Source organism: Heptranchias perlo, chromosome 4, assembly GCF_035084215.1.
Source record: "Heptranchias perlo isolate sHepPer1 chromosome 4, sHepPer1.hap1, whole genome shotgun sequence".
Classification (NCBI taxonomy): domain Eukaryota; kingdom Metazoa; phylum Chordata; class Chondrichthyes; order Hexanchiformes; family Hexanchidae; genus Heptranchias; species Heptranchias perlo.
In genome coordinates, this window is record NC_090328.1 from 104,199,039 (window position 1) to 104,343,217 (window position 144,179).

The following is a 144,179-nucleotide window of genomic DNA, read 5'->3' on the forward strand; positions in this document are numbered from 1 at the left end:
CAAAACTGGTACAGTAACTATAATAAAGATACAAGCATGAAAATATTTTTAACAAAAAGCAAAGTACTGCAGATACTGGAAATCTGAAATAAAAACAGAAAATTCTGGAAACATTCAGCAGGTCAGGCAGCATCTGTTGAGAGAGGAAGGCAGGGTTAATGTTTCGGGTCGATGACCTGAAAATCGTCAGAAAATATTTTTAGTTAACTTTGGCCTTTGTGTAACTTTCATACTGCTGTAAATGTCAATTCAAACTGGTATCTCAGCAGCATAGCTGTTACTTTGGTGGTACTTCTTAATGGTCACTCATGGCATAAGCTAGAAAGAAATCTCCCAAATTAGTTTACAGGTTGGTGGCTCACTGGCAGTGGAAAGAAGAAAGACCTGCATTTCCATAGCGTCTTTCATCACCTCAGGACGTCCCAAAGCACCTTACAGCCAAAGAACTACTTTTGAAGCATAGTCACTGTTGCAATGCAGGAAACATGCAGCCAATTTGTACACAGCAAGCTCCCACAAACAACAATGAGATAATGACCAGATCTGTTTTAATGATGTTGGCTGAGGGATAAATATTGGCTAGGGAGAACTCCCCTGCTCTTCTTCAAAATAGTGCCATGGGATCTTTTACATCCACTTGAGAGGGCAGATGGAGCTACGGTTTAGTGTTGCTATCTGAAAGTCAACCACTCTGACAGAGTAGAATTCCCTCAATATTGCACTGAAGTGTCAGCCTAGATTTTGTGCTCCAGTGGGAGTTGAACTCATAACCTTCTGACCCACAGGCCACAGGCAAGAATGCTACAACTGAGCCACAGCTACCATCTAAGAGTTAAAATTTCCTGAATTTATCTTCCCTAATGGAAACAAGTTCAGTTCTTTTCAAAACTTAGAGCTTAGGAATTCCTTGTAATCATCATTATTGCTCTTCTCTGACATCAATATCTTCCGGTGCCTAAAATTGTACACAATATTCTAAATGTAGCTTTACTGATGAGTTCTACGGGGTTAAAATAAGCTATTTTGACCTATAGCCAAATGCCCTTGAGATGCATCCTGGCATTTGATAACTCTTTAAAACAGGTTCACATTGACTAGATACTTTCAGTGAAAGATCAATAATCACACACAAATCCTTTTCCTTTTCCAGCTTTGTTAATGGATTGCAAAATAGGACCCATTAATTATGTACGTCTTCATGTTTCCTGGTCCATCAGCCATTTCTCACCCCACCCACTTAATTTGTTCAAATAACTTTGATCAGTTTGCTATCAATCTCCATTATACTCAAGGCTGCAGAGTTTGGGGTGATTGCCAAATGTTATAATATTTATTAGAGGTACCTTGCTCCATATTGATTGTGAATAGTGTGAACAGTATTAGAGTAAAGCTCCCTCAACTTTAACCCAATGATGAAGCTCCCTTAACTTTAACCCAATGATGAAGCTCCCTCAACTTTAACCCAATGATGAAGCTCCCTCAACTTTAACCCAATGATGAAGCTCCCTCAACTTTAACCCAATGAGAAAGCTCCCTCAACTTTAACCCAATGATGAAGCTCCCTCAACTTTAACCCAATGATGAAGCTCCCTCAACTTTAACCCAATGATGAAGCTCCCTCAACTTTAACCCAATGATGAAGCTCCCTCAACTTTAACCCAATGATGAAGCTCCCTCAACGTTAACCCAATGATGAAGCTCCCTCAACTTTAACCCAATGATGAAGCTCCCTCAACTTTAACCCAATGAGAAAGCTCTCTCAACTCTAACCCAATGATGAAGCTCCCTCAACTCTAACCTAACAATGAAGCTTCCTCCGACATAGGTACGATGGGCCGAATGGCCTCCGTTTGTGCTGTGTCACTCTATGATTCTATGAAATCTAACCCAACGATGTACCTTAAATCCAGTCACAGAGGCCCATCCCCAATTGTAGCAAAGTAACATCTTAATTATCTACATCAACCATTCTTATAACTTTTCTCCGCGAGGTTATCAATTTGTGTTGAACTATGGAAAGTTTTCTTCCATGGGATTATGCTAGTAGTGAACTGGGCTAAGACTACCCAAACTCATTTCACTTAGTATGCTCACATGTGGTAGAGAGAGGAAAATGTAATCTTATCAATGGAAGCCAGATTCAAACCCAAGTCTCAGAGATGAACGATTGATGGCCTAATGCATGGATCTTTCATCTCTGAGACTTGGAGCTGAATTTGATTTCCACTGATAACATTTTTACATTGCTTTTTTGGGTGCATGCACACATGACTTGATGTGACATATGATTCCATAAAGAGTTGGTTTTAGAAATAGTCCATTGTAATTAATTCACTTATCTTGAGTAAACACATTGGTCAGAGAGAACAAGAATCAAGATTTCCACCCAACAAAGTCAAAGAGTTTAGGGCAGAAATTGTACCCAATGGGACCATGGCGTATCTTCTGCCCCCACCACAATGAGGAGGCATGTCTGTGGGAAGTCATGGGCTCCCACCAGATAGTCCACCTATTCTGCCCTTAAAAGACCCCAGTGGAACTCATGCCAGCTGAGAGCTGCTGAGTAGTTCTGCTGAGGACCCAGGAAAGGCCTGAGGAACTTCTGACAGAGAGGTAATTGATCCCTTCAAGGATGTGATTACCTTTAAAATGCTTCCTTAGGAGCAAATATAAAATACGAGGCAGCATTTCTTCAACCCAGGAAGGAAGTTGGAGTCTCCCAGTTGGACCGGCTGGGTGCTGCTCTGACATCGCTCAGTGGACTTGGGCAAACACCACTGATACACCTGCCCCAATCATACAAATGATCCCATTCCCAGGATTTGGGACAGGTCTCCGTCTGGGGCCTAGGGCGGATGGGGGCTCTGCTCCTCCGTACTTGTACCAGTGGAACAGGCCCTCAGGAATTTCAGAGCCATTAAATATTATCGTGTGATTTTTATTATAAAACTTATACCAATATGAATCATCCATCACTAACCGCCTTGGAAAGGGAAACAACATAGTGAAATCTGAGATTAATAAAGCGTTAATCGTTCATATACTGTTGTAACTCTTCCTGTTGTAAGCTCATTTAAAAGGTTAAGGACAATTAGACTTTTTCCATCTTACAGGTTCTGTGTGGTTAGGTTGGGTTTAGATTTCCACATCCCATGCTCCAAACCATTAATGTGAGCAGGAAATAAGTGTTCTTACCTGAAGTCAACAGCACAACTGTTTTGTATATTCAGCATAAAGAACACTCAACTCATGGAAAAGTATATGTTACGACTTAATACCTTGATTTAATTGTACCTTTAGTAAGGAGGGGCCCTTATCAAGGGTTCTATACCCTGGCTACACACAGTGATAGATAGGTACCAGAAAGATACAAGGCTCTTACACATTAAGGGATCAGAAGAAGAAAGAAACTTGCAATTATATAGCACCTTGCACGTCCTCAGAACACCCCAAAGTGTTTTAAAGCCAAAGACACTTGGAAAATTCCCCTGCTCTTCTTCAAATAGTGCCATGGAATCAAAACAATGCATGGCCATTACATAAGTTTGCTTTCAGGAACTGGGAGAGGAACACACAAAAATGCCACTTTAACACCCAAGGATTTACGTTGAGCATCAGCACAATAGAGTGAAAAATTATGACCAGCTGGAGCCTCACTCTCAGTGGGTGCCTTATTTATTTTTTCATAATGGGGAGGGTACATGTTCTTCCTGTTTTTAAGCATTTTTCTTCCTCTCCTTGCTTACTAGCTTACATTTACATCACCACCAATCCTGCCCTTTGGCTAGTGATGATTTGCACTATGATTCTCCTTCCTTTAGATGGAGAGATGATTGGCCTTTGTTCACCAATTCCTCATGCAGCTTGAGTGAGATCAGGAACCCAGTGTCAAAGGGGATGTCCCTCCACAGTCTGCCAGTGCTCCAGCTCATGCAGTTACATGTTAGCTTGGCTTATGGAAGCACTTTCAGCTCTGAGTCGGGAGGTTGCAGGTTCAAACCTCACTACAAGACTTGAGCACGTAATCCAGACCAAAACTCCAGTGCAGTAGTGAGGGAGTGCTGCATCCTTGGAGGTAAGGGCGTTCAATTAAGATGTTAAAAAGAGACCCTATCTATGACACCAACAACAATAACAAGCATTTATATAGTGCCTTTAACATGGAAAAATGTCCTACGGTGCTTCACAGAGATTTACCTGTTCAGGTGTCCATAAAAGGAAGCACAAAGGAAGATGGTAGTGGTTGTTGGAGGCCAATCATCTCAGCCCCAAGACATCACTGCAGGAGTTCCTCAGGGCAGTGTCCTTGGCCCAACCATCTTCAGCTTCTTCATCAATGACCTTCCCTCCATCATAAGGTCAGATGTGGGCCTGTTTGCTGATGATTGCACAGTATTCAGTTCCATTTGCCACCCCTCAGATAATGAAGCAGTCTGTGCCCACATGCAGCAAGACCTGGACAATATCCAGGCTTGGGCTGATAAGTGGCAAGTAACATTCATGCCACACAAGTGCCAGCATTGACCATCTTCAACAAGAGAGAGTCTAACCACCTCCTCTTGACATTCAACGGCATTACCATCTCTGAATCCCCCACCATCAACATCCTGGGGACTGCTATTAACCAGAAACTTAACTGGACCAGCCACATAAATATTGTGGCTACAAGAGCACGTCAGAGGCTGGGTATTCTGCAGCGAGTGACTCACCTCCTGACTTCCCAAAGCCTTTCCACCATCTGCAAGGCACAAGTCAGGAGTATGATGGAATACTCTCCGCTTGCCTGGATGAGTGCAGCTCTAACAACACTCAAGAAGCTCGACACCATCCAGGACAAAGCAGCCCGCTTGATTGGCAACCCATCCACCACCCTAAACATACACTCCCTCCACCACCGGCGCACCGTGGCTACAGTGTGTACCATCTACAGGATGCACTGCAGCAACTCGCCAAGGCTTCTTTGACAGCACCTCCCAAACCCGTGACCTCTACCACCTAGAAGGACAAGGGCAGCAGGTGCATGGGAACACCACCACTTTCATGTTCCCCTCCAAGTCACACACGATCCTGACTTGGAAATATATCGCTGTTCCTTCATTGTCACTGGGACAAAATCCTGGAACTCCCTACCTAACTGCACTGTGGGAGAACCTTCACCACAAGGACTGCAGCGGTTCAAGAAGGTGGCTCACCACCACCTTCTCAAGGGCAATTAGGGTTGAGCAATAAATGCCGGCCTCACCAGCGATGCCCACATCCCACGAATGAATAAAAAAAATTCCAATGCCACTATTTGAAGATCAGCAGGAAGGTATACATTTCTTTCCTATCTCACTACTTCTCTCAACCTCTCCACTGCCTCTATGTTGTCAGACTGCTTGGTCGACATGAGCCACAATTTCCTTCAGTTAAACATTGGGAAGATTGAAGCCATTGCCTTCGGCCCCGTCTCAAACTCCTTACCTTCAATGCCCTCCCTGGGCACTGACTCAGGTTAAACCAGACTGTTCATAACCTTGGCATCCTATTTGGCCCCATATCCTCTCTATCACACAGACTGCCACTTCCACTTCTGTAACATTGTCTGCCTCAGCCCATCTGCTGCCTAAACTCTCACCCATGCTTTTGTCACTTCCAGACTCGATTATTCCAATGCTATCTTGGCTGGCCGCTCATTCTCCACCCTCCATAAACTTCAGCTCATCCAAAACTTACCTATCACGCCTGTGCTCACTGACCTACATTGGCAACCTGCCTCCCAACTCCAGACTTTAAAATTCACATCCTTGCGTTCAAATCCCTCCATATCTCTGTAACCTCCTCCAGTCCTTCAACCCTCCGAGAACTCTGTGCCCCAACTCTGTCCTCGTGCCTCCTCCTTCCCTTTGCCCCACCATTAGTGACTGTGCCTTCAGTTATTTAGGCCATAAGCTCTAGAATTCCCAGCCTAAACCTCTCCGCCTCTCCATTTCCCTTTCTTCTTTTAAGACTCTTCTTAAAACCTACCTTTTTGACCAAGCTTTTGGTCACTTGTCCTGATATCTCCTCCTTTGGCTTAGTGTCAATTTTTTGTCTGACTATACTTCTGTGAAGCACCTTGAGATGTTTTTCTATGTTAAAGGTGCTATATAAATGCAAGTAGTTGTTGTTTTTGTTCTTGGTGTTGTCATCATCCCGACCAACATTTATCCCTCAACCAAAGATGATTGGTTGATTTATTTCATTGCTGTTTGTGGGATCATGCTGTGCACAGATTGACTTCCTCCAGTAGCATCACAAAGTTGAAATGCCCTGCCGCTCTCAAGACTACAGGAAGCGGATGCAGCGCAGATTCACCAGAATGATACCGGGACTAAATGGGTTAAATTATGAGGGCAGGTTGCATAGGCTAGGCTTGTATCCCCTTGAGTATGGAAGATTAAGCAGTGATCTAATTGAGCTGTTTAAGATGATTAAAGAATTTGACAGAGTAGATAGAGAGAAACGATTTCCTCTTGTGGGTGAGTCCAGAACATGGGGGCATAACCTTAAAATTAGAGCTAGGCCGTTCAGGGGTGACGACAGAAATCACTTCTTCACACAAAGCATAGTGGAAATCTGGAACTCTCGTCACCAAAAGGCTGTTGAGGCTAGGTCAATTGAAAATGTAAAAACTGAGATTGATAGATTTTTCTTAGGTAAGCTATTAAGGGTTATGGAACCAAGATGAGTAAATGGAGTTGATACAGATCAGCCATGATCTAATTGAATTGCGGAACAGGCTCAAGGGGCTGAATGGCCTTCACCTGTTCCTATGTTCCTATGTTCCACTAAAAGCCCTGCATGTTCTTTTCTGCCTTTGGCCAAAAAAAGTATAATGCCCCTTTATGCTGCTGTAGGCCCTTAAGACCTGTGGCAGCATGTGATTTCCTGCCTCCCTGATGGAGAAGCTGCCAATCTCGGGCCTGCAAGCCGCTCACAATTTGCAAAGTAAGCCTGTAAACTTGACTGAGTTCAGCCTTCATGGACTTGGGTGGCCATTATTGCCACATGCTTGTGACTGGTTCCAACAGCGGATAACAAAACTGGCCTGAGTGAGCATGTAAGAGAGAGATGGAGTGAGTATGCTAGGCAGAGAGACATACAATGAGTGTGTACATAGAAAACATAGAAAATATAGAAAATAGGAGCAAGAGTAGGCCATTCGGCCCTTCGGGCCTGCTCCGCCATTCAAAATGATCATGGCTGATCGTCTAACTCAGTACCCTATTCCTGCTTTTTCCACATATCCCTTGATCTCTTTAGCATTAAGAAATATATCTATCTCCTACTTGAATACATCTAATGACTTGGCCTCCACTGCCTTCTGTGGTAGAGAATTCCACAGGTTCACCACCCTCTGAGTGAAGAAATTTCTCTTCATCTCGGTTCTAAATGGCATACCCCGTATCCTGAGTCTGTGACCCCTGGTTGTGGACTCCCCAGCCATCGGGAACATCCTCCCTGCATCTAGTCTGTCAGTCCTGTTAGAATTTTATATGTTTCGATGAGATCACCTCTCATTCTTCTAAACTCTAGTGAATATAGGCCTAGTCGACCCAATCTCTCCTCATACGTCAGTCCTGCCATCCCAGGAATCAGTCTGGTAAACCTTTGTTGCACTCCCTTCATGGCAAGGACATCCTTCCTCAGATAAGGAGACCAACACTGCACTCAATACTCCAGATGTGGTCCCACCAAGGCCCTGTATAACTGCAGTAAGACATCCCTGCTCCTGTACTCAAATCTTCTTGCAATGAAGGCCAACATACCATTCGCCTTCCTAACTGCTTGCTGCACCTGAATGCTTGCTTTCAGTGACTGGTGTACAAGGACACCCAGGTCTCGTTGCACCTCCCCTTTTCCCAATCTATCACCATTAGGATAATAATCTGCCTTTCTGTTTTTACAACCAAAGTGGATAACCTCACATTTATCCACGTTATACTGCACCTGCCATGTTCTTGCCCACTCACCCAACTTGTCTAAATCACATTGGAGCCTCTTTGCATCCTCCTCACAGCTCACATTCCACCCCAGCTTTGTGTCGTTTGCAAACTTGGAAATGTTACATTTAATTCCTTCATCCAAATCATTGATATATATTGTGAATAGCTGGGGCCCAAGCACCGATCCCTGCGGTACCCCACTAGTCACTGCCTGCCACCTGGAAAAAGACCCGTTTATTCCTACTCTCTGTTTCCTGTCTGCCAACCAATTCTCAATCCATGCCAGTATATTCCCCCCAATCCCATGTGCTTTAATTTTGCACACTAACCTCTTGTGTGGGACCTTATCAAAAGCCTTCTGAAAATCCAAATACATCACATCCACTGGTTACTAGTTTCATCCTCAAAAAACTCCAGTAGATTTATTAAGCATGATTTCCCTTTCATAAACCCATGCTGACTTTGTCCAATCCCGTTAATGCCCTCCAAGTGTTCTATTATCACATCCTTTATAATAGACTCTAGCAATTTCCCCACTACTGATGTTAGGCTAACTGGTCTGTAATTCCCTGTTTTTTACCTCCCTCCTTTTTTAAATAGTGGTTAGTACAAAGTCTGTGATGCTAAATACTGCATTCTGGATCAGTTAGGGTCAACTGTTCTTCTCTAGTTTTCAAAAGTAAGCATTACAAAACAACAACTTGCATTTATATAGCACCTTTAACATAGTAAAACGTTCCAAGGTGCTTCTAGGAGCGTTAGCAGACAATAATTGACACTGAGCTAAAGAACGAGATATTAAGACAGGTGACCAAAAGCTTGGTCGAAGAGGTATGTTTTAAGGAGGGTCTTAAAGGAGGAGAGAGAGGAGGAGAGGTGGAGGGGTTTAGGGAGGGAATTCCAGACCTTAGGGCCTAGATGGCTGAAGCTACAGTCCCCAGTGGTGATGCAAAGGAAGTGGGCGAAGCGCAAGAGGCTGGAGTTTCAGGAATGCAGAGTTCTCGGAGGGTTGTAAGGCTGGAGGAGGTTACAGGGATAGGGAGGGGCGAGACCGTGGAGTGATTTGAACACAGGGGTGAGAATTTTAAAATCGAGGCGTTGGTGGACCGTGAGCCAATGTTGGTCAGCGAGCACAGGGGCGATGGGTGAATGATAATTGGTGCAAGTTAGGATACGGGCAGCATAGCCTTAAGTCTAGTTTATGGAGGGTGGAAATTTAGAAAATGTTCAAGTACTGTGATGAAAACTCTTGTGCTAATGTATGTTGAAATATCCCACCCTGTGCTCTAATAAACACCATCATGGACTAATGTCACTATCTAATGCTGGCGACAATCATATCTTGATGGGACCATCTAACTAATCACTGTACGTGTATATCAAATGGGATTTGCTTCAGGAATTCAGTTGCAGCGTTCCATAGTTACATCGAGTCTTCAGCACAGAAACAGGCCATTCGGCCCAAATGTTCTATGCCGGCAGTTATGCTCCACACGAGTCTCCTCCCACCCCTCTTCATCTAACTCTATCAGCATTTCCTTCTATTCCTTTCTCCCTCATGTTCTTATCTAGCTCACCCTTAAATGCATCCATGATGTTCGCCTTAAATACTCGTGGTAGCAAGTTCCACATTCTTACCAATCTTTGGGTAAAGAGATTTCTCAAGAATTCCCTGTGGGATTTATTAGTGACTATCTTATATTTATGACCTCTAGTTTTGGACTTCCTCACAAGTGAAACATTGGAGGGAAAATTGTATAGGGCCTGTTTTTGGGCGGGAGTAGCACGATCTGGTATTACCCCACGCCCAATGGTCCCTGCGCAGGCAGGACGAGATTTTTGTCAGGCCTGAGGACTCGCCTGCAATCTGCGTTGAATGAGGATTCCATGCAATTTGCACTGTCCACCAGCAGGGGGAGCACCAATCTCTTAAAGGCAGGCTTTCTGTTTGAAATTTCTTAAAGATAGCTGTCTGCATGGAGTCTGAACGGAGATCAGACATCGCCCACGTAAAGCACAGATCAGGTCCCATTCCTATGCTTACATACTGATGAGTTATGTTAAAAAACATTGAATAAAGGTTGCACACCACTAAATCCCACATCCTCCAATCTGCAAGCCAGGCCTCACCAATCTGCCGATCTGAGAGTCCGTGCACCAAGGTTCTCTGCTGATGCACCAGAGGCCTTGGTGCAAGAGGTGGACAGAAGGAGGGACATCTTGTATCCGGGGAGCGGTGTGGGGGAGCAAGAGGCCCTCCAGACATACACCCAAAAGGCAGTGGGAGGCAGTAGGGGATGAATTCAATGCCAGGCGCACAGCATCATGAACGTGGATGCAGTACAGGAAGAAGTTCAATGCTTTGACATGAGTGGTCAAGGTGAGTGAGGCCAACTGTCAAGTAGCATCTCCTACCAACTGCTCCACTAGCCACATCCACTGCTCCACGCACTAAAACCCCCTGACACCCACCTACCAATAAACTCTTTCCATCAGTACTCAGCTCTTCCAATCAGATGCTTCCTCTCACCCTGACACATTACCACTGTTGCAAGCCGTCCACCCACAACTCACAGGCCACACACACTGGCAGCTATTCATACATGACAGGCACATTGCCTAGAAACACGTCATGTTTTCTTACAGGAGAAGGTAGCGCATATCAGTAGGCAGCAAGTGGCAGTGCCATTCAGCCCCTTGAGCCTGTTCCTCCATTCAATGAGATCATGGTGGACCTGTGACCTAACTCCATATACCTGCCTTAGCCCCATATCCTTAATACCCTTGGTTCACAGAAATCTATCAATCTCAGATTTAGAATTCACAATTGAGCTAGCATCAACTGCTGTTTGCAGAAGAGCGTTCCAAACGTCTCCCACCCTTTGCGTGTAGAGGCATTTCCTAACTTCACTCCTGCACATCCTGGCTCTAAATGTTAGGCTATGTCCCTGCGTCCTAGTATTCAAGTATAGGAGACCTCCAAAAACAGTTACAAAGGTCTCGGCAGCCAGAAGCAATAATCCAGCCACTAACCTGTAAATCCTGCATGGTCCCTTTAAATAATGCTGGTGGGGGTCCTCCAGGCACTCTAAGACACGTTCAGATGGTCGGGGTTAAGACTGTGCATTGAGTTGAGCGTTAAGTCCCAAAATGGTGTCTATCACTTTAAATCAACGTTCTACACTGATTGAAGCCATTTTCTCCTTACTTTACATGATTCCAGCGTTTGTTATCTGCGCCTGCGCTAACTCCTATACCAAAATGGCATCCGGCGCACGTCACGCTGGAAATGTGTGTGTGCATCCAAGACGCCATCTTGGATGTCGGAGAGGCCGTGTAGCGCCGAAACAACAGGCGCTACACAGCCGAATTTAGCGCCCATTATCTCTACCCTATCAAACCCTTTCATAATCTTAAAGACCTCGATCAGGTCATCCCTCGGCTTTCTCTTTTCTATAGAAAAGACCCCCAGCCTGTTCAGCCTTTCCTGAGCCTCTCAGTTCTAGTATCATCCTTGTGAATCTTTTTTGCTTGTTCACCAGTGCCTCTATATCGTTTTCATAATATGGAGATTAGAACTGTGCCCAGTACTCTAAGTGTTGTCTAACCAAGGTTCTGTATAAGTTTAACATAGCCAGAGGAACAGATCCACAGCACAGCTTAATGGGGTCTGTGAGAAATATTCATTAAACCTCAATATATTTTAGTGGTGTAATAACTACAACGAACAGTCCTAAACTAGTTACAACATACATTTATAAAAGATCACTCAGCATGTTAGCCCGAGCTTTAGGCAGCCAGAATTTCACAAAGTGAATCACTTTGTGAACGTGACACACTTTTTTGAAGTTGAATAGAATCAGCTCCGGGATTAATTAAGTAAAACAAATGTAAAAATAAGCTATGAAGGGGGACTAATTATAGAGTCTGAAAACGTGCAAAGAAGGACAGGGTACAATGGATGGAATCCTATTCCCTCAGATAGTCTGAAAGGATGAGCTTTGTGAAGGATGATTACTTGGTATAATTACACAGGTGGTGTGGCATCACACAGTGCATACTAACTAAAATATCTCTCTCTCATAAGAAATGGCACTGCATGTAATGAAGTCTGCATATAGGACTCACTTCCTTTCTTTTGGTTTTAGTGTCCGTGCGTGTCTGTACATAACATGGACAACCATCAATATCATTCCTGAATCAATGTAGCTTGTATGGAAAAATCCAAGTGCATTTTCAAATAAAGTTACTTTGAAAATTGGAGGAAGAAAATGTTTGAATTTTTGTCTTTGATTTTCTGCCAGCTACCATACCTCTGACAGTGGGTATACCATCCCTGCTCATTGATCAAGTTTCACATAGCACACTAACAATTCTGTACACCACAAAGAATTTAAAAAAAATTTATTCTCAGGATGTGGGTGTCACAAGGCCGGCATTAATTGCCCATCCCTAGTTGCCCTGAGGAGGTAGTAGTGAGATTTCTTCTTGAACCGCTGTAGTCCTTTGGAGCAGTTTCATGCAACTGAATGGCTTGCTAGACCACTTCAGGGGGCAGTTATGAGCCAGGCTGGATAAGGACAGCAGGATTCCTTCCCTAAAGGACATCAGTAAACGAGTTGGGTTTTTACGACAGTCCGACAGCTTCATGGTCGCTTTCAGATTTTTTGAACTGAATTAAAATGGTGGGATTTGAACTCACTTTCTCTGGATTACAAGTTGAATGACATAACCGTACCCTATATTACCCCTCACTAGAGTGGGCCAATTTGATATTTGACGCTGTCTCCACAATTTGCTTTCTGTTCTTTCTCACTCACTCACTTACAGGTCATGGTCTTTCCTTCGAGAGATGGACAATGGACTCCTTAAAGCTTTGGTTCCAATGCAGCACCATGAATTGACAGAACTTGGTACTTTTTAGACACAAAGTTCGCTTGTTTCTATAAGTAAGAACATAAGAACATAAGAAATTGGAGCAGGAGTAGGCCAATCGGCCCCTCGAGCCTGCTCCGCCATTCAATAAGATCATGGCTGATCTGATCCCAACCACAAATCTAAAGAACACAAGAAGTCGGAGCAGGACCCGGCCACATAGCCCCTGGGCCCTCTCCGCCACCCACAGGGCATTGACCGATCCGAACTCAGCTTCATGTCCAATTTCCTGCCCGCTCCCCATAACCCCTAATTCCCTTTACTTCTATAAGAATAAAACTCCCTAAGCGAGAATCATACCCCTAGACCAACGAGCCGCTGTACGTGTGCAGATGTTGCTCGAGCCTTGAGCTTCAGTGGTGGAATTCTGAAAATTTAAAGCGGTATTTCTGCTTGACCAATGACCAAAAATTACAATTGGTTTCATTTTGCACTGAAGTATGTTAACCAGGTTCGAGATATGGAATCTAGTAGAGGAAGTGAAATATCTGCAAGAGAAGAACCTCACCAACAGGAATTTGAAAAGTCTCTGCATCTCCCAGTTCCATCTGATAGAAATAACTGGGTATTGGTTCCAGCCGTGGCTCAGTGGTAGCACTTTTGCCTCTGATTCAGAACAACAACAACAACTTGGATTTATATAGCGCCTTTAACGTAGTAAAACGTCTCAAGGCGCATCACAAGAGTGTTGCCAAACAAAATTTGACACCGAGCCACATAAGGAGACCAGAAGCTTGTAACTAGAGGTAGGTTTAAGAAGCGTCTTAAAGGAGGAGAGAGAGGTAGAGAGGCGGAGAGGATTAGGGAGGGAATTCCAGAGCTTAGGGCCTAGGCAGCTGAAGGCACGGCCGCCAATGGTGGAGCGATTAAAATTGGGGATGCGCAAGAGGCAAGAATTGGAGGAGCGCAGAGATCTCGGAGGGTTGTAGGGCTGATGGAGGTTACAGGGATAGGGAGGGGCGAGGCCATGGAGGGATTTGAAAACAATGATAAAAATTTTAAAAATCGAGGCATTGCCGGGCCGTGAGCCAATGTAGGTCAGGGTGATGGGTTAGCGGGACTTGGTGCGAGTTAAGAAATGGGCAGTAGAGTTTTGGATGAGCTCAAGTTTATGGAGGGTGGAAGATGGGAGGTTGGCCAGGAGAACATTGGAATAGTCACGTCTAGAGGTAACAAAGGCATGGATGAGGGTTTCAGCAGCTGATGAGCTGAGGCATGGGTGGAGATGGGGGATGTTAAGGATGTAGAAGTAGGCGGTCTTGGTGATGGAGCGGATATGTGGTCGGAAGCTCATCTCAGGGTCAAATAGGACACCACGTTTGTGAACGGTCTTGTTCAACCATAGACAATGGCCAGGGAGAGGGGTAGAGAGTTGTTGGCTAGGGAACAGAGCTTGGGGCCATTGTCTCCAGTCCCCCAATATTTAGTTGGAGGAAATTTCTGCTCCTCCAGTGCTGGATGTCGGACAAGGAGCGTGACAAATCAGAGGAAGTGGAAGGGTCATGAGAGGTGGTGGTGAGGTAGAACTGGGTGTTGTCAGCGTCTGTGCGGAACCTGACGTTTTTTCAGATGATGTCACCAAGGGGCAGCATGTCGATGAGAAATAGATATAGACAGGTTAAGTGAATGGGCAAGAAGGTGGCAGATGGAGTATAATGTGGGGAAATGTGAGGTCATTCACTTTGGTAGGAGGAATAGAAAAACAGAATAGTTTTTAAATGGTGAGAAACTATTAAATGCTGGTGCTCAGAGAGACTTGGGTGTCCTCATACAAGAAACACAAAAAGTTAGCATGCAGGTACAGCAAGCAATGTTGACCATTATTGCAAGGTGGTTGGAGTATAGAATCATAGAAGTTACAACATGGAAACAGGCCCTTCGGCCCAACATGTCCATGTCGCCCAGTTTATACCACTAAGCTAGTCCCAATTGCCTGCACTTGGCCCATATCCCTCGATACCCATCTTCCCCATGTAACTGTCCAAATGCTTTTTAAAAGACAAAATTGTACCCGCCTCTACTACTGCCTCTGGCAGCTCGTTCCAGACACTCACCACCCTTTGAGTGAAAAAATTGCCCCTCTGGATCCTTTTGTATCTCTCCCCTCTCACCTTAAATCTGTGCCCCCTCGTTATAGACTCCCCTACCTTTGGGAAAAGATTTTGACTATCGACCTTATCTATGCCCCTCATTATTTTATAGACTTCTATAAGATCACCCCTTAACCTCCTACTCTCCAGGGAATAAAGTCCCAGTCTGTCTAACCTCTCCCTGTAAGTCAAACCATCAAGTCCCGGTAGCATCCTAGTAAATCTTTTCTGCACTCTTTCTAGTTTAATAATATCCTTTCTATAATAGGGTGACCAGAACTGTACACAGTACTCCAAGTGTGGCCTCACCAATGCCCTGTACAACTTCAACAAGACATCCCAACTCCTGCATTCAATGTTCTGACCAATGAAACCAAGCATGCTGAATGCCTTCTTCACCACCCTATCCAACTGTGACTCCACTTTCAAGGAGCTATGAATCTGTACTCCTAGATCTCTTTGTTCTATAACTCTCCCCAACGCCCTACCATTAACGGAGTAGGTCCTGGCCCGATTCGATCTACCAAAATGCATCACCTCACATTTATCTCAATTAAACTCCATCTGCCATTCATCGGCCCACTGGCCCAATTTATCAAGATCCCGTTGCAATCCTAGATAACCTTCTTCACTGTCCACAATGCCACCAATCTTGGTGTCATCTGCAAACTTACTAACCATGCCTCCTAAATTCTCATCCAAATCATTAATATAAATAACAAATAACAGCGGACCCAGCACCGATCCCTGAGGCACACCGCTGGACACAGGCATCCAGTTTGAAAAACAACCCTCGACAACCACCCTCTGTCTTCTGTCGTCAAGCCAATTTTGTATCCAATTGGCTACCTCACCTTGGATCCCATGAGATTTAACCTTATGTAACAACCTACCATGCGGTACCTTGTCAAAGGCTTTGCTAAAGTCCATGTAGACCACGTCTACTGCACAGCCCTCATCTATCTTCTTGGTTACCCCTTCAAAAAACTCAATCAAATTCGTGAGACATGATTTTCCTCTCACAAAACCATGCTGACTGTTCCTAATTAGTCCCTGCCTCTCCAAATGCCTGTAGATCCTGTCCCTCAGAATACCCTCTAACAACTTACCCACTACAGATGTCAGGCTCACTGGTCTGTAGTTCCCAGGCTTTTCCCTGCCGCCCTTCTTAAACAAAGGCACAACATTTGCTACCCTCCAATCTTCAGGCACCTCACCTGTAGCGGTGGATGATTCAAATATCTCTGCTAGGGGACCCGCAATTTCCTCCCTAACCTCCCATAACGTCCTGGGATACATTTCATCAGGTCCCGGAGATTTATCTACCTTGATGCGCGTTAAGACTTCCAGCACCTCCCTCTCTGTAATATGTACACTCCTCAACACATCACTATTTATTTCCCCAAGTTCCCTAACATCCATGCCTTTCTCAACCGTAAATACCGATGTGAAATATTCATTCAGGATCTCACCCATCTCTTGTGGTTCCGCACTTAGATGACCTTGTTGATCCTTAAGAGGCCCTACTCTCTCCCTAGTTACCCTTTTGCCCTTTATGTATTTGTAGAAGCTCTTTGGATTCACCTTTGCCTGATCTGCCAAAGCAATCTCATATCCCCTTTTTGCCCTCCTGATTTCTCTCTTAACTCTACTCCGGCAATCTCTATACTCTTCAAGGGATCCACTTGATCCCAGCTGCCTATGCATGTCATATGCCTCCTTCTTATTTTTGACTAATGCCTCAATCTCCCGAGTCATCCAAGGTTCCCTACTTCTACCAGCCTTGCCCTTCACTTTATAAGGAATGTGCTTACCCTGAACCCTGGTTAACACACTTTTGAAAGCCTTCCACTTACCAGACGTCCCTTTGCCTGCCAACAGACTCTCCCAATCAACTTCTGAAAGTTCCTGTCTAATACCATCAAAATTGGCCTTTCCCCAATTTAGAATTTTAACTTTTGGGCCAGACCTATCCTTCTCCATAGCTATCTTAAAACTAATGGAATTATGATCACTGGTCCCAAAGTGATCCCTCACTAACACTTCTGTCACCTGCCCTTCCTTATTTCCCAAGAGGAGGTCAAGTTTTGCCCCCTCTCTAGTCGGGCCATCCACATACTGAATGAGAAATTCCTCCTGAATACACTCAACAAATTTCTCTCCATCCAAGCCCCTAATGCTATGGCTGTCCCAGTCAATGTTGGGAAAGTTAAAGTCCCCTACTATTACCACCCTATTTTTCTTGCAGCTGTCTGTAATCTCCTTACATATTTGCTCCTCAATTTCCCGTTGACTATTTGGGGGTCTGTAGTACAATCCTATCAAAGTGATCTCTCCCTTCTTATTTTTCAGTTCTACCCATATGGACTCAGTGGGCGAACCCTCGGATATATCCCCTCTCACTACTGCCGTGATGTTCTCCCTAATCAAGAACGCAACTCCCCCTCCTCTCTTACCTCCTGCTCTATCTTTCCTATATCATCTGTACCCTGGAACATTGAGCTGCCAGTCCTGCCCCTCCCTTAGCCATGTTTCAGTAATAGCTATAACATCCCAGTCCCATGTACCCATCCATGCCCTGAGTTCATCTGCCTTGCCCATCAGACTTCTTGCATTGAAATAAATGCAGTTTAATCTAGTCTTCCCTTGGTCTTTGCCCTGCTTTCTCAGACCATCTGTCCGGTCATGTTCTGTACACTCTCCCTTACTGCCTTTTGTTTCTGTCACCACTTTATTTCCCACTGACTTCCTGCATCGGTTCCCATCCCCCTGCCACATTAGTTTAAACCCTCCCCAACAGCACTAGCAAACACTCCCCCTCGGACATTGGTTCCAGTCCTGCCCAGATGCAGACCGTCCAATTTGTACTGGTCCCACCTCCCCCAGAACCGGTTCCAATGGCCCAGGAATTTGAATCCCTCCCTCTTGCACCATCTCTCAAGCCACGTATTCATCTTAGCTATCCTGTCATTCCTACTCTGACTAGCCCGTGGCACTGGTAGCAATCCTGAGATTACTACCTTTGAGGTCCTACTCTTTAGTTTAACTCCTAACTCCCTAAATTCAGCTTGTAGGACTTCATCCTACAGGGCTTTGGTGAGACCTCACCTGGAGTACTGTGTACAGTTTTGGTCTCCTTATCTAAGGAAGGATATACTTGCCTTAGAGGCAGTGCAGCGAAGGTTCACTAGATTAATTCTGCGATGAGAGGGTTGTCCTATGAGGCAAGGCTGAGTAGAATGGGCCTATACTCTCTGGAATTCAGAAGAATGAGAGGTGATCTAATTGAAACACATAAAATTATGAGGGGGCTTGACAGGGTAGTTGCTGAGAGGTTGTTTCCCTGGCTGGAGAGTCTAGAACTAGGGGGGCATAATCGCAGGATAAGGGGTCGGCCATTTAAGACTGAGATGAGGAGTAATTTCTTCACTTGGAGGGTTGTGAATCTTTGGAATCCTCTACCCCAGAGGGCTGTAGATGCTGAGTCGTTGAATATATTCAAGGCCGAGATAGACATATTTCTGGACTCTAGGGGTATCAAGGGATATGGGGATCGGGCAGGAAAGTGGAGTTGAGGTCAAAGATCAGCCATGATCTTATTGAATGGGGGAGCAGGCTCGAGGGGCTGTATGGCCTACTCCTGCTCCTATTTCTTATGTTCTTATGTTCTTCCATAGGAGGGGGCTAAGGATAGATCCTTGGGGGACTTCAGAAGTAATGGTGCGAGAGTAGGAAGAGAAGCCATTGCAGGTGATTCTTGGCTATGACAGGCGAGGGCAGTCCTACCGAGCTGGATGACGGAGGAGAGCTGTTGGAGGACAATGGTGTGGTCAACCGTGTCAAAGGCTGCAGAGAGTAAGTTGTGGGTTCAAGTCCCTCTCCAGAGACTTCAGCACATAATCTAGGCTGACACCTCAGTGCAGTACTGGGGGAGTGCCGCACTATCAGAGGTGCCATCTTTCGGACGAGACATTAAACTGAGGCCCTGTCAAAGAAGAGCAGGGGAGTTCTCCCCGGTGACCCGGCCAATATTTATCCCTTAAATAACATCACTAAAAACAGAAGATCTGGTAATTTCTCTCATTTCTGTTTGTGGGACCTTGCTGTGCACAAATTGGCTGCTGCGTTTCCTACATTACAACAGTGACTACACTTCAAAAGTAATTAGTTGGTCTTGAAGCACTTTTGGATGTCCTGAGGTCATGAAAGGTGCTACATAAATTCAAATTCTTTCCATTTTTTTTTAACATTGCAGACTGTTAGATGTCTGGCTTTCTCCATGTCTTTCCTGTTCCTGTGTGGAAGTGCAGTCTTTTTTTGCTGGCATAAGCTACTCATCAAGACCAGAGTCAGTGTTGTCCAAGGCCCAAAGGATCTTTTGGAAAATTCTGGTACTATTGAAAAAGTACCATTTGAAAGAACTGCAACAAAAGCTGTTTGCAGGCAAGTAAAGAAAAAAACATAGGAACCCGTAACATTGTTTCATCTAATAGAGGTTACAAAGGGAAGGGTGGTTGGATATGGCCAGTCCCTATAGTTTATGGCCCCAATGTATTGTGATAAGATCACTTGTAATAGTAGAGTTTTAGGCACATTTTAAGGAAGAGTTGCAATGGGGGTATGGGGAGAATGAGTTTTGTCTTGGTTGAACGAGTCAAAGTGATTTGAGGTTCAAACTTAGCTACTTGCCTCTTCCTTCTCAGTTAGAATCCTCAGTCAGAATGTGGTTAACACTCTTCAGTGCAAATGGAGCCGATGGTAATTTCTGGTAATTGATTAAACAAAAGTACACCGTTCAATGTTCACAATTGACCAACTTGGACTGAATCAATACAACAAACTTAAACCAAGGTTGGAAAAAACTAGAATTGGAGGCTTGATTGAGAAAATACCAATTTTAGAGGAACAGAGCAAGTCTCCACTTCCCACCATTAGGAAGCCATTTGGTGATCAATAACACTCTATTTATTTTGAGGATGGACTTCTAAAATCTGTCTCTTCAATTATGTCAACTTGGAAGCTATTCAGTTCCTGTCAATATTGATTATTGATAATGTCACTTTCTTTCTCGTTTACCACATTTCCAACAATGTTATGCTAAAATGTTACAATTCGTTAATGTGATTCTTAAGCAGCGAAGAGCAAGGTTTCTCACATCATATATATAGAAGACCGCACAGTAGGCAACACATTTATAAATCCTGCAATCATTTTCACCCAGTACCTAACAAAAATAAAAATACCAGTTTGAGTTTAGGCTATGGCCAACATTTCAGGCTGCTAATGCAATGCACACAAGTCAGCAATCTCAAGGTAATTTGGGAGCAACCAAATTGACTGCAATGGTTCCTACAGTGTTGCACAAAAGTGACACTTCACAATGGGGCAGTTTATCCTCGATTAGTATTACCATGTTCTAGATGATGCCAACTGAAAAGGCTTAATTCACTGGGTGGTATAGTTAGTTGTACAGGGCTTTGGTAGTGCAGTAGTACAGTACTGTTCCACACAATAGTGAAAAAGGGGTTTAAACACACTGTTTCCCCATCACCCCTGTGCTTGCTGACCTACATTGGCTTCCTCTCCACCAACACCTCGATTTTAAAATTCTCATCCTCATGCTTAAATCCCTCCACGGCCTTGCTACTTCCTATCTCTGCAACCTCCTCCAGCCTTACAGCCCTCCGACAACTCTGCAGTCCTCTTGTATATCCCCTATATCCTTCGTCCCACCATGGGTGGCCATGCCTTCAGCCGTCTAAGTCCCAAACTCTGGAATTCCCTCCCTAATCTCTCTCTCGCCTTTTAAGAAGCTCCTTAAAACTTACCTCTTTGACCAAGCTTTTGGTCACCTGTCCTAATATTTCCTTCCTTGGCTCGGAGTCAATTTTGTTGGATTATACTTCTGTGAAGCGTCTTGGGACATTTCACTATGTTAAAGACGCTGCATAAATGCAAGTTGCTGTTGATCACTACACGGTCAGATGCTGATCTTAACCCTTCCACTGAGACAGCGCTGAATTAAGCTTGGGTGCCTCATCTAATACAGTGATGTAAATCTGGGGTACGAATGCATGTGATTTGCTCGTGCGCGCTTCTACATAGGTTACCTAATGGCATTCCCAGAGACCTGGAAGCACGCTGCCTTTTTACCTATTTTGGCCAAAGAATGGTCCATGGTGCTGAGTCAGAAAAACAAAATAGAAAAGAAGAAAAGAGAATATAAATGGGTTCAAAAGGCAAGTTTCTGAAAAGAGAAGGGATTGAGAGTGACAGTGAGAAGATAGACATGTGAGATGGGGCTAAAAGAGCTTCCCCTTTCTTAAGTTAACAGCAGTGGTTTTTAAGCTGTTCTGTGTCAGAAAACCCCTTAACAAATCCGAGAGACTGAAAGTAATGTAATGATCTCAAGGGCCCTTGGGATACGCTTGCTGATCCTCTAGGATCCTGGATCCCAGTTTGAAAAGCTTTGACTCCCAGAAAAAAAAATCATTCTGTCATAGGTGTTATATTTAATTGACGCAAATAGTCCTAAATCTGTGAAAACCCTACTGAAACCATACAGATAATTGAAGCTTAGCTATTTCAATAAAGTGGTAATATATTGCAGTTTGAAAGATGTTACACTGAAGTCAATCCAGATTAAAAGACTTCTGATTTTGGATGGGGAAACATAAAGAGAAATTATTCCTACAAATCAGTTTTAGAAAATAAATACAACATCGGATGAAAATAAAAGAATGTATAGACTAAAAATTTAGTTTAACCTCCACTAAAATAGCATACAGGGAAATATCATCTGCAATAAGATCTCATTAATATCAGAAAACATTTTTAGGCTTATTTTTCGATTAAGGTAAATCTCCTTACATGCATAGGTTCCATTTAGCAGGTCTAAGGGGAACAGTACTGATTAAGACTACACATTCTGCTCATATCAGTTTTCCTGTTTATTTCTGGAACTCTCTTTTTGAGTTGCATTCCCTTGAGTATAGAAGATTGAGGGGTGATCTGGTCGAAGTGCTTAAAATGTTAAAAGGATTCAATAGGGTAGATTTGGAGAAATTATTTCCTCTGGTGGGGGAATTAAGAATGAGCAGACATAATCTTAAAATTAGAGCTAGGCCATTTAGGACGGAAATCAGGAAGCACTTTTTCACACAAAGGGTAGTAGAAATCTGGAACTCCCTTCCCCAAAAGACTGTGGATGCTGGGACAGTTCGAAACTGAGATTGATAGATTTTTGTTGGGTATGTTGACCAGAAGTCACCGGTTACAATTATTGGCTTAGTACACAGGGAAGAGTCAATTCTCTCTTAATTCTCAATTCGCTTTATTAACGTTATTAGATCATGTACATACCGCTTATACGTCTGGTTAGATATAGGCATGCAGTTTACAGCAGGTTATACAGTTTTATACTCAAACTAGGATTTAAATGCACACCCACTAGGTTTCTCTGACTAACACTCCCTGAGTGGTCACAGAATAGAAAGGATATTATATTACCCGGAAAGGAGAGATAACCCTGGCCAGGCGTTTCATTCGCTCTCTCTTGACGTAGTCTCTACGTCCCTGACGTAGGGTCCCTACTTCTGCGATGGTTAGTCTCCGGAGTCTTCGCACACACACACACACTGGCACCAAGCCTGCAATCCTTCAGTTTTAACTTCAAGCCTGTCTTTTCGAATGATCTTCTCCGGCTGTCTTCTCCGGTTGGCTTAAAGTTCCTCGAGTGGTCGGTGTCATCACCTGATTGGCTCTGTTCCAAGGGGCTAGGTAGCATCACCTCATTACTCCTTTTCTAAATAAGGACTGGTGTCTCATCAGAGCTCCTTTTGTCTCTTAGAAGCGGAACGAATTCAAACCGGTTTCAGCCAGCTCAGACCAGTGACTGAACTCCAGGTCACTTCAGTTCAAAAGTTCGTGTCTTTGTTAGCAATTCGAATTAAACTCAGTAGTTTTCTGCAGCCTCTGGCCAACAGGTAAGGGTGGGTAAATGGAGTTGAGGTACAGATCAGCCACGATCTAATTGAATGGTACAGCAGGCTGGAGGGGCTGAATGGCCTACTCCTGTTCCTTTGTTCCAGATGATTCAGGCTTCCTGTCGCACTGCTGCATCAATTTATATTTCTCCAGCATCCACTAGAGGGCAGTAAAGGGCAGTATTCAATTCCATCCACAGAGGGTCCAGTTTGCCCTTCAAGATGCTACAGTATTTGACACTGCAACTAGGTAACAACACAATGTGTCAGTTTTGCATTCAATGATAATAAACACACTTCAATCAAATATGTACACTAGGGCAAATAAGTTTTCTTCATTGATCTACTGTTAATTAAAGAAAGAAAGAAAGACTTGCATTTATATAGTGCCTTTCACAACCTTGGGACGTCCCAAAGCCCTTTACAGGGCATGAAGTACTTTTGAATTGTAGTTACTGTTGTAAGGTAGGAAATGTGGCAGCTAATTTTTGCACAGCAAGGTCCCACAAACAGCAATGAGATAATGACCAGATAATCTGTTTTAGTGATGTTGGCTGAGGGATAAATATCGGCCAGGACACCGAGGACTCCCCTGTTCTTCTTCGAAATACTGCCGTGGGATCTTTTATGTCTACTTGAGAGGGCAGACGGGGCCTCCTTTTAACATCTCATCCAAAAGATGACACCTCCAACAGTGCAGCACTCCTTGAGTACTAAACTGACGTGTCAGCCTGGAGTTTTGTTCTCAAGGTTCTGGAGTGGGACTTGAACCCACAACCTTTTGACTCAGAGGTGAGAGTGCTACCACTGAGCCACAGCAAAGTGCGTATATATAAAACACGTAATCTGTATTTGTTTTTCCCATTTCCTATATTATTTAAGATGTGGAGATGCCGGTGATGGACTGGGGTGGACAAATGTAAGGAATCTTACAACACCAGGTTATAGCCAGGCTATAACCTGGTGTTGTAAGATTCCTTACATCTGTATTATTTAAGATCAGCCTTATCCTTGTTACACACTGGAAGATCTTCCCATGTCGCCATTGCCGAGAGTCAATCATTTTGTTCAAAGAGGAGTTAAGATAATAAAGTGCTGTGGAAGGGCAGCTTTTTTTAAAAAAAGCTAGGAATACTTGTTGATAATATTGCACAGTGCCAGAGATATATCAGTAATAGCAGCTATCAGAGTGCGGAGTTTCAAATAAAATCTCATTCTACAGCTGTTTTAACGAAGGGTAAAAGTTTCTACTTCTGCAACGTATGTGAGTGTAAATACAAATCTCCTGACAGGACACAGCACCAGAAAAGTTATCAGACAAGGTAAACAATTTTACAACACCAAGTTATAGTCCAGCAATTTTATTTTAAATTCACAAGCTTTCGGAGATTTTCTCCTTCCTCAGGCAAATGTTTCAAGATCTCCTTGAAGCCTACGCATTTATACATATTGAACAATAATACATGGTGTTTACAGACCGCCCCTGCAACTGCCCGTTGCCAAGGCAATCACCGTGTTCAGACAGAGAGGTGTTACCTGCAGAACCTCCGAATACACATTCAACAAAAAAACAAACAGGGAAAAAAAACAGAGAAAAAAAACACAGAGAGAGGCAGAAACATCCGGAAGGCAGAGAGAGCCAGCAAATGACCCATTATATTAAAAACAGATAACATTTGTTCGCTGGTGGGGTAACGTGTAGCGTGACATGAACCCAAGATCCCGGTTGAGGCCGTCCTCATGGGTGCGGAACTTGGCTATCAATTTCTGCTCGACGATTTTGCGTTGTCGTGTGTCTCGAAGGCCGCCTTGGAGTACGCTTACCCGAAGGTCGGTGGATGAATGTCCATGACTGCTGAAGTGTTCCCCGACTGGGAGGGAACCCTCCTGTTTGGCGATTGTTGCGCGGTGTCCGTTCATCCGTTGTCGCAGCGTCTGCATGGTCTCGCCAATGTACCATGCTCTGGGGCATCCTTTCCTGCAACGTATGAGGTAGACAACGTTGGCTGAGTCACAGGAGTATGAACCATGCACCTGGTGGGTGGTGTCATCTCGTGTGATGGTGGTATCTGTGTCGATGATCTGGCATGTCTTGCAGAGGTTACCGTGGCAGGGTTGTGTGGCGTCGTGGACGCTGTTCTCTTGAAAGCTAGGTAGTTTGCTGCGAACGATGGTCTGTTTGAGGTTGGGTGGCTGTTTAAAGGCGAGTAGTGGAGGTGTGGGGATGGCCATAGCGAGGTGTTTGTCCTCATTGATGACATGTTGAAGGCTGCGGAGAACATGGCGTAGTTTCTCCGCTCCGGGGAAGTACTGGACGACAAAGGGTACTCTGTTGGTTGCGTCCCGTGTTAGTCTCCTGAGGAGGTCTATGCGATTTTTTGCTGTGGCCCGTCGGAACTGTCGATCGATGAGTCGAGCGTCATATCCCGTTCTTACTAGGGCGTCTTTCAGCGTCTGTAGGTGTCCATCGCGTTCCTCCTCGTCTGAGCAGACCCTGTGTATTCGCAGGGCCTGTCCATAGGGGATGGCCTCTTTGACGTGGTTAGGGTGGAAGCTGGAAAAGTGGAGCATCGTGAGGTTGTCCGTGGGCTTGCGGTAGAGTGAGGTGCTGAGGTGCCCGTCTTTGATGGAGATTCGTGTGTCCAAGAAAGAAACTGATTCTGAGGAGTAGTCCATGGTGAGCTTGATGGTGGGATGTAACTTGTTGATGTTATCGTGTAGTCTCTTTAGTGATTCCTTGCCGTGGGTCCATAGAAAGAAAATGTCGTCGATGTATCTGGTGTATAGTGTTGGTTGGAGGTCTTGTGCAGTGAAGAAGTCCTGCTCGAACTTGTGCATGAAAATGTTGGCGTATTGGGGTGCGAATTTGGTCCCCATGGCTGTTCCGTGTGTTTGGGTAAAGAACTGGTTATCGAAGGTGAAGACATTGTGATCCAGGATGAAGCGGATGAGTTGTAGGATGGCTTCCGGAGATTGGCTGTTGTTGGTGTTGAGTATTGATGCTGTCGCAGCGATGCCGTCATCGTGGGGGATACTGGTGTATAGTGCCGAGACGTCCATCGTGGTGAGAAGTGTTCCTGGTTCAACTGGTCCGTGGGTACTGAGTTTTTGTAGGAAGTCTGTAGTGTCACGACAGAAGCTGGGGGTCCCCTGTACGATGGGTTTCAGGATGCCCTCGATGTATCCAGAGAGGTTCTCACACAGGGTTCCGTTGCCTGATACGATGGGACGTCCGGGTGTGTTGGCTTTGTGTATCTTTGGGAGGCAGTAGAAGTCTCCCACGCGGGGATTACGTGGGATGAGAATGCGTAGGATGCTTTGAAGGTCTGGATCGAAGGTCTTGATCAGTTTGTTGAGCTGGTGGGTGTGTTCTTTGGTCGGATCTGCGGGTAACCGTCTGTAGTGTTCCTGGTTGTCCAGTTGTCGGTATGCTTCTTTGCAATAGTCTGTTCTGTTCTGTATGACTATGGCTCCTCCTTTGTCCGCTGGTTTGATGACGATGTTGCGGTTGGTCTTGAGAGCGTTGATGGCGTTGCGTTGTGCTCGGGTGACATTCTGGACTGTCTTCTGAGTGCGGCTGATGAATCTGGCATTGACGCATTTCCTGACAGCTTGAGCATACATGTCCAGCTGAGGGCAGCGACCCTCCGGAGGAGTCCAGTTTGACTCTTTCCTCTTCGGTTGCTGTACCGCGGATCCCTCTGTCTGCTGTTCCGGATCGTCGATTGTCTCATTGGGTTCGCTGCTGAAATCTTGGGGTTTGTGGTAGAATTCCCGGAGCCTCATTCTCCTGATGAATTCCTCTGTGTCCGCCGCGAGACTAGTGGGGTCCATTTTGGTAGTGGGGCAGAAATTGAGCCCTCGGCTGAGAACTTCGATTTTGTCTGGTTGAAGGGTGTGGTCGGATAAATTGACAATAGACTTCCCTGTGGTTGCAACCGTGGTACCAGGGGAAGCTTGGTCGTTGCTGGTGGTGATGCCGAGTTTCTCAAGCTTCCTGCTCTTGGTTTTCATGTAGGCAGCGTAGTTCCGTTGCCTCGTCTGTTTGGCGGTATAACGTAGCTGGTCTGCTGTGTCCTGAGTACAGGTTGAGAGTATGGACTCTATCTTGGTTTCGAGGTTGTGGCGTCTGCTGTAGAGTTGGTGTATGAGATGGTTGCGGAGTGTGCGAGAGGTACGGCGGCAGAGTCTCTCAGCGTAATCCGAGTTGTATGTGGACTTGAGTGGGTTCGTGATCTGGAGTCCTTTCGGGATCTTGTCTGCTTTCTTGCAGCTCTGTAAAAACTTGATGTCTGTGTCTAAATGCGCGATCTTCTTGGATATCCTTTCCACTGTGAGCCGGCAGTTTGTGGTGTCGATGGTAGTCATGATGTGGAGATGCCGGTGATGGACTGGGGTTGACAATTGTAAACAATTTTACAACACCAAGTTATAGTCCAGCAATTTTATTTTAAATTCACAAGCTTTCGGAGATTTTCTCCTTCCTCAGGCAAATGTTTCAAGATCTCCTTGAAGCCTACGCATTTATACATTTAGACAAGGTGACAGACAAGAATGATATGGCAGATGGAAGCTCGTTATCAAGCTATTGTTCTCCTGTTCAATAGCAAATTAATTGCATTGACCTGGAGGTGACATGGTTGGGGGCCAAGTGGAGATTTGTGGTTGTACGAATTCACTTTTTTCTTGGAAAAATGAATGGACCCCAGCATTAAAGGGACGTTGGCTTTATTAGGAAGCATTTGTCCAACCTCTGTGTTTTGTAATTGCTGCAACGTGTCAATGCAAATTGCACTGAATCATGCCAGTTCGTTGTGAAAGCACGATTGCATGGTTTGCATGCAATGTCGTTGTGATGAAAATTCATGTGTAATGTCCAGCCTTTAAGGACAAAGAGTGTGCCTTTAAATCACAACTGTTCGACACTGGGGTGCAGGTGATGTTGCAGTCTTCTAATATAGAGCCACTCCATCGAATGCAGCGCAAGTTCCCATGTCGCTTGGATTTGCCATTACGATAACTTTACTGGGATATTTTTGTTTTAAAATAATAAACAGAAAACACAAAATTGTTCACTGAGCACCAAAATCATTATCACAGCTGCAAATGTATGAGAGCTGTCTTCAAGATGGGGCAGCCTCTTTCATATTGCTATTGAAAGAAAAACAGGGATTCGAGGCCCAGTAACTGGGAATGAACAGAGAATATAGAATACCAAAACCATTTCTAATGCCTTTGTAGTGTCAGATTTATGACAGATACGGGTTTACATTCCATGCTTTCTCATTGGCAGCAGCACATGTGTGGAGAGCATTGCTCAGGAGGAAGCAGAGGTTTTATTTAAGTGCCTAGTGCTTTAGTGCTACTTTGATCCATTCACAGGGCTGTCTTATCTTCAGCACCTTCAATGTATATTACTCCACCTCCTAATGACTTGCTGATGTGAATCAAATTTTGTGGGTCAGGGTGAGGAGGTTTCTCAATCGTTTTGATGTCTTTTATTAAAAAAAAAGGTTCATAATTAATTTCTCTGTAAACCTAAAGGAGGAAGTGGCTCATTGCAGTTTAGACATTTCCACTGGCGATATTAGTGGGCAATTGCTTAATGTGTACATGTGAAAATTCCTCTGCTATTTTAATGCAGGCATTAACCCGTTTATTTTAAAATAAAATAAACACCGGCAACAATGTTTAAGTGATCCCAATTTCCTTCCCAGCATCTGGCAAAACTCTGGTGTGAGATGTAAGCCTGAGTTAGTTCCCTCTGTTTTAGTATTGTCCATTTAGATCATCTCCCTTAATGTCGTTTAGTTAGCAGTACATAGCAGTAATGCTACAGCAAACAAACTGTTAATGCTGCAGCAAAGCAATTCTGTTAACGTTACAAAATCAAAATACTGTGGATGCCAGTTCTGATGAAAGGTCATCAACCTGAAACATTGGGCATGATTTTAGTCCAGAGCCGGAAGTACGGGTTTCCCGGGCGTCCTTACAATTTTGACGTAAGGACGTCGTTTTTTTTTGCCGGTTTCCTGCCCGACAGGCCAGCCTGATTGACAGGCTGACTCTCAATTGGATGGGAGGAGAAGAAGAGGACGTGTACAGGTAAGTCTTAGATGTGGGGGGGGGGCATTGGGGTGTTCGGGGGTTACCGGGGGGGGGCAGGAGGTCACCCGGGGTTCAGCCATGGGGTCGGGACCACCGGGGGGTCAGTCAACGGTGGGGGTGGTCAGTCATTGGGGGGGTTCAGGGGTCATTGCGGGGTCAGAGATCGTAGGGGGGTTGGAGATAGTGGGGCGGTCAGAGAACATGGGGGCGGTCGCTGCAGGTAGGCTTGTTGGGCCTGAGGGAAGCAATCCTGCTCCTCTGGGCCCACAAGCTGTGCTATAAAGGTACTAACCTGCAGTTTTGGCCTTCTCGCCTCTTCTGACGTGGTGTGAAGGAGAAAGCCCAGGAATCTTGGCCCCCCAGGGGCTAAAATCAAAAAAGCTTTGAAACTGGAGGCCCACAGCCTCTTTAAAAGCTTTAAATGCCCAACCTGCTTCCTGAGAGTGGGTTCATTGCCCGCCCCTCATCCCGTCCCCATGAAAACCAGAAATGGGCAGGTTAAAGGTGAGTTGGGGGCGGGTTTTAGAATTTTGCAATTGTTACTGTTCCCCCCGCCCCCAACTCACCCGTTTTTCCGGGCTAAAATCATGCCCATTAGTTCTGTTTCTCTCTCTGCAGGTGCTGCCTGACCTGCTGAGCGTTTCCAGCATTTTCTGCTTTTATTCCCTGTTAATGTTAGTCCATCCACCAATAGCAGCTCAGAGAACAACCTCCAAGCCTCAAGGGTTGTGAAATTCAAGCTGGTAAATGCTGCAGTGAGAAGGAGGGACAGTCGGTCCCGGGATCAGCAGTGGGTCTCAGTGGGAACAGCATCCTAGGAAGAGCAGCAGTGGGTTTCAGCCAAGACCAAAAGGGAGAGAAGCACCAAAATCGACCAGGGGGTCAGCGAATACGGTCAGTAAGAGACCCTCCAGTGGGAGAGTGTCCAGTTTCAGAATGTCCAGCGGGGGAGTGTCCAGTGGGAGAGTGTTCAGTGATAGAATGCCTAGTGAGAGTGTCCAATGAGAGAGTGGCCAGTGGAGCAGTGTGTATGGCCAGTGGGAGATGGTCCAGTGAGGGAGTGGTCAGTGGAGCAGCGGGTATGGCTGATGGGGGCATGGTCATTGGGAGAGTGCCCAGTTTAAGAGCGGCCAGTGGGAGAGTGTCCAGCGAGAGTGTGTCCGGTGAGAGAGTGTCCAGTGGGGGAGTGTCGAGTGAGAGTGTGTCCAGTGAGAGTGTCCAGTGGGGGAACATCCAGTGAGAATGTGTCCAGTGAGAGTGTCCAGTGCGAGAGTGTCCAGTGTGGGTGTCCAGTGGGGGACTGTCCAGTAAGAGTGTGTCCAGTGAGAGAGTGTCCAATTTGAGTGTCCAGTGAGAGAATGTCCAGTGGAAGAGTGTCCAGTTTGAGTGTCCAGTGAGGGAATGTCCAGTGAGTGTCCAGTGAGAGCGTGTCCAGTGAGGGGGTGTCTAGTGATAGAATGTCCAGTGAGAGACTGTTCAGTGGGAGAGTGCCCAGAGGAGCAGCAAGAACAGCGGTGGAGGACTGGCCATTGGGAGAGTAACCAGTGGAACAGTGAGTACGGCCCTTATGGTGAGTTTTATTGGGAGGCCCATATTTGGCGTTGTGCCCCTGAGCTCGGGCCCCATAGACCATTGTTTGAAGTACCATTGGAGGAAGGAATGCTGGGCAAACCAGAGTTGGAAGAGCAGAGAGTGCGAGCAGGAACACATGGCTGATGAGGCTGCGGAGGCTGGGTAGAGCGAGGCAACAGAAGGATTAGTATGGTGGGTATTTTAAGTAAGGTACTGGGGGAGGTGAGTGAGGACAGTGATGACAGGTGAGTGGGACTTCAAATGTGATACGATGCAGACCGTGGAGCTTCGGATAAATTGGGAGTTTGTTACGGTGGAGTTTGGGTAGGCAACAGGAATTGGAAAGTTGGAAAGGTTGAGTCTGAAGGTGACAAAAGTGTGGATGAGGGTTTCAGCAGCAGTGGCAGTGAGGTGGAGACAGACATAGGCAATATTTCAGAGATGGAAATAGGCAGTTTTGGTGATGGACCTGGTGTGGAGTTTGAAGCTCAGCTCAGGATCAAGCAGGGCACTGACACTGTGATCTTGGGTTGATCTTCACCGAGCATCCAGGGAGGAAGATGAGCTACTGCATGGAGTTTCTGGCAGGGGACAAACAGGATGGGTTTGGTCTTGCCAGCGTTGAATTACATAAAATTCTGGCTCATCCATGACTTGATGTCAGACCAGCTGTGGACACACAATGACAGGGATGGTGACAGAGAGGTAAAGATGGGTATTGTTGGTGTATCTATGGAAGCTGTTGACCAGGATGATTCTACTCCGGTTTAGGCAAGCATTTCACAGGCACAGTACAGTTTAAGGCATAAATTTATTAGTCCAAAGTCCACAAAAGCTTAGCAGAGTGTTACAGTTACAGGTTGATCATAATGCTATATTACCTATTCCATTACAAGTTACAAGTATCACATACTCCCAACCTGGGACATCTCAGCTGGGTCAATGATGGCCGTCTGTCCTCCCAAGATACCGACTAACTAGTCCTATTCAGCTTATCTGTATGTTTTGCTGATGGACCATACACGGTGTTTCTATTGTGTGATCAGGCTTACATGACCTTCTATAATGGGATTAGACCCATAACAGCTTTCTCTCTGCTCTATATTACATTTGCAGAAATCCTATTAACTCTTCTCTTGAAACAAAGGAACCGCTTATATACAAAAATTTTTGACCGAGTTTGTGGCTTACTTCTCAATGGAAGTTGAACTCACGCTTATGGAAAGTGTAGCCAAGCTACAGAAGAGCTATAGGAGGGGTTCAAGAATAGAACTTTGGGCCACACCGGAGGTAGCTGTGGCAGCAGAGTCATCATGGAGATGGTGCAGCTACATTGTGACAGGTCGGGATGGAGCCATTTGAAGGCAGAGCCACAGAGGTAGACTGTAACGGAGTGGAGGATGGTGGGGTCGACTGTCAAAAGCTCAGAGAGGTCAAGGATGATGAGGAGGTATTATACATCACAGTCACAGAGAATGTTGTCAGTGACTTTGACCAGAACTGATGACTGGTCACTGGGAAAATCTGTGCTTCAGTAGATGCCATAATATCTGCTTCAGTGTGAGCAACTACAAAGTGGGTTATGAGTACAATTCGAGGCACAATCACATTGGAGTGTCGATCATATATTTGCACTCTTCTGTTTACAAGTCTTTTCACTTGGATGACAGCACTTTTAAGAGTAACTTAGCGGTTTGTCCATTTTATGTGAGCTTTCCATGTCGGTTGTCACAGATAATCGAAGGGAAGAAGATAAGAGACAGAAGGAATGAGGAATGCGAGAAAGAAAAGGAGGAGTAAGAGAGACAGGAGGGATGGCTGTGAAAAAGGAGTGAAAGAGAGGCGGGAGGTAAGCAAGAGTGAGAGAGAGAAGAGAAAAAGGAGGGAGAAAGACCGAAGGGACGGAAGAGTGAGAGAGCAGAAGGGATGGAGGTGTGTGAGTAAGAGAGTAAGATGAGAGAGAATAGAAATGAAGGAGGAAAGGGAGGGACAAACAAGTGAAGGAGGGACAATATTTTTCAGCCTAACCAGTATCAGAAATGAGAATTGTTTTTCCTGGAGCCATTTTGTTTAAAGTAAAAGTTTTGGGAACTACTGAATCAAATTGCTTTATTTATTAAATCAAAAGCAAAATTACTGCGGATGCTGGAAATATGAAATAAAACCAGAAAATGCTGGAAATGCTCAGTAAGTGAGGCGGAATCTGTGGAGATGACCTTTGTCAGGAATTTCCAGCATTTTCTGTTTTTATTTGTTTTATTTACTGTCCGGGTTAGCATTATGTTAGCAAGTGTAAGCAATCACATGCTTAAAAATGTAAAAATAAAATGTCATTTTGCTCCAGCAAAATTAGATATGCTACTCCTGGCAATGCAGACTTGGGTGTACACTACCAGAGCAGTCCACTCCACCCCATCCCCGCACCCTCACCCTCACCCTCACCCTCACCCCCTCCCCCTCCTCTCTCCTCTTCCCCACAAAATAAAGTGCTATTTTAAATAGGTTCCAAGTAAAGCAAGGTTTTGCTACCCTGGGCCCCAGTGGAGCTGTCTCATTGGCTCAGACTGACAGTGGGGGAGGGATATGCTGAACACTCTCTTGCGATTGGTGGGGGTGGGGACGAGGAATATTGAAACTGACTTTGGTTTTTAGGTGAGAAATCTTCCTGTGGTTCAGACAAGTCTATGAGCTAGCCCAATAATTGACTCCACTGAAGGGGGAACCAGTTCTGCCCTCTCTCAGTACTGCAGTGTGCACTATAATCCTGTCTGTACCCAGGCTGAAATATGTTGGGGAAAAAGACTACCAAAGTGATAGTTGTAAGGAAAAAAATCCACATCTGAATTCTACCATCTTTTTCGCACCGTTTCAATTTGAGATCTTGGGTGAAGTTGGCCATGACTGTATTCCCAATAAACAGACCATACAAGGTTCAAAAGCATGATAATAAGGCCATGCATATATATTTTGTTGTGTGAATAAATTTTCACACCACTGTATGAAATAGCAATTCAAATTCTCTTATTAGATCAACTTACTAATCGACAGATGCATTTAGGATCACACAGATCAATCACAAGGGGAAAGAGAGATTGTAAAGGTTCTCTGATAACTGAATTAGTGGACAATTGTACTTCCTCATCTGAAGTTGAGCCGTACAGATCAGGAAGGCCCCAGGTTTGATCGCTGGTTACTTGAACTCTGACAAGGCTCTAGGCCAATGGCCTCAAGTGTATGTATGAACATCGGGCAAGGAATATCAGCCTCAGTGGTGATGCCCCCACTACCGCTCGAGTAGACTGATGACACTCGCTGACAAGGCTCACAAATGAAGAATGGCCACTTGGATGAGGTACCAGAGCGGGGGCATTAACGTTGAACCATAACCCAGAGGTCAGTGCATTCAGATGTGGAAGGAAGACGCAGAACAAAATAGAAGGGTAATTAAATCTGTTTCAGGAGACAGAATTGAGGGAAATGGTGAAAGATGGGTAAGAATCGTCCTGTGGGCCTAATCACATTTTTCTGTTCCTAAACATGCTTCTGTACCATTAAATGGTTTTAAATGGCCATTAACTTGATCCAGGAGAGTCTGTTCTTGTAATTAAACCTTTTATGGTTCTTCTCTTAAAGCTCATTCAGCCAATAAATTGGCAATAGCCATTGAACTATGCATTCTTTCTGCTTTAATCAGTGTGATAGTGCAACCAACTGGTGTATATGTCCAGCAGCCATTTTGGTGCTGATTGATATCACATGGAACCTAGCAAAATGGGTGGACCCCAATCTGTTCGGTATGAAACCTGAAGTGGATCGAATGTCTGAACACCTGAACCTTGTCCAGTTCAGGCTGTGTCAGGATGGGACTGGCTTTTCTCTGGAAAAAACAGCACAGCACGCCCACAAAGACACAAAGTCCCCTCTGTGGGCATACATTGCTTTTCATAAGTCATGCTGTAAGCATTTCAGACATAGTGATGGAGGACTAGTGAGCAACTTCTGTATATGGATGGAACCATATTGGATCCCATAAATTTAGCTCAATTGCTAAATTTAAATCTGAGATAGATAGCTTTTTTGCAACCAAAAGTATTAAGGGATATGGGCCAAAGGCAGGTATATGGAGTTAGATCACAGATCAGCCATGATCTTATCAAATGGCGGAGCAGGCACGAGGGGCTGAATGGCCTACTCCTGTTCCTATGTTCCTATGAACCGTGGCATCAAAAGTAGGTTTAGCAAAAATTCAAAATCTATAAGCACAAAAAAAACCTGTTGCCTAGACGACAGTCAAGTGGTAATTACCTGATTGTCGGAGAAGTATTTGTCTAGTGAAGCTTATGGATCATGACTAAAAATTTTACTGACTCTTAACCACGTCCCTTAGAATAGGTGAAGTTGCTCTTACTCAACATGTGTAGCTTTTATTAGAAAATAACTAGCTGTTGAGATCAGTACTGTAGGGATTAAAACATGTGCCAATCTTACAGTTTTTAATGGGTTTAGAGATCTGTTCTGCATCCAGTAAGACTTTAACTTGCTGACAAACTGAACATTGTCTTTTAATTTTCTTGCTATGTCCAACACTTAGTCTTCATCGACAACCCTCTAAGTAATGATATATTGATTAGAGACAGTAAAATGAGACTCCACTGGAAGTGGTGTCTTCACATCAGACTGTCGCTAAGTAATGCAGTATAAATAACAATGAATGGAGACCTCACTCAAAGATTTAGACCTATGCTTTATGCGTGTCATTCCCCCCCCCTCAGCCCCCCGTTCTCCATAGAAATGAGAAAGATGACTAGAAAATCTGTTTTAGTAGTGTTGGTTGAGGGATAAATATTGGCCAGGACACCAGGAGTACTCTGCTTTTCTTCGAATAGTGCCATAGGATCTCTATATCCACTCGAGAGAGACAAAAGAGGCTTAACATCTCATCCGAAAGACGGCACCTCCGATAGTGTAGCACTTCCTCAGTATCGCAGTGATGTGTCAACCCAAATTATGTTCTGAACTCTCTGGAGCTGGGCTTGAACCTACAACCTTCTGATTCAGAGTTCTGAGTGCTACCACTGAGACAAGGCTGATACTAAAATAAAATCAGGGGTTGCAAAGAAAGAAAGAAAGACTTGCATTTATATAACGCCTTTCGTGACCTCAGGATGTCCCAAAGCCCTTTATAGCCAATTAAGTACTTTTGAAGTGTAGTCACTGTTGTAATGTAGGAAACGCGGCAGCCGGTTTGTGCACAGCAAGATCCCAAAAACAACAATGCAACAAATGACCAGATAATCTGTTTTGGTGATGTTGGTTGAGGGCTAAAAGCTGGCCAGGATACTAGGAGAACTCCGCCGCTCTTCTTCAAAATAGTGCTATGGGATCTTTTGCATCCACCTGAGAGGGCGGACGGGGCCTCGGTTTAACATCTCATCGGAAAGACGCCACCTTCGATGGTGCAGCATTCCTTCAGTACTGCACTGGAGTGTCAGCCTAGATTATGTGCTTAAGTTTCTGGAGCGAGGCGGAAGGGGAACTGAGAAACATCGCCAGTTGATGGGGGGAGTCGGACCGGCAATCAGGAGAGAGGGGGAACCGGGAGACATCACGGGTTGTTGGTGGGGGGGGGGGGGTCAGACCAGCAATCAGGAGGGAGGGGGGAACCAAGAAACATCGTGGCTTTTGAGGGGGGTGGTTGATCATGACAGAAGATTTGCCTGAGGGACCAGGGGAATCATGCCTGGTCCTCCTGACTCGCAAATAGTGCCATAAAAAGCACTTACCTGCTGAATCTGGCTGCTCCCACCTCCCTTTAGCTGTCGGGTTTCCCGAGCCTTGGGCAACATAGCCAGCCAGTGTTAAATTTAAATGGCTGCCAAAATATCAGGATAAGAAGGGATCAAGCATGCTATTGGTGTATTCTACTGACCATCTAATAGTGGAAGGGAAGTGAAGGAAGAAACATATAAACAAATTTTTGAAATGAATAAAAGACATAGAATAATAATCATGGGAGATTTCAAATACCTCCAAACAAACTGTCAAGAAGGGGGAGGGAAAGGGGAAAAGGGAATGGAATTTTTACAATATGTGCAGGACTCCTTTTTTACCCATAAGAAGCCCAACAAGAGAAATATCACTGCTGGATCTAGTAATGAGAATTGAACCAGAGCAGATAAGAGAAGTAAGCGTATGGGAACATCTAGGCAATAGCGATCATAACATAAAAAGGTTTAAAATAATGGTTGCGAAAGACATATGTAAAGCAAAGACCAAAGTAATAGATTGGAAAAAAGCTAATTTTGAGGGAATGAGAATGGAACTAGGGAAGGTAAACAGGAAAAAATACTAACAAGGAGGTAGAACAGCAGTGGGAAATGTTTGGAAAGGTGATCAATTGTGTTCAGGAGAAATATATTTAGCTAAACAGCATGAACAGACTAGCCAATAACAAAACATCAAGGGTGAATAAAGAGATAAGGGCAAAACTGAAACTAAAGAAAAAGGCATACACTAAGTATATAGACAATAAAGGAGAGGAATACAAAGAGGTTAGGAAAGAAGTCAAAAAATCAATTAGGAAAGCAAGGAGAAACTACAAAGCTAAATTATCAAGCAACATAAAAAGAAATAGTAAAGTATTCTACACACATATAAATAACAAAAGGAAAATCAGGATAGGGATAGGGCCACTAAGGGAGGCACAAGATAAACTCACAGGTAATGACTGCGAAATGGCAGAAATATTGAATAATTACTTTACCTCAGTATTTACCAGGGAGACTAACGAGGAGGAATATGCCATTAGAAGAAGAGATCAAAAAAGATACTGACATTTAAGATAGAGAGGGGGGAGATAATCGATAAACTAGTTAAACTTAGAGAGGATAAAACCCCTGGTCTGGATGGATTACATCTGCGCATACAAAAGAAGCTAGGGAAGAGATAGTAGAGGCACTATTATATATTTATAAAATTTCGTTAGAAAACGGTGTAATGCCAGAGGAGCAGCTAATATATAAAATATATTTAAAAAAGGAGATAGAACAAGTCCAGAGAACTGTAGACCAGTTAGCTTAATATTGGAAATGTAGGAAAGATAATGGAATCTTTACTCAAAGATATATCAGAAATACATTTAAAAACCACAAATATAATCAAGAATAGGCAGCAAGGATTTCAAAAGGGAAGGTCATGCTTGACCAACCTTATTGAATTCTTTGAAGAAGTAACAGAAAGAGTCGACAAGTAGATGTAATGTAGTAGATGTAATTTTCAAAAGGCCTTCAATAAGATACCACATAGTAGACTCATGACTGAGGTCAGAGCATGTGGAGTCAGGGCACAAGTAGCAGAATGGATAGCAAGCTGGCTACAAAACAGAAAGCATAGAGTAGGGATTAAAGGTAGTTACTCAGACTGGTGGATGGTGGGAAGTGATGTTCCATGGGGATCGGTGCAGGGGCCATTGCTGTTCACTATTTACATAAATGAGTTGGACTCGGGAATCAAAAGTACAATTTCAAAATTTGTGGATGACACCAAATTGAGGGTTATAGTTAATACTGAGGAAGACACTGATAAACTATAAGAAGATATTAATAAACTTGCAGAATGGGCGTGTAAATAGCGAATGAATTTAAAATAGAGAGTGTGAGGTGGTGCATTTTGGTAGGAGAAATAAGGAGACCACATAATCCTTGGAAAATAAGAGTCTAAATGGGGTAGAGGAGCAGAGGGATCTAGGGGTACAGATACACAAATCATTAAAAGTAGCAACGCAAGTTAACAAGGCCATAAAAACTGCAAACAAAGCATTGGGGTTCAATTCTGGAGGAATAGGAATTGAAAGCAGGGAAATTATGTTAAACTTGTATAGAACATTGGTTAGACCACACTTAGAGTACTGTGTACAGTTATGGTCTCCATATTATAAAAAGGATATAGAGGCACTAGAGAAGGCGCAAGAAAGATTTACAAGGATGATACCAGAACTGAGAGGTTGTAACTATCAGGAAAGCCTGAACAGGCTGGGACTCTTTTCTCTAGAAAAGAGAAGCCTGAGTGGTGACCTAATAGAGGTCTTTAAAATTATGAAAGGGCATTGATAGGGTAAACGTAGAAAAGATGTTTCTTCTTGGAGGGGGGAGGGTGTAGTCCAAAACTAGGAGCCATAAATATACGATAGTCACCAATAAATCCAATAAAGAATTCAGGAGAAACTTAGTTATCTAGAGAGTGGTTACAATGTGAAACTTGCTACCACATGGAGTAGTTGAGGTGAATAGAATAGATGCATTTAAGGGAAGCTAGATAAGTACATGAGGGAGAAAGGAATAGAAGGTTATGCAGATAGGGTTAGATTAGGTAGCATGGGAGAAGGCTCATGTGGAGCATAAAAACCAGCACAGACCAGTTGGGCCGAATGGCCTGTTTCTGTGCTGTAAAATTCTATGTAATATCTGGGTCTCTTCTGATTGTCACCAACAATTACTGGTGGGTTCGGCACCATGTAGGGCATCACCATCTTTGCAGTTAAAATTGTTTTGCGATGCCAATGATTTCATTGGGCAGCGAGTTCAGCATTTTGAGTAGGTGCCCCCTGGCTGGGATGGCTCCGTCTACCGGTGGGTGGCAAGGCACCCTGACCGCCATTTTATCCACCCATTCGTGCAGGTCCGGCTGGGTTAAAATCCAGGTTTAAGTGACTTGCACGCCATTAATGGAAGACGTTGCATGGCCTGGCTCCTTCCACTTGCGTTGGTCAATGACCCTGGATAACAGCTGTAAAGCACGGGTTTGCTGCCTATTTATTTACACTCATTTCAATAAACATGATGCATGTCTCTTCATGGACCAAATATTCATGAACAACAATGTAATTACGTCTGACTGATGGGAAACCCAGCGGCGCTGTCTTAAATCTGTGTTGTCTCTCTATAGCAATCAGCTGCCAGGATGATGGATGGGTGATGTAGGTCTGTAATACAAACCAGTGCATTAGTCATACACTGAGAAAATGACAGAGCTCTGAGTATGCCATGTCTCACCTGCTTTAGATGCCAATAGTGATAAAGGCCGGTATCCATTTACTGGCCATGCAATAGATACCTCAGGAAATGCTTCGAAACTCCATTTCACTGTGAGCCAAAGACAGCTTCTGCAACTGCAAGGAGCTCCTTTGCTGCTTCATTTTAGCCTGTGAAAACTCCTTACTCAGTAATCTGAGGGGTGGCAGGATTTTTTTTTTATCTGGGCTTGAAGATATTGAATGTCACTTAAAAGGAATTGCTCTAAGAGCCATCTGGAGACATGGATATGTGACCCAGTGCCTAAGTAATGGAGTGCCAAGCAACGCTTTCTATTACTCTGGTAATGCCCCTGTAAAAAGGTGTTGATTCTATTTTGCACAGCTCTATTGCTGCTAACTCGCAGTGATTGTGTTACCAGGGCTTAGGGCCAATATGCAGGAGGACAAATCGCTAGAGGTCTGACTAGGAATTCAATCTCCCCTGTGTATTTTCCTGCAAATAACTATAATTTTCATTATCAACACGATAATGTACATGTCCTTTTCAGCTTGCCAAGCGAAGCAAGCCATCATAAAGAATCCTCGACAAGGAATAGCTGAAGTGATTCCCCTTCTTACATTGTTGATTTCATTGAATACCAGTGCCTGAAAACAGACAGGCCTTTTATGAAGAGAGAATTTCATACCTGAAGGCCGGGTCTGTGTGGTATTGTGCCAGGTGTGAACGTGGGCACAACGAATGTGTTACAATATCCCAGCCACTGGCCAAGATAATCCAAGATAAAAAAAGAAAGAACTGGCATTTAGATCATAGAATCATAGAAGGAGACCATTCATCCCATCTAGTCCACGGCGGCCCTATCCCCGTAGCCCTGCAAATTTTTTACTTTAAAGTACTTATCCAGTTCCCTTTTGAAGGCCATGATTGAATCTGCCTCCACCACCCCCTCATTTATACAGTGCCTTTCACTATCTCAGGACGTCCCAAAGTGCTTTACAGCCAACTAAGTACTTTTGAAGTGTGGTCACTGTTGTAATGTAGGAAACGCGGCAGCCAATTTGTGCACAGCAAGGCTCCACAAACAACAATATGATAACGACCAGATAATCTGTTTATTTTAGAGATATTGGATGAGGGATAAATATTGGCCAGAACAACAGGGAGAACTCCCAGCTCTTCTTCAAATAGTGCCATGGGATCTTTTACGTCCACCTGAGAGGGCAGACGGGGGCCTTGGTTTAATGACTCATCCCAGTTCCATTAAGAAAAAAATCCACATGGCTAAAGATATTGAGCGCTAAATTGGGCCGTGTAGCGCCCATTGTTTCAGCGCTACACGGCGTCGCTGACATCCAAGATGGCGTCTTGGATGCACACGCACATTTCCAGCGTGACGTGCACCGGACGCCATCTTGGTATAGGAGTTAGTGCAGGCGCAAATACCAAATGCTGGAAGCATGTAAAGTAGGGAGAAAATGCATGCAATCAGTGTGTAACACTGATTTAAAGTGATAGACACCATTTTGGACCTTAACACTCAACTCAACGTACAGTCGTATCCCCGACCATCTGAACATGTCTTACAGTGCCTGAAGGACCCTCCGCCAGCGCTATTTAAAGGGGCCATGCAGGTGTTGCAAGTTAGTTGCTGGATTATTGCTTCTGGCTGCTGGAGGAGTAGGAAGTGTTTTTTGAAGCTCCCTATTCTTATTGAGAGTTCCTATACTACTTTTGAGAGTGCTTTGGCAGGTACTGCCTTATGGGTCGGAAAGTTACAACCGTGGTTGAACAACATTCCTGCCAAACATGGGCAGTCTGCTAGGGCTCCCGCTGGGCATTGAGCATGACTGGGAGTATACAGAGAGGCCACGAATAGCAGGTTAAGCTGCGAGGAGACAGAGGACGAGGAGGCGCAGGGCACTGAGCAGGAGGCCTTACCCAATGAGGGCCTTCCGGGACCAATTCTCTTACCTCAACATGACCGAGGAGGATTACATCCGATGCCTGAAGTTTACCAAGGAAGCCGTGACCGAGATCTGTCAACTGGTGCGGCCACAACTGCAGCCTCAGAGCAGGGCGAGGACAGCATTGCCTGGGGCTGTGAAGGTCACTGTTGCGCTGAATTTCTACAGCTCAGGATCACTTCAGGCGTCTGCTGGTGACATGTGCAACATCTCACAGTATGCAGTGCACTGCTGCATAAGGGTGGTCACAGACGCACTGCACCAGATGAGGAACAGGTTCTCCACAGAGACAAGCAGAATGAGTGAGCATGGAGGTTCGCTCGCATTGCTGGCTTCCCCATGGTGCAGGGTGCCATTGACTGTATGCATATTGCCCTGCGTGCCCCGCACATCCACTTAGCCGTCTTCGTCAACCGAAAGAGCTTCCACTCCCTCAACGTGCAGCTGGTATGTGACCACATGCATCGAATCATGGAGGTCGATGCCCATTACCCTGGGAGCAGTCACAATGCCTTTGTCATGCGGCAGTCCAACATGCCAGCTATCTTTCACCCGACTTGGCAAGTCAAAGGCTGGCTACTGGGCGACAAGGGCTATCCCCTCACACCGTGGCTCATGACACCAGTCAGGAACCCACGCACACGTGCGCAGCAGGCCTATAATGAGAACCATGCTGCTACATGCAACATCATGGAGCACACCATAGGCCTCATCAAACAACGCGTCCACTGCCAGGACCGGTCTGGAGGAGCCCTGCAGTACTCCCCTGAGCGGGTGGGCAGATTTGTGGTGGTCTGCTGCATGCTGCACAAACTCACCATCATGAGGGACCAGATTTTGCCACCAATGATTGGAGAAGACTCTGAGCCAGAGATGGAGGAGGAGGAGGCTGAGGAGGAGGAGGTGGAGGAGGAAGAGGCTGAGGAGGAGGAGCAGGTGGTGGAGCCGGAAGAGGAAGTGGAGGAAGACGCAAGGGTGCAACAGGAACCACACGCCTTGTCTTCAAGGGCTGTGCGTGCTCGCCTGATCTGTGCCCGCTATCAATAATTTGAACTACATCCCCCAACTCACCAACAGTCCTACACTCCCCACCTTTCCACTCACACAAGACAATCAAATCACCCTCCATCTGATAACACATTGATGTCCCTCTCAGCTCATTGCATAAATGAAAACCACCACCAAATGCAAAATCAAAGTCTCATTTATCGATGAATAAATGAAATTATGCAAACATAACAGAACTATTCACCATTGTGCATTCCCTTAGTGCCTTTTGTTTGTGTGCCTTTACCTATCCTAGTGCTCCTACGAGGTGCTTTTCCAGTGGCTGGAGCATGGGTGGTGGGAGGCTGCTGGCCTTCAATGGAGGAGCATGCACTAGCCTTGGAGGACGACCTCGAGCAGCTCTGGGCCGGGAGTGCCCGGCTTCAGACTGCACCATCTCAGCATGGGCTGCAGCAGTTTGGCCTGGCTGGCCGATAGGCAACAACAGGGGTATTGGCGGAGTGTCAGGGATGGGAGCAGGAAGGTTGTTGTCCCGAGAGAGGATAACAGGTCCGACTGCCATGGCACCACTGCCACTCTCCCGGGGCGGTGCCTCAGCAATCCTGGTGATGGGCTGGAGAACGGATTGCTGGAGTGCTGAGACGCCCTGGAAGCCCCGTTCCACAGTGGTCCCCAGACCCACGATAGCAGCAGTCTGAGCTTCCAAGGCAGCAGTCTGAGCTGCAAATGCAGCAGCCAGACCTTGGATGGCAGATGTTTGTGCTGCAATGGATGCTGTGACATCAGTCATCAGACGCTGTATCATGCTGGGTTCCACAGGTGTGCTGATGGAGGTGACCACCCGTTCCATTTTGGAAAGGACGGGCTCCAAGCTCTGCGCAAAGCCCTGTGCCAAGTTGGAGCTGGACTCCTCCATGCCCCTTCTCATTGTGCGCAGGCTTTCTGGCAGGCTTTCCAGTGCCCCAAGCATTTGGTGGTGTACGCCCATCAGCCGTCTTCTGTAGTCTAGTCCATCGAAGTCCTCATCTGACTCCTCTGCAGCAGAACTAGTGAGCGACCTCACCCTCCGGTGAGCTGGCACCTGTGGTATTCGTTCCCCCCGCCCCAGCTCCTGTGCACTTGTGCTCGGTGTCTCACCACGAGCAGATCCCTCCTCTAACCTAATCTCTAAAGGACGCGCAGTGTCAGTCTCTGAGCTTCAGTATCCTCCTCCTCCTCCTCCTCCTCCCCTCGGACGGTGCAGCCGCGTGTTCGTGGGTATCTACAATGAGAAAGGGAAACAGATTGAATTGTGGAGCGGGGAGAGGAGCAAGTAAGAGGTTTGTGCTGACAGTATGTGCAGCACGTGAAACTGAAAGATTATGGGAGGAGGGAGATGTTGAAAAGGAGAAGGAGCTTTAGATATGCAGAGACCCCCTTCATCGGGACCCCCAGCGCAGCATGTTGTGACGGCTGCAGCGACGGCCCACCCAATGATCCTGAGCACTGTCTCCTCTAGGGGGGTGAGGATTTGTAAACAGGTCCCTCCTGCTGCCGGCTGTTATGCGCCACCTTCTCCTGCAAGACAGAGGAGAGTGTGTCAGTGAGTATCCTGCAAGGTGTGTGGGTGATGTGCTTGTCATGGTCAAATAGCTGCCAGTGTGTGTGACTTGTGAGTGGTGGTTGTGTGGCCTGCAAGTGTGGTACTACGTGCGGGTGAGATGCAGCATGCCGAGTGCAGCATTGTGTATGGATGTGCAGTGTTTGTTGGTGGGTGGGTGACAGGGAGTGTGATGCGTGGAGCAGTGGTGCAGTTGGTAGGATGTGCCACTTGACACTTGCATTCACTCACCTTGACCACTCGTGTCAAATCATTGAACTTCTTTCGGCACTGTACCCACGTGGGTGGTGCAAGGTCCCTGGCATTTACTTCCTGCGCCATAGCCTGCCAATGCCTGCGGAACTGCAGTCTGTAGGGTCTCCGGAGATCCTGCGGGTAGATGTTGGTCCTCCTTTCGTCCACCCCTTCCACAAGGGCGTCCAGAGCATCATTGGAGAAGCGTGGAGTCCTTTCTCGTGCCGGTCCTGCTATTCTTGTAGCCATCTTTCCCTCCTCCAAGTAAGCCGTGTACCTGCCATTTGAAATGTGCACTTGCATGTTTAAGAGGTGCAGGCCGCTGATGACATGCGCTGTGCACGGCCCATTTTTAACTTCCTCATTCTCCATGCAGCCTCTCAGCAGCGCGGGTTGCGCTGGCTGCACGGAGATATCATGATAATTAGCAGGCAGCACGAAGTTCACGTGCTGCCTGGGTAGGGTCCATCGGGCGTGGGGTACTAGCGCATTGCACTACCCCAGCCCAAAAACGACCCTTATCGAATTTTTCCCCCATTGGGTCAGATTTACATTTTTATTGCCTGGGAGTTCAGTATTGCCTGGGTGCAGTGCAGAAAAGAAAATCCCATCCCACAACATTGCTGTTCTTGTCCTTCCGAGTGGTAGGGCTCGCAATGGAAGGTGCTACTGTTGAAGTAATCTCGGTGAGTTGCTGTAGTGCATTGACTAGATAGTACATACTGCAGCTCAGAGTACTGATGGTGGAGGGGCTGGTTGTTGAGTTCAATGGCAGGGGCACCGATCAAGCAAACTGCTTTGCCCAGGATGGTATCGAGCTTCTTGGATATTGTTTGGTTGCATTCACCCAGGAGAGTTGTGAGTATTCCATCACACTCCTGACAAGCCTTGTGGATGGTGGAGAGGCTTTGAGGGGTCATGAGATGAGCCACTCATCACAAAGTAGCGGCCTTTTCCCGCTCCTGTAGCCACGGTGTGGATACGGCTGGTCAATGGTAATCCCCAAGATGTTGCTGGTGGGGGAATCAGCAGCATTGGTGCTGTTGAAGTTCAGGGGAAGATGGCTGGGCTTTCTCCTGTTTGAGATGGTCATTACCTGGCACCTACGTGGAACGAACGTTACCTGCCATTTTACAGCACATTGACTCCTTGCTGAGGTATAGTCCCAGGGTGGTGGTCACTGTTTGGTCCATTGCTGATAATGAAGCAGTCCGAGCCTGCATGCAGCAAGACCTGGACAACATCCAGGCTTGGGCTGATAAGTGGCAAGTAACATTCGCGCCAGACAAGTGCCAGGCAATGACCATCTCCAACAAGAGAGAGTCTAACCACCTCCCCTTGACATTCAACGGCATTACCATCGCCGAATCCCCCACCATCAACATCCTGGGGGTCACCATTGACCAGAAACTTAACTGGACCAGCCATATAAATACTGTGGCTACAAGAGCAGGTCAGAGGCTGGGTATTCTGCGGCGAGTGACTCACCTCCTGACTCCCCAAAGCCTTTCCACCATCTACAAGGCACAAGTCAGGAGTGTGATGGAATACTTTCCACTTGCCTGGATGAGTGCAGCTCCAACAACACTCAAGAAGCTCGACACCATCCAAGATAAAGCAGCCCGCTTGATTGGTACCCCATCCACCACCCTAAACATTCACTCCCTTCACCACCGGCGCACTGTGGCTGCAGTGTGCACCATCCACAGGATGCACTGCAGCAACTCGCCAAGGCTTCTTCGACAGCACCTCCCAAACCCGCGACCTCTACCACCTAGAAGGACAAGGGCAGCAGGCGCATGGGAACAACACCACCTGCACGTTCCCCTCCAAGTCACACACCATCCCGACTTGGAAATATATCGCCGTTCCTTCATTGTCGCTGGGTCAAAATCCTGGAACTCCCTTCCTAACAGCACTATGGGAGAACCGTCACCACACGGACTGCAGCGGTTCAAGAAGGCAGCTCACCACCACCTTCTCGAGGGCAATTAGGGATGGGCAATAAATGCCGGCCTTGCCAGCGATGCCCACATCCCGTGAACGAATAAAAAAAAAGGCCATTATTCACGTGAGCTTTGACAGTGAAATTCGGATGGGTATTCACCCATGAGGGTGCCTCACTGCCATGCCTGATCCTGTCGTCACCCAACAGTCAGACTTCTAACAGGAAGCTTGTGATGTGAACGCTCCGCCCACTTGAGCTGGGTTTCCGATCAGAAAACAGGCAGAAAAATTGATTTTTTTTGTAGAGCCGGAAGGAGCAGGAGTGTTTCCTCCTGGCTTCACATAAATACTGTGGGCTGCTGTCGACCCGGCCTTGGCATCGTGTTCACTCTTTCACCCCCCTCTCCGAGGACCTACCTGTGAGCACCAGCCAGACGACATTCCCGAGGCCGAAGGGCGGCGAGCTGCATCGGGACGCCCGTTTGACGACTGCAGCTCACCTGTCAAACTCAAGTGAGGCCGGGGCCTCGAAGTCACGGCCACCTCTTCGCCACCAGAACAGGTGGCCGGTCAAAAGTCAAAGTCGACCCCTCTCGATGCATTAATCAGTTCTCAATTTGAACCTAAGGCCTAGAGACGAAAGGCCAGTGTTTTAACCTGCTGCGCGACCCAGTGTACAATAGTAAATTGGTTTGGAAAAACCATCCTAAGAATTGAAAGATGCTGTGGTGATTCAGTGCACTGGGATCCCAGGATTTATGGCTGGGCTTCCCCACACAGGAAGTTTAGAATCTTGCCTGTGTCACCAGGAAAGGCGTCAAGTGGAGGTCAAGTACTAATGCATGCGGAAGAAAGAAAAGTCAGATTTCAGATCATCTTAGCCACCATTCAGGTTCGCCAACTCTGGTTGGATGTATTGCTGGAGGTTTCATCACATGACCACCCACCTCCAACTGCCTCGCCCAGTAAAACAGCTTTTTTCCCTATCTCCAAAACATTTTTTTTTAATGCCCAGGAGATTAATCTTCAATTCCTGGAGAATCCGGGGCAATCCTGGAGGGTTGGCAACCCTATCACCATTGTGTTTGTTCAAGAGCAGTCTTTGCAGCAGCTTCAAAGCTTCTGCCTCGTCCATTCTCTTAGCCATAAAATGGTGTCGGACGTAAGGATTTAAACGGGCCATTGATGGAGAAAGTTGATTAAATTAATTGGACAAAAAAAAATCTCAAAACAATTTGGTGTAATACTTGCATAGTTTTCTTCCCAAATCTGTTGACTGAGGTGGTTGGCCCAGAATTTCCTGGAAATGAGTTACACAACTGTCGCCCTCAAAAAAAAATTGCGCCCACTGGAGGCTTGCAGAGGGAATTGCTAGTACCATTGGAGTTTTTAAGACTGAGATTGCTAGATTTTTCTTAGGTTAGGATAGCAAGGAATATGGAGGGAAGGCTGGTAAATGGAATTGAGGTAGGGATCAGTCATGATCCAATTGAATGGCGGAGCAGGCCCGAGGGGCTGAATGGCCTACACCTGTTCCAAATGTTCCCATAAATTACATGTGAGTTTCCCGGGCCTGCTCATTTGTGTTCCCATTGGCACAATGATTGGTCTAAAACCCGTGTAAAATGGATGTAAGCAGGTGAACTATCTGGAAACTTCTTGTGGGGTCTTTAAAAAGACAGTTCAGCCTACAATCTTCAGCAGCAAACTGGGGGAGGGGGAAACAAACAGGTAAGAAAGGATTATTGACTGGCCTTTACACTTCACTCTCTAAGATCTTCACAGCATGTTTTAGCAATATTTTTATTATACTTGTACAGAATTATAACCGCAGTGACTGCCTGGACTGAGAGGGCAGAAGGGCATGGCAGCAAACAAGCAAAGAACTCAAAACTTCACTGACTCAGACCTCCAAACTCTCCTTGAAGAAAACAGATGCAGGTGGCACCGATTCCTGAGTGTGGATGACACCAACCCACCCAGAGATAGAATCATAGAAATTTACGGCACAGAAGGAGACCATTTGGCCCATCGTCTCCATGCCGGCTGAAAAAGAGCCATCCAGCCTAATTCCACTTTCCAACTCTTGGTCTGTAGCCCTGTAGTTTACGGCACTTCAAGTGCATATCCAAGTACTTTCATTCAGTGAGTTCCAGATCCCCACCACCCTCTGGGTGAAAAAATGTCTCCTCAACTCCTGTCTAATCCTTCTACCAATTACTTTAAATCCTGGTTATTGACCTCTCTGCTAAGGAAAATAGGACCTTCCTATCCACTCTATCTAGGCCCGTCATAATTTTTTACACCTCAATTAAATCTCCCCTCAGCCTCCTCTGTTCCAAAGAAAACAATCCCAGCCTATCCAATCTTTCGTCATAGCTAAAATTCTCTAGTCCTGGCAACATCCTTGTAAATCTCCTCTGTACCCTCTCTAGTGCAATCACATCTTTCCTGTAATGTAGTGACCAGAACTGTACGCAGTACTGAAGCTGTGGCCTAACTAGTGTTTTATACAGTTCTAGCATGACCTCCCTGCTCTTATATTCTATGCCTCGGCTAATAAAGGAAAGTATCCCATATGCCTTCTTAACCACCTTATCTACCTGTCCTGCTGCCTTCAGAGATCTGTGGACATGCACTCCAAGGTCCCTCTGTTCCTCTACACTTCTCAGTATCCTCCCATTTATTGTGTATTCCCTTGCCTTGTTTCTCCTCCCCAAATACATTACCTCACACTTCTCCAGATTGAATTCCATTTGCCACTTTTCTGCCCACCTGACCAGTCCATTGCTATCTTCCTGCAGCCTACAGCTTTCTTCCTCACTATCAACCACACGGCCAATTTTTGTATCATCGACAAATTTCTTAATCATGTCCCCTACATTTAGGTCTAAGTCATTGATATATACCACAAAAAGCAAGGAACCTAGTACTGAGCCCTGCGGAACCCCACTGAAAACAACCTTCCAGTCACAAAAACACCCTTTGCTTCCTGCCACTGAGCCAATTTTGGATCCAGCTTGCCACTTTTCCTTGGATCCCATGGGCTTTTACTTTTCTGACCAGTCTACCATGTGGCACCTTGTCAAAAAATCCATGTAGACTACATCAAACGCGCTACCCTCATCAACCCTCCTGGTTACCCCCTCAAAAAATTCAATCAAGTTAGTCAGACACGACATCAAAAGCAAAATATTGTGGAAGCTGGAAATCTGAAATAAAAACAGAAAATGCTGGAGAAGCTCAGCAAGTCAGGCAACATCTGTGGAGAAAGAAACAGAGTTAATGTTTCAGTTCTGAGGAAAGGTCTTCGCCCTGAAACGTTAACTCTGTTTCTTTCCCCATAGACGCTGCCTGACTTGCTGAGCTTCTCCAGCATTTCCTGTTTTTATTTTATTCAGACACGACCTTCTCTTAACAAATCCATGCAAGATGTAACTCGTGCTGCGTGCTGAGGGTGGAAGGTGGGTAGTAGCCTAATGTTGGGCGACACAGTCCTGCAACAGTGCATTAAACACCCTCAATATCGAGGCAGATGTTTAAATGATGAACCGTAACCCTTAATAAAAGATCATGAAGAAAGGAAAGAAGGGAAAATAGATGGTGAAGACAACAGAGGAACCATTTGGGGTGTAGGAAAGAATTGTGGTATAATGAGTAGTAGAAAGAATGTCAGGAACATGCAAGAGAGATTAATGAAAGGGACAGGTAGGAGAGATGACAGATATGAAGGACTTGTGTGATATATGAGGTAGTGTGAGGGACAGATAAGGTCAAAAGAAGGTGAGAATACAATTGTTTTTTTTTTCTTTCACTTTGAGCGGTGGATATAGAGTGGAGATTGAACATACTTTATTTCGAACCTGTGCTAGTGATATACATTGTCAGCGTGGGCCCATCTGATCAATGTCCATTAATGTAAACACACCCAACGTATGGTCTGTAACTCCTGGCACATGTACAGAAGGAGAGGGAATTGCTTCATATGATCTACCTCAGGCGAGGGGAGCAGCGTGTTGACAATCCCTGCCGTCACTTGCTTTGTCCCAATTTCAAATTTGTACTCTGACCTCTGTACAATCAGAATGTGCAATATCTTGCTGTGAAGTTTGGTATCAAGCAATTTTCTGCCTTCAAAATGTACAGTCTCCATATATAAAAATTGAAAAGATGCAGAATGAGAAGGAGCAGTCAAGTAAACAGCATTCCCTCCTGCGGAGAGGTTAATGAAGTGGTCAAAAAAATACAGTTACAACAGTAATTCAAAGAAGACTGAACTCTCAATCAATGATTAAACACTTATTTGTTGTCAGCACACTGCTCTCCCTGCTTTATGCAGCCTGAGGTTAATAACATGAGGTAAGTCCCCATCCTTCAATTCAAGGGATGACAGGGTTACTTGTTTCCCAGCGAGCATCCCCAACCCCTTGAGAAAAGCTGCTTGGCAAGAACACCTAATCTTGTAACCTTTGAACCGCCACCTACAGGTGAGAGGTGACTGTTTGATCCCTTCAACACCGAAGGCGAAGACTTCATCTGACTGCTACGTGATAGCAACCTTGTAAATAGTAATATTGCAAATAGCCTACAGTGCTCTCACACAATATGTGCAACAGCTTCATTTAAATATTAAAATTAATTTAAATACCTCCACTCTATATCCACCGCTCAAAGTGAAAGAAAAGAAAAACAATTGTGTTTTTGCACCATTTTGTGCCTGTTTAGGACAGCATTGTGCTGTGTGCTCTGCCCATCTGGAGTAGGCACAAAAAAAGTAAGTTCCATGTGTGAAGGAGCTCTTAAAAGAGCAGTGGATTTTTTTGTATGATTTTTTGCCCTTTTACCACTCTTTTTTTGGGGGTACATTGTGTTTGTCTCTATTTAAAAGAAAAATGATATTAGAAAAGGTAGGGAATGTTAAGATGGAAACAAAAATAGCCAAATATTGTCTGCAAAGTTATTGGAAAGCCAATTGTAATTGTGTTTGATTTCAAAGTATTTCATTGTTGAAGTAGTTCAAGATGAAAGAAGGCAAACAAGGAAGATCAGCAGGCAGTAGAGTTGGATTGCTCAGACCTGCCATTACAACACCAACAATATCTGCAGGCCCAGGCGCATGTACCTGGCTCTGACCAAGGGGAACTACCTCCACAGCCTTTGGGCCAGCATGGAGACAGTTGCCAGCCCATGCCAACTGCTGCAAAGGCACCTGCAGGCAACTTGCAACATACTATTGCCAGTAGAAGTCTGAGTCACCATTGGTCCTAACTTTTCTGCCTCCATCTTTTTCACGGCTTGCGAAGGGTTCACCGGCAGTATTAGCCAATCTGCCGTCCACACACATCAAACAGATGAATGATGTCAGCAGTTATAAAATCATAGAAATATAGAATGGTTACAGCACAGAAGGAGGCCATTTGGCCCGCTGAGCCCATGCTGGCTCTCTGCAAGAGCAATCCAGTTAGTCCCATTCCCTGGCCCTTTCCCTGTAGCCCTGTAAATTTTCTCCCTTCAAGTACTTATCCAATTCCCTTTTGAAATCCACGATTGAATCTGCCTCCATCACCCTTTCAGGCAGTGCATTCCTGATCATAACCAACCGCTACATAAAAAAGTTTTTCCTCATGTCGCCTTTGGTTCTTTTGCTAATCATCTTAAATCTGTGCCCTTTGGTTCTCGATCCTTCCGCCAATGGGAACAGTTTCTCTATCTTCTCTGTCTAGACCCTTCATAATTTTGAATACCTCCATCAAATCTCTTCTCAACCTTCTCTGCTTTAAGGAGAACAATCCCAGCTTCTCCAGTCTATCCATGTAACTGAAGTCCCTGATCCTTGGAACCATTCTAGTAAATCTTTTCTGCACCCTCTCCAAGGCCTTCACATCCTTCCAAAAGTGCGGTGCCCAGAATTGGACACAATACTCCAGTTGTGGCCGAAACAGTGTTTTATGAAGGCTCAATATAACCATTTTTTTATTTGTTCATGGGATGTGGGCGTCGCTGGCGAGGCCGGCATTTATTGCCCATCCCTAATTGCCCTTGAGAAGGTGGTGGTGAGCCGCCTTCTTGAACTGCTGCAGTCCATGTGGTGACGGTTATCCCATAGTGCTGTTAGGAAGGGAGTTCCAGGATTTTGACCCAGCGACGATGAAGGAACGGCAATATATTTCCAGGTCGGGATGGTGTGTGACTTGGAGGGGAACATGCAGGTGGTGTTGTTCCTGTGTGCCTGCTGCTCTTGTCCTTCTAGGTGGTAGAGGTCGTGGGTTTGGGAGGTGCTGTCGAAGAAGCCTTGGCGAGTTGCTGCAGTGCATCCTGTGGATGGTACACACTGCAGCCACAGTGCGCCGGTGGTGAAGGGAGTGAATGTTTAGGGTGGTGGATGGGGTGCCAATCAAGTGGGCTGCTTTGTCCTGGATGGTGGCAAGCTTCTTGAGTGTTGTTGGAGCTGCACTCATCCAAGCAAGTGGAGAGTATTCCATCATACTCCTGACTTGTGCCTTGTAGATGGTGGAAAGGCTTTAGGGAGTCAGTAGGTGAGTCACTCGCCGCAGAATACCCAGCCTCTGACCTACTCGTGTAGTCACAGTAATTATATGGCTGGTCCAGTTAAGGTTCTGGTCAATGGTGACCCCCAGGATGTTGATGGTGGGGGTTTTGGCGATGGTAATGCCGTTGAATGTCAAGGGAAAGTGGTTAGACTCTCTCTTGTTGGAGATGGTCATTGCCTGGCACTTGTCTGGCGCGAATGTTACTTGTCACTTATGAGCCCAAGCCTGGATGTCGTCCAGGTCTTGCTGCATGCGGGCTCGGACTGCTTCATTATTTGAGGGGTTGCGAATGGAACTGATCACTGTGCAATCATCAGCGAACATCCCCATTTCTAACCTTATGATGGAGGGAAGGTCATTGATGAAGCAGCTGAAGATGGTTGGGCCAAGGACACTGCCCGGAGGAACTCCTGCAGCAATGCCCTGGGGCTGAGATGATTGGCCTCTGACAACCACTACCATCTTCCTTTGTGCTAAGTATGACCCCAGCCACTGGAGAGTTTTCCCCCTGATTCCCATTGACTTCAATTTTACAAGGGCTCCTTGGTGCCACACTCGGTCAAATGCTGCCTTGATGTCAAGGGCAGTCACTCTCACCTCACCTTTGGAATTCAGCTCTTTTGTCCATGTTTGGACCAAGGCTGTAACTAGGTCTGGAGCCGAGTGGTCCTGGCGGAACCCAAACTGAGCATCGGTGAGCAGGTTGTTGGTGAGTAAGTGCCGCTTGACAGCACTGTCGACGACACCTTCCATCACTTTGCTGATGATTGAGAGTAGACTGATGGGGCGGTAATTGGCCGGATTGGATTTGTCCTACTTTTTGTGCACAGGGCATACCTGGGCAATTTTCCACATTGTCGGGTAGATGCCAGTGTTGTAGCTGTTATGGAACAGCTTGGCTAGAGGCGCAGCTAGTTCTGGAGCACAAGTCTTCAGCACGACAGCTGGGATGTTGTCGGGGCCCATAGCCTTTGCTGTATCCAGTGCACTCAGCTGTTTCTTGATATCACATGGAGTGAATCGAATTGGCTGAAGACTGGCTTCTGTGATGTTGGGGATATCGGGAGGAGGCCGAGATGGATCATCCACTCGACACTTCTGGCTTCAGCCTTGTCTTTTGCACTCACGTGCTGGACTCCGCCATCATTGAGGATCGGGATGTTTGCAGAGCCTCCTCCTCCCGTTAGTTGTTTAATTGTCCACCACCATTCACGACTGGATGTGGCAGGACTGCAGAGCTTTGATCTGATCCGTTGGCTGTGGAATCGCTTAGCTCTGTCTATAGCATGTTGCTTCCGCTGTTTAGCATGCATGTAGTCCTGAGTTGTAGCTTCACCAGGTTGGCACCTCATTTTTGTTACGCCTGGTGCTGCTCCTGGCGTGCTCTTCTGCACTCCTCATTGAACCAGGGTTGATCCCCTGGCTTGTTGGTAATGGTAGATTGAGGAATATGCCGGGCCATGAGGTTACAGATTGCGCTGGAATACTATTCTGCTGCTGCTGATGGCCCACAGCGCCTCATGGATGCCCAGTTTTGAGCTGCGAGATCTGTTCTGAATCTATGCAATTTAGCACGGTGGTAGTGCCACACAACACGTTGGATGGTGTCCTCCTTGTGAAGACGGGACTTCGTCTCCACGAGGTCTGTACGATGGTCACTCCTACCAATACTGTCATGGACAGATGCATTTGCGACAGGTAGATTGGTGAGGACGAGGTCAAGTAAGTTTTTCCCTCGTGTTGGTTCGCTCACCACCTGCCGTAGGCCCAGTCTGGCAGCTATGTCCTTCAGGACTTGGCCAGCTCGGTCAGTAGTGGTGCTACCGAGCCACTCTTGGTGATGGACATTGAAGTCCCCCACCCAGAGTACATTCTGTGCCCTTGCTCAACATGGAGGAGGACTGATTCATCAGCTGAGGGAGGACGGTAGGTGGTAATCAGCAGGAGGTTTCCTTGCCCATGTTTGACCTGATGCCATGAGATTTCATGGGGTCCAGAGTCAATGTTGAGGACTCCCAGGGCCACTCCCTCCTGAACGTATATCACTGTTCCGCCACCTTTGGTGGGTCTGTCCTGCCAGTGGGACAGGACATACCCAGGGATGGTGATGGAAGAGTCTGGGACGTTGGCTGAAAGGTATGATTCTGTGAGTATGGCTATGTCAGGCTGTTGCCTTCTTGCTTTTGTACCCTATGCCTCTATTTATAAAGCTCAGGATCCCATATGCTTTTTTAACTGCTTTGTCAACCTGCCCTGCCACCTTCAATGACCTGTGCAGATATACCCGCAGGTCTCTCTGTACCTGCACCCCCTTTAGAATTGTGCCTTTTAGTTTATTTTGCCTCTCTTCGTTCTTCTTACCAAATCTTCACACTTCTCTGCGTTAAACTTCATCTGTCATGTGTCTGCCCAATTCAGCAGCCTGTCTATCTCCTCATGACATCTATTACTATCCTCTTCACTGTTCACTACAATTCCAAGTTTTGTGTCATCTGCAAATTTTGAAATTGTGTCCTGTACACTCAAGTCCAAATCGTTAATATATATCAAGAAAAGCAGTGGTCCTAGTACCGACCACTGGGGAACACCACTGTATACCTTCCTCCAGTCTGAAAAACAACTGTTCACCATTACTTTCCGATTCCTGTCACTTAGCCAATTTTGTATCCATGTTACTACTGCCCCTTTTATTCCATGGACTTCAATTTTGCTGACAAGCCTATTATGTGGCACTTTATCAAACGGCTTTTGAAAGTCCATATACGCAACATCAACCGCATTGCCCTCATCAACCCTCTCTGTTACCTCATCAAAAAACTCAATCAAGTTAGTTAAACACAATTTGCCTTTAACAAATCTGTGCTGGTTTTCCTTAATTAATCCACACTTGTCCAAGTGACTGTTAACTATGTCCCGGATTATTGTTTCTAAAAGCTTCCCCACCACCGAGGTTAAACTGACTGGCCTGTAGTTGCTGGGTTTATCCTTAAACCCTTTTTGAACAAGGGTGTAAAATTTGCAATTCTCCAGTCCTATGGCATCACTCCCGTATCTAAGGAGGATTGGAAAATTATGGCCAGTAACTCTGCAATTTCCACCCTTACTTCCCTCAGCAACCTAGGATGCATCCCATCAAGACCGGGGTGACTTATCTACGTTAAGTACAGCCAGCCTTTCTAGTGCCACCTCTTTATCAGTTTTTAGCCCATCCAGTATCTCAGCTACCTCCTCCTTTACTGTGACTTTGGCAGCATCTTCGTCCTTGTTAAAGGCAGATGCAAAGTATTCATTTAGTACCTCAGCCGTGCCCTCTGCCTCCATGCACAGATCTCCTTTTTGGTCCCAAATCGGCCCCACCCCCACTCTTACTACCCGTTTACTATTTATATGCCTATAGAAGACTTTTGGATTTGCTTTTACGTTAGTCACCAGTCTTTTCTCATACTCTCTCTTTGCCCCTCTTATTTTCTTTTCCACTTCCCCTCTGAACTTTCTATATTCAGCCTGGTTCTTACTTGTATTATCAACTTGACTTCTGTCATACACCTTCTTTTTCTGCTTCATCTTACTCTCTATCTCTTTTGTCACCCAGGGACCTCTGGCTTTGGTTGCCCTACCTTTCCTTCTCATGGGAATGTGCCTAGACTGCACCCGGCCCATCTCCTCTTTAAAGGATGCCCATTGTTCGATTACAGTTTTACCTGCCAATCTTTGATTCCAATTTACCCGGGCTAGATCCATTCCCAACCCACTGAAATTGGCCCTCCTCCATAGAATCATAGAAAGGGTACAGCACAGAAGGAGGCCATTCGGCCCATCGAGTCCATGCCTTCTCTATGCAAGAGCAATCTAGCTAGTCCCACTGCCCCGCCCTTTCCCTGTAGCCCTGCAAATTTTTTCCTTTCAAGTACTTTTCAGTTCCCTTTTGAAGGCCGTGATTGAATCTGCCTCCACCACCCACTCAGGCAGTGCATTCCAGATCCTAACCACTCCCTGTGTAAAAAAGTTTTACCTCATGTCACTTTTGGTTCTTTTGCCAATCACTTTAAATCTATGTTCTCTGGTTCTTGACTCTTTCTGCCAATGGGAACAGTTTCTCTCTATCTACTTTGTCTAGACCCTTCATGATTTTGGATATCCCTATCAAATCTCCTCGCAACCATTTCTGTTTCAAGGAGAACAACCCCAGCTTCTCCAGTCTATTGATGTAACTAAAGTCCCTCATCCCTGGACTCATTCTAGTAAACCTCTTCTGTGCCCTCTCTAAGGCCTTCACATCTTTCCTGAAGTGCGGTGCCCAGAACTGGACACAATACTCCAGTTGTGGCTGAACCAATGTTTTATAAAGGTTCATCATGATTTCCATACTTTTGTACTCTAAGCCTCTATTTATAAAGCCTAAGATCCCGTATGATTTTTTAACCGCTTTCTCAATCTGCCCTGCCATCTTCAACGATTTATGCACATCTACCCCCAGATCGCTCTGTTCCTGTACCTCTTTTAGAGTTGTGCCCTCTAGTTTATATTCCCTCTAGTTTATATTGTCTTCCTCCCGAAATGTATCACTTTGCATTTTTCTGTGTTAAATTTCATCTGCCACGTGTCCGCCCATGCCACCAGCCTGTCTATATCCTCTTGAAGTCTATCACTATCCTCCTCACTGTTTACTACCCTTCCAAACTTTGTGTCATCTGCAAAATTTTGAAATTGTGCCCTGTACACCCAAGTCCAAGTCATTAATATATATCAAGAAAAGCAGTGATCCCAGCACTGACCCCTGGGGAACACCACTGTACACCTCCCTCCAGTCCGAAAAACAACCGTTCACCACTACTGTCTGTTTCCTGTCCCTTAGCCAATTTTGTACCAAGTTGCTACTGCTCCCTTTATTCCATGGGCCGCAATCTTGATGATAAGCCTACCGTGCGGCACTTTATCAAACGCCTTTTGAAAGTCCATATGCACCACATCAACTGCATTGCCCTCATCTACCCTTTCTGTTACCTCATCAAAAAACTCTATCAGGATAGTTAAACATGATTTGCCTTTAACAAATCCATGCTGGCTTTCTCTAATCAATTCACACTCGTCCAAGTGACTGTTAATTCTGTCCCAGATTATCGTTTCTAAAAGTTTCCCCACCACTGAGGTTAAACTGACTGGCCTATAGTTGCTGGGTTTATCCTTACACCCTTTTTTGAACAAGGGTGTAACATTTGTAATTCTCCAGTCCTCTAGCACCACCCCCGAGTCTACGGATATTTGAAAGATTATGGCCAGTACCTCCACAATTTCCACCCTTACTTCCCTCAGCAACCTAGGATGCTTCCCATCCAGACCGGGTGACTTATCTACTTTAAGTACAGCTAGTCTTTCAAGTACCTCTTCCTTATCAATTTTTAGCCCATCCAGTGTCTCAACTATATCTTCCTTTAATGAGACACTGGCAGCATCTTCTTCCTTGGTAAAGACAGATGCAAAGTACTCGTTTAGTACCCGAAGTACCAATTAAGTATTTTTATTCTAGATTGCTCCTTTTCCTTTTCCATAGCTAATCTAAACCTCATGATACTATGATCACTGTTGCCAAAATGCTCGCCTACTGACACTTGCTCCTCTTGATCCACCTCATTCCCAGAACCAGATCCAGCAACGCCTCCTTCCTCATTGGGCTGGAAACGTACTGATTAAGGAAGTTCTCCTGAACACACTTCAGAAATTCCTCCCCCACTCTGCCCTTTACATTATTACTATCCCAGTCTATATTAGGATAAGTGAAGTCCCCCATTATTACTACTCTATGGCTCTTGCACCTCTCTGTAATTTCCCTGCAAATTTGTTCCTCTGTATCCTTTCCACTAGTTGGTGGCCTATAGAATTCACCCAGTATTGTAAAGGCGCCTCTATTGTTTCTTAACTCTAACCAAATAGATTCTGTCCTTGATCCCCCCAGGACATCCTCTCTCTCCAGCACCGCAATATTTTCCTTAATCAATACTGCCACTCCCCCCCACCCCCCAACTCCTTTCTTTCCTTCCCTATCTTTCCTGAACACCTTGTATTCAGGAATATCTAGTACCCAATCCTGCCCTTTTATGAGCCAGGTCTCCATTATCGCCACAACATCATATTCCCGTGTGGTTATTTGCGCTGCAGCTCACCAACCTTATTTACCGCACTTTGTGTGTTTACACACATGCACTCTAAACCTATCTTAGACCTTCTCGTATTCTCTCTTAGTCTGATCCCACCTAATACTGTACTATTTCTTACTCTAGTGCTATCTGTCTCTCCCAATCCTTTGTGCATCTTGTTTCTCCTTTCCAATGCTACATCTTGGTGCCCATCCCCCTGCCAAATTAGTTTAAACCCTCCCCCACAGCAGTCCTGTACCTCCCCGCGAGGACATAGGTCCCAGTTCTGTTGAAGTGCAACCCGTCCGACCTGTACAGGTTCCACTCCCCCCCGGAACTGGTCCCAATGCCCCAAGAATCTGAAGCCCTCCCTCCTGCACCATCTCTCCTGCCATGCATTCATCTGCTCTATCCTCCTATTTCTATATTCACCAGCTCGTGGCACTGGAAGTAATCCGGAGATTACAACCTTTGAGGCCCTGCTTGTTAATCTCTTTCCTAGCTCCCTGAAATCTGCCTGCAGGACCTCATCCCTCTTTCTATCTATACCGTTGGTACCGATATGGACCATGACCTCTGACTGTACACTCTCCCTCTTCAGAACGTTCTGCAGCCGCTCAGTGACATCCTTGACCCTCGTACCAGGTAGGCAACATACCATCTGAGACTCACGTCTGCGGCTGCAGAAATGCCTGTCTTTTCCCCTAACTATTGAATCGTCTATCACTATTGCTTTCCTGATCTCCCTCCTCTTGCTTCCATATGGCTGAGCTACCCGTGGTGCCGTGGACTTGACTCTGGCTGCACTCCCCAGATGAACCATCGCCCTCACCAGTAACTGAATACTGGTTAAAGAGTCAGATGTACTCAGGGGACTCCTGCACTACCTGCCTGGTCCTCCTTGTCTGTTTGGTGGTCACTCAGTCCCTTTCTGCTTGCACTCTCTTAAGCTATGAGGTGACCACCTGCGTATGGCAGCATAGTGGTTATGTTACTGGACTAGGAAAACAGAGACCCGGATTAATAATCCAGAGTTACAAGTTCAAATCCTGCCATGGCAGCTAAGGAATTTAAATTCAATTAATTAAATAAAATCAGGGATTAAAAAAAAACTACCATCAGTAATGATGAAACTACCGGATAGTAATAAAAACCCATCTGGTTCACTAATGTCCTTTAGGGAAGGAAACCTTCCATCCTTACCCGGTCTGGCCTATATGTGACTCCAGACCCACAGCAATGTGGTTGATTCTTATCGCTCTCTGAAATAGCCTAGCAAGCCAGTCAGTTGTACAATCTGGCTCCAATAAGCATAAAACCGGATGGACCTCCAGGCACCGGACACGACTTAAGGCCAAATCAAGCCCACTCGACCCTGCAAAGTCCTCCTCACTAACATCTGGGGACTTGTGCCAAAATTTGGAGAGCTGTCCCACAGACTAGTCAAGCAACAGCCTGACATAGCCATTCTCACAGGATCATACCTTTCAGCCAACGTCCCAGACTCTTCCATCACAATCCCTGGGTATGTCCTGTGCCACCAGCAGGACAGACCCACCAGAGGTGGCGGTACAGTGATATACAGTCAGGAGGGAGTGGCCCTGGGATTCCTGAACATTGACTCTGGACCCCATGAAATCACATGGCATCAGGTCAAACATGGGCAAGGAAACCTCCTGCTGATTATCATCTACTGCTCTTCCCTCAGCTGACGAATCAGTCCTCTTCCATGTTGAGAAGCACTGAGGGTAGCAAGGGCACAGAATGTACTCTGGGTGGCGGAACTTCAATGTCCATCATCCAAGAGTGGCTCGGTAGCACCACTGCTGGCCGAGCCCTGAAGGACATAGCTGCCAGACTGGGCCTGCGGCATGGTGGCGAGTGAACCAACACGAGGGAAAAACATACTTGACCTCGTCCTCACCAATCTACCTGTCGCAGATACATCTGTCCATGCATGCCTTGTGGAGATGAAGTCCTGTCTTCACAAGGAGGACACCATCCAATGTGTTGTGTGGCACTACCACCGTGCTAAATGGGACAGATTCAGAATAGATCTAGCAGCTCAAAACTGGGCACCCATGAGGCGCTGTGGGCCATCAGCAACAGCAGAATTATATTGCAGCACAATCTGTAACCTCATGGCCCGGCATATTCCTCACCCTACCATTACCAACAAGCCAGGGGATCAACCCTGGTTCAATGAGGAATGCAGACGAGCATGCTAGGAGCAGCACCAGGCGGACCTAAAAATGAGGTGCCAACCTAGTGAAGCTACAACATGGGACTACATGCATGCTAAACAGCAGAAGCAACATGCTATAGATAGAGCGAAGTGATTCTACAACCAACAGATCAGATCAAAGCTCTGCAGTCCTGCCACATCCAGTCGTGAATGGTGGTGGACAATTAAACAACTAACGGGAGGAGGAGGCTCTGCAAACATTCCCATCATCAATGATGGTAGAGTCAAGCACATGAGTGCAAAAGACAAGGCTGAAGCGTTTGCAATCATCTTCAGCCAGAAGTGCCGAGTAGATGATCCATCTCGGCCTCCTCCCGATATCCCCACCATCACAGAAGCCAATTCGATTCACTCCACGTGATATCAAGAAACGGCTGAGTGTACTGGATAAAACAAAGGCTATGGGCCCTGACAACATCCCGGCTGTAGTGCTGAAGACTTGTGCTCCAGAACTAGCCATGCCTCTAGCCAAATTGTTCCAGTATAGCTACAACACTGGCATCTACCCGACAATGTAGAAAATTGCCCAGGTATGTCCTGTCCGCAAAAACCAGCACAAATCCAATCCGGCCAATTACCACCCCATCAGTCTACTCTCAATCATTAGCAATGTGATGGAAGGGGTCGTCGTCAGTGCTATCAAGCGGCACTTACTCACCAATACCCTGCTCACCGATGCTTAGTTTGGCTTCCGCCAGGACCACTCGGCTCCAGGCCTTATTACAGCCTTGGTCCAAACATGGACAAAAGAGCTGAATTCCAGAGGTGAGGTGAGAGTGACTGCCCTTGACATCAAGGCAGCATTTGACCAAATGTGGCACCAAGGAGCCCGAGTAAAATTGAAGTCAATGGGAATCAGGGAGTAAACTCTCCAGTGGCTGGAGTCGTACCTAGCTCAAAGGAAGATGGTAGTGGTTGTTGGAGGCCAATCATCTCAGCCCCAGGATATTGCTGCAGGAGTTCCTCAGGGCAGTGTCCTAGGCCCAACCATCTTCAGCAGCTTCATCAATGACCTTCCCTCCATCATAAGGTCAGAAATGGGGCTGTTCGCTGATGATTGCATAGCGTTCAGTTCCACTCGCAACCCCTCAGATAATGAAGCAGTCCGAGCCCACATGCAGCAAGACCTGGACAACATCCAGGCTTGGGCTCATAAGTGGCAAGTAACATTCGCGCCAGACAAGTGCCAGGCAATGACCATCTCCAACAAGAGAGAGTCTAATCACCTCCCCTTGACATTCAACATCATTACCATCGCTGAATCCCCCACCATCAACATCCTGGGTGTCACTATTGACCAGAAACTTAACTGGACCAGCCACATAAATACTGTGGCTACGAGAGCAGGTCAGAGGCTGGGTATTCTGCGGCGAGTGACTCACCTCCTGACTCCCCAAAGCCTTTCCACCACCTACAAGGCACATGTCAGGAGTGTGATGGAATACTCTCCACTTGCCTGGATGAGTGCAGCTCCAACAACACTCAGGACGCTCGATACCATCCAGGACAAAGCAGCCCGCTTGATTGGCACCCCATCCACCACCCTAAACATTCACTCCCTTCACCACTGACGTACCGTGGCTGCAGTGTGTACCATCCACTGGGTGCACTGCAGCAACTCGCCAAGGCTTCTTCGACAGCACCTCCCAAACTCGCAACCTCTACCATCTAGGAGGACAAGGGCAACAGGGAACACCACCACCTGCACGTTCCCCTCCAAGCCACACACCATTCCGACTTGGAAATATATCGCCGTTCCTTCATCGTCGCTGGGTCAAAATCCTGGAACTCCCTACCTAAAAGCACTGTGGGAGAACCGTCACCACACGGACAGCAGCGGTTCAAGAAGGTGGCTCACCACCACCTTCTCAAGGGCAATTAGGGATGGGCAAGAAATGCCGGCCTCGCCAGCGACGCCCACATCCCATCCCATGAACGAATAAAAAAAAGACCACCTCCTGAAACTTGCTATCCACGTAGCTCAGAGCCTCGCGGATGCACTGTAGTGACGCCAGCTGCTGTTCAAGCTTTGAAACCTGGAGCTCGAGTTCCTCAAGCTGATGACACTTCCTGCACCTGTGGTTGTCCAGGACACGGGAAGCGTCCTGGAGTTACCACATGGCACAGGATGCGCATTCCACGGGACTGGGGTGCCCTGCCATGCTTCTATTCATTAGATTACTCACTCAACTTAACAGAAATAAACTAATGACTTAAAATACTCTTATTATTACTCCACATACTGTTTACTTACCCCGATTAAGCTGCTACTTTTTAGTTTCCCAGCTCTTAGTTTAAACCAATGCCGAAGTTTAGAGAGAGGAAAAAAAGGTAATGCTCACCAACCAATCACTTACCTGCTGTCCTATGATGTTACTCCTTGATTTTTGTTGGTGTTGTTTTTGATCTTGGCCCCACTCAGGACCCTCCCCTCCCCCGCTCAGGACCCCTCCCCTCCCCCGCTCAGGACCCCTCCCCTCCCCTCCCCTGCTCAGGACCCTCCCCTCCACTCCCCCGCTCAGGACCCCTTCCCTCCACTCCCCTGCTCAGGACCCCTCCCCTCCACTCCCCCGCTCAGGACCCCTCCCCTCCACTCTCCCGCTCAGGACTCCACCCCAACCCTGCTCAGGACACCTCCCCTTCCCCGCTCAGGATCCCTCACCTCCACTCCCCCACTCAGGACCCTCCCCTCCACTCCCCCGCTCAGGACCCCTCCCCTACACTCCCCCGCTCAGGACCCCTTCCCTACACTCCCCTGCTCAGGACCCCTCCCCACCCCTGCTCAGGACCCCTCCCCTCCCCCACTCAGGACCCCTCCCGACCCCTGCTCAGGAACCCTCCCCTCCCCCACTCAGGACCCCTCCCCACCCCTGCTCAGGAACCCTCCCCTCCCCCGCTCAGGAACCCTCCCCTCCCCCGCTCAGGACCCCACCCTTCCCCTCCCCCGCACAGATCCCCCTCCACGCCCCTGCTCAGGACCCCTCCCCTCCCCGGCTCAAGTCCCCCTCCCCTTCCCTGCTCAGGACCCCTCCCCTCCCCTGCTCAGGTCCCCCTCCCCTCCCCCGCTCATGTCCCCCTTCCCTCCCCCCCTTAGGACCCCTCCCCTTCCCCACTCAGGACACCTCCCCTCCCCCGCTCAGGTCCTCCTCCCCACCCCTGCTCATGTCCCCCGCCCCGGTTAAGGTCGCACTCCCCTCCTCTACTCAGGTCCCCTTCTTATCCCCGCAGTTACCCCTCCCCTCACCCTTTCAGGTCCCCCTCCCCTCCCCTGCTCAAGTCCCCCACACCTCCCCCGTTCAGGTCCCCTCCCCTCCCCGGCTCAGGTCCCCCTCCCCTCCCCTGCTTAGGACCCCTCTCCTGCTCAAGTCCCCTCCCCTCCCCTGCTCAGGACCCCTCCCCTCCCCCGCTCAGGTTCCCCTCTCCACCCCCGTTCAGGTCCCCCTCTCCTTCTCCGTTCAGGTCCCCCTCCCATTCCCCGCTCAGGTCCTCCTCCCCACCCCCGCTCAGGTCCCCCTCCCCTCCCCTGCTCAAGTCCCCCACACCTCCCCCGCTCAGGTCTCCCTCCCCTCCCCCGCTCAGGTCTGCTCCCTCCCTTGCTCAGGTCCTCTCCCCTCCCCCACCTACTCAGGTCCTCTCCCCTTGTCCCCTGCTCAGCTCCGCTTCACTCCTCCCCCGCTCATGTCCGCTCCGCTTCTCCCCCTGCTGGTACCTCTGGTCTCTAGGCCTCCTCCCCAACTCTTTATGGACCCGTTGCCACTCAGGGCCGCTCTGCTCTGCCACCGCTGGTACGTCTTTCCCCTTTCTCTGTCTCCTTTCCCACTGAGTAGCAACAGCAGCATGACATGGCTGCTCAATGTCACTGCACTGCTTCACTTTCCATGGAAGGTCACTGATGGCATCTATGTGGCCATATAGGCAATAGGTAGATGGTCGTCCTCTGGAACCATCACTTGCTTCACTTCACCTGTGTGCTGTGACTCACCTGATGCTACCACCTCAAGTTTACTAACTGCAGTCTCAGGGATGTGTATAGCTGTGTTGTTGTTCGCAATTGTTGGTAAGAGAGGTGCAGGGTGTTGACTTGTTCTGGGACAGGCTGCTCTTCCAAATAAAGGATCAAATGTTGGAATGTTATGTCCAACAGACACTTTAAACAGAGCTTGTATTTTACTGTGTGTGACATTTGTATGGTTGTATCTTTTCCTGTGTGAACATAGGAACAGGAGTAGGCGATTCAGCCCCTCAGGCCCGTTCCCCCATTCAGTTAGATCAAGGCTGATCTGTACCTCAACTTCATTTACTAACCTTTGATCCATATACTTGATACCCTTACCTAATAAAAATCTATCAATCTCAGTCCTGAAAATTTCAATTGATCCAGCATCCACAGCCTTTGGGGGTGAGAGAATTCTATATTTCCACTACCCTTTGTGTGGCAATCAATAAGAAGGGTGACAAGATATAACAGTAGGATGGTGTTAGCCCTGAGTATAGGGAAGGCCTACTCATTCCACGCTTTCATATGCAAGGATATCCAGGGTGGTTACTTCCAAGGGAGTCAAGGGTTTTTAATTTCTAAGACTTCCTCTAGTTCGGGCCTGTTCCTTTATAACACGTGCTATTTAGTTGTGGAGTCTTCAAAGTAGGGGAGTATCTTAACTCTTCTCGCTGGGCGGGAACAGAGCGGGTGAGCAGTTAAAATGAAGCAGCTCCATTTCTTGCTTTGTTCCCACTGATCTCCAATTTTAATGCAGTTGGTTTTAGCGCTGGATGAAGCCCCTACTGGACTCGGCCAGGAGCCTCATACTTAAATGCTAAATGGCCTCCGTACACACTTCCCACCAGTTCTGGGCAGGAAGTGAACCAGCGGAATTTAAATGAGGCTTGGGAGTTAAAATAGCTCAGGCCAGAAGCATAGGCTAGCAAGTGCACTTCGCACTCTCCCCAGCCCCCGCCCACCTACAACCCACTCAGGGTTAAAATCTTCCCCGTAGTCTTGAGATGTTGTAAGTTGAAGGAACTCATACATAGTAACAGACATGTGCTCATCCTGCAGCCCTTCATACAGCAAGGGGATTGCAGGGGATGCAGTGACTTTATGTGTGAAGGCCTTTGAAAATATCAGTGTGCAAAAGCGTTCAATTGTAAGTTGCAGCTTGAATGTGTGCCCTGCTGAAGTATGGATATTCATGCTGATGAGGAGTCTGCAGAGGCAGTTCTCTTCAGTTATTGTCAGGTAGATGTGCCTGGGCCTGCTGATATAGTTGGTGGCATAATGGGAACATAGGAACACAGGAACATAGGAACAGGAGTAGGCCATTTAACCCCTCGAGCCTGTTCTGCCATTCAATGAGATCATGGCTGATCTGTGACCTATCTCTATATACCCACCTTAGCCCCATATCCCTTAATACCTTTGGTTAACAAAAATCTATCAATCTCAGATTTAAAATTAACAATTGAGCTAGCATCAACTGCCGTTTGCAGAAGAGAATTCCAAACTTCTGCCACCCTTTGCCTGTAGAAGTGTTTCCTAACTTCACTCCTGAAAATCCTGGCTCTAATTTTTAGGCTATGTCCCCTAGTCCTAGACTCCCCAACCAGTGGAAATAGTTTCTCTCTGTATACCCTATCAGTTCCTCTTAATATCTTGAAAACGTTGATCAAATCACCCCTCAATCTTCTAAATTCCAGGGAATATAACCTTAGTTTGTGTAATCTCTCCTCGTAATTTAACCCTTGGAGTCCAGGTATCATTCTAGTAAATCTACGCTGCACTCCCTCCAAGGTCAATATATCCTTCCTAAGGTGCGGTGCCCAGAACAGAACACAGCACTCTAGCTGTGGTCTAACCAGGGCTTTGTATAGCTGTAGCATAACTTTTACCCCCTTGTATTCTGGTCCTCTAGATATGAAGGCCAACATTCCATTAGACTTTTTGATTATTTTCTGTACCTGTCCATGGCATTTTAATGATCTATGTACATAGACCCCTAAGTCTCTTTGGACCTCCACTGTTTTGAGCTTTTCACCATTTAGAAAGTACTCAGATCTATCCTTTTTAGGTCCAAAGTGGATGACCTCACACTTGCCTACATTGAAATCCATTTGCCACAGTTTTGCCCATTCACTTAATCTATTAATATCTCTCTGTAATTTTATGTTTCTATCGACACTGCTTACAATGCTGCCTATCTTTGTGTCATCGGCAAACTTGGATATGTGGCCCTCTATCCCGTCATCTAAGTCGTTAATAAATACAGTCAATAGTTGAGGTCCCAACACGGACCCCTGTGGGACACCACTAGTCACATCCTGCCAATTTGAATACCTGCCCATTATCCCTACTATCTGTCTCCTGCCACTTGGCCAATTTCCTAACCAGGTCAATAATTTGCCCTCTATGTAATTCCATGAGCTTCAACTTTAGCTCACAATCTTTTATGAGGGACTTTAGCCTTCTGGAAGTCCATATAAACAACATTCATAGGCATTCCCCTGTCTACTACTTTAGTCAAAAAATTATTTTCTTCATTACTATTAATTTGCTTATGTTAAATATAGTGAGTCCCTGTCCCTGATTCAAAATTAGTTTCCTTGGGGTGTCCAGCATGCTATCCTCTTCCTCTACTGTAAATACTGACGCAAAGTAATTATTTAACATGTCCACCATTTCCTTATTTTCATTTATATCACCATTATCAGTTTTTAAGGGGCCCACATTGCTCTTGATCACCCTCTTTTTCCTAATATAATTGTAAACATTTTTTGTGTTGATTTTGATATCTCTTGCAAGTTTCTTTTCACACTCTCTTTTTGTAGCTCTTACTATCTGTTTTGTCACCCTTTGCTATTCTTTCTATCTCTCCCAGTCGCCAGAATCTGTGATATTTTGTGCATTTTTGTGTGCTTTTTCTTTTAGTTTTATGTTATCCCTCCTGAGAACGGATTGGTTGCCTGTCCCTCGTCTCACCTCCGTTAAAACCGGAAATGGGCAGGTTGGAGGTGGGTTGGTTCAGGTTTTAGATTTTAAAATTTTTTTACTGCCCCCCCGCCCCCAACCCACCCGTTTTTCTGAGTTAAAATCTTGCCCATTGTTGCAGAAAGCTGTCCTGAACACACTCAAGAAATTTGTTACCTTTCTGACATGAGCTTATCTGCTTATCCCAACCAATATGAAAGTTAAAATCCACCATTAAAACCACTCTACCTTTGTTGCATGCTTCTCTAATCTCTGCATTTATACATTCTGCCACATCACAGCTTTTACCAGGGGCCTACACACAACTCCCACTACAGTCTTAAATCCTTTTATATTTCTTAATTCTACCCATAAAGTCTCCACTGCCTGCTTACCTCTCGTTATATCCTCTCTTATCATTGAAGTAATTTCATCCTTAATCACAAAGGCTACTTCTTCCCCTCTACCAGTTTCCCTATCCTTCCTATAGACCTTATAACCTGGTATATTCAGTTCCCAGTGCTGACCATCTTGCAGCTATGTCTCAGTAATGGCTATCATGCCGTACCCTCTAAATTGAATTTGCGCCTGTAATTTATTCAATTTTTTCCTTATACTCTGTGCGATTGTATAAAGAGCACTTACTTTGGCCACACACCCTAACCTGTCCTTCTGCTCTAATGTTATCTTTCTCACACATTTCTTATTTCTCTCTTCTAATTTAGTTACTTTACATCTTTTAGTTTCCCCTTTACCTGTAGTGCCTAAAGCATAATTTCTGACTATCACTCTACTCTCTTCCTTTTCGTTTGTTTAGAATTATTATTTATACCACCTTTTCCACTTGAGCCCTCCCCCCCACTTACTAGTTTAAAGTTCTTGTGACCACCCTATTTATCCTTTCCGTTAGGACCCTGGTCCCAGCCTGGTTCAGGTGGAGCCCATCCCAATGGTACAGTTCCTTCCTGTCTGAGAACTGGTGCAGTGTCCCATGAAATGGAACCCCTCTTTCCCACACCACTCCTTCAGCCACATGTTCACCTCCGAAATCTGCTTATCCCTATGCCAATTTGCATGTGACTCGGGTAATAATCCAAAGATTATATCCCTTGAGGTCCTACAGGAACATAGGAACAGGAGTAGGCCATTTAGCCCCTCGAACCTGTTCCGCCATTCAATGAGATCATGGCTGATCTATGACCTAACTCCATATACCCGCCCTAACCTCATATCCCTTAGTACCTTTGGTTAACAAAAATCTATCAATCTCAGATTTAAAATTAACAATTGAGTTAACATCAACTTTCTTTTAATTTAGCTCCTAGCTGCTGGTACTCTCTGAACAGGACCTCTTGCCTACTCTTTCCTAGTTTGTTGGTTCCAACATGGACCACAGTGCCAGGATCCTCCCCCTCCCTCTCCAATATCCTTTCAAGCCGGTTCAAAATGTCCCTCACCCTGGCATCAGGTAGGCAACATACCATGTGGGACTCTTGATCCTGCTTACAAAGGATGCTATCTGTCTCCCTAATTATTGAATCCCCTACAACTAGCACATCACACTTCTCCTCCTCCTCCTCCCTTTGGACAGCCTCCTGCTCCAGGGTGCCATGGTCAGCATTCTGGCTGTCCTTCCAACAGTCTTTATCCCCATCCTCACAGGTAGCAAGTACATTGTACCTGTTGGATAGGATCAGTTTCTGTGGAACCTTGTTCTCTATCTAACCTGTGTTCCCTTTACTCTGTACACTATCGGTCACACCAACCCCGTTCTGATCCTGTACCTCTCTACGAGGTGCGACTGAGTTTCTGGAGCAAACTGTCCAGATACTCCTCCCCCTTCCTTGTGTGTTGGAGTGTCTCCAACTTGCACTCCAGCTCAATGACTCTGAGCTGGAGAGATTCGAGGCGGAGACATCTATTGCAGATGTGTTCACTAGGGACATTCTCGATGTCCACAAACTCCCATATACTGCAGTCCAGACACACAACCTGCTCTGCCATATCTTAGTCTATATTTATTTATAAATAATTACTTTTTAGTCTGCTTTGTTTCTTTTTTGCTTTTTTTCTTTTAAATTTAGCAACTCCTTCCCCCTCTACACCTAATTCCCACTCTCACCAAATTCTCAAGTTCCCACTTGGTTCACGATCCACTCTCTTTGCGATGCCCGCTCTGTGCTTCAGCTCTCTGGGGGGAGGTACAAGCAGTTTGTCTCTGGTATCATCTGATTTTCATGCATGCCCCCTTCATTCTCTTGCATGAAATCGTGTGATGGAATACTTTGAAAGCAATCCCGACCTTGCTAAAAAAGCAGCAATTAAAAAAATTGGTTGTGTAACTGTGACAAATTCGGATCTGCTATAGACCCTTCTTGGGTTCAATGGCAGTTGTCACTCCAATAATCGGTCTAAGTGTCTTACTTTCATAGGAGTTGACTCACACTGCCCCATATCTACTTCCACAATAGTGTAGCCTGAGGTGCAACAATAATACTTCCTTGTGACCTGGACTAGATAGTCGTGTCTTTTGCACGTCTACTTTTTCAATCTCTCTGAAAGCAGACCGAGCAATCACTTGGTGAGACAAGGCTTGATATAAATCATTAAGCTGCTTTATTTTACAGCAGATGAAAATACAGAGCAACAGTTATGATCAGATTCACATAATACAACCAGTACAACTGCCCTTTGTGTAATAATACAAAAATAATGAATAAGCTATGCTACCCCACATCAGTGGGTCGCCTTGCTTGACTTAAACTAATTTTCTAATGTCTCTTTCCCGTATTCCATCCTTTTCACAGCCTGACTGTTATCATTATTCTATTTCAAACAAAAGTCTTTGTCTGTCTCTCATTTAAATCTCTTGCTGCTCACAGCCAAAAGACTTCCCAAAAGAGTGGGTGTGAGGTATTATTCAATTGCAGAGACAAGCTAACAAAATTGCTTATCATTTCTAGTTTATGACAAAACAACATCTACGTTGGCTCGTTGGCATATTAACTACCTATCATCTCAGCCTTTTTATTTAACTTGTGTGAATATGTCATGCTTTTAAAAACTCAACATTAAAAGTAACTCTTTATTCTAAATCATCAAGTCAAAAAGATCCCAAGATATGACAGTACCTTTAAGAGCTCCCTTCCCGCAGGCAACAACTTTTTCGGCCTTTAACACATGCTTTAAATGGACAGATGCAGTGCTGGCAAAAATGCGGGAAGTTGAGTACTGAATTCTAACACAGTACTTTTATAGACATAGCTACTCAATGCAAAATGAAACGTCTGTACATTCTGTACAAGAGCAGCAATGCTGGTGAGAAATCAAGTATACAATTTTCTGAGTGAGCTGGTAGCTGGCGATTCCAATGACTGTTACTGCTAAGTTGATTTTTTACCTCCCTCTATTTTTTTTCTCTTTCTATTTTTATATCCTCAAGTTCTGCAAATACTTTCCCTGCCACAATAAACTGCTGCTCACTTTCGCTCCAAATGCTTCCACCCCTCCCCTGTGTAAGTTAATTTAGTCGGAAAATGATGACAAGGTGCTGATAATCATGATGACAAGAATTTTGTCGCTGTTGTCTGTCCTACTAAAGGCTGGGCCAAGGACACCTATCAATCTTTACAGTGACAGCAGCCTGAGGAGATTTAACTGCAGATTCATTGATGTCTAATGAAGTGACAGAGAAGAATGAGGACGCAGGGAAATCCAGAGGGGAATGACTGCTAGGACTGTTCTATCAAAACTCAAGTACAAACAGGAAAGCTTAGCCAAGGGAAATAAATAGCACTGTTCTGTCAACTTATAATAAAGAAAAGCTGAACATATCTGGAGGTTGTCCTTGGACTGATTTCAACTACAATTTACAGCAATTATGTTTCGGGACACCCTCATGCAGTTGTGACTCAGCTTTTAGCAGGAAGTTATCTTCATTTTCTTTTTCTCCCCCCTCAGACGTCTGAGCTGAAAGGCTCAGAAGCTTTTTCAGTTCACTGTCTCTTGAGTCTGGGACGCCAACGAAATGAGAGCTTCGCGAGCCACAAGGAAAGTAGATTATCATTCAGTGCCACCCAAGAAATAGGTCATGCCCAATCCAAAGCACTACGCCAGAAGCAATCTGAACAATGCATATACAGCTAAGCAAAGCAACTCGATTCAAATGATATTTCTGATTTATACACTGCACATGCTAAGATCCTGGCAGATATGCTACTTTGCTAGAGAAGCATGACTACACTTCAAAATTACTTCATTTGCTGTAAAGCGATTTAGGGTATCCTGAGGTCGTGAATGGTCCTATAGAAATACACGTCTTTCTTTCTTCTTCTATATGTTGCCAAGCCTAGTGACAAACTTCAACCTGCTAATACCAGGTAACTGCAGTGGATCACTCTGCGTGGATCTATATTCGCTGAGATTCACTGGCTTTACCTATCTTTTGATTGATTTGTTTTCCTTGTAAATAAAGTTTCACTCCCCTTTGGTTGAGGGATAAATGATGGCCAGGATACCAGGAGAACTCCGCTGCTCTTCTTCGAATGGTGCCGTGGAATCTTTTGTGTCCACTTGAGCAGGCAGACGTTTAGTGTGTCATCTGAAAGATAGTACCTCTGACAGTGCAGCTCTCCCTGAGTATTATAGATCAAAGGCAGATAAAGGGAATTTAGGTACAGATCAGCCGTGATCTAATTAAATGGCAGAACAGGCTTGAGGGGCTGGATGGCCTACTCCTGTTCTTATGTACCGCACAGCAGATAGATATTGAGTAGATTTTCCTATCCCAGTGAAAATTCAGCGAGATCAGATCGGAGTCCATTTTGGGAGCACACACCTCTTTAAAGTCTCACCTCACTGGATGATGCAAGCTCAGCTCATTTACATAATTTGTTTACGTTCCCCACGCAGCTCTTAAAGGGCTGTTGCATGCCGTTAAAGACAATTGGCTACAGCTGAAAGTAGCTGGTCCTTTACAGAATTAAGTCTTGGAAGACAAGATATGTGAAATACTTTAGAAGATGCTGCACTGAAAGTGCTACTAGAAGAAGTGCAGCAAAGAAAGGCTGTCTTCTTTGAGGCAGAAGAGTATTCTCACTGCAGTCTCCAATGCCTGTAGATCTTTGGAACAACTCAGGCAGAAGTTGTCTAGTTTCGACAAGATTGCTAAGGAAAGCTTACCCAGCATTGGCTTACTTGAAGTATATGGGCGTAATCCACATGCCACAAAGAGTTTCTTCTCAACCTGGTGCGGGTTTGACAGAGATCTCATGCAAAACACTTGTGCAATCAAATTCTATGGTGTTCTCCCAATTGTCCACCATAGCTTTGGGGGAAGATCTGAAGAAACTCCAGAGAAATTTGTTGGGAGGGGTGTAATTTTAGCTAAACCCGCCCGGCAGGAAGCTAATGGGATCAGATCGACTGCCCATTTTACACCCCGCCAGGAAAGTAAAATCGGACGGGGTGCAAAATGGGCAGGTGAACCAATCCATGGTTTCCCGCCAGGTGGGAGAGATTAAAATTACCCCCTTGGGTTCCAATATGCAGAACTCTCTCATGTCTGATTCAACAATGCTGGAGGATTGGATTGAGAGAATCTTAATGCAGATTTCACCCACCTCAGCCCTGCCTAACAATCCGTTGCCTTGCAGATTCCTAGACAGGTTGAAGGAGTTCCCAGGAGCTGTGGAATTGCCACAGATGAGGCTGCTTTCTCATAGGGCAACAGCACATTTGGCTCACCTAGCTGCTCCCTCCCTCAAATGATAGAAGAAGTGGCAGATATCGGGCATAACCAGACAGCTACTGCAGCATCAGATGCGGTACCAGCAGGTACAGGGATATCTAATGACCCAGCAGGTAAAAGGCAATCTCCTTTCCAAGAGGCATTCAGAAATAACCAGCAATCAGTCAGGACACTTACTCCTTCCACTGGGGAAGCACCTCAAAGAAGCATGGGTTGTAGAAGACACACACTATATTCGATCACTAAATGAAAGCGCAGAGTGAAAAAAACATTTGTGCCACATCATTTGTAGGGAAATAAAATGGTTGCATTTCATTTCAACTTTGTCCAGAGTTTTCACTTCTGAAGGGGCAAAATAAGATGGCAGCAGATCGAAGGATTGGTACCCGTGGTAGTTAAGGGAGCATAAATGATAATGGTAGGCATGATGTTTATTGGGCCATTACATTGTGCATAAGTGGACAGAATTGTCTGTTATTTGGGTGATTTAAATACATAAGTGTGTTGTCAATGAGATCTTGGCACGCTAATCCTGCTGGCTGCAACTGGGCTTCACCATTCACTTCTTCAGCCTCGTTTTCAGTGGTAGGAGATAGGGGACCTTATGCTCCTGTTCATGGTAACTGCTCTCTGTATGGCAAAATTGTGCAACATTCAACAGTATGATTTTAGAGATCTTGGCAGAGTTATACTGTGGGATACCCTTATTCAGCTATAGCATCGAAACTTGTTTTAACATGCCAATTGTATATTCCATTAGGATCCTAGTGCAGGCATTCACCTCATTATGTTGGCATCACGGCTGTCTCAAGTGGGTCATCAGCCAGAGCTCTAGAGGGTTCCTTGGTCCTTGAGGAACCATCTTTCCTCCTTCAAATAATGGTGGCATCATAGATTGCCACTAGGATATCTGACATAAACTGGCATACCTAATGCACAGGGGCACAGATCATTGGCATATATATTGAATGAAACTCCTTTCTGTTTATATCTGCCATGCAGTTGTTGCTAGGGGGCCAGATGGCTGCACGGGGACCATCTGTGATGCCTTGTATTTTAAGAAAACCCGCCACCTGGTAAAGGTGCTGTGCCCTCTTTTGCTGTTGCCACCTTTGCATGGGGATCATGATGAAAACTAAGCTGCTTGATGCATCGGTGCAAGGGTGACCGACTTATTTGGCAGGTGGTGGCTTGGAGTAATCCAGTGGTTTTGAAATTCATAGCCACTGGCAAAGCTATCCCTGTGGCTAATATTGTCTGAGGTCCAGCCCGAGGAGATGGCATAACTTGGTCACTGTCTCTCTTGTGAAGCATAGCCAGTGAAGCCAAGTCTGGTCTGAAATATTCAGGTAGCTTGGCCCAGCCCTATAGACCTGGCTGCTGAGGTAAGGATGGATATAATTGGACTTGTCTCCGATCCTTCATCAGAAGCTCATCTTCCTCCTTAAAGTTGTTAAGTGCAAGTATCAGGCCATTTATCTGGGCATTCAAACCTGTCAGCACATTCCTGGCTTGATCGGGTGGATGTGCTAAGGATGTTCCCAAGGATGGGTGAAACTAGAACTAGGGGGCATAATCTTAGAATAAGGGACTGCTCTTTCAAAACTGAGATGAGGAGAAACTTCTTCACTCAGAGGGTAGTAGGTCTGTGGAATTTGCTGCCCCAGGAAGCTGTGGAAGCTACATCATTAAATAAATTTAAAATAGAAATAGACAGTTTCCTAGAAGTAAAGGGAATTAGGGGTTACGGGGAGCGGGCAGGAAATTGGACATGAATTTAGATTTGAGGTTAGGATCAGATCAGCCATGATCTTATTGAATGGCGGAGCAGGCTCGAGGGGCCGATTGGCCTACTCCTGCTCCTATTTCTTATGTAAAAAGTAGAGAATATCGCAGCTGACAGTAACTAACATAAATTTAATGAGGCTCTTGCATGCTTTGTGTGAGAACACTCCGCCTCTGTTTGTTTCTCATGCTGGGAATTCGTGCACTTTACAAAAATGGTGAGATACAGACATAGGGCCTTCTCACTCGATTCTCTGACCCCTTGCTTGCCCAATCGGTGCCTTCACTACCAGTGCATCTAATTAGGAAATCTACCTCAAAGTGTGCTGAAAAATGGTGTACACTTGGATTGTTGAACCAGTTTTTAATATAAAATTCCACATGAAAAGTTACAGTACCATTAAGAGCTATTTTAATACCGAGGAATTATTTGACAGTTGTAATTGGTTTTGGGCATTTTAATCTTAAAGTGGTTCCACAGTAACCTGGTCCAGGTCCAAAGCGGAGACTTGTTGTATATATGCCCAATACTGGGTGGCCATTTGTAGCTGTCTGCAATTGTTTTATTCTTCACGTTATTTTCTATCCAGCTCATAAATTGAATAGGAGTAGCTCCTACCAAATGTATTACAGCAACTGAGAATTTGCATAATAAGCTCCAAAGTTTTATTTTGCTTTACCTACACGGAAGTAAGTTTTCAAGCCAAGGAGATTAGTTAGGTTGATATTCTCCTTGCTTGCACAGTTTTAAGTCGTTGAATGTAGGAGAAGATTAAAATATCATATGCGTCTGACATTGCCTATTTAATGAAAAAGGCAAATTGTAATAAATCCCTTCAAAGATTCATTGAAACCAATACCTCAGGATAAAATTAAACATGCAACCTGGGAATTTAACAGCTCAGCAAGCTGCAACATTTTCCACAGAACGTATTAAAGTGGAGTTGAGAAAATTGCACCTCTTCTGGGGAAAGATCTGCTGTGAAATGTCTATCACCATTTGCCACTGCTGACCCAGAAAACTGATGACTTTATGAGCTGCTCATTCTGGCTGATCAGCGCCACATTCCCATGTTGATCAGGCCTCCGTATTTGTAAAAACAAGAGAAGAGATTTTATTTTATGCATTTGAACATGGTTCTACCCATCTTGTAAGTAAAGTCAATCTGATGATTTTAGCTCATGTGAGACTGCCTCCAAGACACCAATTTATCAGCTCAAACCATTCATAGAGTGTTGAGATCACGCTACAATTTTCTCAGAGAAGGTCATGATAGCGATACCAAGCTAATGATAATGAATTAAGTACATGAACTGGACTGACATTCTCCCGTAGTGAAGCAACGCTACGGGGCTTCTGCAATAGAAAATATTTACACCGATTTTTATTTGTTCCTCTTCTTTGCTTTCTTGTTATTTCCATCTGGGTTCTGCCCTTCTCTATTTCCCAACCTTGTCCCTGTGATCTACGGCCTTTTGACTCACCTCATCTGAACAGACACATTCAGGATGGTGCTGCAATTGTAAGGGTTGAAATTCTGATCAGCGAACTACACACACAAATTCTCAACCACATTCCGTTGTGCACCATTTTTACCTAGGCATGTAAAAAATAGCACAGAGGGTCATAGTATCAATGTGTTAAGTGTTTGTATGTGAAGTTTCCTGTACATGTCAGCTGTGGCTCAGTTAGTAGCATTCTCACCTCTGAGTCAGAAGTTATGGGTTTAAGTCCCACACTCGAGGCTTGTGCACAAAATCTAGGCTGACACTCCAGTGCAGTACTGAGGGAATGCTGTACTGTTGGAGGTGCTATCTTTCAGATGAGGCATTAAGCCAAGGCCCTATCTGCCTTCTCAGGTAGATGTATAAGATCCCATGGCACTATTTGAAGAAGAGCAGGGGAGTTCTCCCTGGTGCCCTTGCTAATATTTATCCCTCAACTAACATCACTAAAAACAGATTATTTGGTCATTATCTAATTGCTGTTTGTGGGACCTAGCTGTGTGCAAACTGGCTGCTGTGTTTCCCTACATTATGTGGAGATGCCGGTGATGGACTGGGGTTGACAAATGTAAGGAATCTTACAACACCAGGTTATAGTCCAACTGTTTTATTTGAAAATCACAAGCTTTCGGAGGCTTTCTCCTTCGTCAGGTGAGCTCACCTGACGAAGGAGAAAGCCTCCGAAAGCTTGTGATTTTCAAATAAAACAGTTGGACTATAACCTGGTGTTGTAAGATTCCTTACATTTCCCTACATTACAACTGTGGCTACACTTCAAAAGTGCTTTGGAACATCCTGAGGTCGTGAAAGGTGCTATATAAATGCAAGTCTTTCTTTCTATTGGAATTTCTCCCCTGAAATCTCATTGCAGGTGTTCCTCTTGCTGCTACCAGCACTCCAGCTTCAATTTAAATGTTGCTCATTATCTTTACTGTGTTGGAAATGAAGAGTACTTGAATAATCAGCATTTTATTTTGCCCTACCTAGTCAGAGGTTATCTGCTTAAGTACAACTTGAATATGGTTTAGGCCCCTTTACCTTGCTGGTGATGTCAGTCTTGACTTTGGCAGCTGTGCTATAAAGTAAACAAGGGGGAGGGGGGATTTCCCAGGGTCTTCCCGGAGGCAGCAGTGTTGCCTGCAGCAAGTATCATTGGTGGTGTCAGTCAGCAGTTCTTCTGGCTGCAGTGGGCTGAGTCTGGAGTGTCCTGTATTTCATTTGATGGGAAGTACCCACTTTTGGAGGGTTAAGAGGAGAGCTGATAGATGTGTTATGAAGGACTTTGATAAGGTAAAAAGGGAAAAACTATCTCCACTGGCTGGTGAGTCGGTAACTAGAGGGCATAAATTTAAGATCATCACCAAAAGAATAAAGGAAGAGTGTACAAAGGGTTGTTAGGCCATAGGCCATCTTCACACAAAGGGTAGTAGAAATCTGGAACTTTCTTCCCCAAAAGGCTATGGATGTTGGGACAATTTAAGTTTTCAAGACTGAGACTGCTAGATTTTTGTTAGGTAACAGTATCAAGGGATATGGAGCAAAGGCGGGAAAATGGAGTTGAGGAGCAGATCAGCCATGATCTAATTCAACGGTGGAGCAGGCTCGAGGGGCAAAATGGTCCATTCCTGTTTCTGATGTTCCTAGGATGTCCCACAGAACCAGAATTCAAAATGGTTTTTAAGAAGGAGTAAACACTGGAAAAATAAAAAAAATAATAAAAGGGTATGGCAGGAGAATGGGACTAATTGGATCGCTCTTTCAAAAGATTGGCAGAGGCATATTGGACCAAACAGACTCCTCCTGTCCTGTAAATTCTTTGATTCTAAGGGCCTTGTGTATGGCACAGAGCTGACACTGGTCACTAACATCACAGTAAATCATCTGTGCCTGTGGACCTGCTGGGGACCATTTCCTCAGGACACTTACTGACCTGTGTGAGTGCATAACTTTCTGATCACTATCACATATTACTATGATGGCTGCTGCAGTTCTCATTGATGCTACTCTATCATCAATGGACAACTGAATTGCAAATATTTCACTATCCGGTCCTTGAATTACTGCCTTGTTAACATCAATTTGTTTTGCATCAATCTCTTCTGGAAAGAAAGGAGAAAGAACTTGCATTTATAAAGCCCCTTTCATGGCCTCAGGACATCCCAAAGAGCTTCACAGCCAATGAAGCACTTTGCATTGTGATCACTGTTGTAATGTAGGGAAACATGGCAGCCAATTTGTGCACAGCAAGGTCCCACACACAGCAATGAGATAATGACCAGATAACCTGTCTTGGTGATGTTAAATATTGGCCAGGACACTGGGTAACCTCCCTGCTTTTCTTCGAAGAGTGCCATTGGAACTTTTACATCCAGAGCAGAAGAAGCTTCGGTTTAATGTCACATCCAAAAGATGGCACTTCCAACAGTGCAGCACTCCCTCAGTACTGCACCAAATTGTCAGTCTAGATTACATGCTCAAGTTTTTGGAGTGCAACTTGAACCCACAATCTTCTGATTCGGGTGAGAATGCTACCACTGACAGCTAAAGCAGAATCTGTAAGCAAATCATCCAGACGCACCTCATGAAGTGCAGTCAGGTTGCCTGACCTCCCTCCTGTATCTGTTTGGCCATTATATGTCACCACTATTTCTGCCCCCTCATTACCAATGTCTAGTGCTACAGTCAATGCTCCCCCATCCTCCTTATTGTCCCTTTGTCCCAGCTATCTGTAAAAGGCAGGTGGGGAGGGTCAGTGTCAGTGATGATGTAAGGTTTTCAGGTGAATGAGTGTTTCAGATTCAGGTTATATTCCTTATCGTATGTGAGCTCTGAACAGAAGCATGATGGGCCATTCCTGTATATCAAAGTATTGACATGAACTTCTACATTGCTGTGCAATAACAATGAATATAAAAATGGTTATGTGCCATTTTCAACACAGCATAAAATGATAGCAATAATGAGATGCACACTTATTGGTCTGTGGCTCACTCCCAAATCCTCAGGCAGCGTACCTTCCACAGACTTCATTCCTATGAAGGAAATCATATTTTCCTCAGAGGGAGTAAGGGTCTTCTGGGCATCCCCACCCCATCTGTACCACTCCTCACTCCACTGCCATTTTTGCTTATAAAGAGAACATTTAGACTTCATTATCACACAGTATGATGAGCCTTTTTAATTCTTTGATACATTAGCTTTTTTTTCTTCAGTCACGGCATGTGGAATTCAATTAGCATTACCAGTCTTCTTTCATTAGCTCCAACGTCCTTGTAAAATTCTTAGCTGTGTGTGCATGCATATAGTGATATTGCTGTTCATACATATGTCGTGATTATGTTTCAATTGCTTATTCAGATAAATCCTTGCAATCTGTGTTCATCCACAAGACAATGCTGTTTACTAACTTTGGTGAACTTCCTCTAGTTGTGCTCTCCTGCCAAGCATCCTTCCAGTTTCTTTGAGTTACAGAGTTGGTCCCTTGACCTATTTCTCTCCAAGCAGCTTGCCCCCTGATTTTATTAGGGGAGCAGCCCTCAGACACTGAAAAGGCCATCCCATTTTCCCACAAGCCCATCTAAAAGAGCTTCCGGGTCGTGGTTGATGAAACGAGCCATGCACATGCTGTTCTCAGCTGTTGCTTTCTGTGTGAAATTTTCCTTGGAGCAGAACTGGCTCTGAGACTTTCTCACGAGGACCATTGAGCACTATTGAGGACAATTGAGGATCATTACAAATTAATTGTGACTGCCCGGTTCCTGCAGAACATAGAATTACATAGTATTTACAGCACAGAAACATGCCATTCGGCCGGTGTTTGTGCTTCACATGAGCCTCCTCCCACTCTATTTACTTCATCTCACCCTATCTACATATCCTTCTATTCCTTTCTCCCTCATGTATTTATTTAGCTTCCCCTTAAATCATCTATGCTATTTGCCTCAACCACTGTATGTGGTAGTGAGTTCCACATTCGCACCACTCTCCGAGTAAAGAAAGTAGCCAGCTAACGAGTGGGTGCCACAAAGCAGAAGAAAACTTGACAAGCACAATGCTGCCTAACAAAAGCCTGAGAGGAGTATGAAGTAGACTTAGGGACCCTTAGTATCACAAGGGAAGGCATTTTAGTAAAGGTTGAGGAAGTTTAAGGTAAACAAGACTTCGGCCTCTGATAATTTCTATTCGGAGGTGCTGGTAGAATTGGCTGAGGAGATTGCAAATCTCATCGTTGTTATCTTTTGAAGCTCATTGGAATCAAGTGCTATTTTAATGGATCGGAAAGTAGCAAATGTGACCCTCATCTTTAAAACAGAGGCAAGGGATAATCTTTAACTTACAGATAGAAGAGCCTCACCCCAGCCTGGGGCAGGCATGATGGACCAGCTGGACTTTTCCTGCCCATTATTTTCGTATGTTCATAGTTGTGGGGAAAGTGTTTGAGACTTTGATGAAGGATATCTTAATGTGCCCTTGTTAAAAGACTGGTGGGCACTTAGTTTTGGAGTCAGATACCTGCTTGGATTCAATTTTGTTTCTTACCACAGCTTTGATATTCTTTTCCTTTATTCATGGTAGGTGGCAGCAGATATTGTTGATAAATCCAGAATCACCACCTGTGGCTTTGTATTACATCAAGTTTGAAGAGCCTTTCTTTATCAGTGAAGGATTTTCATGTACCATGTCATGAATTGGCTCGTGAGCTACTAATTGCATTCTTGCAACTCAATCAAGCTTTGCTTTCTCTGCTGTGCTAATGGGTTACCTGCCATTCGCAATATTTCTAATAAAAGATTCTGTCTGAAGTTCATGAAAGGAGACAAGGATGTTGTAGCTTCCTTCAGTCTATGGAGTTTCACGTAACAAGATATTGTTTACATGGGCTAGTTATTGTTTAAAAATCATGATTTGATATTACCAGTTGAATGTGGGGTTGCCAACTCTGGTTGGATGTATTCCTGGAGATTTCATCACATGACCTCCTGCCTCCAACTGACCCTCCCTGTCAAACAGTCTTTTTTCCCCAGCTCTAATATTTTTATAACGAATAAACAAAAATGCTCAAAGTAGATGAAAAAAGCAGACTGTTAGGATTAGGGTTCACAAATAAAGTAATTGGCAAAAGAACTAGAGGGGACATGAGAATTTTTTTTTACGCTGCGAGTTGTTATGATCTGGAATGCACTGCCTGAAAGGGTGGTGGAAGCAGAGTCAATAATAACTTTCAAAAGGGAATTGGATAAATATTTGAAGGGGAAAATTTGCAGGGCTGTGGGGAACAAGCAAGGGGTGGGGGTGCAGTGGGACTAATTGGATAGTTCTTTCAAAGAGCTGGCACAGGCATAATGGGCCGAATGACCTCCTTCTGTGCTGTATCATTCTATGATTCTATGATTTTAAATGCCCCTATGATTTTTCTCCCCGGTTGCTCGCGCCAGTGTCCAGGAGATTAATCATTAATTCCTGGAGATTTTGGGACAATTCTGGATGCTATTTTTATATTCATTGGTTATATAATTTTTTTAATAGAATTTGGTTATAAATTTCAGAGATTGAAGACATAGAAACATAGAAAATAGGAGCAAGAGTAGGCCATTCGGCCTTTCGGGCCTGCTCCGCCATTCAAAATGATCATGGCTGATCGTCTAACTCAGTACCCGGTTCCTGCTTTTTCCCCATATCCCTTGATCCCTTTAGCATTAAGAAATATATCTATCTCCTTCTTGAATATATTTAATGACATGGCCTCCACTGCCTTATGTGGTAGAGAATTCCACAGGTTCACCACCCTCTGAGTGAAGAAATTTATCTTCATCTCGGTTCTAAATGGCATACCCCGTATCCTGAGACTGTGACCCCTGGTCCTGGACTCCCCAGCCATCGGGAACATCCTTCCTGTATCTAGTCTGTCTAATCCTGTTAGAATTTTATATGTTTCAATGAGATCACCTCTCATTCTTCTAAACCCGAGTGAATATAGGCCTAGTCGACCCAATCTCTCCTCATACGTCAGTCCTGCCATCCCAGGAATCAGTCTGGTAAACCTTCGTTGCACTCCCTCCATGGCAAGGACATCCTTCCTCAGATAAGGAGACCAAAACTGCACACAATACTCCGGGTGTGGTCTCACCAAGGCCCTGTATAACTGCAGTAAGACATCCCTGCTCCTGTACTCAAATCCTCTTGCAATACAGGCCAACATACCATTCGCCTTCCTAACTGCTTGCTGCACCTGAATACTCGCTTTCAGCAACTGGTGTACAAGGACACCCAGGTCTCGTTGCACCTCCTCTTTTCCCAATTTATCACCATTCAGATAATAATCTGCCTTTCTGTTTTTACAACCAAAGTGGATAACCTCACATTTATCCACGTTATGCTGCATCTATCATGTTCTTGCCCACTCACCCAACTTGTCTAAATCACATTGGAGTCTCTTTGCATCTTCCTCACAGCTCACATTCCACCCCAGCTTTGTGTCATCTGCAAAGTTGGAAATGTTACATTTAGTTCCCTCATCCAAATCATTGATATATATTGTGAATAGCTGGGGCCCAAGCACTGATCCCTGCGGTACCCCACTAGTCACTGCCTGCCACCGGGAAAAAGACCTGTTTATTCCTACTCTCTGTTTCCTGTCTGTCAACCAATTCTCAATCTAAGCCAGTATATTCCCCCCAATCCCATGTGCTTTAATTTTGCACACTAACCTCTTGTGTGGGACCTTATCAAAAGCCTTCAGAAAATAAAAGACCAGCAAGCGATATGAATATCCAGTCCAGATTGCAAGCGGATGCTATTTTTATATTCTTGAGTTATACTATTGTACAAATAGGTAAAGGGCAGTGTGACTCAGCAACTTTAACTATAAGATTGCTTAAAGGAGTGACTGATGCTACTGAACCCAAGAAAGCTATAAATTCCTAACAGAGGGTACAGTAATTATGTAATAAATAGATTCTTTAACAAACTCCTGTTCAGTGAAGGGGAGACTAACATTATGTATTAAATATTTGCATTTCTGTTCTGTCAGAGAGTATTGTATTTTCTACCTCAATTAATGCAGTTAGAACATTGCAGTGTAACAACTGTTACATGAGATAGGTCATGTTGGGTAGAGCTTGCTTTCTCACCAGATTTTGAGTTCTGTTCATTCCTTGAAATTCCAGAGCATGAGTCTTGAATTGTCAGCCTTATTAAGCTACCAGAGAACATGGATTCATTCTTGTCCCCCATTATACTGCTAATGAAAGTGATTATTTAAAAAAAAATTCATTCTTGGGATATGGGTGTCACTAGCAAGGCCAGCATTTATTGCCTATCTCTAGTTTCCATTAAAAAGGTGCTGGTGAGCCTTCTCCCTGAACCACTGCAGTCCACGTGGTGAAGGTATTCCCACAGTGCCATTAGGTAGGGAGTTCCAGGATTGTGACCCCAACGATGATGAATGAACGGCGATATATGTCCAAGTCAGTGTGGTGTGTGACTTGGAGGGGAACTTGGAGGTGTTCCCCTGGTGTTCCCATACACCTGCTGCCCTTGTCCTTCTTAATGCCTGTCTTTTATGTGCCCTTACGTGTTCCTATGAGGTGCTTCCTCAGTGGCTGGAGCATGGGTGGTTCCTATGTTCCTATGATGGAAGCTGTGATATCAGTCATCGGACGTTGCATCATGGTGGGTTCCACAGGTGTGTTGATGGAGTTGACCACCCGTTCCATATTGGAAAGAATTGGCTCTAAGCTCTGCATAAAGCCCTGTGCCAATTTGGAGCTAGACTCCTCCATGCTCCTTGACATTCTGGCTTTCTGGCAGGCTTTCCAGTGCATCAAGCATTTGGTTGTGTACGCCCATCAGCCTTCATCTGTAGCCTGGTACACCCTCATCTGAATTCTCTGCAGCAGAATTAGTGTGCGACCTCGCCCTCCAGTGAGCTGGCACCTGTGGTATCCTTTTCCCCTGCCCTGGCTTCTGTGCAACTGCGCTTGGTGTCTCACCACATGCAGATCCCTCCTCTATCCTAGCCTCTAAAATATATGCAGTGTCAGTCTCTGAACTGGTGGCTGTGAGTGTAAGATCGAGTGAAGGTGTGTCTGCATCATCACTGTCTTCTTCCTCTTCCTCCTCTGACGGGGAAGGTTCCAGTTCTTGGGTATCTGAAATGAAAAAGGGACAAGGGTTGGGTTGTGGTGAGGGGAGAGGAGAAATTATGATTTGCATGCTTACACCATCTGCAGCTTGTGAGTCAGAAGAGATTGGGAGATGAGGGAGAAGTGGGAAAGAGGAGGATTAGGTATGCAGAGACCCTCACCATCGGCCTCGGCCTCAGCGATGCCCCTTCCCATGATGGCCATCACTGTCTCCTACACGGGGGTTAAAAGGTGCAGGTGTGCTTGTCCTCCTCCTGTTTTTTGTTGCTGTTTCCTGTAATGCGCCACCTTCTCCTGCAACAAAGAGGAAAGTGTGTCAGCGAGTGTCCTACAAGATGTTTGGGCGATGTGGCTGTCATGGTTAAATAGCTGCCAGTGTTTGTGAGCAATAAGTTGTGGGTGTGAGGCTTGCAAAAGTGCTAAGTGTGTGAGGGCGCGATAAAGCATATGAATTGAAGGGTTGAGTACTGATTGATAGAGATTGTTGGTAGGTGGGTGATGGGGGTATAGTGAATTGAGCAGTGGATGAGGATTGGGGTGCAATTAGTAGGATATGCGATTTGAAGATTGAACTCATTCACCTTGACAACTCATGTCAGATCATCGAACTTCTTCCTGCACTGCATCCAGGTTCTTAGAGCTATACTCCTGGCAGTGACCTCTGCCGCTACTTCTTCCCACTCCCTCCTGAGCATATATCTGGAGGGCTTCCTGGCCCCCCCTGTGGATACAGGATGTCCCTCATTCTCTCCACCTCTTGCACCAAGGCCTCCAGTGCATTATCAGAAAACCTTGGTGCATGCTCTTTCGCAGGTTGAGACCTCTTCACAAACCGTCTTCCCAAGCAATCCACTTCCGGACACCAAATCCATCAGCCACAGTGCACCTCCCCTTTAAGAGCTGCAGGCTGCCTTTAAGTAGCGCTAGCCACTCGTGATATCGAGCCCCCTGCAGATGCATGCAGCCAAGGAACAACGTGGGTAGCGCTGGCTGCAAGCAGTAATCATGGAAATCAGCAGGTAGCACCAATTTAACGTCCTGCCTACAGCGCAATGAACGGGCGCGGGTTAATTGCAGACCGTGATCCCTGCGCCCGTTTTCGGGGCATATCCAATTTAAACCCCTCATGGCTTTGAACCACTAGGATGTTCAAGTCTGCAACTGTAGGCAAGTGCAATTCAATTAACAGTGATTTACGTTAAAAGGCAATTAATTTATAAAGAAAGACTATGCAGATACTTAAAGAAGTGTTATTACTTGATATCCATTGTTGGTGCTAGAATTCTTAATATTGTTGATTTAAAAGTGTATATTTTTAATAAAAGATTCTACCCACCTGCAGCTTTACTCTATCCTGTATTAGGCAGCCCACAGTTTGTGACAAGCTCACTATCCAGTAAACCTAAATACTGCAGATGCTGGGAATCTGAAATAAAAACAGAAAATGCTGGAAATACTCAGCAGGTTAGGCAGCATCTGTGGAGAGAGAAACAGAGTTAACGTTTCAGGTCGATGACCTTTCATCAGAATTGGAAGATGTTAGCGATGGACAGCTTTTAAGCAATTGCAGAGCCAGGGAAGAAGGGGAGGGAGGAAAGAAAAAAAGGGAAGGTCTGTGATAAGGTGGAGGGCAGGAGAGGTTAAATGACAAAAGGGATGATGGTGCAAAGCAAAAGGAGGTGATAATGAGACAAGTATAGAAACAAAAAATGGGTCAACTATCCAAGCTCCATTTTCTCAACTGAGGCAAGAATTATCATTAAATCACATCTATATAGATATTTTAAATTGTCTTCTGGAGATATGCAAGTGAAATGTATGAATGATTTTTTTTCAATAAATCAATTACTTAACATCAGTAAATGTTATTGGTGGTAGGTAAAGCCTGATCTGGGTGGACTTTTTAAACAGACTGTCCCTTTCTTTGTGAATGGTAGCAGACTATCATTTAAATCCGATTCTAATTTGCCGTTAGTATGGGAGTCCTCTTTGTACATAAAATGAGGAAACAGATTTTGTGGAATACTTATCTGGAATTAAGGAATTCTTACAGCCTCCCCTTACCCTTCTCCCTCCCAGAACATTTTTTATTTAGTTACTGATCTTCTTCACAAAGATGTTCTACAGCTGTGCAGAACAGTACAGTTAAGTTGAAGGTGTTTTTACGACCACTACCAGTGCTGCTCTGATTTGGTGGGTGGCGTGGGGGTGAGGTGTATTGGCAAGTGAGTCAAACTACCAGTTCTGGTACTTAACCATTCGATCAGGGTGTCAGACTCTATGAGCAATAGTGCAGTAGGTCCTTCACCACAAGAGGCTTCTACCCTCATCCTGATGAACAGAAATAGGTACTCCATACAGTCAACACTGGAAATGCTGCAACTAACAAAAGGTTAATCCATGATGGTGGCATTTGCTTTAATTACCCACAGCGTTTTTCTTGAAAATGTTTTTGTACAATTTGTGTTGGGTCAAATAGTAAACATCATTGTAATTGCTGATGATTTTAATCACTTACAGTCCTGAATGGTATAAAATGCCAGAATTCACCATTTGCTTTCTGAACATGAACAGAAGCTGATGTACATCTAAGAAAAAAGCTGCAACATTCCATATAACTTGATAGATTAAAAAAAGAAATGCAAGAGATTCATTTTGGGGCTGCAGTTGTATATTATTTATTTTGTCCATCTAGGTAGGATATGTTGTCCTGTATTAGCTCAAAAATAGAAGAACATTGGACACAATTGTATTGTGGGTTTATTTTGAGATAAGTGCAAAGCAATGCTGTATATTTTTCTTGTTGTTCATACTGAGCATTCATAGCCTATTCTGCGATGTGTGCTGCTTCATACTATGAAATAGGTAATTATAATGACAGATAATATTGACATAAGACAATTCAGCTTAGATACAGCATATATGTATCTTTTAAAACTGAGATTGAAATATTCCCATTTTATTCTGTATGTATATTCCCAAGTGCATTGTGTAGCGACAGTGATTATTTTGCAACTGAATTATATCTTGGAATGTTGTACTGTAATTTGTCCTCTTTGTTGGTGGTAATTGTGTTTATCCCTTTTCAGAACTAAAAAATAAACCAAAACAAAAAATAATAGTTTATTCCATTTTTCAGTTCTATCTTCTACAATGTTTACAATAAAAAAAATTGTGCTGATGGTGACGGAAAGCAAAGTTTGTGTGTATTTTGAAAGCCACGGAGTAGAATCATAAAATCATAGAATGATACAGCACAGAAGGAGGCCATTTGGCCCGTCGGGCCTTTGAAAGAGCTATCAAATTAGTCCCACTACCCTGCTTGTTCCTCATAGACCTGCAAATTCTTTCCCATCAATTATTTATCCAATTCCCCTTTTCATTTTGTATCAGTCATTTATGCCCAGTTTATTTTAAAGCAAAGGGAGGATGCAAGGTTGGCTTCTTCAAGTTCAAGGCTACCATCTTCAGGCCTGGCTAATGATACCCTTGTGATAACCACAAACAGAAGCACAGAGCAGACACAAACCAGGCCCATGAAAACACCAGGATATTTATTGAGTAGGCCAGTCCCTCAAATGTCTGGATAGATCAGGGTGTGCAGAACAGTGCAGCTCTCCAGGGTCTCCAAGATTATCATTGTCTGATGTATGTTCTACAACTTTGCTGGAGGAAGAGGAGGTTTGTCCACACAGTAACATCCAGCTTTGAATAAAAACAGAAAATGCTGGAAACACTCAGCAGGTCAGGCATCTTCTGTGGAGAGAGGTACAGAATTAATGTTTCAGGTCGATGATCTTTCGTCAGAACTGGAAGATGTTAGAGATGAACAGCTTTTAACAATTACAGAGCCAGGGAAAAAAGGGCAGGAAAAGAACAAAAGGGAGAGATCTGTGATAGGGTGGAGGGCAGGAGTGATTAAAGGGATGATGGTGCAAGGCAAAAGGAGATGATAATGAGACAGGTATAGAATCAAAAAGATGGGTCCAGAGAAGGTGTAAATGATTACAGCAGAATAGCGGAGGAGGGAAGCATGGAAAATCTGGCAAAGAAGTACATGTGAGATGCATTTTAAAAATATATTGTAGATCTATACACATATATAGAATACTTCTCCTTTAAATGTTTAGTAGGATGGAATTCTCTATGAAATTAAATCTGAACAATACTGCAAAGGAAATTCAGGATTTAAAAAGACGATTCAATTGTTCAGATTGAACAAATATAAATACTATTCAGTCATTGGTCATTTATTGCACTATTATCACGTAAATTATTCAGATATTAATCAGCTACATGTGGTGTGCAGTTACATTGGGAAAGTTAATACCTAATAAGGTCAGAACCATATACATCACAAATCAACCTTTATCATAAATGTCAAAAGCCCTTTTTGAACCCCTCTCCGTTCCCAATTGGTGCAGTAGAGATACGGGGGTGATTTTAAACCTCAAGACAGGTGGGAGTTGAAAATAGTTGTTTTTTTGGGTCGCAACCGCAAAATTTTCGGACTTTTCATTCCCATTGGGAAGCCTGTACTTTTCTGCGCCGACGTTAAACCTGGAAATAAAGCCGAGTTGCGGTTGCGACCCAAAAAACAACTATTTTCAACTCCCACCCAACCCCAACCTTGGGGTTTAAAATCACCCCCACGATCTCAGTTCCATTCCATGCTGATGATGTGATCTCATTGGGTTTTCAATCTACCTGCTGAGATTTTGGCCTAGAAATTTGATGACGCCACACCTGTTTTTCAGGCGCAGAATCTTGAGCTACTCTGAGATTTCTGCCCAGTACAATCTTATAAGACTTCAATGGAGCTCTGTCTGAAAGCCAGTGTGAGTCTCCCTGAGGCCTTTTGTAAAGGCCCCAAACCTTTCCCAGAGGTTCCCAATACCTTAAGTAGATACCCCACTGGTTCAATTGGGAGCCAAAGGAAAAAAAGTACCTTTTTGGTTGGATCTTTCTTGGGCCTCTCTTTCACCCTCAGAATGGCATGGAGCCAATCAGAATTTCCAGGTCTCCTTTTGGTGCTGAAGCATCCTTGCAGGTGCTGGTGGCTCTGACGATGCAGATGACCCCATCACTGGGACTTGAAACAGAGTCATTGAGTCTAGGCAACCAGGAATTCCACTCCATTGAACTTCCGCCGGTGAAGCAGGACTCCTGGAAATTTGGCCCCACAGACTTCTGGAGCAGTGCAATGGAATTACTCTTATCCTTTAACAGTGGCCAATCATAGAATCATAGAATCATAGAAGTTTACAACATGGAAACAGGCCCTTCGGCCCAACATGTCCATGTCGCCCAGTTTATACCACTAAGCTAGTCCCAATTGCCTGCACTTGGCCCATATCCCTCTATACCCATCTTACCCATGTAACTGTCCAAATGCTTTTTAAAAGACAAAATTGTACCCGCCTCTACTACTGCCTCTGGCAGCTCGTTCCAGTCACTCACCACCCTTTGAGTGAAAAAATTGCCCCTCTGGACCCTTTTGTATCTCTCCCCTCTCACCTTAAATCTATGCCCCCTCGTTATAGACTCCCCTACCTTTGGGAAAAGATTTTGACTATCGACCTTATCTATGCCCCTCATTATTTTATAGACTTCTATAAGATCACCCCTAAACCTCCTACTCTCCAGGGAAAAAAGTGCAGTCTATCCAACCTCTCCCTGTAAGGCAAACCATCAAGTCCCGGTAGCATCCTAGTAAATCTTTTCTGCACTCTTTCTAGTTTAACAATATCCTTTCTATAATAGGGTGACCAGAACTGTACACAGTATTCCAAGTGTGGTCTTACTAATGTCTTGTACAACTTCAACAAGACATCCCAACTCCTGTATTCAATGTTCTGACCAATGAAACCAAGCATGCTGAATGCCTTCTTCACCACCCTATCCACCTGTGACTCCACTTTCAAGGAGCTATGAACCTGTACTCCTAGATCTCTTTGTTCTATAACTCTCCCCAACGCCCTACCATTAACGGAGTAGGTCCTGGCCCGATTTGATCTACCAAAATGCATCACCTCACATTTATCTAAATTAAACTCCATCTGCCATTCATCGGCCCACTGGCCCAATTTATCAAGATCCCGTTGCAATCCTAGATAACCTTCTTCACTGTCCACAATGCCACCAATCTTGGTGTCATCTGCAAACTTACTAACTATGCCTCCTAAATTCTCATCCAAATCATTAATATAAATAACAAATAACAGCGGGCACCATACCTCAGGAAGGATATATTGAGGTGGACAGTTTGCAGAGACTTGGCTTGTATTCCCTTGAGAATAGAATGGATTACATTAATGCTATGGAACCTTGGAATAGTAAAAGGTAAGAATGTGATATATTCTTTTTAAAAGGTGCCAACATCATGCCTCCTAAAGTTTACTCTCATGAGAGTAAAATAGGTAAAGTTACAGCTGATAACTTGATGTATTACCTGACATAACAAATAGCAGCCTTCTTGGATAACTTTTTTACTGCACAATTCTCATTTATCTTGAACATTGCTTCCATAATTTGATCGTGGCCCCTTTTTGACCTCATGCACTGAGGACCCGACTAGCTTTGCTCCCTTGGCTTGGCGTAAAAGCTTCCTAATTTGACTTTGCCCCTTTCCTCGGCTGGCATGCAACCTCTCCAATTTGACGTTACATTCCTCCTTCTTAGTCTGCCTGCCGCTTTAGTGCCATTCCTGCTTTGACTAACGCTAGAAAAGTAGGATTTTTTTTCTAATAAAAATGCTTGTTTCATAGCAGCAAGTTGTATGAAGAAACAAAGTCACAGTCTTTGGTCAAAATGTTGTTGGGGTTGGGGTCGGGGGGGGGGTGTGGGGAAGAAATTTTTCCTGGCCTCGTAACTGCAACACATGAAAATTTATGGCTGACAGAATTCCACATGGGACGTTTGTGGAAAAAATAGGTTCTACAAATAGCGCTGTGGAGTAATAAATCACAGCCCTTGAGCTCTGCTGGATCAATCTTTCTCCTGGAGACTGTTCACATGATATTAAGGGAAATATTTATGCGTCCACAACAATCAGCAGAGCTGTCATTCTGGAGTGTTTGAATGCATTTTGGTTACATATGGCAAATATACGTCAAAGACTTCTTCAAAGTATTTCAACTAGTTACTTCGATGCATGTTTCTAACTTGAATACTCAACAGTTCTGTTCTAAAAGTTTGGTAGCAGTATCAGTAGCATAATTAAAACCAGTAGACAGGTACAAAAAGCAATCAAAAAGGCTAATGGAATATTGGCCTTTATCGCAAGGGGGCTGGAATACAAAGAGGAGGAAGTTATGCCTCAGTTGTACAGAGTCTTGGTCCGACCCCATCAGTTTTGGGCACCATACCTCAGGAAGGTGGACAGTTTGCAGAAACTTGGCTTGTATTCCCTTGAGAATAGAAGATTGAGGGGGTGATCTGATCGAGGTATTTAAAATTAAAAAAGGATTTGATAGGGTAGATACAGAGAAACTATTTCCTCTGTTGGGGGAAACAAGAACAAGAGGACATAATCGTAAAATTAGAGCTAGGCCATTCAGGAGCAAAATCAGGAAGCTTTTTCTCACACAAAGGTTAGTAGAAATCTGGAACTCTCTTCGCCAAAAGGCTGTGGATGCTTGGATAATTGGTGCTTTCAAGAGTGAGATAGGTAGATTTTTGTTGGGTAAAGGTATCAGGGGATATGGATGGATCAAAGGCAGGAAATGGAGTTGAGGTGCAGACCAGCCATGATCCAATGAGAGGCACTAATTGGCACTAATCTGTAAGTCTTCCTTTGAAAGCTCACACTGGCTCGAGGGGCTGAATGGCCTACTACTGTTCCTAATATTCCTACGTTCCTAGAAACAAAAGCAAAAATATTCTGGGCACATCAGTAGGTGAAAAATTTAAGCTTAGTGCTTAATGCCTCTTGTGAAAAATTCCTAGGGCATGAATTTCCTCGGGGCTTTTCCCGCTGATTTTCGGGTGACAAAGTGGGTGCGTTGGGGGTGGGGGGCTCCAAAAATCGCTGAAATGTTGAGCGGGTTCAGAGCCCAGCTTCAGCCCGCTGACTTCTGGGTTCCCCAGTGACGCGTCCGGGTGCGCGCGGGCCTCCTGAATGCAGGAGTCCCACCGGCAGTTAAAGCCGGCGGGATGATAATTTGCAGTTTGTCCGATAATTGAGGCACTTGAACTACTTGTTTGACTTGACATTTTGGCAGGGGTGCGATTTTGAAGGATCCTCAGTGTGTTTCCCATGCCATGGGAAACACTCCCTGTTGCTTCAGACATGTTTCACCCAGCAGCCAGTGGGAGATGCAAATGCTTATTTGACAGGTGGGGAGAAAATGTCATTTATTGCAGCAGAGCACTCTGTCACTTCAGACAAAGTTTTGGCTGCAACACCTTTGTCTTTACACTCAAAATTCTCACTTCCCACCCAAAACTCTGCTGTGCAAACATATTTAACTACTTTGCGGACCCCCTCAAACTCACACCACCGGGATGGAGGCCACCATGGCTGCATTCACCACTACATCCAAGGATGAGCAGCATCACCAGCCTCGCCAGGCATGGCGTCCACCTCCGCCACATGGAGCTCCACAACACAGTGCTGTGCCACAGGCACCTGCACAACAGCACGGAGGGCAACAACAGAGAGAGCGACGTCGCAGGAGGCACTACCCTCACAACAGGGTTTATAGACTGAGGCTCAGCTTCCTGGACCTCTCTGAGGAGCAGTGCATACGGAGGCTCAGAGTCAGTCGCCAGGTAGTCACAGACATGTGCAGCCTCCTTCATGCCGAGCTGCTCCCGGCTGGGCCAAGCGCATCTCCTTACCTGTCACTGTCAAAGTCGCCACTGCCCTCAACTTCTTCACCTCTGGATCATTCCAGGGTGCCACCGGGGACATCGCTGGGGTCTCTCAGTCGTCTGCACACAAGTGCATAAGGCAGGTCACCAACGGCTTGTTTCGCAGGGCTTAGCACTACGTCAACTTCCCCGTGGATGACCTCAGCCAGACGGAGAGGGAAGTGGGATTCCATCTGTGGCTGGCTTCCCATGGGTGCAGGGTGTAATCGATTGCACCCATATAGCAATACGAGCGCCTCCACATGAGCCAGGACTGTTCATTAACAGGAAGGGCTATCACTCCATCAACACTGAGCTCGTTTGTGACCACTGCAAGAGATTCCTTCACGTGTGGGCCAGATACCCTGGCAGCTGCCACGATTCCTTCATCCTCCGGGAATCCAACATCCCGCCCATCTTCCACGCACTGAACACCTGTAAGGGTTGGCTCCTCGGGGACAAGGTATACCCCCTGCACACGTGGCTCATGACACCTCTGAGGAACCCATCATTGACCAACAGCGTTCATATAACGACAGCCACATCGCTACCAGGTCTACAATTGAGCATGCTATAGGGCTGCTCAAGATGTGCTTCAGGCGCCTTGATCGTTCTGGAGGAGCAGTTCAATATGCACCAGACAGAGTGGGACACATTATAGTCATGTGTTATGCCCTGTGCAACAGAGAGGGGTGCCGCTTGAGGAGGCCCCATCCACACCTGCCACCACATTGAGGAGGAGAAGGCGGAGGAGGAGGAGGAGCAGGAGCAAATGGGCAGAACAGCGGCTCACCTGGTTGCTCGTGAGGCCAGGGAGTCACTGATATGTGAACAGTTCTCCTAACATCAGACAGTGTGAAGAGTCCAGTCCTCACACCACCTGGATAGAGCAGCGCCAATGACAGCCCCCTCCCCCACCCCCTGCACAAAACAGTCCTGCAACTACACTTACACCCATTGTGGAGTGACCCATTGGGTGGCATCAAGTGTGGGCGTTCATGGTGAACATCATGAAAGGGCCTTATTACAGAAGCCAGTCAAGAATGGCCAAGATGTGGCAGTAGTGGTGACAATAATAATATTTAATGTGAGTTTAACAAAAAGCAAATACAAATAAAAAACATGACCAACCGTCAAACACCCTTGTGTATCCCCTTTGTGCTTACAAAACCTTCGCCATTTGCTTCCGACTACTTCTACATGGTGCATCCCCTGTGGCTGCAGCAGAGGTAGTGGCAGGTTACTCTTGTTCATGCCCTGACTGATTAGATGCTTTGGGCCTATGCCCTCTGGGTTTTGGAGCCCTTGAGGGCCCCTCCAAAGACTGCTCCACCTGCACCTGTGCAGGGGCAGACTCGGCCACCTGGAGAGGAGGCAGCATTGTGGGTACTGGTTGAGAGGGGGGCAATGGGTGAGACGTGAAGGCGCTTTGAATGGTGTCCCCACTTCCATGTCCCCTTTCGCCATAATCCCTCCCCTGGGCCAGGCCCAGACCACTCCTATCACTCTGCTGGACAACTGTTTGGAGGACATATGAGAAGCCAGAGGAGTGCACCCACCGACGTGGACTCTCCACAGCTGCCCCTGCCACCAGTATCTGCTCGTGCTCACATGTGTGTGGTAACTCACCATGTGCGACCCCCAACTAACTACGGACTGGGACCCAATGAGGTGTATGTATCTGCGCTGGTGGATGGCTCACTCAGATGTGATGGTACACCCTCAGAGGCCGGCAGTTCTCTGAGGAATCGCCCTCTGCCGTCACAGCGGTCGCTGAAGGCCTTGTAAGAGAACAGAAGGCAATATTAAGCATGATCACAGATATGACATGTTGCGATGAGCATACTGAGGTGCTGAAGATGGCGGGGCATGTTAACATCAATTCATATTGTGTGTGCTGAATGTTAAAGTCCTGTCACCAGACGTTTGTCGGGTGCCAGTCTCGGCGACCCGGATGGACAGGCACTCGAGGGTACGGCTCAGTTCCAGCGCCTCCTGCTCCGCGTCTGTGAGGACGACAATCTGTTGCGGCCCCTCTCCGGTCCTCGCCCTCTCCTGTGCATTCTGGGCTCTCTTCTCCTTTCAGGTGAGAAAGTACAGTCGCATGAGTGAGTGATGGTGAAGTGGCCAACCGATGAATGCATTGGTTTGGGTGCGGCTGACCGTGAAAGAGATGCATCAGAGGGTGAGTATGAGACAGAGCCATGACATTGTATGAGGATTGGGTTGGGTGACTAATGGGGAGGTGAGGAAGTGCTGAGGAAGTGTAGGTAAGTTGAGGATGAGCTTTCAGTGGGTGTGGGGAGTGATGTGATAGAGTAGTATTGGCAGTGCAGAATGAGTTGGGGGGTGGGGGCTGTGATGTGGAAGACAGAATGTAGGAGAATGAGTAAGTGTACTCACTTTAACTGACCTAGTTAGGCCATTGAAGCGCTTCCTGCACTGGATCCTGATACGGGATATGTTGCTGCTGCTGGTGATCTCCTCTGCCACCACGAGCCAGGCCTTCTTGGTAGCAGAGGCAGGCCACTTCCTCCCGTCCGCCGGGTAGAAGACATCCCTCCTCCTCCTCACCCCATCCAGTAGCACCTGGAGTGAGGCATCACTAAATCCAGGAGCAGCCTTTCCCCTGTGCTGCTCCATTGTGCTGTGTGGGTGCTTGCTCCAGGAGTAGCCATTGGAGGACTGCCTCTTTAAATAGAGCTCCTTCAGCTGACAGCCTGTGATGCGGGTCCGCAGTCCGCCCGCTGCGCAGCTTTCGGACGGCAAACCCGGAAGCCGCGATAAGTGGTTCCAATTAATCCGCGATCGCGTAGGGAACGGACAGATTTTATTGGGCGCCAAATCGCCCCCCGCCCCCCTGCCATCCCACCTCCCTGCTAATATCGGGGCCTGTATATCTGTGTAAATGGGATTTCCGCCTAACTTCTGCCAAAGTTATGGCAGTTTAGCGGCAGGAACCCTGAGGAAATTCTCCCTCCCTACGATACACATGAGACTGAGTTTCACCTCTGGGATCTAGGTTCAAACCCAACCCAGATGGAGGGCATAACGATCTTTCCTCTAATGAAGAAAAGGAGTAACACATTAAATAAGTTCTGTTACTTTTTTTTATTCATTCTCGGCATGCGGGCATAGCCGACAATGCCGACATTTATTGTCCATCCCTAGTTGTCCTTAGAGGGTGCTGGTGGGCCTTATTCTTGAACTTCTGTGTAGTGGTTTTGATACAACTGAGTGGCTTGCTGGGCTACTTGAATCATCCACGTTGGTGTGGGATTGGAGTCACGTATAGGCTCAGACAGGTAAGGGTGGCAGGTGTTAAGGATGGCATTATTGAGCCAGTTGGGTTTTTAACAACAATTCAACAGCTTCATGGTCATTTTTACACTTTTCACTTCCAGGTTTTTAAAAAACTGTTTTCCAGTTCTCAAACTACCATGGTGAGAGCTGAACTCATGATCTACTAGAATCATTAGTCTAGGCCAATGGGATTATTAGTCCTATACACATCCACAACACTACCATACTCTACTTAGAATTCAGTTTTCAGCTGACAGGAGTTACTTGCACAAAACCACCATGAAACAAATCACTAATTGGCACTAATTTGTAAATCTTGCTTTGAAAGCTCACAAGGCTAGAGAAGGTATCAAAAGGAATGTAATACCAATCAGACTTTAGGGGCTCTTCAGAGATAAGTTCTAGTCAAATAGCAAAAATACAAACAAAATTTATTAAAAAAAGTTCATCTGAAATAAAATTCAAAAATTATCAAAGATAATATAATGTTGCACGGCCGTTGAACAAAAAAATGTTTCAGCTGGAGATTCCGCATCTGGAACTATTAAAATGTGTGCAGCATAAACACCGGCATAGACCTGTTGGCCCGAATTGCCTGTTCCAGCACTGTACATTCTATGTGATTCTATGTAAGTTGTGTTGGGTTGACTGCAATGCAATTAGGAGTCAGGTCAAAGTGCCATCAATTGTGGTCAATCTGTCTAATAGGACCTCCGTGTTCAGGCTTTGTAAAAGGATGTTGGGTCATTTTGACTGAGTTTTAAACACTCCACAGTTGGAAGAATAAAATATTCACTATTTCTGCTGATGACAAATTAGATGCTTGATTGATTATTTCTGTGATTTAAAAGAAACCATTCTTGGGATGTGGGCATCACTGGCAAGGCTGACATTTATTGCCCATCCCTAGTTGCTCTGAGAAGGCGGTTGTGGGCATATTTCTTCAACCGCTGCAGTCCATGTGGTGAAGGTGCTCCCACAATGCTATTAGGTAAGTAGTTCCAGGATTTTGACCCAACGACGATGAAGGAACGGTGATATATGTTCAAATCGGGATGGTGTGCGACTTGGAGGGGAACTTGGAGGTGATGGTATTCCCATACACTTACTGTCCGAGTGCTTCTAGGTGGGGGAGGTCACAGGTTTGGGAGGTGCTGCCGAAGGAGCCCTGGCAAGTTGCTACAGCGCATCTTGTAGGTGGTACACACTGCAGCCACGGTACGCCGTTGGTGGAACGAGTGGATGTTCAGGCTAGTGTATGACCAGGCTTTCCACTCCCGAATTGTTATCCAGTGATTCATAATGGAAGTGTGTGTGTTGGGTGAGGACAGAAATGGGCTTGGCTGTGATGCCCTCCACAGTTGAACATCCCACCAAGACATGGAAAAAATTATAACCCAACGAAGATGCGAAACTGATGTGATCAGATTGGCCACCCATTTTACATGCCGCCCAATTGTGCTTTGTGGAAAGTACAATCAGGCGGCGTGTAAAATGGGCAGAAAACCTGATTGTGGCAGCTTCCCACTGGGCAGGTTAGGTTAAAATTACCCTCTTATTGTCCAGGTTCACCTATGGAGATTGGCCACCAGGGCAAGGTACTGTAATACTGTGGAATCACACCCCAACAATGATGCATCACCCTTAGGCCAGAAAGGGAGAAAATTGAAAAGAAACAAGAGAAACAGAAAGAAAGAAAGAAAGACTTGCATTTATATAGCACCTTTCACAACTTCACGATATCCCAAAGCGCTTTACAACCAATGAAGTACTTTTGAACTGTCATCGCTGTTGTAATGTAAGAAATGTGGCAGCCAATTTGCACACAGCAAGGTCACACAGACAGCAATAAAATAAATGACCAGATCATCTGCTTTAGGTGTTGGTTGAGCAATCAATATTGGCCAGGACACATGGCGAACTCCCGTACTCTTCTTCGAATAGTTCTGTGGGATCTTTTACGTCCTTCTGAGAGGGCAGACAGAGCCTTGCTTTAACATGTCATCTGAAAGACTGCACTGAAGTGCTCAAGTCTCTGGAGTGGGACTTGGACCCACAACCTCCTGACTCAGAGGTGAGAGTGCCACCACTGGTTCATGGCTGGCAAATTATGAATATATAACAGTCACTGCACTGGGAAGTGCTTTGAATATCTTTGACCTGATAATGCGTTATATAAGTGGAAATATTTTTTTACAGTAAAATAATTTTGAAAACTAATGATAAAGTTCCAGTTGATATTTTGGCAGACACCAATCCCAAAGGTATCAGAAAATTTCAGAATTTATTGACATACTAAGATTTAACATTGCATCAACAGCTATTATGACTATGTGTAAATAAAGTTATCTTTTCCCCAATCTTTTGACTAGATACAAACTAGTTAATAAAGGAACTGACTCCAATAAGTGCAGAAAATACTAGAAATTCACAGCAGGTCGATCAACAGCTGCGATAGAAATATGGGTCCCAGCCAAAGCCTTTCATGAGAACTACCACAGTCAGGCTGGAGAAGTGTCTTTATAGGTCTGACAAGGTTAAGATACGACACGCTATGAGAAAACAAAGAGGGGAGGGGAGAACAACAAGGAAAGGCCAAAGAAACTGACGCTATTGACTTTATGTAGAAAGGATCAATTTGTAGTGAGTGATGCATTACATATAACGCGGTCAAACCCAACACAAATATATCTCCTTCCTCCTGTTCCATTACCCCAGATAGTGATTGTAGAACTCCTAAGGGATTTGCCTCTGTTAGAAATTCTTGTAATTCTTGTAATATCACTTTGGGCCTCGTACCAAGATATTATCAATATTAGTAAATTAGCCCAGAAAACTGAGTGCAGTTACTCAGACTGCATCAGTTCCACCCGAGATTTCGGACTTTCAGTCAGAACTATCAACTTTCTGCTTGAGATTCCTAGAGATCAGTTATACAGTAGGAGACAAAGGGGGTTAAATTCGATAATTCCCGAATCCCGGAGCGGGGGTCGTTGCAATACAGGCAGCACGTGAGATTCGTGCTGCCTGGTCATTTACGTGATTCCTGCGAGTGGCCAGGCCTAGCTGCGCTGTTGAATGGCTGCTCACCGGCAGGAGGGCCCCAATATTGTGTGATTGGCTAGCACCATTAAAAGGCAGCCTGCCCCTCTTAAAGGCAGCCTGCACCTCTTAAAGGCAGTCTTATTTACAAAATATAAGATATGGGTCCACACGGAGTCTGAACGGAGATCAGACATCGCTTACGTAAAACACAGATGCACGTCCCGCCCCTATGTTTACAAACTGTTGAGTTATGCTAAAACATTGAATAAAGGTTGCGCACCACTAAATCCCACATCTGCACGCCAGACCTCACCATTCTGCTGATCTGAGTTTGTACCGGACCTGCAAAAGAGCGTGCACCAAGGTTCTCTGATGATGCACTAGAGGGCTTGGTGCAAGAGGTGGACAGAAGGAGGGACAAGCTGTATCTGCGGGGGTGGGGGGGGGCGGGCAAGAGGTCCTCCAGACATATGTTCCCAGTGCAGTAGGAGCCAGTAGGGGACAAAGTCAACGCCAGGCGCATAGCTCCACGGATCTTGATGCAGTGCAGGAAAAAGTTCAATGCTTTGACACGAGTGGTCAACGTGAGTGAGGTCAACTGTCAAGTAGCATCACCTACCAACTGCACCACTAGCCACATCCACTGCTCCACACACTACATCGCCCATCAACCACATACAAACAAACTCCTCCAATCAGATGCTTCCTCTCAACATTACCACTGTTGCAAGCCGCACCACAACTCACAGGTGACACACACTGGCAGCTATTCAATCATGACAGCCACATCACCCAAACATCTTGCAGGACACTCACCAACACACATCCGGCTTTCTTGCAGGAAAAGGTGGTGCGTGACAGCAGGCAGGAAGTGGCAGTGGCTCCATGGAACATGAACCTGCTATCCTCTTTCAGGATGATGGCATTCCTGTCCCAACCCTGCCACCCTGCCAGTGCCCTTGCTGTTCCCAGTCAGCCAGCCAGCCCACTCCCTGTAGAGTATTGAAACTTTATTACAGGAACATAGGAACAGGAGTAGACCATTTAGTCCCTCGAGCCTGTTCTGCCATTCAATGAGATCATGGTTGATCTGTGACCTAACTCCACATACCCGCCTTAGCCCCATATCTCTTAACACCTTTCGTTAACAAAAATCTATCAATCTCAGATTTAAAATGAAGAATTGAGCTAGCATCAACTGCCTTTTGCGTAAGAGCGTTCCAAACTTCTACCACCCTTTGCGTGTAGAAGTGTTTCCTAACTTCACTCCTGAAAGTCCTGGCTCTAATTTTTAGGCCATGTCCCCTTGTCCTAGTATTCAAGTACAGGAGACCTCCATAAACAGGTACAAATGCATCAGCAGTCAGAAGCAATAATCCAGCAACTAACCTGTAACTGCTGCATGATCCCTTTAAATAGTGCTGGTGGCAGTGGGGGTCATCCATGCTGTTTACAACCTGTTCAGCTGTATGAGGTTAAAACAATGCGTTGGCTGGAGCGTTGATTTCCAAAATCGTATCGGTCCCTTTAAATCAGTGTTGCACACTGATCCACTACATATTCTCCCCACTTTACACGCTGCCAGCGTTTGTTATCTGTGTGTGCACAAACACCTTTACCAAGATGACGTCCGGCGCATGTGTGTCCATGCATTCCGACTTCATTTTGGGTCCTTAGGAGGCTGCGTAGTGCCTACAAAATGGGCGCTACAAGGTCCAATTTAAAGTCCAAAGAGCAGGGATAAAGGGAACATTCTTTGATAGACGACATGTAGGAAATGGTGTTCTCCAGGGATCTGCACTAGGACCTCAGCTTTTCACCACTTATATTAATGAGTGTAGCACCAGCGTTCTGGCCATTTTTATGAATCCTATTTTAAATCCAATACCCCCAAGAAAGAACTGTACTGTTTGGCAAGCTTGTGGGAGTGGCTTAGGGAATAGGATTGACTGGCAGGAGTTTCGAGCCAGGCTAACCTGACTAAGGTGCATTCATATACAAATGTAAGGAATCTTACAACACCAGGTTATAGTTCAACTGTTTCATTTGAAAATCACAAGCTTTCGGAGGCTTTCTCCTTCGTCAGGTGAGCGAGTCATATACAAACGGACATTTCACACTGACAGGCTGGGTGGAAGGGAACCCAGGCCGATTGAAGTCATCATCATTTAACATGATTACTGGGAACAATACCCCGAGAGGTAACTCAGAGACACTCAGTCCCAACCGAAAACTGGTGGAAGGCAGGAGATGGCAGGGCCATTGTCTTCCAGGAGAGAAGTGAGTTAAGCAAGATCGGTTTGAGAACGAAACCCATTACCTGCTTTTGGGGGCCATCAATTCAGGAAACGACAGATACCCAGTAATCAGCACCCATTGTCTCTCCAGGTGTAAGGCCTTGGAGTGGGAAAACGAAATAGCATTTTTCACAAAGATTTCAAAGGTTATGGGCCTGATTTTAGCATCGGGTTTCGTGTGTGTTCTCGGCGGGGGGGGCCTCGATAATCCCGATCCCCAGGTGCGGGACCGGAATGCGCCGCGGTCCCGGCCACTTCCGGGTTCCACGCTGACGTGCGGGGCTGCGTGCGCAGGCCCCGCTGGTGGGAATCCCGCAGGCAATTAAAGCCAGCGGGATGCCACTTGAGTGTATTTACTTTGCTTGTTCAGGTCATTAAATGACCTGATTCAGCTGTCTTATTAGGAAGTGTGGGATTTTACCTTCAACTCAGACTGTTTCACATACTGGGGGAAACAGTCTCACTCCAATCGGACGTGTTGCAGCCAGCAGCCTGTGGCAGCTGCCAAGGTGCACTCCACAGTGGTGGGGGGGGAGACCCCTCACCCATGCAGGAGGCCACTCCGTCACATAAGGCAACGCCTGCCCTCCACCACCCCCCTCCAAGCCAGAGGAAACCCCGACGTGGAACCGCAGCCCCAGTGCGAGGAAACACCTACCGACCGTGCACAACCCCTCAGACCAACGCCTGCCAGATGGGGGCCGCTTCGACATCCTCGGAGGACGAACAGCATCACCAGCCCCAGCAGCCTCGCAGTCCACGCCGTCCGCCTCATCAACGTGGAGCCCCCCAACACGGTGCTGCGGCACACCCACCTGCACAGCAGGAGGGAGGGCAACCGCAGAGAGAGATGCGTCGCAGGAGGCACTACCCTCCGCAGAGGGTCTACAGACCGAGGCTCAGCTTCATGGACCTCTCCGAGGAGCAGTGCATACGGAGGCTCAGAGTCAATCGCTAGGTAGTCGCCGACATCTGCAGTCTCCTTAATGATGAGCTGCTCCCGGATGGACCAAGCAGCATCTTCCTACCCATCGCCGTCAAAGTCACCACTGCCCTCAACTTCTTCGCATCCGGATCCTTCCAGGGTGCCACCGGGGACATCACCGGGGTCTGTCAGTCGTCTGCACACAAGTGCATAAGGCAGGTCACCGATGGTTTGTTCCGCAGGGCCTCGCACTACATCAACTTCGCCATGGACGAGCGCAGCCAGATGGAGAGGGCGGTTGGATTCCATGCCATGGCTGGCTTCCCACGGGTGCAGGGTGTAATCGACTGCACCCACATCGCAATACGGGCACCTCCGCATGAGCCAGGGCTGTTCATCAACAGGAAGGGGTATCACTCCATGAACGCCCAGCTCATCTGTGACCACCGCCAGAGATTCCTACACGTGTGCGCCAGATACCCCGGCAGCTGCCACGATGCCTTCGTCCTCAGGGAGTCCACCGTCCCGCCCATCTTCCACGCACCCAACACCGGCAACGGCTGGCTCCTAGGCGACAAGGGGTATCCCCTGCACACGTGGCTCATGACACCTCTGAGGAACCCCATCACCGAGCCGCAGCGTCGATACAATGACAGCCACATTGCTACCAGGTCTACAATTGAGCAGACCATAGGGCTGCTCAAGATGCGCTTCAGGTGCCTTGATCGTTCTGGGGGAGCGCTCCAATACACACCATTCAGAGTGGGACGAATCATAGTTGTCTGCTGTGCCCTGCACAACATGGCCCAACAGAGAGGGGTGCCGCTGGAGGAGGCCCCATCCACACCCGCCACCCACATTGAGGACGATGATGAGGAGGAGGAGGAGGTGGAGGAGGAGGGGGATGAGGAGGAGGCCATGCGAGAGGAGGATGTACGACCCATGCGCCGAACACCGGCTCACCGGGATGGTCGCCAGGCCAGGGAGGCACTCATACGTCAACGGTTCTCCTAGAGTCAGACAGTCTGAGGCGTTCACATCCCATCACCTGCACATACGAGGGGCCATACCAGCCCCCTCCACGGAAGAGTCTCGCCAGTACTCCTGCACCCACAGTAGTGTGGCCAATGGGCGCCAGCAGGTGTTCGTCGTCATGATGGGCCGCACGGAACGCACCTATTGCACAAGCCGCAGAAGAATGGACGAGAGGTGGCAGGAGTGGTGAGAATGATTGTGTTTAATATGTACATGGTGAACGACTATAAACAAAAAGTGTACAAACGAACAGACACGCTGGTGCATTCCCTTTGTGCTTATAACGACCTTGGCTTTCGTTTACGGGAATCCCTACGTGGTGCTACCCCTGTGGCTCCAGCAGAGGTAGTGGCAGGTTGCTCCTGTTCTTGCCCTGACCGGGTAGATGCTTTGGGCCGACGGCCCCTGGGTTTCGGTGCCCGTGAGGGCACCTCCATAGACTGCTCCTCCTGCACCTGTGCAGGGGCAGACTCGGCCGCCTGGAGAGGAGGCACCATTGCGGGTACTGGTTGAGAGGGGGGCAACGGGTGGGACGTGGTGGCACCTTGAGTAGCGTCCCCGCTTCCATGTCCCCGTTCACCATCATCCCTCTCGTGGCGTCGGCCCACATCACCCCTTCCACCCTGCTGGACCACAGTTTGGATGGCATGTGTGAGGCCTTGCAACGCCACCCCTAGTGTATCCGTCAGCCTGTTTATGGCGGCGGAATGTTGCTCAGCCTGAATCCGTACAGCCGTTGTCAGGGCCTGCATGGACTCCATGTTCAGCTGTGCATGACGCTCGAGGGAGGCTAGCCTGTCCTCCACCGCAGACGTTCCCGCACCTACCCACGACACTATGTCGCCGATACCCTCCTGTACCTGCGCCACCAATGCCCGCATGCAGGAGTTGGACTCCTCCATCACCTGCGCGATCGTGGACAATGCGCGTGGTACCTCTCCCAGTACCTCGGCAATGTGCTGGTGCCCCTCGACGACTCTCCTTTTGACTGGTGGCCCCCGGGGTTCAGCATCTGGGTCCGGCTGAGCAGAGCCTGGAGATGAGTGCTCCCACCGACGTGGACCCTCCGCGGCTGCCCCTGCCACCAGGGTCTGCTCATGCTCACATGTGCGCGGTGAATCACCATGTGCAAGCCCAACTAGTTGGCGAGGGGGACCCACCGAGGTGCGTGTCTCTGCGCTGGTGGATGGTTGGCTGATATGTGACGATGCACCCTCAGAGACCGCCATGTCCTCTGAGGAATCGCCCTCCTCACACACAGCGCTCGCAGACAGCCCTGCAAGAGAACAGAGGGGACTATGAGGCATGTGCACAAACGTTACGGTGTGCCTGATGCCAGGTGATGATACGGTCACTCGCGATCATGAGTGTTGAGTGTCAGCTTTCCCTTACCGGCCGTTTCTGCAGCGCCAGACTCGCCATCCGCCACGGAGAGGCAATGTTGCGTGCCGGCGAGGTCGAGTGCCTCCACCTCTGCATCCGTCAGTTCGACCACGTGCGGCGGGCCCCCTCCGGTGCGGGCCCTTTCTCGGTCATTCTTGCATCTCTTCTCCTGTCAAGGCAAAACACAGATGCGTGAGTGAGTGCAGATTGCATAGTGAGACGCATCAAGCATCGGTGTGGGTGGGTTGAGCGTGGGGCAGATGGATGGGAGGATGCGTGTGCCACATGCCCATCCCATTGTATGGGGATTGGGGTGTGTGGTAGTGTTCGGGTGGGGACAGGGACGGTGGGTACTTGCGGGCACGGCGAGGATGGTGAGTGAGTGGCTGTGAGGATTGCTGCGGGAGTGCTGTGGTGGCTGTGCAGGAGGGGTTGTGATCTGTTTGGTGTGATGGTGGGGACGGGCTGTGGGAGGGTTCGTTGGTGTACTCACCTTACCGGACCTAGTGAGGTCATTGAACCGCTTGCGGCACTGCTCCCATGTCCTGGGGGTGTTGGCCCTGCTGCTGACCTCCGCCGCCACCTCTGCCCATGCCTTCCTGGTGACGGAGCCAGGGCACTTGCGTCCGTCCGCTGGGAACAGCGTGTCCCTCCTCCTCCTCACACCCTCCAGCAGCAGCTGCAGCGCGAGGTCGGAGAAGCGTGGCGCAGCCTTGCCCCTGGGTTGCGCCATCCTGTGTTGCCTCTTGCTTGCAGCAGGAGGGGCTTTGGGGGACTGCCCCTTTAAGTGGAGCTCCTCCATCGCGAAAACGGTAGTGCGCATGCGCAGCCCGCCGGCACGCAGCTGGGGAGCGGAGAACCCGGAACCAGGGCTTAATGTGATCAATTATCCCGCGATCGCGCGGGGGGCGCACTCAATTAGCTGTCCGCGTTTTCCACGCTCCCGAAGGACCACCCGCTGGGAACCCGCAGGCCTGCTAAAATCGGGCCCTATGAGTCACTCCAGGCCCCGGGGGTGGGGGGGGGAGTCCAGACAGATCACCTGAATCAATACATCGATCAGTATTGGTGGGAGAAAAGGTGATGGGTTTTGGGGATATAAGGAGCCGTTTGGCAACGGTTTCTTGCTTGGCTCTGCTGTCTGCTCTGTGCTCTGCTCTCTTCTCTTTTCTCCTCGGCATCAATCTACAGTGAGTCTCCCGAGTGGGGCTCGGCTCGATTCAATGGAACACCGCCAGAAGCTGAGCGCTGCTCTTCATCCCTCATCAACAGACCTCGACTCAAACTGGAGCTTGGATACTGTGTCGGCGGTACGGAACCAGGAGCGAGACGTGCAGGAAGAAACTGCAAGCAAAACAATGGGCAATCGGGGTGAGCTATTTGCCTGTGCCTACACATCCACAAGACCACTTAGGGAACTATGAGGTCATCTACTTTGGATCCGAGAAAGGCAAATTGGAATATATTCTTAATGGTGAGAGATTAGGAGCTGTGGGGGAAGCAAAGGAATTTAGGTGTCCATGTACACAAATCATTAAACACGAGTGCACAGGTATAAAATGTAATCAAAAAGGCTAATCGAATGTTGGCCTTTACCTCAAGGGGGTTGAAAGTAAGGAAGTGAAGCTTCAGTTGTACAGAGCCTTGGAATCTCCACCTGGGCACCAAATATCAGGAAAAAAACATTGGCCTTGGAGTGGGTACCAGGGCTTAAAGGATTAAAGTATGAGGACAGGTTGCATAAATTTGGCTTGTATTCCCTTAAGTTTAGAAGTTTATAATGTCAAGTGGTGATCTAATCAAGGTGTTTAAAATGATAAAGGGATTTGACACAAAGAAACTATTTCCTCTGGTGGGGGAATCCTGAACAAGGGGGCATAATCTTAAAATTAGAGCTAGGCCATTTAGGAGTGAAATCAGGAAGCACTTTTTCACACAAAGGGTAGTAGAAATTTGGAACTCCCTTCCCCAAAAGGCTGTGAATGCTGTGTCAATTGACATTTTCAAGACTAAGATTGACAAATGTTTTTGTTAGGTAAGGTTATCAAGGGATATGGAGCATAGGTGGGTAAATGGAGTTGAGGACATATCAGCCATGATCTAATTAAATGGTGGAACAGACTTGAAGGGCTAAATGGCCTACTCCTGTTCTATGTTCCTATGTACAGCTACTTATATCAACTTCAATCAGGTACTGGTACCGATTTCAGACAGGTATCTGCACCAGTTTCAGACAGGTAACTATCAGTTTCAGACAGGTATCTGTACCAGTTTCAGACAGGTAACTGGACCAGTTTCAGTCAGGTATCTGTACCAGTTTCAGACAGATAACTGGACCAGTTTCAGACAGGTATCTGTACCAGTTTCAGACAGATAACTGGACCAGTTTCAGACAGGTATCTGTACCAGTTTCAAACAGATAACTGTACCAGTTTCAGACAGGTAACTGTACCTGTTAGGCTGACTGGCCTGTAGTTGCCGGGCTTATCCCTCTCCCCTTTTTTGAACAGGAGTGTAACATTTGCAATTCTCCAGTCCTCTGGCACCATTCCCATATCTAAGGAGGATTGGAAGATTGTGGCCAGAGCCTCTGCAATTTCCACCCTAACTTCCCTCAGGATGCATCCCATCTGGACTGGGTGACTTTCCAACTTTGAGCACTGCCAACCTTTTAAGTACCTCCTCTTTATCTGTTTTTATCCTATCCAATTTCTCTACTACCTGCTCCTTTACTGTGATATTGGCTGCATCCTCTTCTTTAGTGAAGACTGATGCAAAGTACTCATTTAGTACCTCAGCCATGCCCCCTGCCTCCACAAGAAGACCTCCTTTTTGATCCTTAATTGGCCCCACCCATCCTTTGACCAACCTTTAACTATTTATATGTTTATAAAAGACTTGTGGGTTCCCTTTTATGTTACCCACAAATCTATTTCATACTCCCCCCTTTGCCCTCCTATTTCCTTTATCAGTTCTCCCCTGTAGTTTCTTTACTCAGCTTGGTTCTCTACTGAATTATGAACCTGACATTTATCATAAGCCTCCTTTTTCTGTTTCATTTTAATCTCTATATCTTTAGTCAACCAGGAAGCTCCAGCTTTGGAAGCCCTTCCTTTCCCCTCGTGGGAATGTATATATCTCCTCTTCGAAGGCCTCCCATTGCTCATTTACTATTTAACCTCTTAATCTTTGCTTCCATTCTACCTGGGCCAGATCACTTTTCAACTCACTGAAATTAGCCCTCCTCCAGTTGAGGATTTTCACATTTGATTGTTCCTTGTCCTTTTCCATAACTATTCTAAACCTGATGATATAGTGTTCACTGTTTCCCAAATGCCCCCCCACTGAAACATGGTCTACTTGCCCCACTTCATTCCCCCAGAAATAGATCCAACACTTCTTCGTTCCTCGTTTAGCTAGAAACATGCTGATTAAGAAAGTTCTCTTGTACACATTTCAGGAATTCCTCCCCCTCTTTGCCCCTTACACTGTTATTTTCCCAGCCTATATTAGGATAATTGAAGTCCCCCATTATCACTATTCTAACGTTATTGCATCTTTCTGCAATTTGCCAGCAAATTTGCTCATCTATATCCTTCCCACTATTTGGTGACCTATAGTATACACCCAGCAGTGTAATAGCTCCTCTATTGTTCCTTAATTCTAACCAAATAGATTCTGTCTTTGAATCCTCAAGTTCATCATCCCTTTCTAGTGCTGTAACAGTATCTTTGATCAATACTGCCACCCCTCCTCCTTTTTCCCTTCCCTATCTTTCCTGAATACATTATAGCCAGGAATATTAAGTGTCCATTCCTCCCCTTCGATGAGCCAGGACTCCGTTATTGCCACTATATCATATCTAAGGAGGATTGGAAGATTGTGGCTAGAGCCTCCGCAATTTCCATCCTTACTTCCCTCAGCAATCTAGGCTATTTATGCCTGCAGCTCACCAACCTCATTTACCACGCTCCATGCATTTCGCACATGCACTCCAAACCCATCTTAGTCTGCCTTGCATTTCTCCCCTGTCTGATCCCTCCTATTTCTGAACTATTCTTTATTCTAATGCTGTTTGTCTCCCCAGTTCTCTGTATCTCCTCTCTAATACTTCATCCAGGTGCCACTTTCCATGCCAAATTAGTTTAAACCCTCCCCCACAGCACTAGTTAACCTCCCAGCGAGGACGCTGGTTCCGGCTCTTTTGAGGTGCAACTCACCCATCTTGTGCTGGTCCCTCCGGCCCCAGAAGTCATCCCAACACCACAGGAATTTGAAGCCCTCCCTCCTGCACCATTTCTCCAGCCATGCGTTAACCTGTATTATCTTACTGCTCCTGTACTCACTAGCATATGACATTGAAAGTAATCCAGAGATGACTACCCTTGAGGTCCTGTTCTTTAACTTCCTCCCTAGCTCCTGAAATCTCTGTCTGTAGAACCTCAACCTTTTTCCCACCTATGTCGTTGGTCCCAACATGGACCACGACTTCTGGCTTGTCACCCTCACCGGTACTGAAAACCGGTTTGAGAGTGCCACACTCCCAAAGGATTCCTGCACTACCTGCCTCTTCCTACCCTGCCGGATGGCCACCCACTTACTATCCTCCTGAACTCTCTGTGGCTGCGGGGTGACCACCTCCTGGAACGTGCGACCCAGGATACTCTGAGCCTCCCGTATACCCTGCAGTGACTCCAGCCGTTTCGCAAGCTCAGAAAGCCTGTGCTTGAGTTCAAACATCCTGGAGTTCCCACATGGCACAGGAATTGCAGGCAATGGGCCTCAGCTGTCCCTCATTTTACTTAAAAGTCTATCTACTTATGTTTTATATATATATATAATACACATCTCTTATGTTTCTATGATTCTATGATTCAAAATTAAAAGGATGCAGGCTTTTTTTTAGCTGCATTATTTACCAGGCCTTTTCCCTTTGTTCAAGCTTGCGGTGGTCTTCTCTCTTCATATGCTGGGTCACGAGGTGGCTCTGTAACAGGCTCTGCTGCAGTGACTGCTTGGTATTGCCCTCTTTCTGCCACATGTTCTGCTATTTTTCTGGGGGGTGAGGGCAATGCTGAAGGGCCGCATGTGACAGGCGGCATCATCATCAATGCCTACTCCAGCCATGATCCTGAAACTGGCACCTGCCTTATTGTGTCCAGTGACCTGTGTGCTACGGTCAGATCAGGTGTTTCCCAAAACTCCATCTTTGGTCTCCTCCTTTTCCTTATCTACTTGTTGCCTTTTTGGTAGTAGGTTAGCATTTACACATATGTTAATACACGCAGCTCTTTGTTACCACTCTTGATTCCTTTACCACCGCTGTGCTGTCTGACTGCTTAGCCGATATAAAGTCCTGGATGAATAAGAATTTCTTTCAACTCAACATGGGCAAGGCCGAAGCCATCATGCTCACTTTTTGCCTAACACTCCTTTCCTGAGCACCTGACTGCCCTCTTCCCCCACTCTCTGGCGGATCCCTCAGGCTGAATCTGACTGTGTGCAATCTCAGTGTCCTATTTAACTCTGAGCTGTGCTTCAAGCCTCCTTGCCACCACCAACACTGCCTATTGGTTGCTGTTGTACACCTTTGCTCATTGTTAAAATCCTTTGTTCAGTGCAGAGAAGTTTCATCGCCAAAACCATTTGTTCCTTCAAATTGCTGCAGCAGCCTTTTAATTCCTGCACCAGTGCTTTGATATCCTGCCCTCCAAACAGTGAACTATGGAGGACTGGTGCAGTACATACATATTATTATATATACTCTATGTAAGACCTGCCCCAAGGAGATAAGGTGAGGTTCAGTGCATGCAAAACTTGCCAAATCTAGTTTCCATCTGTTCCATGAAAAATGTATACTATGAAGTTTATTTTAATGAATTAGTCAATAAGCCATTTTTCTTGAAGCCTAGTTACAGAATATCTAAAGTCACATGCTGGTTATCAACTGATTTTGTGCCTGTAGTACTCTTTCTTTTCGCCTATTGATAATGCAACTTTAATGGAGTGTTTGAAACAGTTTGTTGACAAGAAAACCATCTCAGTAAAGGATGAATTTGTTTTGTTTGGTTTTACACTTTAAATAGTAAAACACATGGAAGAGAGGAGACAGGGAGAGAGTTGAAGTTACATTGGAACATTTGTATCACATTTTATGATGCTAAAATTATACATATAGGGATGGGTATGCTTTATGTTTTATTGCTGCATAGATCTCGTGATTTGTGATCTAATCTGAAGCAAATAAAGTGTTTTCATAAGAAAGTAGGAAATATTGCAGCATGAAGACATGAGGTTTAACTGATACAGGAGTGAAAGTTATTTAAATATATGGCAAAGGCCGCCTCTCTTCACTTTGTTCTATTTTTGCGGTTGGATCAATACAATGTCAAATGATGCATGTCGTGTTGTGCAGTTATTGACTTTTCTGTTTGGATTGTACTTAGGCTGAACCACTCCTGCTGTTTCTGATCTTATTATGATTACCTTATCAGGCAGGAAACCAGTTCCAAAGCTCAAGGCATGTTCATGCTCAAGGTCACATATACCAGAATTAAATGGTAGCCTAGCTATAAGCTGGAAAGAAAAAACATATGGGAGACCTCAGTCACATTCTCTTTTGCTTGTGCAGACCTTTGATATGATCTACAAGTTGCTTTAATTAGACAATAAATACACGCTATTAAAATATCAGAAGGGTTATATGTCGTTATATGGGCTGATGTGAGTGAAAGTCACTAGATCTTAGCTCAGCCCTTTTAATCTTGTTAACTGGCTTTGCTGCTCTTGTAACCTTCTTAACACCACGAATATTGTATTTAACTATTTTTCAGTTTTGGCCAGTGGGAAAAAAAAATCACACTCTTTCAGTTTTACATGTTTCTAATGCTTCACAGATTTAATAGTAAGTGTATACTGAGGAGCTATCAAAGTAGGCAATGGGGAAGGGACTATTAGGGTAGAATATCACAGGGCAGGTCTCCTACAGTTAACAACCTGTGAAATATAAGAGGTTATTGGGTATGATATCAAATGGCAAATATTGGACAAGTATCTTGAAGGGAAACACATCATTGGTTGCAACTGCTAGGATAGCAGGAAGGCAGATTAGAAGGGCTTATGGGCCTGGACCTTCCAGTCCCCTCCTTATGATTTTCTGGTGAATCTGGGACACACAGGGTTGGAAAGTGCTTGGGGACGCACTCTGCTATGTCCCTGCCTTTCCCCCCCCCATTTTCTGGAGGGTGGGCCAGGCAGCATGAAACATACTTAAATGAGGAGAATACGGTCTCAATGTATTTCCTACCTCTAGTTCTGTTTGAATACTGGATGCAAGGGCCACTAGATAAGCCCCGGTGTTCAGTGATCAGAGGTGTTTTCAAAGAGCAGCCTGTGTAGGACTTCTCAGAGTGTGGCCATGCACCTGCTCAAGGCGCAGCGGTGAAAATTATCATGTAAAATTCTCACTATTTTTTCGGCTTGACTCCCAGCACAGACTCCAAGGGCTGTAAATTCAATCAGGGCCAGCATGATGTCTTCGTGGTGGGTCAAAGTCCCAGCCTGCTGGAAGTGGGCCCCAGCTAGAAAGTCGAGGCACTGGTCTTTTCCAATCTAGAGATTTTCTATATTTTGAATGAAAAGCTGCACATTTATCACAGTTTCCCGCACGCTAGGCCATGGAGGGATTTTAAATTCGAGGCGATGCCAATGTAGGTCAGCGAGCACAGGGGTGATGGGTGAACGGGACGGTACGAGTTAGGATACGGGCAGCAGAGTTTTGAATGAGCTCAAGTTTACGGAGGGTACAAGATGGGAGACCAGCCAGGAGAGCATTGGAATAGTTCAGTCCAGAGGTAACAAAGGCATGGATGAGGGTTTCAGTAACAGATGAGCTGAGGCAGGGACGGATATCAGTGATATAAGCAGGTGGTAGAGGTGATAGAGGGGATATAGGATCGGTAGCTCGCTAAGGGTCAAATAGGATGCCAAGATTGCGAACGGTCTGATTCAGCCTGAGACAGTGGCCAGGAGAGGGATGGAGTGGGTGACTAGAGAATGGAGATTGTGGCGGGGGCTGAAGACAATGGCTTCAGTTTTCCCAATACTTAATTGGCGGAAATTTCTGCTCTTCCATGTCGGACAAGCAGCATGACAAATCAGAGGCAGTGGAGGGGTTGAGCGAGGTGGTGGTGAGATAGAGCTGGGTGTCGTCAGCGTACATATGGAACCTGACGTGTTAATGAAGTCTGGAAAAACAAGGGTGTTGTTGGATCCTATATCCCCTCTATCACCTCTACCACCTGCTTATATCACTGATATCCGTCCCTGCCTCAGCTCATCTGTTACTGAAACCCTCATCCATGCCTTTGTTACCTCTGGACTGAACTATTCCAATGCTCTCCTGGCTGGTCTCCCATCTTGTACCCTCCGATAAATAGTTTGATGGCAGCAAGTTTTGGGTGGTCACAAAGAAAGATGAATTTAGAAAAGAAAACTGTAGTTTATTTGGCATTTCTAGTTAGATTCTCGGTCCCATCTCTTTGCATCAGGAATCTGAGTGGGGATATGATGCATGTTCAAGGAACAGCTGCCAATTTACCTTGAGAACGACACGCACATGAAACATTCTGCAGTTCAACAACTTCTTGATTATCAGTGCTAAATAATTCTCTTAAAATATACATTTAATTATCAAATAGTTAATAGGAACATTAGAACATTAGGAGCAGGAGTAGGCCATTCAGCCCCTCGAGCCTGCATTCAATTGGATCATGGCTGATCGGCACCTCAACTCCATTTACCCACCTTTGATCCATATCCCTTGATACCCGAACCCAACAAAAATCTATCGATCTCAGTCTTGAAAGCTCTAATTGTCCCAATAGGGGGCTTAAGTCTCAGAGTTGTAAATTAAGTCTTGTACTTAATGGTTAAAGTAGTGGGTACGGTAGCATATTGACTCCAGAATCACAGCAATGTGGTTGATTCTTAATTGCCCTCTGAAATGGCCTAGAAAGCCACCCAGTTCGAAAATCTCACTACAAAATGTCATAATAAGCATAAAACCGGATGGACCACCTGGCATCGGACCACCAGGCACCAGACATGACAAAGGCAAACCAAGCCCAATCGACCCTGCAAAGTCCTCCTCACGAACATCTGGGGACTTCTGCCAAAATTGGGAGAGCTGTCCCACAGAATACTCAAGCAACAGCCTGACATAGCTATACTCACAGAATCATACCTTTCAGCCAACATCCCAGACTCTTCCATCACAATCCCTGGCTATGTTCTGTCCCACCGGCAGGAGAGACCCACCAGAGGTGGCGGTACAGTGATATACAGTCAGGAGGGAGTGGCCCTGGGTGTCCTCAACATTGACTCTGGACCTCATGGCATCAGGTCAAACATGGGCAAGGAAACCTCCTGCTGATTACCACCTACCGCCCTCCCTCAGCTGATGAATCAGTCCTCCTCCATGTTGAACACTACCGGGAGGAAGCACTGAGGTTAGCAAGGGCACAGAATGTACTCTTGGTGGGGCACCACTACTGACCGAGCTGGCCGAGTCCTGAAGGACATAACTGCCAGACTGGGCCTGAGCAGGTGGTGAGCGAACCAACACGAGGAAAAAACCTACTTGATCTCATCCTCACCAACCTACCTGTCGAGATCCATCTGTCCATGACAGGATTGGTAGGAGTGGCCACTGCACAGTCCTTGTGGAGACGATGTCCCGTCTTCACACCGAGGACACCATCCAACGTGTTGTGTGGTACTACCACCGTGCTAAATGGGATAGATTCAGAACAGATCTAACAGCTCAAAACTGGGCATCCATGAGGCATTGTGGGCCGTCAGCAGCAGCAGAATTGTATTCCAGCACAATCTGTAACCTCATAGTCTGGCATATTCCTCACTCTACCATTACCAACAAGCCAGGGGATCAACCCTGGTTCAATGACGAGTGTAGAAGAGCATGCCAGGAGCAGCACCTGGTGTATCTAAAAATGAGGTGCCAACCTGGTGAAGCTACAACTCAGGACTACATGCATGCTAAACAGCGGAAGCAACATGCTATAGACAGAGCTAAGGGATTCCACAACCAACGGATCAGATCAAAGCTCTGCAGTCCTGCCACATCCAGTTGTGAATGGTGGTGGACAGTTAAACTAACGAGAGGAGGAGGCTCTGTGAACATCCCCATCCTCAATGATGGCGGAGTCCAGCACGTGAGTGCAAAAGACAAGGCTGAAGCATTTGCAACCATCTTCAGCCAGAAGTGCCGAGTGGATGATCCATCTCAGCCTCCTCCCGATATCCCCATCATCACAGAAGCCAGTCTTCAGCCAATTTGATTCACTCCACATGATATCAAGAAACGGCTGAGTGCACTGGATACAGCAAAGGCTATGGGCCCCGACAACATCCCGACTGTAGTGCTGAAGACTTGTGCTCCAGAACTAGCTGCGCCTCTAGCTAAACTGTTCCAGTACAGCTACAACACTGGCATCTACCCGACAATGTGGAAAATTGCCCAGGTACGTCCTGTCCACAAAAAGCAGGACAAATCCAATCTGGTCAATTACTGCCCACTCAGTCTACTCTCAATCATCAGCAAAGTGATGGAAGGTATCGTCGACAGTGCTATCAAGCGGCACTTACTCAGCAATAACCTGCTCACCGATGCTCAGTTTTGGTTCCGCCTGGACCACTTGGCTTCAGCCATGGTTCAAGCATGGACAAAAGAGCTGAATTCCAGAGGTGAGGTGAGAGTGACTGCCCTTGACATCAAGGCAGCATTTGACTGAGTGTGGCACCAAGGAGCCTTAGTAAAATTGAAGTCAATGGGAATCAGGGGGAAAACCCTCCAGTGGCTGGAGTCATACCTAGCACAAAGGAAGATGGTAGTGGTTGTTGGAGGCCAATCATCTCAGCCACAGGACATTGCTGCAGGAGTTCCTCAGGGCAGTGTCCTTGGCCCAACCATTTTCAGCTGCTTCATCAATGACCTTCCCTCCATCATAAGGTCAGAAATGGGGATGTTCGCTGATGATTGCACAGTGTTCAGTTCCATTCGCAACCCCTCAGATAATGAAGCAGTCCGAGCCCGCATGCAGAAAGATCTGGACAATATCCAGGCTTGGGCTCATATGTGGCAAGTAACATTCGCGCCAGACAAGTGCCAGGCAATGACCATCTCCAACAAAAGTGAGTCTAACCACCTCCCCTTGACATTCAACGGCATTACCATCGCCCAAATCACCCACTATCAACATCCTGGGGGTCATCATTGACCAGAAACTTAACTGGACCAGCCATATAAATACTGTGGCTACAAGCGCAGGTCAGAGGCTGGGTATTCTGCGGCGAGTGATTCACCTTCTGACCTTTCCACCATCTACAAGGCACAAGTCAGGAGTGTGATGGAATACTCTCCACTTGCGTGGATGAGTGCAGCTCCAACAACACTCAAGAAGCTCGACACCATCCAAGACAAAGCAGCCCACTTGATTGGCACCCCACCCACCACCCTAAACATTCACTCCCTTCACCAACAGTGAACCGTGGCTACAGTGTGTACCATTTACAGGATGTACTGCAGCAACTCGCCAAGGCTTCTTCGACAGCTCCTCCCAAATCTGCGATCTCTACCACCTAGAAGAACAAGAGCAGCAGGCACATGGGAACAACACCACCTGCACGTGTCCCTCCAAGTCACACACCAAACTGACTTGAAAATATATCGCCGTTCCTTCATCGTCGCTGGGTCAAAATCCTGGAACTCCCTACCTAACATCACAGTGGGAGAACCTTCACCACACGGACTGCAGCGGTTCAAGAAGGCGGCTCACCACCACCTTCTCAAGGGCAATTAGGGATGGGCAATAAATGCTGGCCTTGCCAGTGACGCCCACATCCCATGAACGAATTAAAAAAAATCATCAGAAGCACCCGATTGAATTACTTCCTCGTATCTTACTCTTGGCCATTGATTACCCCACCTGTGGAATGCATAATACAAATAGAAACAGATCATCCTAATATGGAAACATCAACTGAATATGCATCAGATGGCCTTGCTCAGATTTCCAGCTATCATACTTTCAGTGCCTACTTTCAGTTTGCCGTGAGTTGTAAACTTTAAAAAATGGTCATCCAGGAAGCTTGCAAATTCCTGAGGTTTCTGGTTCTCTAAGGGTTAAAGGAATTAATCGACTCAGCTTTTTTTGAAATGAGACAAATGACGAAACAATAATTCGTTTTGTTACAGCCCATATACAACCGCAGAGGGAAAAATAGTTATCTAATCTCCAGACGTGTTTGGAGCTTTTTATATTCTTATCTGTGCCTTTCAGTTCTTTGCTCAATCTAAATAACCTCAATCTTCTACATTGTCCACCTCTTTCAGTATTTTAAAGACCTGCATCGTGTGCCTTCTCCATCCTCTGGTCTCCAACAGAAACAAGTTCATTTCTGCAAGTTCTTTTCCAAGTATTTATGTGCCTTTGCCGGGGATGGGACCCTTTCGGGATATCAGCCCACAGCTCACACCAGCTTATCTTACATATTTGTTACTCAATTGCCCACATATCAGCCACCATTATCACCATTATATGTGAATTCACATTCTACAAGTTTAGCATTGTTGTGAGTCTGAAGTTGCTTCACACAGGTGCTCCACTTGGAGTATGATTTGGGTGTTAAGACCAGAACTGATTCCAAAGGTTGCGAACAGTTTGGATTGTGGCCAGGGAGGATAGCAACGATACAGACTGTGTGGCCAGGGCTGAAGACTATGGCTTCAGTCTTCCCAATGCTCAGCTGAAGGAAATTGCAACTCATCCAAGAATAGATGTTGGACAAGCAGCCTGACAACACCGATCCTGCAGCTATGCAAGCTTAGATGAATGCTGTATAGGGTTCAACATCTAACATTTCTTTTTGACATTTTCTATTCTGTGAATAGACTGTTAAAACCATCTGTCTCTGTGGGATAGCAATTAGGAGATTCAAACATTTTGGATCTCAGCCATTTTAAAATGCTCATTTCTTACCAGTTTAGTGATGACCTAATTCTCAGCCATTCTATCACTCTCATTTAAAGTTTTTCAACACTGCAAAATTGTTGGATAGTTTATCAATCCACTTGGTAAGCAGAAATAATACTGAATACCGGAGTCTATTCAGAAGCTGCAGCAACATTAACCCAATAAATTCAAAAGAGTAAGAAGTTTATAGCCTGTGCAGACCATTTCTTCTCACATCTGGTGGATCTGAATGCATATAAAATAGTTTAGATATTTAATAAATATATCTGATAATGAACCCAAGATATTGAAATTACTAAATGTCAAGACAGTAATACCACACTTGTAAGTTATCTCACCAGGGGATATAAAACATAATCCACAGCTTCTCAATACTTATCGGCTAAACATTCTATGATTGTCCCGATCATCAGAAGAGTCCCAGATCACCTGGTGCATCCTCTGTAGGGTAATGAACCCTGCCAGTCACCAGTGTGGATGTTACAGGCCTTGAAGCTGTGTACCATTCTGTTCTACACCATTTCTTCTGTCCAGCACAGTGACATTTACTGTTTTCCAGCTCACGGTAGATCACTTGATTTGGAAGCCTGCTGTACAGCCTCTGACAAATGTGGCTGACCCAGTGAAGCCGTGCTTTGTTCAGCACCACTTTTCTGCTTGATGCATTGGTTTGTGACAGACATCTGCATTGGGTTATTTATTTTTCGTATCTTCACACTCTTCCATTAGAGAAGAGTGTGAAGTAGTGGAAGAATTTGCCAACAGTCTGACAGGCCATGACATGAATGCTCCATCCATCTTTGTACCAGCCGATGGGGTGGTTAGTCCACAAATCATACAGTGGGGGGAGGGGGGGAGCACCCGCACCCACTGGACGCGAGGACCCCCTCAGCAGAACTGGCTGGAGTGGAGTTTAAACCCTGCACTTGATGACTCAAAGACGGCAATGCTACCACTAAGCCAAAGGCTCGCTGCATCTGCATTGGTGATCTTTGCCTTCCCTTTTATACATGGCATTTATCGTCAATGATGCATGTGAAATTTTCCAAGTTGCTTCACGTGATGCCTGTAGCATGTCCAGATCTTGTAGCTGTACAGGAGAATTGGGTGTACTGCTGCAATATAGAACTTCAGTAAAAGCAGAAAATGTTTGAAATACACAGCAGGTCCATCAGTATCCAGATAGAGAAAGGGCAGGTTAAGTTTTCAAGTATGAACTCTTCATCAGAACTGGTGGCCTTTACCATGGTCTTCATGGTGATGGCATGCTGAACCTAAATGACATTCATGCAGGTGCCCGAACAATAAACTCACCTTCTTGATACATGATTGTACTCATCTATCAATAAGCAGCACATTGTTAAACAGCACATTTCCCAAATAGGTAAACTGAGCCATGGTGATCCGAATTGCGTGTTGATGAAGACTGAAGGTAGACCATAAAGTTTTCTTACTTGCAGGTTAGTCTTTGTTTTCTTGAGGTTCATGAAGAGGCTGTAGCTCATCGCTGTTGCTGAGGGCTTGTGTGTGATTAGCAGAATGCCTTTCCTGGGTGTGTATCTTTAGTGTGCAATTATCATCAAGCAGCATTTTGAAGATGCGCCAGACAAGTGCCAGGCAATGATCATCTCCAACAAGAGTGGGTCTAACCACCTCCTGTAAGGGGTTTCTTTTTTTACTGTTTCTCGGGCTTATAATAGGTCAGCCAGTTATGTTTTCCTGAGCTGCCCTGCCCGCAGTGCGGTTGCGAATCGCTTACCCCTTCCTGATTCTGAGCTGAGGACTTATCGAGTGGTAACAAAGACAGACAAACAGACCAGTGGATTGGTACAAGGAAAACCAATGTTTATTAATAAGAAAACTAAAACTACAAGGTAAACAGTATAATACAGAAGATATAGAAATCGCTATGGATGTAATACAGTCTTACGCTTAACGGGTTGGAAGAAACGGACACATCGAGGGAAAATTCTAAAATCACAAGTTTAGCAATATCCCCTTTAACCCCCACCCTTACACTTATGCTAGGTTGTCTTGTGGCAGCCAGAAAATTAATGCTCACCGGTGAAAACAGATGAAAAGGCCTGGCCCCTGTTCCCTGCTGTTGCCGTCGACATGTGGTTGCGAGGTTTACTGGATGGCTTCCTTCTTAGTTGCTAGCAGACAGACAGGACCGGGCCAAGAGGCGAAGAGAGAAGAGAAGAGAGATACTGGGCAGCCCCAGTTATACCCTCTTGGTAACAGGTTTTTTTCATACCTCATCAGCTTGCTTCATTGTTTGATTTAAGCACGAAACGTAAGACAAAGGACCCCATCTCTGGCCCATTTACATTAATGGCCAATTCCTGTATTTCTGAGTTCCATAACTGCTTTAAGAAAAAGGACCTAATTTCTGGCCCATTTACATTAATGGCCGGTTCCTGTATCGATCTGTTCGCTAACTGCTTTACCATTGTTCCGAATGTACCTTGATGGTTCACCTTTTGTCCTGCGATCACTTCCTGCTCGAATTTTGATGTGTTGGCCGGCCATGTTGATAGCTTGCCTCAGGGCTAAAATGCAGCTGCATTGTTTAAAGAAACCTGTCTGAAACACGAAGCCTGCCGAGTTGTTGAGAATGCAATTTCAAATCTGCCGGTCCTCGGCCATGTGTCTGACTGCAGCCATTTTGAGAGACCTTGGATTTTTTAAAACAGTCACACGAGGGTTTCTTTAATAACTCCAATAAATCTTCGGGGTGGGGGGAACATGTGAAATTTTGCGAATCCCTTCACTCCCCATGACATTCAACGTCATTACCATCACTGAATCCCCCACCACCAACATCCTGGGGGTCACCATTGACCAGAAACTTAACTGGACCAGCCAGATAAATACTGTGGCTACAAGAGCAGGTCAGGGGCTGGGTATTCTGTGGCGAGTGACTCACCTCCTGACTCCTCAAAGCCTTTCCACCATCTACAAGGCACAAGTCAGGAGTGTGATGGAATACTCTCCACTTCCCTGGATGAGTGCTACTCCAACAACACTCAAGAATCTTGACACAATCCAGGACAAAGCAGCCCGCTTGTTTGGCACCCCATCCACCATCCTAAACATTCACTCCCTTCACCACCGGCGCACTGGCTGCAGTGTGTACCATCCACAGGATGCACTGCAGCAACTCGCCAAGACTTCTTCGACAGCACCTCCCAAACCCGCGACCTCTACCACCTGGAAGGACAAGGGCAGCAGGCACATGGGAACAACACCACCTGCATGTTCCCCTCCAAGTCACACACCATTCCAACTTGGAAATATATCGCCGTTCCTTCATCGTCGCTGGGTCAATATCCTGGAACTCCCTACCTAACACCACTGTGGAAGAACCTTCACCAAATGGACTGCAGCGGTTCAAGAAGGCGGCTCACCACCACCTTCTCAAGGGCAATTAGGGATGGGCTATAAATGCTGGCCTTGCCAGCGACGCCCACATCCCATGAACGAATAAAAAAAAATGTGCGTAACTGTTCAGGTTGCACAATTATTGGATTTGCAGAAGCAAATGAATATGTCTGTTGTAGTGTGCCTTGTATTGTCATCTGCATGGCAGATAAAAATGCACTGATGAGACTCAAAACGAGCACTCAGCTTTCCTTTATACTGTTTGTAATTCTAAGAAAGGATCCCATCCACGCACATTCTTCCAAGCATACATGGGTAGTCAGTGATGAGCAACCATTATATAGTCACCAAGACAGTGAGGAGAGAGGTTAGGAAAAGTTTCTTTACACAGAATGTAGTTGAGGCTGTTTCCATTGAAGTTTTTGAGGGAAGAGTAGATAAATATTTGAAGCAAAAGAAACCAGCTATTCATCTCTAACACCTTCCAGTTCTGACGAAAGGTTATCGACATGAAATGTTGGCCCTGATATTTGTGGGGAGGTGGGGAAGGAGCGGGGGTTGGTGTATGCGGCCGGGAAACTCGGAAATGCTGGGAACGCGGAGGTCCTGCCGAATTTAAAGGCAGGACCACGTTTGCATTTTTTTACTCCGTTTCCCGCCCAGTAGCCAGCCAGATTGAAAGGCTGGCCAGCTGCCAGGTGGGAAAGCCAGTGGTAGAAGACCGCAGTCGGGGACCACAGGGGATGGGCTCAGGCAATAGTAGAAGATCGGGGCATGGTGGGGGGGGGGGCTCGGAGTGTGGCAACGAGGAGGGAGCGAGTGATCGAGAGGAGGGAGAGATTGCGGGGAGGGAGGCAGCTTGCTTGAGGGGCCAGAGGAAACACTCCTGCTCCACCTGGCCCACAAGAAGTACACTAAAAAACCTCCCGCCGCCCTTTTGCTGCCGGGTTTCCCGAGCCCGGGGAAATCTGGCCCGCAGCCGTTAAATTCAAATGGCTCACAAAATCTGAGGAACGAAGCCTCATTTAAATATTCTAATGCCGGACTCACCTCTCCAGAGTGGGTTACTCGGACCCAAACCTGCCACGATTAGATCGGAAGAAGGTGCGTTCGGGTCGGGTTTCACATTTTTAGCAATTTAACCACCCTCTGACCCTCTCCTCCCCTTTGTTGGGGGGGGGGGGTGGTGGTGTGGGTGTTAAAATTCCCCCATTAACTCTGTTGCTATCTCCACAGATGCTGTTTCCATAGACGAGTGTTTCCAGCATTTTCTGTTTTAATTTCAGATTTCCAGCATCCGCAGCATTTTACTTTTGTTTCTGTCTTTATATGGTTTTTAAAAAAAAAAAATAGGTTTAAAACGTTGGCCATTTTCTCTTCGCTAAGACACAAAATGCTCAGTTTGTAGGAAAATCGAAAGCTGCTAAAAATATTCCTTTTGATGATTAGGACAACAGATTGACAGATGGAAATATAATTTCTGTCGTACTTCAGCAGTACAATTAGTCACACTCTGTCTTATAAATGAAAAGGAAAAAAACTGCAGATGCTGGTAATCTGAAACAAAAACAAAAAGTGCTGGAAACACTTGGTCAGCATCTGTGGAGAGGACAGACGAGATAGTGTTTCAGATGTGGGCCCTTTGTCAGATGAAGTGTCCGTAACTGAAATGTTAACCGCTGTTCTCAGGACAGATGCTGACTGACCTGCTGCATGTTCCTGGCATTTTCTGTTTTTGATGCATCATCTCCTATACAGGGTGGAGCGGTGGATTTAGAGTCAATGTTAATGGATTTTTTTGTTTCAAAACTTAATTTTCTCCAGTGAACCTCCTGCTGCAGTTCAAAAACTATCGGTTGTTCTGAAATACTGCCAGTAAGAATTTTTAGAATTTCTTCCCGTAAAAATATCACTTTACATTTCCTTGACATGATGTCATGGTTGGTCTATTATTTCTTCTCTTCACCATATGGTGTAGCTAAACATCAACTAAACAGAGAGTTGCAGGAGGATATTTATTTTCTGTGGTTATTAATTTTGACAACTGGGTATAATCTATATATTTTCAATCACCATAAAATCCAATTCAAAAACCTATTTTTCAAACAACATTTTATAACTGGAAAGACATTAAAATCAACAGAAGACACACCAGAAGCATAATGTTCAGATAAATGAGACCATCCGCACAGTTTGGAGGAAATTTGTTCTGTTAGGGGCTCTGGGCCGTGAGTCATTGAGCAGAACCCGTTGGTATAACCCTGATATCTGTTATATGACATGTATAAATAAATATAAATATAATTGCATTTGCTGCGAATCAAAATCCAACCAGAAAAAAATAAGGAGTATATTCAGATAGAATTTTAAATGTAAATTTTATGGTAATTAAAATATTAATTTTTTAGAATTCTCACTGTCATTTTCTTACTAAATTAACAGAAATAAAACCTTTTTGACCCTTCATTAAAATTCTTTCTCTGTAATTTCTTTTATGTGATCTCCCACCAGATTAAAACGGTTTTGATATACTCGCTGCCTGAGTTCGAGTGAGCTGACAGGGATGGTGCTCGTTTCATTCAGTTTCTCTCCTGTTAAAGCCTTTAATTAATTCTGTGGGGATGCTGGTTCAGGACAACCAAATCCTAATTGCAGCATAAAGTAATTTAAAGGAGACTGTTTGACTGCGACTGCAGAGCATTGCTTTTGGTATAAAGCACTCCCACCCCTCCCTCGGCAATGTCTGCCCGAGATTTTAGACTACATGAACTAATGTTGACATCGCTGGTTGGAATGGCCAGTCCGCTTGCCTTAAGAGAACAATGGAGTTCAGCACATATTTTGTTAAAATTTCATCTCCGTGTTCTGTCATAGCACCATATTTAAACCTGCTAAACAAGTTCTCTCATGTTTTCTGCTGGTATCAGCTTTGCAAAATGAATTGTGCCCACCCAAAACAGTAAGTAAGTGAAAATGATGCCAAACTCTATTGTTTCCCCACTAAAGCGCTTCCTGGTAACACCTAGCAGTGATTTCTGTAGAGCGCGTGCACTCTTTTTTTATTCATTCTCGGGACGTGGGCGTCGCTGGCAAGGCCAGCATTTATTGTCCATCCCTAGTTGCCCTTGAGAAGGTGTTGGTGAACTGCCTTGTTGAACGCTGCAGTCTGTGTGGTGATGGTACTCCTACAGTGCGGTTAGAAAAGGAGTTCCCATGCGCCTGCTGCCCTTTTCCTTCTAGGTGGTAGAGGTCGCGGGTTTGGGAGGTGCTGTCGAAGAAGCCTTGGCGAGTTGCTGCAGTGCATTGTGTAAATAGTACACACTGCAGCCATGGTGCACTGGTGGTGGACGGAGTGGATGTTTAAGGTGATGAGCTGTTGATCAAGTGGGCTGCTTTGTCCAGGTTGGTATCAAGCTTCTTGAGTGTTGTTGCAGCTGCACCCATCCAGACAAGTGGAGATTATTCCATCACACTCCTGACTTGTGCCCTGTAAGTGGTAGAGAGGCTTTGGGGAGTCAGGAGGTGAGCCACTCACCGTAGAATACCCAGCCTCTGATCTGCTCTAGTAATCACAGCATTTATGTGATGTGGCTGGTCCAGTTAAGTTTCAGGTTAATGGTGACCCCAAGGATGTTGATGGTGGGGGATTCAGCGATGGTAATGCCATTGAATGTCCAGGTTAGACTCTCCCTCATTGGATTGTTATTGCTTAACACTTGTGTGGCGTGAATGTTACTTGTCACTTATCAGCCCAAGCCTGGATGTTGTCCAAGTTATGCTGCATGCAGGCACTGACTGCTTCATTATCTGAGGGGTTGTGAATGGAACTGAACACTGTGCAATCATCAGCAAACATCCCCATTTCTGACCTTATAATAGAGGGAAGGTCATTGATGAAGCAGCTGAAGATAGTTGGGCCTAGGACGCTACTCTGAGGAACTCCTGCAGCGATGTCCTGGGGCTGAGATGATTGGCCTCCAACAACCACTACCATCTTCCTTTGTGCTAGGTATGACTCCAGTCGTTGGAGAGTTTTCCCTCTGATCCCCATTGATTTCAGTTTTACTAGGATTCCTTGGTGCCACATTGGGTCAAAAGCTGCTTTGATCACTCTCACCTCCCTTCTGGAATTCAGCTCTTTTGTCCATGTTTGGACCAAGGCTGTAATGAGGTCTGGAGCTGAGTGGTTCTGGCAGAACCCAAACTGAGCATCAGTGAACAGGTTATTGGTGAGTAAGTGCTGCTTGATCGCACTATTGATGACTGTTATAATGTAAGAAAACACACCAGCCAATTTGCGCCCAGCAAGTTTGCACAAACAGCAATGAGATAAATGACCAGACAATCTGTTATGTGATGTTGGTTGAGCGATATGCATCGGCCAGGACACCGGGGAGAACTTCCCTGCTCATCTTCAAATAGTGTCATGAGATTTTTTACATCCACTTAAGAGGACAGCAGGGTCTCAATTTAATATCTTATCGGAAAGACGGCACCTCCAACAATACAGCACTCCCTCAGAGCTGCACTGAAGTATCAGACTAGATTATGTACTTAAGACTTTGAAGCCACAGCCTTCAGACTTAAAGATAAAAGTACCACCACTGAGCCCAGAGTGGAATAGAAAAGCAGAAAAGATGGAAGTCTTAATCGAGTGGGGAGAAGCAGTTTAATGTTCTTCTGTAGCTGATTAAATCAGGTGCTGCATTTGGGGAACAAAATTTCTGCTGCAAACTGGGTCATGATTTAATTTGTCCCCTGTGTTAGCAGTTAAGTGACTCCCGAGTGCTTCCCGAGTAAGTCAGCATTAGCACTTCAGCCAACAAAAGACCAGTTAACAAAAGTCTCTTTTGAATCAAAGGCTTATTAAATGACAGAGGTATCCTCCAATAATCAGGCTGTGATTTGCAATCACAACATCTTTAAGGGAAGCTTAAATCCTGCTGCTAATGTGAGCTGTCACCTGGGATAGCTGTTATCATACGTGCACAGTTAACAATATTGCAATGCTATTCTGGTCTAAGTGATCAGAAAGGAAAGTAATTGAAACACAGATGAAATAAAAGTTTTTTTAAAATTGTATAATCGTTAGTTGATTGCTCAATAGGTTATTCCCTTAACACTGTGATAACTGGTCGAAGATAGAAACTTTCCAGCATATTCGTGCAGGCTAAATTCTTGCCTCTGGATAGTAAGCAATACTGCAGGAGATGACAGCTCTATTCACCATTTATTTGACCAAAGCGTCCCCAAGCTTTATTGCTAAATTAGAGTCAGTTTTTGTGTCATGAATTTGGATCCACTAGGAATAAGACTAAGACTGTCAGAGTACATTTCACTTGTGACCCTGATCAGCCAGTGATGAAAGAAGTTCTTCCCATTTCTCGGTTTTGTTCCAGCTCAATCCCCTACTGTGATATGGAGATTTACCAGAGGAAGGGACTGCTGTGTTTTACAAAACCTGCCATTACCAGACATGCCAACTCTACCACATCCAGCATGTGTTACTCCCTTTCTTATATTTACAGATGCATGGTTGAGGAGAGGTCTGCTATTATGCTTAAATGCTAACTTTGTTACCCATTCTGCTTAGCTAGATGAAACTGATATATAAGGCTAATGAAGTAATTTTGTCTTATTTGTCCTTGAGATGTGGATGGCTCTGGTAAGGCAGTATTTATCCTTAGTTGCTCTGATGGCATTAAGAGAAAGAAAGAAAAACTTGTATTTATATAGCACCATTCATGACCTCAGGATGCCCCAAAGTGCTTTATAGTTATTGAAGTACTTTTGAAGTGTTGTAATCTGTTGTGATGCAGGAAACACGGCAGCTAAATTCCACACAGCAAGGTCCCATAATGTGATAATAACCAGATAATCTGCTTTTTAATGATGTTGGTTGAGGGATTAATATTGGCCAGGAGAGCTCCCCTACTCTTCTTCGAATAGTGCCATGGATCTTTTATGCCCACCTGAGAGGGGCCTCAGTTTAACATCTCATCTGAAAGTTGGCACCTCCAACAGTGAAGCACTCCTTCAGTACTGCGCTGAAATGTCAGCCTGGATTATATGCTCAAGTCTCTGGAGTGTGACTTGAACCCTCAACCTTCCAACTCAGAGGTGAGAGTGCTACCACTGAGCCACAGCTGAAATGGCAATAATCAACTCCATAGTGTGTGACTGGAGTTACATATAGGCCAGACCAGGTAGGGGGTGGCAGGATCCCTTCCCTGAAAGACGTTAGTAGATTTTTATAACGGTAGATATTCATCCAGCAGCATAAATAATGGCTATTTTGGAGGAATGGCAGGTATAGTGCTTTAGATACTGGCCTTTTAACTCTGGGATAGAGATTCAAGTCTAGCACAACCTGATGGAATGAAAGTCTTCTTCTCCCTCTCTGATATTTGTAAGGGTCCTGTTACAATGCTGTTAGGCAGTGTCAGTCCAGTTCCTAGTTAATGTGGATTCCTAGGGTTGTCATTTGCCCAATTTTGGATCCAAGGGACAGATCTTCCGGGAGTTCTCGGTTATCCAGAAGTTTTTAAATGTAACTGAGCACCAAGGGCCCATAATTCCCGGGGCCGGGCAGGGTGGATCCGTAGTGCAGTGGCAGCAGGGTTGGAGGCTGAATTTGGGGCGGAGCTGGGATCTGGTAGAGATCCACCAGTTTTCAGGGTGGGTCCATAATAGACAAATGGGTGGGTGGACTACAATCTTAATTTATATGAAAGAAATATAAATTAATTGTAGAGCAACTGACGACATTGCCAAAACCAGCAGAAGACAGGAGGTTATTAAAAGCTTGGGGCATTACTGGAGCCCCATAGGCCTGCTAACTCTGCAGCAAGGTGTTGCTATGAAATAACAATTTTCAATCAGAGGAATATGCCTCTCTCAGAATCCTGGATCTTGAGTTCAGGGGAGTCCCTGGAGCCATCACTCTCAGTTGAAGAGAGTCTACAAGGTTGTAGCCCACAGTTGTGCCATTCTAGGCCCATGCTAGTTTGTAATTTAGGACAGCCTGTAGTCCCACCCACTCCTCTACTCTGGTGTGCCAATGAAAAATTACTGCAAAGTGGATTTGTGGAAGAAAGAGCTCCTGACAAAAGCAATGGATGCTGAAATAAATAAATCTGTCAAATATATCTGGTTACGATTGTGATTTCACATATAAGTTCTAAATATAAGGGTAATGACAATCTTTATGGAATACTATGGACTGCAGTTATGGCTACATTATTACCAGGATATAGTAATGTCTTTTGTGAATATCAACTGGCGTGGGTTAAATAAAGTAAATCATACTGTTTGTTTAGTACCCTACAATTTTGCTCCATTATGCTTAGAGTTTAGTGAAAAATCCGAAAGGGGTAATTTTGACTTTGGATGATAATGTAAAATGGGTGATATCGAATCAACCGCACATTTTACATCTCTCATGATTTTTCTTTCTTGATTGACTTCGATGGAAATGAAAATCGGGAGATTTGTATAATAAGCGGCTAATTCAATATCACCCGTTTTACACTATAACTCTCACTCAAAGTCAAAATTACATCCATAGAGATTTATTGTAGTTATTTAGCACCCTCAGGAAACTGAATTCTAGGGGAAAAGCCCTTGAAACTGGGAAATTGTACACGGTTTATTGGAGGGAGTAGATCTCTGCAAGTGTCCGCTAATTTAAAGAGATGAGCACAGCAGAGACCACTGTGCCCCATATTGGCACAACATGGGTGACTGCTGTTATAACTCAGTACTCAGCATCACTGTGCAGTGGTGTCAATTCAGATTCTAAGGGGCTGAAATTGGGCTTTGGTAAAATGGGCGATAACCTACAGCCTGCTTTATACCCTGTCCAAAAAGACAATCAGGCTGCCGATGTGTTATCACCCGTTTTGTGGTACTGCTGAAGAACAATTTCACCCCCTCTCAAGAGGGAACCAGACAGATTTCTTGTGTGGGAGGATGTAAAGTGGCATAGCTACATTGTAGGAGAAACTGACAGGAGGAGACACTGGGGTAGATCTTGACTTTGTGCGATAAAACACGTGATAGCAAGTCGGTAGGCCGTTTTACATTTCTCCCGATCCTTATTTCCATTGAAGCGGGAGAGATGTAAAACAGGATGCTGACTTACTAGAACCCGTTTTACACTATATCACAAAGTCAAGAACCACCCCAATGCTTTGAGGGTTAAGGATTGGAAGTGTATCTATGAATAGGTCTTCCTAAAGCACATTATGTATAAGAGTCAAGCTCGATGGGAACAATGATCTCTTCACATCCATAGATTCTTACATTTTTGCGTAAGCAGAGAAGCAGAATTCAAATCAGAACTGAACTGAACTGAACTTGTGCTGTTCTATTTTACTCATGTAGACAGGGCTAGACCATACTGGAGGATTCAATTGTAATTCAAAAATGATTGTCGAAAACAAGTAGCTCTCTGGATGTGCTGTGATAAGCAAGACCTTGAATGTAGGGATGCTGCATCAATCAAAATTAACCTTTGTAGCCCCAACACAGGCAGGTGTTGACCTAATCACATCTGGTTTCCGAGTCTGAAATGGTTTAAATTTAGAGTGGATTAGTTGATAACAATCTGCTGACCAATCACAGGGGAGAGATCAGACTGGAGACAAATGGTCTGTCAGTCAGAGGACTCGTCTGAACTGGAGCAGCCAAGTCTGATGTGCAGCTGGAGTCTCCCTGGAATAGATGGAAGAATTAAATGCATCTAAAACAAAGCTAAGGCAGCTGCCACCATCAAGTCCATTGGATGCCTGTAAGGAGTTTCAACCCACTTACACCATTAGCATTTCAGGCTATTTTGCATGTATAGAGTACGTTGTTACTGTAATATCTTACTGCATACATCACCAATACAAAGTTGGAAACTATAGAATAAAATTAATTGATTTTATGTTTTCTAATTAATTCTGCAATTACTAATTACTCTGCGAGCAAACTTTTTAATATATATTTGATATATATTATGAATGTTCCATTAAAACTGAGACCTTTTCACAGATATATAAAGCAAGGTTAAGTTAATCTTAACCTCCTCTTCAGACACAAGGTAATAACAATCTTACCATTTATTTTAAGCCTTGCACTCTCTCAGCTAATTAATCATTTTCCCCAGTCAGGTCATTTCCCTTTTAAAAATTAAACAGAATGGAGATGGGTTGCAGCAATCCAGGATCATTCAGAGTGAGATTTGTATCATCTTAATGTTACACAGTTACTTCCAGAAATGGTTCTGCGATACAGACTGAGACTTTTGGTGCCATGGAATCCGGACCCCTTTATAATGGAGAGCAGATGCCACAGCACCAGATAAACAATTTCCGAACTTTCTTTCTGGCTGTCGGCCCTTCTTTCGGGAAGTTCCATACAAGTCTGGTGGGTGGAAACCCCTGTATTACTGTCCTGGAAGGGCAGACAGAGAGATCAGTTTTCCCACAGCCAGAAAAGATGGCAGTCTTTCCCTATGTTCATATTTGTCATACTCAACAGCACGGTGGCCTTATTTACTTTAAATGGCAGAACATCTTTAATCGCAGTGTTATAAAGTAAGAAGGACATTAGTGTCAAATACAGTAGCCAGTACACAGACACAAAATGACAGACCTGACATTTTTCATCAGCTCCAATCTTTCAAAACAAAATTGAAGGGGAACGTCAAGAAAATAATGCAGAAAACACATAATTGCATGCAATTCCCGGTCCTGCTGAGTGTAAAGTATAAATCCTGGGGTTGCTTAGTGCACTAGGATGTGATTTTTAAGATTGCTCAGTCTGAGGGGATGAAACTCTTCTCTCTCTGAAGTCTGTAAGGGTCCTATAAAGGGAGTTTAGGCAGTTTCAACTTCAATGACTGGGTGATAACCTAGTGGAGCAGATAGCCCGCTCTTTATAGAACCGGCCTGATTTTTGTTCCATTGAAATCAATAAAAATTGGGCGGGTTCTATAAAAGGTGGGCAATCCACTCTGTTAGGTGCTGAAGTTGAAACTTACTCCCAGTGTCTCACCAAAAGGAAGCCATCTCTAAATATTCAGCACTTGCTCAGAACTGCGCTGATGTGTCAGCCTGGAGAAGGTCAGAGATCAGAGTGTTACTCAAGTGAGCCACACTGACACTGTCCATAAGGGACTTTCTTCTGAGATTGAGGTTGAGACATTGTTGAAGAGAGCAGTGGGGGCTTTCGTCTGCATCTGCCGAGCTGTCCCCGGGAAAAAAAAAATCACTCTGTTTACATTTTAAGTAGGAAATTGGCCTTTTTCCAGCATCACCATTAATCCACTGCTCCACACAGGCAGGCACCATTTTGAGAGTAATTAGTACGTGATTTCATTAACAATTACATCACTGAGCAAGGTCAGAGGGAAGTCTCCCTCCAGCAGGCCAGCTAATTCATGTAATCAATCTGCTCAGAAAGCTGAAGAATAACATTTTAAACAGTTTATCCCAGAGTTTTGCAATTGTCTTCAGTTTTCACTTCAGAACCATTAAAATTGGAACTGTAATATCCGTTGGTGAGTGGCAGTTAATCAAGTACAATGTACATATTGATAAAATGGCTGACACTTTGTTCTTGTTGAAAAGAAGTTCACATAAACTGTTATTGCACGTGGAATTCTAACGATATACTCATTGATGGAACTGCGAAGAGCAGATCCTTAGAGGGCTGGTTTTCAGAATGCGTCCTGCTAGCAGGGAGCATCGGCCCCTGTCCAGACATAGTAGGAAATTGCAGGCCATTGTCTACGGTTTTCCCAATGGCTGATGGGTGAGGCTGCCTGCCAGCAGCATGTAGTCGGAAGCTCGGCACTTTACACGTGAAAGTGATAGAAACCCGTTCCAGCGTAGAAGGATAAATTTGCCTAAATATCATTAATATATTGAAATGATCAAGTTCACTTCTGTATTAAGAGCTGATTTCTCCTTTGATTATGGTATTTCATATTTTAGATTGCAAAGAAGTTTTTCTAAAAAATTTGCTTTTGAAGTTGGATATTGCACTTGTCAAAGTGAGAAATGTCAGTGAGGCTTTCAGAACCTTGTGTTAGCACCAAGCACTCCCTGATCTGGTTCAGCATAGCCAGTTGCAGCATAAATCTCTCTCTAATCTACTGTACAATGTGTTAGCCGTGGCTCACTCTCGCCAGAAGGCTGTAGGTTCAAGTCCCACTCCAGGGGTTTGAGCACAAAATCTAAGCTGACATTCCAATGCAGTACTGAGGGAGTGCTGCACAGTCGGAGGTAACGTCGTTGAGATGCAATGTTATACCATCTTCCCTCTCAGGTGGATATAAAAGATCCCATGACACTAATTCAAAGAAGAGCAGGGGAGTTCTCCCGGTGACCCGGCCAATATTTACCCCTCAACTAACGTCACTAAAAAACAGATTATCTTGTTGTTATCACGTTGCTGTTTGTGGGACTTTACTGAGCATAATTTGGCTGCCACATTTCCTACATTACAACAGTGACTACACTTCAAAAGTACCTCATTGGCTGTAAAGTGCTTTGCGAAGTCCTGAGGTCGTGAAAGGTGATGATTGTGCACTAAATGGGAGCTCATTATTTTTCTTTTTTTTAGGACATTTGCAGATACACGTAAATCCATAGAGCATCCTTGGAACTAGAATGCAGTACAATTAATATCACTGAGATTCCAATAAGGAATTCAGGAGAAACTTCTTTATCCAGAGAGTGGTTAGAATGTGGAACTTGCTACCACATGGAGTAGTTGAGGCGAATAGCATAGATACATTAAAGGGGAAGCTAGATAAGTACATGAGGGGGAAAGAAATAGAAGGATATGCTGATAGAGGTAGATGAAGTAGGGTGGGAGGAGGATGCATAAACGTCGACATAGACCAGTTCAGCCGAATGGCCTGTTTCTTTGCTGTAGATTCTATGTAATTCTATGTGAAAACATGCAAGAATGATGTTGAATCACTTGTTAACCCATTTAGGCATTTGAGCACAATGAATAATGGTGAGTGTAGTCCACAAACTGGTATGCTGATGGAGGTAGTTGGTCTGACATACTGATGAGGCTCTTCAGAATATTATAGATGACATGAGAGGATGGAGAAATAGAGCCTATGAATTGGAAGGGCAACTGATTAATTAGAAGATCTGGTGGGGTGAAATGCCTGCACCCTACACAACCCATCATGCCTAGAGGAACATATAGAAGGTGTCTTTTCTTTCAAGAAAAGCACCAAGGTAAGTAATAAGGGCCAATGGCAATTATCTCACATCAGTAGAAATGCCTATCCATAGGGTTGGAGGTGTCAGCCGTGTTTTGCCTGAATATAAATCACCGGTTAGGCCTCAGCTGGAGTATTGTGTCCAATTCTGGGCACCACACTTTAGGAAGGATGTCAAGGCCTTAGAGATGGTGCAGAGGAGATTTATACCAGAGTTATACCAGGGATGAGGGATTTGGATCATGGAAATTTATGGCACAGAAGGAGGCCATTCGGGCCATCATGTCTGTGCTGGCCGAAAAAGAACTTTCCATCCTAATCCTACTTTACGGCTCTTGGTCCATAGTTTGTAGGTTACTGCGCTTTAAGTGCACATCTAAGTACTTTTTAAATGCGATGAGGGTTTCTGCCTCTACCACCCTTTCAGGAAGTGAGTTCCAGGCTCCCACCACCCTCTGGGTGAAAACACTTCTCCTCAACACCCCTCTAATGTTATGTGGAGAGACTAGAGAAGTTGTGATTGTTCTTCTTGGAGCAGAGAAGGTTAAGGGGAGATTTAATAGAGGTGCTCAAAATTATGAAGGGCTTTGATAGATGAGATAGGTAGAAACTGTTTCCACTGGCAGGAAGGTTGGTAACCTGAGGACACAGATTTAAAATGATTGGCAAAATAACCATAGAACCACAGAAAAGATACAGCACAGAAGGGGGCCATTCGGCCCATCGTGTCCGCGCCGCTCGAAGAACAACCAGGTGCCCATTCTAATCCCACCTTCCAGCACCCGGTCCACAGCCCTGCAGCTTTCAGTACTTGAGGTGCAGGTCCAGGTATTTTTTAAAAGAGTTGAAGGTCCCTGCCTCTACCATCAATTCAGGCAGCGAATTCCATACACCCACCACCCTCTGGGTAAAAAAGTTTTTCCTCATGTCCCTTCTAATCCTTCCGCCAATCGGCTTAAATCTATGTCCTCTAGTTCTTGAACTCTCTGCTAGGGGAAACAGGTACTTCCTGTCTACTCTATCTAGGCCCCTCATAATTTTGTACACCTCAATCAAGTCTCTCCTCAGCCTCCTCTGCTCCAAGGAAAACAACCCCAGCCTATCCAATCTCTCCTCGTAGCTGCAATTTTCAAGCCCTGGCAACATTCTTGTAAATCTTCTCTGCACTGTCTCCAGAGCAATTACATCCTTCCTGTAATGTGGTGACCAGAACTGCGCACAATACTCCAGCTGTGGCCTTACCAGCATTTTATGCAGTTCCATCATTAGATCCCTGCTTTTGTATTCTATACCTCAGCTAATAACGGAGAGCATTCCGTATGCCTTCTTCACAACTTTATCTACCTGTACTATTACCTTCAGGGACCTGTGCACATGCACTCCAAGGTCTCTCACTTCCTCTACCCCTCTCAATATATTCCCGTTTACTACGTATTCCCTTGAACTATTTGCCCTCCCTAAGTGCATTACCTCACACTTCTCTGGGTTGAACTCCATTTGCCACTTTTCCGCCCACTCCACCAACCCATTGATATCTTCTTGGAGTCTATAGCTATCCTCTTCATTATCAACTACATGGCCAATTTTTGTGTCGTCTGCAAATTTGCCAATCATGCCCCCTACATTCAAGTCCAAATCATTAATATGTACCACAAACAGCAAGGGACTCAACACTGAGCCCTGTGGCACACCAATGGAAATGGATTTCCATTTGCAAAGACCAGGGGGGGAGATGAGGAAATTTTTTTTTAATGCAGTGAGTTTTTATGATCTGGAATGCACTGCCTGAAAGGGTGGTAGAAGCAGATTCAATAGTAACTTTCAAAAGGGGATTGCATATATACTTGAAAAAAAAATGAAGTGTTATGGGGATAAAGCTGTGGAGTAGGACTAATTGGATAGCTTTTTCAATAGCTCTTTCAAATTTCCAGGTTTCTCCTTATTTACTCTATCAAAACCCTTCATAATAAAATTAATTAATTATTGGTTTTCTGTCATCTGGAAAGGACTCACTGTAAAATCATTTTCAGTTCTTGGATAGTTCAAAATCAATTAATAAAAATCATTGTTTCATTTCTCCACAGATGATTCTACCACATCTATCTCTTCAGAGTCTTTCATTATTCAGACAGCATCATCATTTCTACGAAAGAGGAGGAGGAGGATGAATAAGGTGGTGACGAGATGCCTGCTGGGGTGGACATCTTGGGCCCGATGTTAGCAGGGCTGCGGGTTCTCGGCGGGGGGGGGGGGCTATCGGGCGCGTGGGTAACGCGCCTGGTGAAATTAGTGAGTTTCCCGCGCGATCGTAGCAGGCAAACCACTAATTGGTTCCACTTACCTGCTCCTCCGGGTTCCCCACTGCTGATCTGTGCGTCGGGCGGGCTGCGCATGCGCAGTAAGATCTGTCAGCTGGAGGCGCTCTATTTAAAGGGGCAGTCCTCCACTGACAGATGCTGCAACAAATAGCAAAAATTACAGCATGGAGCAGCCCAGGGGGAAGGCTGCTGCCAGTTTAATGATGCCTCACTCCAGGTATCAATACATGGGGTGAGGAGGAGGGGGAGGACAGAGATCTTCCTCCCAGCGTGCGGGAGGAAGCGGCCTGCCTCTGCCACCAGGAAGGCCTGGCTCGAGGTGGCAGAGGAGGTCACCAGCGCAACCAACATATCGCCCACCTGCATACAGTGCAGGAGGCGCTCCAATGACCTCAGTAGGTCAGCCAAAGTGAGTACACTTACTCATTCCCCTACACTCCATCTGCCACATCACTGCCCCCACCCCACATCTCCTTCAGCACTGCCAACACTACTCTGTCACATCACCCCTCATACCCACTCAAACCTCATCCTCATCTTACCTGCACCTACTCACCTCGCCAGTACTCATCCCGCCACTACCACTCAACACAATCCTCATACAATCTGTAAGGGGTTTCTTTTTTACTGTTTCTCGGGCTTATAATAGGTCAGCCAGTTATGTTTTCCTGAGCTGCCCTGCCCGCAGTGCGGTTGCGAATTGCTTACCCCTTCCTGATTCTGAGCTGAGGACTTATCGAGTGGTAACAAAGACAGACAAACAGACCAGTGGATTGGTACAAGGAAAACCAATGTTTATTAATAAGAAAACTAAAACTACAAAGTAAACAGTATTATACAGAAGATAAAAAGAAATCGCTATGGATGTAATACAGTCTTACGCTTAACGGGTTGGAAGAAACGGACACATCGAGGGAAAATTCTAAAATCACAAGTTTAGCAATATCCCCTTTAACCCCCACCCTTACACTTATGCTAGGTTGTCTTGTGGCGGCCAGAAAATTAATGCTCACCGGTGAAAACAGATGAAAAGGCCTGGCCCCTGTGCCTGCTGTTGCCGTCGACATGTGGTTGCGAGGTTTACTGAATGGCTTCCTTCTTAGGTGCTAGCAGACAGACAGGACAGGGCCAAGAGGCGAAGAGAGAAGAGCAGAGAGAGAGATACTGGGCAGCCCCAGTTATACCCTCTTGGTAACAGGTTTTTTTCATACCTCATCAGCTTGCTTCATTGTTTGATTTAAGCACGAAACGTAAGACAAAGGACCCCATCTCTGGCCCATTTACATTAATGGCCAATTCCTGTATTTCTGAGTTCCATAACTGCTTCAAGATAAAGGACCTAATTTCTGGCCCATTTACATTAATGGCCGGTTCCTGTATCGATCTGTTCCATAACTGCTTTACCATTGTTCCGAATGTACCTTGATGGTTCACCTTTTGTCCTGCGATCACTTCCTGCTCGAATTTTGATGTGTTGGCCGGCCATGTTGATAGCTTGCCTCAGGGCTAGAATGCAGCTGCATTGTTTAAAGAAACCTGTCTGAAACACGAAGCCTGCCGAGTTGTTGAGAATGCAATTTCAAATCTGCCGGTCCTCGGCCATGTGTCTGACTGCAGCCATTTTGAGAGACCTTGGATTTTTTAAAACAGTCACACCAGGGTTTCTTTAATAACTCCAATAAATCTTCGGGTTGGGGGAGAACATGTGAAATTTTGCGAATCCCTTCAAATCTCATGGCTCGTTCTCATACTCACCCTCTCATGCATCTCTTTCACGGCCAGCCTCACTCAACCTGCCACTACCTGTGCTGCAGCCACAGGGCATGCATCACATATGTGCAGTAGGCAGCGTAAGGCAAACGTGTCGTGAGCATGAAGGGAATGCACAAGGGTGTTTGAGGGTTTGTCATGGGTGTTACTTATATTGAATTTCTGACCAACTCACATTACATATTATATTGGCACCACTACTGCCATGTCTTCGCGAATCCTGTCTGGTTTGTGCAATAATGCCCTCTCCTGAGGATCACTATGAGGACCCACAACTGATGCCACCCATTGTGTCACTGCAGAGTGGGTGTAGGTGTATTTGCAGGGCTCTATTGCGCAGACGACTGAGAGACATCGGCGATGTCCCCGGTTGCACCCTGGAAGGATGCGGAGGAGAAGTTGTTGAGGGCAGTGGTGACTTTGACAGCGACAGGTAAGAAGATGGTGCTCGGGCCAGCCAGGAGCAGCTCGGCATGAAGGAGGCTGCAGATCTCCACGACTACATGTCGAGTGCCTCTGCGCCTCCGTGTGCATTGCTGCTTAGAGAGGTCCAGGAAGCTGAGCCTCGGTCTGTGGACCCTGTGGCGAGGGTAGTGCCCTCTGCGACGCATCTCTCTCTGCGGTAGCCCTCCCTCCTGCTGTACAGGTGGATGCGTCACAGCACTCTGTTGTGGAGCTCCACGTGTCAGAGGTGGACGGCGTGGATGGCGAGGCTGGTGATGCTGTTCGCCCTCCGAGGAGGTCATGACTGCAGCTACGGCGGCCCCCATCCGCTAGATGTACATCTGAGGGAGGTCCGCAAGGTAGGTACATGTCTCTGGACCCTGGGGTAAGTGTGCAGGTGGGTGACTTTGACTGTCAGGAGGAGTGTGGTGGAGGCCAAACTTTGTCCCAAGGGACAGAGTGGCCTCCTGCAATGAGTGAGGGTCTCCCCCCCACCTGTCAAATGGACCTTTGCAGCTGCCACAGGCTGACAGCTGCAACACGTCCATTTGACCTGGGAGTGCTTCCCCCATTGTGGGACACAGTCCCACTTTGTTCTAAAATCCCACATAATCCCTTAATCAGGTCAGTTAATGACCTGAAATACCTAAATAAATATTGTCAAGTGGCATCCCGCTGGCTTTAATTGCCTGCGGGATTCCCACCAGCGGGGGCTGCGCGCGCACGCCGGCTTGTCAGCGGGGAACCCGGAAGTGCGCGGGTTTGGGGCGGGCTCCAGTACCGCGCCGGGATTCTCCGATTTTCGGAGCCCCCCCGCCAGGAACGCACCCGATAGCGGGTGCTAAAATAGAGCCCCATAACACGGGAGGCAGATTTTTGTCTTCACCGCCTGGGCAATAATTTGGTGGAGTGATTGCCCACCCACAGCTTTAACCGAGACAGTTATACCCACTGAGTTATAGAACCTGCCCGATTTTCATTCCATTGAATTCAGTAAAATCGGAGGTTTTCTATAATGGGCGGGCGATCTGTTCCACCAGATTACAGTGAAGACCAAAATTTACCCCAAGAGATTCAGCGTCTGATCCAGTAACTATGCTGCTGAGCCACAGGGAACTTGAGACCCTTGGTAGGAAGCTCCATGAGGGCATGTCTGGATTGTACCATGCTCTTGTTTCTCCCCTTCCTCAGTGTTGAGTTGGGGGGTGGGGGGGGGGGGGTGGGGATCCAATTTTTGAGATCATGCTCAAGTTTGGGGGGGTGATGGGGAAGGGGTGGCTGGTTACAAATTGTCTTGTTTCAGGTCACTTCGGCAGTAGGAAGCAATTGGTCACACCCAAGGGCATTCCAGCAGAGATTGGGAGCAGTCCGGGTCTGGGGCTGTATTGGGAGTGGGAGGGAATGGAATGGATGTGAGGCCATACTGACTTGGCCTGAGGCCCGCAAGTACCCAGAACATAAGAGGGGCTCTGTGTGAATCTCAGTGTGAGCCAAGGCTGGACCCTAATGCCACCGCAAGGAATCGGTAGGGCAAGGGTAGAAAGGCCCCCAAAATGGGTGAATAATCATTTCCATTTTTTTTGAATGCCTGCAACAGGAGAAGGGTGAGGACTAGGCTGGTAGGTACAGAAGAGAGGAGATGCCATTGGAAGCGGGACCAGGACAACTCAAAGGCCACGGCAATCAGGGGATTGTTAAATAAAATACAGTATGTAATACTTAAAGACATTAAAACTATATGTTATCGTAAAAAAGGTGAAAAGTAAAAAAAAATATCAGTTAACAGCTTTCCTGTACAGTTTTATATATACAGCAAAATGCAATAAAAAAACAAGATGTTGGCTGAGCTGGCACAGACAGAAAACTGCTTCACATTCACACGCGATTGTGCAATCAGTGTGACAAGTTTACGTAGGCAAATCTCATTTTAAATGTGGACGTAATAAACTATAATGGAAAAAGTTGACACAAAAAGTGCGACAAAAATGTGACAGCAGGAAATCAAGTGGTGCAGACAGGCAGTGCGTGCAGATGTGAGGTATTTAATATATTATGGATCGACAGATTATATTTGATAATTGTTTCATCCAGTGCCTTCCTTCTTCTCCCACATTATTTGCTGATTTAAAACTTGCCTCTTCATGTTACCTCTTCAGCTACCTGTGCGCAGTTTTTATGTTTTCTGGAAATTTCTATCCACATGATCATTTATTTTGCCCTGGAGTAAAGCACTTTGGGATGCCCTGAGGTCATGGAAAGCACTATATAAATGCAAATCTTTTCTTTCTTTCATCAATATAAGCATGTGGAAAGTAACTTTTCTGTGCCACTTGTAACATACACATTGGCCCCGATTTTAGAATGGAGGTGGGATGGCAGCGGTGGGGGAGGGGGGGTGAATAGGTGCATGGGTAACCCGACCAATAAAATATGTCCGTTTCCCACGCGATCGCAAGTGAATTGGTGCCACTTAACATGGCTTCTGGGTTTGCCATCGGAGAGTTGTGCAGAGGGCGGACTGCACATCCGCATCACAGGCTGACAAATGGAGGAGCTCTATTTAAAGGTCCATTCATCCAAAGGCTTTTGCAGGAGCAAAGACCCAGAAACCACAATGGAGCAGCACAGGGGCAAGGCTGCTCCAAGGTTCAGTGACGCCTCACTGCAGCAACTACTGGACGGGGTGAGGATGAGGAGGGAAGTATTTTACCCGGCGGATGGGAGGAAGTGCCCTGCCTCTGCCACCAATAAGGCCTGGCTCGAGGTGGCAGAAGAGGTCACCAGCAGCAGCAACATCTCCTGCACAGGAAGATGCACATCCAGTGCAGGAAGCGGTTCAATGACCTAACTAGGTCAGCAAAAATGAGTACACTTACTGATTCTCCTGCATTCCATGTTCCACATCATCGCCCCCACCCCCCCAACTCATTCTGCACTGTCAATTCTAGTCTATCACATCACTCCTCACACCCACTTAAGGCTTATCCTCAACTTACCTGCACTTCCTCAGCACTTCCTCACCTCCCCATTCGTCACCCTACCATTACCACTCACCCCAATCCTCATCCAATGTGATATCTCTGTCTCATACTCACTCTCTGATGCACCTCTTTCATGGTTAGCCTCACCCAAAGTAATGCATTCATCGATTGGCCACTTCACCATTACTCACTCACGTCTGTTTTTCCTCCCCTTCTAGGAGAAGAGAGTGCAAAATGCACGCGAGGGGGCGAGGACTACTACAACAAGTAGTGATCCTCACAGACGCGGAGCAGGGGGCGCTGGAGATCAGCCACAGCCTTGAGTGCCTGTCCATCGGGGACGATGAGACTGGGACCTCACAAACGTCTGGTGACACAACTTTAACATTCATTAGACACCGTATGAATTGATGTTAACAATGATTGGAATGTTGAACATCTCAGTATGCTCATCGCAACATGACACATCTGTGATCATGCTTAATATTGCCTTCTGTTCTCTTACAGGCCCTTCAGCGACCACAGTGACGGCAGAGGGAGATTCCTCAGAGGACCTGAGCCATCCACCAGCATAGATACTCACACCTCAGTTGGCCCTAGTAATGAGTTAGTTGGGTTGGCACCTGGTGATGCGCCACACACAAGTGAGCACGAGCAGACACTGGTGGCAGGTGCAGCTGTGGAGAGTCCGCGTCGGTGGGAGCACTCCTCTCTAGGCTCTGCTCAGCTAGACGAAGATGCTGAACCCCGGGGGCCATCCTTTAAAAGGAAATGATCGAGGGACAGCAGCACATTTGCGAGGTACTGGAATGGGTGCCCTGTGCACTCTCCACAATAGCGCAGAGGATGGATGGAGTCCAACTCCTGCATGAGTGGAATGGTGGCACAAGTACGGGAGGGAATCTCTCAGATAGTGTTACAGGGACATGAGCAACTGTCTGAGAGAGTGTCGCATGTAACTGCTGAAATGTCTGAGATAGTGTCAAAGGTAAGTGCGGGTATGTCTGTGATGGAGAGAAGGCTAGCCTCCCTTGAGCTTCAAGCACGGCTCATAAATGAGTCCATTCAGGCCTTAACAACGGTCGTTTGGACTGAGGGTGAACAACATTAAACAGGCTGACATAAATTTTAGAAGTGGCCTTCCAACTCATCACACATGTCCACCACACTGTTGTCCAGCAGAGTGGTAGGAGTGATGTGGGCCTGGCCCAGGGGAGGGATGATGGCGAAAGGGGACATGGAAGTGGGGACGCCACTCAAAGCGCTCCCACGTCTCACCCGTTGCCCTCCTCTCAACCAGTTACCGCAATGCTGCCTCCTCTCCAGGTGGCTGAATCTGCCCCTGCACAGGTGCAGGTGGAGCAGTCTTTGGAGGGGCCTTCACAGGCTCCAAAACCCAGGGGGCGTAGGCCCAAAGCATCTAAGCAGTCAGGGCATGAACAAGAGCAACCTGCCACTACCTCTGCTGCAGCCACAGGGGATGCACCACGTAGAAGTAATAGGAAGAGAAAGGCTGAGGATTTGTGATCATGAAGGTTATGCACAAGGGTATTTGACACATGGTCATGTTTTTCATTTATATTTGTTTTTTGTTAAACTCACATTAAATGTTATGTTTAAAACCACCACTGCCATGTCTT

General features: G+C 45.8%; 1 long non-coding RNA gene across 1 annotated transcript; it reads left to right on the forward strand.

Moving 5' to 3' along the window:
• The first annotated feature begins 29,055 nt into the window (after nucleotides 1-29,055).
• Nucleotides 29,056-72,037, forward strand: LOC137320578 (uncharacterized). The gene is made up of 3 exons (XR_010962590.1): nucleotides 29,056-29,082; nucleotides 32,392-32,506; nucleotides 71,935-72,037. It is a non-coding gene; the product is annotated as an uncharacterized lncRNA (long non-coding RNA).
• Nucleotides 72,038-144,179: the final 72,142 nt, after the last annotated feature.